The sequence below is a fragment of the Mchenga conophoros genome, linkage group LG12, assembly GCF_057382185.1.
Source record: "Mchenga conophoros isolate Kocher_MC1m ecotype Shallow Benthic linkage group LG12, M_conophoros_male_GT1.1, whole genome shotgun sequence".
Taxonomy (NCBI): domain Eukaryota; kingdom Metazoa; phylum Chordata; class Actinopteri; order Cichliformes; family Cichlidae; genus Mchenga; species Mchenga conophoros.
The window spans coordinates 8018692-8162115 of NC_140537.1; the positions used below are offsets into that span (position 1 = coordinate 8018692).

Genomic DNA, 143424 nt, shown 5'->3' on the forward strand with positions numbered 1-143424 from the left:
TGTTATGTTTTAGCACTCATAAATCCAACTAAATGGGAACAAATGATGTGTTTTTGTGGCAGGTTGCTAATAACAAAGTGCCTAAAGATCAATTTTAAAATTGGTTCTTTGCTAATTTTTTCTTTTGTAAAAAACACGAAAATGTTCGTGCCTGTAAATTCTGATTCTTCCTCTTTACATTAGTAAGACGGACAAAAATTCATGCCTTTGTGGAGACTTGATTGAATTCCCCACATATCTGTTTCAGTTACAGGGGAAAGCTGACCAACCAATCTGCAGTCAATTTCACACTAATCGCTCCATTTGCTGTTGGATAAAAAGACACATTTGATACCATAAGCTTCTCCTTCAGAGTATCAAGATCACAGATTTTTTCCTGCTGAATGATTGCACAGAGGGTTCTCATCTATATATATATATATATATTAGTGCTGTCAGTGTAAATATAGTTAAAACAATGTTAATGCCATAACCGCACTCGCCGTTAGCGAGTTAACGCAGATTGGCCCGTGCTAATGCGTTGACACCGTGCAACCCTAGCCCTAGAAACTACTGAGTACCGTTTTGGGTTGCTGCAATGAAATTTCAGGAGAATAAACTAGCCCTGTGCATTATTTTTTCTCTCTGATTTTACCCAGTCCATATCAGGATAGATATCCACAGCATGACTTTTATCCCATTAAGAGTGAAAGTGTTACTTTAATTTTTTGAGCAGTGTATATATTACTTATTTCTGAATAATATTTTACTGTATATTATTCTGAACATTTTGCATAATGAGTGTGCTGCTTCACTTACTTTAATTACATTTTCAATATACAACTTGTGTCTATTAAGCTAATTTAAAGTTTGTTTGTTTTTTGAAAAAGCCCCAAAAAATTTCCACTTTGCAAAACATCTATCCAATGTAAATGATGTAAATGTTTTTTTATGTGATAAATCTGTAATAGAGCACAGGAGAGCATCCTGAAAATCTGTATTAGTGAAAAGCCTGTATTGACTGTGCAGTCAGCCAAGAAATGAGAATGCAGACAGAACTAACAACTAACAGAGAAATAACAACAAACTCTGATCAGTGAGTGGCACTACTGGGACAACTGGATGCTCACCAGTGTCAACATTCTTCATCTTGTGGAACTATAAATGTCAGAGACAGCAACAAGACACTGTGCATCCACCACCATGACTCAGACTGAACTTTGGCTTAAATGTTATAAAAATCTGAAAACCTACTCCCAGTGTGTGCTGGGTGATCGCCCAGTTATCCCACTAGTGCCACCCTCTGATCAAAGTACTGTATATACCTGATCATATGTCTAGAGTGACCAGTGGGGCACGCTTATGTGGAGTAATTAAGTAAATTCTAATAAAGCTCAGAGGTGGTCTGCAAAAGAAATACATTTAAAACATAGAAAAAACACCAACAAAGGGCTTTCAGGAATAAGTCTGTAAAGGACAATTAGTATGTAATTTCAATGTAATTTTAGATTGTTTTGATATTTTGGGTTTTTTATAGTTTGATTGTTTTTTTTGTTTTTTTTTTAGTTAAAATCTCTATAAAGCTCATCAACAGATGAGTGGTTTTGTTTTTAAGTGTTTAAAATCTCGTCGTAGATGATGTATTGACTACGGACCTGATCATGCACAACAGACCAACACCCACAGATAACATGGCAGCCCCAGTCATCACACACCAAAGGAACTTCAACAGTGACTTCAAACCGCTCCACTCTTCCCCCAGACCTGGAAAAATGAAAAGCAAATTTCTCCTTAGCTCGAGTAAGATGCTTGTGATGTTGTCCCTGGTTCAGGAGCAGCTTGATATTAGAAATGTCACAGCTGTATGTCTTATTGTAACATCTGACACCAGCCTCCTTGTAAAGCTTTTTCCACTCATTGCACCAACTTTTCATGAGCGTATTCACAGATCTGTGGTCATCCCCACTGCTTGTTCACTTTTTCCTGCCACACTTTTCCCCTGCAGTCAACTTTCCATTATAATGGTTCAATACAGCACTCTGGAAACAGCCAGCCTTTCCAGTAATGACCTTCTGTGGCTTACCCTCCTTGTGGAGGGTGTCGATGACAGCTGTAAGGTCAGCGGTCTTCCCCATTTTTGTGGCTGCTAACACAAACAGAGATATGCTGTATTTATATTGGCTGAATGGTAATTTACTGAGATCAAAATATATATCCCAGTATTTTGAGATACCGTTACCGTCAAAACTAAAACCCAAAAAGGCTCAAAATATTCCACTTTATAGTGAATGAATATGTTTTTGAATTTAATCACAAATAATAAACTCTTAAACAGGTACATGTGTATACTGACAGTATTCTGGTCAAAACTCGCACCAACAGTCACTTCAAAGCTGTAATAAATTCCCTTCGAGGCTCACATAAGGTCACTGCTGTGATAGCTTGCTATTCTTTATTGCTTTTCCACAGTCCTATACATATTGACCTATTGGCACAGTATAGAGATTCTCTACCAGTGGCTGGTGTTAACCATATTCTGAAACGGCTTCCTGCCTGAAGCTCTCTGCTCAGTCCTCATTGCCCATTATTGACCCAGTCACGAGAGAGAGAGAGATAGAGTGAGAGCCAGTTGGAGAGACAAACAGAGACAAATACAAAGGAGCTTTCCTCTTTGCCGACTTTGTACCATTTAATAGTTTGTTGGAGCTCCACTAGCATGTTTTCATTGATGCTTCCCCACAAGCAGCCAAACTCTTTTCTTCTTTTGCTTACTCCAGCTGACAACTAACCCAGGTAGGCTTTAGTATGTTTTTTCTTACTATATTACTTACTTTTCTTACTATTCTTGTTGTTGTTGTTTTTCTTTTCTCTTTACCCACCATTGATTTATCTTGTTGCCTGAGCAGTACTGTGTCATTTTCTCAGCCTATTGAGTCACAGATGACATTTAGTCTCTGTTTTTCCCATCCTTGGCTCCAGGCCTAACATATGTAAATTAAACCAGCAGTGTCAGTAATGTGGGGAGTTTGGAGAACTGTGGTATCTGAAACTAGAATTCTGTCATCTTCAGCTCTGTGTGACAGTTTTGATCATGTCTAAGGAAGTCACACGAGTAGTGTGTGATCAGTGGCTCTTAAAACATTTTTGCTTTATTCCCACAAGACACTGGTCTGTTCTAAAGGGAAATAAAGTTTCATAAACAGTCTTTGAAAAACAAGCTAATGACATGTGGAATCATTCTTTAAGCTTGCTGAGGCACTAATGAGCCCCACTTATCCAAAGTACTCGGATCCCGTCTCAATTGATCTATAGGCACAAATTTAACACACACTCCCCGATATTAGAAATCATACTTACAATGTTAATGAGCAAAGCAAGAATTCAACGTGTGAGTGACTGGTGTGTACTGTATGTGCCTGTTTCTTAATGTTTATCTTTTGCTTGTGAATGTACTGATGTGTAACAAATTAGAGACTGCAGTTATGTCAGTGAAATCATACTACCTTTTTCCTTATTAAAAGTAATTAAACACTTGTCACTGAAGTGAAAAACTGTCACTTTCAAAATTATTTTTCCAGTTTCCTCAATTTCCTCCAGATTAAGTTCACTGGACCAGATACATTATTCCACCGCAATCAAAAGATCAACGCTTATTGAACCAAATCCAAATTTGGCCTACAGAGACTTGGCAGAGCACTCTGTCCCATGTGCACGCTTATGTACGAGTATGTTTCATGTCTCTATCAAGTGACATGGGGTGTTTGGAAGCAGGGAGAGCCTATCGATCAGCTGGTGGGGGGGAGCGAGTGTTGCGCCTGCAGCTCTCGCTCCATCTGCCCACTGGGTGTGAAGGACACTGATGTGACAGCGCTAATTACAGAGGCAGGAAGCCAGCGCTATAAACATTCACAGCAGCAACTCAAGCGGGCTCTGCCTGGCTAAACCCCACCCTCCACCAGCCACTTTACACCACTCATCCCTCAGGGCGGATTGTATTTCAAGAGTTCTATGTGAAATGAGGCATTATCTGCAAATTCCCATTCAAAGAAATATTGCTGTAGAAATCAGATGTGTGTAAAACAGAAACGTCTGTGACAAACACTAAAAAATGCATGATTACGTTCATCGTTGATGTTTTTGGTTTGTTTGCCTTTTTTGTTATTCGTTTGCTGCCAATTAACGGTCTTACATTTTGGTAATCTAAAAAAAAACAGTAAAACAGGAATCTAAATTTATGTAAATCTAATTTCAGGTATTTGTATTTGTCTTTTGAGGACAAGAAGTCTGGTTTAAGTCATGGACAAAGTCCCGGTAGATACATGTGTGCTCTGAGTACCTTTTCAGTAAGCAGTCAAGAAAGATTATTTAATTTTACTCTCTATTATGACTAGAATAATATATACATAAGTATGTTTCCTATTAAACCTTGAATAAGCAAGATAGTTGTGCCATCACTGGACAAATAATCAATAATATTCCTTCACTGGATAATGAGTTAAGCAGAGGGTATAGACCTCTGGGCTTTGAATACTGAGGGAAACCGAACATCATCAACAGCTTAGTTTTAGTGATGAAGAAGCACATGCCCATTCTCATCTGGTGATTGGGGCTTTGATGGGGGGGGATAGAAATATCTATTTATTTCCACAACTCCCTTCGTCCAACCCTCTCTTTAGAAATTTCTGATTATTTCAACTTTAAATTGTAATTATGGCTGTCTTAATACAGCATCAGCTCTAATGTTTAGGTTCCTAGGATAGTAGATTTTACTTTATTTTTTACATTTAACCAGTAATACTATTTAATAATAGTTTTCTTTTCAGCTGTAAAAAAATATTAACATATTATTAACCCAGCAAACGTATCTGTTGATGCTGAAAGAGCCTTTGCTCCATTGAGCTTAAGGAAACTGAAGAATGGGGCAATGCCTTCATATTAAGTTCATATTAAGTTACATTGTTACATTGTAACTATAAAAATTCCCTACTCGCCCCTGTGGGCGGTCAATCCTTCAAGCTCAGGTCCTCTACCAGAGGCCTGGGAGCTTGAGGGTCCTGCGCAGTATCTTAGCTGTTCCTAGGACTGCGCTCTTCTGGACAGAGATCTCCGATTGGTTTCCTCAAACAAATGTTGACCGTGAAGCTGAAAACTGTAATTATTCTGTAATTACTGAATTTCATTCACAGCCTGCAACTGGAGTACTTTAAATAATACCATCAATGTATAAAGGGAAGCCCACCCTCAACACCCACCAACAGGAACAAGCTGCCTTTAAGCTCAGCTGGTGGCATCCAATGCCACGTGTGTTACCCTCTCATTTATTTTAATTATGCTCTATTCTATCGACTTGGCCACCCTTTAATTATTTTGCCATTGATCCGCACAGTGACTCAATAAGCAGGTCAGTGAACAGGAGCCGCAGGCTTCGTTCTCAGATACGGAGCAACAGCCAACATACACACGTGCACACATGTACAGAGGGGACAGTGCCATCTTAGGTTTCGATTAAAAAAGGGAACCCGAGAGATAAATATGTGCGCACTTTTACACTGTGCATTACACAGCAAACACACACAGTCTGCCTAGAGTGTCTTGTCACTCTCTCTTCCTCTTTAGCAGGATGGAGCATGGAGACCGAGGGATGGGAGTCTCTCACCTTCGCTACGAGGATGAGGAGGGTGAGTGTGTGTGTACCTGTGTGCTATCCATGTATTGGATCTATCACACTCTGGCCCCATGAGCTTATAAAAATGGGAAAGCCATTCTACCCATTTTAGATTTTTATGTTACCATGACAGATCACACTAACTTCTAATTTTCAATTTCTTTTTAATTTTTTCTGAGAGCCTGTGTGGGTGACTGTTGTTAATGTGCTGCAAATGAGCAGTGTGTGTGTGTGTGTGTGTGTATTTTGGGGGGTCTTTGGGGAGTTGTTGTATGCATGTTTGTGTAGCTTTACACTAAGCAGCAGCTCGGCAGGTTCTTTATCCAAACATCAAATATTGGCTTGTGTCTCCCTGTAGTTTAGTAATTCCATCTGGAGTTGTGTGTGCAGTTAGTGCAATTAGTTTTACAGCACTATTCAAATTGCCAGCAGATGATCAAACTCACATCATCCAGGATTTTGCTGCAAAATGGAGGTTGTGCAAGCCAAGCTACGAGACTGTGACTGTCAATAGGCCTAATTTTCTTTATTTCTGTGTCAACAGTGACAAATCGCAACATGCTGCAGTTGTTAATAACCACACAAGAGCTGCGAAACATAATTTATTCTGTTCGTTATAGTAGTTTAACATTCATTAAAACACTCCTGAGTATGAGGGATTAATGAAAAATCTCATTAGGTAATCTGCCAGTGTTGCTGGCTGTCAGTCAACCAATTCAGAGCTGTTCATTTAGCATTCACTGCAACCGCCTGTGTTACAGAAATCTGTTCTAAATGACACCTGTTCTTAAAAATTATTGCCACCTTCTGTATATCTGGAACTCTCCAATCTATGACCAAGAACTGTATATATTTGTCCACAGATCATCAGTCCATCTACATTGGTGTGCCAGTAGCTCGAAGATATCGACGTAAACGCAGGCGAAGGCGTTCTAGTCAAGAGGGTAGTGATATGGATAGAGACAAACATTACAGCCACCACAGACACCAGGAGCATGATCGGTACACAGAGATAGATATGGAGGAGGGACTCATGGATTCAGCAGAGCAAAGTCTCCAAGACATCAACCGTACAAGTAAGTCAGCGGTGAGAGACATGACATGACTTGTGACATGTCATGTCTGTCAAACACCAGTCTGGAAAGGTGCTTTTGTCACACTGAAAGAGAAAGAGCCTGAACTCTTCTGTTGAGGGCTGGAGTCTACTAATTTCATGTCAGATGTTTAATGATTCTAGGCAGCTCTAACCAATCAATGAAAACGACATTTTTCACCCTTTGTGAGACAGCTTTATTAAATCATGGGAAACAAGACTGTTGTTGTCATTGTGACATACTTTGATGTCACCTTTGCACTGAAGAAACACATTTTTAACATGAAACATGAAGTTTATTGGAGGTTTCCTTATGCTACAGTCCCACTAGGGAAATAGTGATTACCGATTGTCGTTCATTGCAAACATGTGCAATGAACTATTCATTTTTTTAATGACTGCTTCAAAGCTGAGGCCAGGTCTGTGACCACTTACAAAGTGACCTCAGGTCTCAAGAAGGCTATAACAATGTAACAATAACATGGAGTCAGTCTGCTATCAGTTTGCAATTGTATGTCGTCAGGTTGCAATCCTTTTTTTCCTTTTGTTTTTATTGTTTTTTAATCTTTTAAGTTGACCCAGCTTAATAGGAGAAGCACTCCTGAAAAGCCAGAGTGCTCCTTGTTGCTGAAATAACAGTCTGCTCCTCCAGCTCTCTCTGAGCCTTTCATGTGCAACAATTTCATGTGCTCTTTCAGAAATTGCTTTAGTTACGTCTCATATATATAACTCATTTTCTGCACATTGGTGTCTTTTATTTGAACATTTAAAAATAGCCTTTCATATTGCTTCCTCCCAGCATTTTTAACAAAGAACAGCAGGAGTCCGAGACACAGCCTGAGAGTGGCTACCTTCTGTTTCAGGTTTGAGTAATAAGTAGTTTGGCAGAACACTGCTGTTGTGGCTTTCAAAACTTTTTCCAGGAAAGTTGCCCACTCTCTTAAATCAGTATGGTGCCATCAGTGGAAAGGCAGCAGAGGTGTTTACTTTGCCTTGATTGTATGCTTACATCAACACAACCTTTTGGAATCCACGTGCCACCTCTGTACATGGTGGTCAGCTGGAGGACAAGAACATGGACAAAGACGTACAACAAAACAATGAGAAAAAATAGTAATCCATTACTTAGAATTAAGGAAGTCGTACTCTACATCAAACAGCAAATGTTGGAGGGTAGAATGCCGAAAGATATTTAAGTCAAATGTAGTAGTTATCAATAGAAACTTCAATAATATTAATCAATGGTAGTTTAAAAGACAAAGCTTGTTGATTTTAATTACAGTCTATAGGTTTGCAGCCCTATTCACAGCTGGCAACTCATTACCCCAAAACCCCACGCATGAACACAGAGTCCTGCTCAATCTCCCTGCAGATACAATGATACAATGGATTGGAAGCACAGTAGAGTTGTGAATGACTAACTGTAATCAGGCAGCACTGAGTGATCCAGGCTTCAGTATGACAGTCATTACTGCTGGGACAGCAGATGAAAATAACAGAATGATTATGCTCAAAATATGGTGACAATTAAAATATTTAAAGTGAAAACTTTGGTTGCACTTTACAGATTGAAATGTCAATTTCAGTGTTTGATTCAACTACTAAGGAAATGCACTATTGTAGCTGCAGTGGAAGAGAAACTGACAATATGGAAAAGATTGTAATTAAGTATTAGCTGAAACCAGTAACTTGACTGTAAAACAAGTGATTACAAAAGCAAGTCTAAATGGAGGGTTCTACTTTTGTAAATGATGCCATGTTTTTATGGATGGTCATTTTGCTGTAAAGAAATCAGCCACACAAACTCGCTTTGTGTAGCAGATTTAATGAAGACAAAACAAAGGTACAAAAAAAAAATCTGTAAAACAACGGTCGCATGTTTTAGGTGAATTTTTTGCAAGATCCTCGGGTATTTTAAAGCAAATACAAATTCTAATAATGTCGAAAACATCCTTTCCTTCCATCAAGTGTCTCCAGCGGCAGAGCGGCTACGTTACATCCTAAATGAAGACGATGACATGCCGACACCAACGCTCTTCACTGAGATGGACACTCTACAGAGAGAAGGAGACGAGCTAGAGTGGAAGGAGTCTGCCAGGTGGATGACACTCAAACAGACAACAGAGGGAAAATATTAAACAAATTGTGTGCTTTTCCTGGTTGGCTGGTTTAGAATGTCTTCTTGTAAAAAAAAAAAAAAGCGACTGCGACATAAAATGAAGGACAATTTTCCAGCTGCATGGTTTATAGCTTGTTTAAAGTGTATTCAGCACTAGAATTTTGTTGGGATGGAATTTCAGAGGAACAACATTTCAAAATTAGAAAACTGGAAAAGAAAATATGTAAATCTATGATTGAATTTACCTTCTTGAACACAGCTCTCTGGGTTCGCATAAAATTGCCGTTCTTGTTCATGGAGGTGGTTTAAATTGCATATTGTGCTTTCTAAATTGTGCTTGCTAAGGTGTCAGCTAAATCATCAGTAAAGTAAAGCATGATTGGGCCTGTGCACCTTTATGCAAGACCAGGCTCTTAGGAGTTTTTACTGCAGGTTTGCATTAGACAAAGGAGTTATATATCACTTCCATTGTCCACTATCTGTTGTTAGAGAACATCTAGTGCATGAGTCTGTGTATCATGGTTAGAGCACACTATGGAAATTTCATGGACTGGAAGCATGTAGTTTCCATATATGCTTGATTAGGTCGTGACTTATCAATCATATATGGTTGCAATGAATATATGGGAACGTTTATGTTATAACAACTTATTTTTTATGTTACTCCAATATTATGGCAGCAGTGTTCAACACAAAAGTCAAAATCTTAATATCTTTGCATTGCAAATCTTGCACAAATGTCACAGACCAAATTTAAATGTGCTGTAGTGAATAAATGTCAAAGAAGAGATTCTCCAGTTCAGTGGCTACAAATAGCAAAAATGCAGTCGTGTTAGTCTGGAACACTGTGTGAAACATGGATTTAGCTACGGTGACATCAACTGTTGATATGTGATGTCCTATTTTGACGCCTCAAGATTTTGGTTTTAGAAGAACTTTGTGACAAGGAGATTCTAGTGGTGAAACCAATGAGCATACCCTAAGTATTTATCCTTTTTAAAAAAAACTTAATATGATCAAGATTTACAAAACAGCCTTAATTTTTGTATTTCATATGTCCCAGAATGAAGCTATAACATGATCATGATTGACATATGGTTTTTAAATTCATTCAGGCATATCTGGGAGGAAACCAGCAGCCAGTAACCTGTTTGTGTCTCCTGTTTAACCAGTAGTCTGCTGTGCATCGACTCACAATCACAAACAAATAAAAGATCATTTTTTAGAGTCCTTGTTAAATCTCAGCCCAAACACACCTTTACATGCTTCTCAGATCATCTATGACAGTGGTCCCCAACCTTTTTGCGCCACGGACAAGTTTGTGCCCGACAATATTTTCACGGACCGGCCTTTAATGTGTTGCAGATAAATACAACAAAATAAAACGAGTACCGGGACCGAAAAAAGAAGATTTATTCATAACACACGTGAAAAGACCCAGGAAAACCGAGTTAATGAAAAAAACGATAACAAAATAACGCTAAAAACCGATAAAAACCCTGAAAACCATAAATTTCACACCCGAGTCTCAAGTCTCGCAGCCCGGTACCAAACGACTCACGAACAGGTACCGGTCCGTGGCCCGGGGGTTGGGGACTGCTGATCTATGATGATTGAAGCTGCTTTTAGGTCTCATGTGGGACAAGATACAGAAAGAACTAATCTGGACAGGGAAGAAGTATTGCTAACAATAAGGAATGGGAATTTTATGTACTAATTAGAATATTCACAGAAGTCATCTTGCTGTATTTGCATTCTGCTTAGAATCACATTCAATTAGAATTTCAACTTCTCAAAATTACATTATAGAGTCACCAAAAAGAAACTGGTATCTGTAATTGGTAGTACTACTGCTCTACCTATTAAATGTTAAAAAGCATTTCAATATTAGGTCAGCATATCTGAAAAGAGTATGCTAATCAGAGCGACATATCTTAAATACGGTAACTCATCAGAAATGATTATGCTAATTAAGGCAGTAAAATATTGTTATCAAGGACACCATGAGCCCTTGTAATGAAGTGTACGGTGTGAGCTGCTAAAAAATCAGACTAATGGTGTTCTATAAATTTATAGCACTAATAACAGCGTTAAGCAAATAGAGGCTTGGATCTAGGATAGTGATGTTGCTCAGTACTGATTATTACTTAAGTAGTTAGTGCTGCTCCGAGAGACTCCTGCTAAATGAAAATAATTTGCAAAAACCAATGACATATACTAAGCAGTGGCCCTGTTGAGTTTTTTTTCTTTTCTTTCTTTCTTTCTTTCTTTCTTTCTTTCTTTCTTTTTAATAATTGTTTTGGGCTTTTTTAGCCTTTTGTTGTTATTTGATGGTGGAGAGAAGACAGGAACGCTGGGGAAAAACCAGAGTAATGTCATGTAGTAATTGGCCTCAAGTAGGATTTGAACACTAGTCTCTGCATTAACCATTAATCAGCACCCCAGACATGAAATTTTAGGTAAATTGTATTCTCACCTATTCTGTCTCTCTGCATGTTCTTGCTGCCTTTAGGTGGGTGAAGTTCGAGGAAAAGGTAGAGGAGGGAGGGGAAAGGTGGAGTAAACCCCATGTGTCCACACTGTCCCTGCACAGTCTTTTTGAGCTCAGGACATGTCTCCAGACAGGAACAGTGCTGCTGGATTTGGACGGCTACTCGCTGCCTCAAATAGTTGGTGAGATATTCACATTTATAACTGCACGTCTTTATGTGTGAATAAGCAGTCAGAATTCACTGTTTTCAATAAGTGCGCTGCAAGCCTAGCAGCTCTTTAGCTATTTGGTATTTTTTATGTTTTGGGGGGTTTTGCAACATATTTTATATTTGTAACCATTTAGCTAACATAATTAAGCTAACAATCATGTTAGCTAAATATATTATACTCCATTTCCACATAAGTAATAAAACAACAAATATATTAATAATACGTGAATAATAGAAGTATATCAAAATATCAGTATGTAATTTTAGTAAGTTATGAAACAGCTGTACTTTATAAAATGAAACATTGTTTGAGTTGCTTTTGCTAAACAAACTGATTGGTGATTCATTTTAACACCTATACCTGGCTTTCTCTGCTATTACATTTTTGTAAAATATATATTAGTTAACCCTCTATAGACACCCTCTTTATTGAGGTTTTGCAGTCACACAACTACTCACATGTATGTGATGGCAAGTGAGTTAGAGACTAGAGACTGGTCTGCAACCATCTGGCAACCACTGGTTAGGAAGAAAAAAATATTTATTACATGACTAGTTGGCATGTGGTTGGTAAAGGTTGATGCCAGTTCCTGTAAGATCAATTGCTTAATCCCCAAACGCACAGGTCCAGACACGGGTCAGTGATCTCCTGGCAACCACCAGTCATTAAATGTGTATTTCCTGACCGGTTGGCGAAAGCCTTCTTATGACCATCTTAGTCACTAACAGATTGGTGTTGATACTGACACCCGATAACTTCCTTTAACTATTATTTTAGCACAAACTAGTGCCACAGTAACATTACCTACAGCTGTAAATTGCTTTATCATTTTCCCTTGCTTTATGAATAACCCTGCATCATGACCTTTTTCATCTTTCCCTTTTGCATATCCAAAAGCTCAAAGTATAGCTACAAATGCATTAGTATGGAGTCAATAAAGTATAAAAAAATACAGTTAAAGACAAGAAAAAAATCAATGAGTAAATGTATTGTTTGCCAGTTCTCAGTAAAAATCAATGCTTAATAAACTGCAAGAACATTTTCTAGCACATATCAGATCTTTTTATATTTCCTTAATTTTCCACTCGCTGGTCAAGTGATTGATAAGATTGTTTTAAAAGTGGTGCTCCGATATTCAAAACCAGGTCACATTTTTCTCAGTAGTAGTTTGTTGTAGATGGTTATTGATATTTTTAACGATTTTGTATAGTATAGATGTACCTTTATCCTTCTACATAGCCTGAATTTAGATAAGCTTTCTTTTCTCTAAGTATTCTCTGGGAATAGTTCTCCAGGCTTCGTGAAGTAGACTCCAAAGCTCTTTGGATGTTGGCTGCATTTTGTTTCATTACATGTCATGATGATTCCACACTGCTTCAGTAATGTTGAGGACTCTGAGGAAGTTCTGTTGTGTCTTTTTGTGTTCAAGTATGCCTTTACTGCATTGGCAGTGTGTTGGGGATCATTGTCATGCTGGAAAATGAAGCAGCTGCTAATCACATCCTTTCTAGGTAGCATAGCATAGTGGATCATAATCTGATTAATTGTAATTCCATCAGTTTTGCTGACAGACCCTCCACAATGTTAATGCTTCACAATAATGAATGTTTAAACATTTATTATTGTTCCTTATTGAAACAGAATTTTTTAAATTGCATTTTTCTTATGTAACTTGACATACCTCAGCCTTTATTCCCTGTTTCTATTTGTTAAAAATGGCTTCTTGTCAATCACCCTTCCACTGAGACCATTTCTGATAAAGCTTCAGTGAATTGCAGATCTATCAGCTGAGTGTCTCCTGTGTCAGGTCTTTGTTGGATTTATTGCAATTTGTTCAGGACATGACTTTAGATACTGTTCAGCTCTGTTGTAGATAGTTGTTTTGGCCTGTAACTTCTTATTTTATATATTTATAGAAGAATAATCTATAAATGAATAAATACTGTAATAAAGCTAATAAATATCAAATATTTATTATATATACAATGTTTTCAGCTAATAGCTCTTTGGGATTCACCTTGTGTTTGCAAAAATTGGATTTTATGCCTGTCAAACTGTTTTAGCTTTGGAATTTTTCATAAATTCAACCAAAGAAATGGGAACAAACAAATAGTGACAGGCTGCTAGTAACAAACATAGATTCATCCCTTGAGTTAGGTCTGTTACCTAACTATTAGTGAAGTCTTTTTTATGCCTGAATTCAAAATTAAGTGTTAGATGACTTAGCTAAGAAAAAAAACATTCTTGTTAAAATGGTCAGATACATAGACTGGGCTGAAAATGAGTGAAAAAGCAGACAATGGTTGAAGGGAAAAAACAGAGAACTATTGCCCAAGACAATTTTAAAATTAAAGGAAGAAGTAACCAAGTAAAACAGTCTGGCTTCTCTGAAGCAAAATGTAAAGAAGTGCCCACTCAAGATTATTGCACAGTACAGCATAGAAATCGTAGTTTCCTGAATATTTTTTCTTTACCATTTTCTGTGTTAAAGAGAACAGTTGGTGTGTTTCTGAAATTTTAAACACATTACTGGCCAAAATCTTTCTTCTTGTATCAATTTGTGTGATCTGGACCAACAGAAGACAACAAATTCACATGACACCACTTTTTATTTTGCGTCTCATACAAATTCATTTTAAGCTGTCCTTGTGTCATTTCACAATATTTTATCTCTGTATTCCCCAAGACATAACCTTAAATTACCCACACAGATAGATAAAAATGTCTTGTCAGTGGTGGTGAAGGCAGTAGCACACTTGACCCTGAATCACAGTGGCGCTGGTCCATTGTGCTGTCCTGTCCTCTTTAAATGTGATTTGATCTTGTTCTGAAATGATTACTTCACTTCCTTCCAAGGTGCTATTAATATATCTGGGTTTTCTGTCTAGAGCTCAAATGCAGCAGGTTTGTGTGCTTTTTAGCACACTGTGATTTTTAAAATGAGCAAACGGTGAATGATTTTGACTAATTCGTTCTTGTCTTCTGCTTTGTATGAATATAATCTTTAATTAATTTGATCTCCTTGTTCATGCACAATAGCTGTCAGCCTTTCTCTCACTATGATAAAAAGCATCCTGCTGTTCATTTAATTGAACTTTTATGCAACTGCAGAGTCAGACAATTTTTATAGGGTTGATCAGGCTGAGACCATTGGTTTAATTTGGGTGGCACAGAAGCTGACGTCTTGTTAATTAAGAGCCAATTTCTTTTGGTCACTCATTCGCAAAATTCACTTGTGCGTGCATGACTACCATGTAGAAGCCCACCATAAGGAGTCACATTATAGTAAGCTTTTTGTGTAACTATAAATAGCTTTTTTATTGACAATTAAACATTTCCTTACTGTTTATAAAGTCCAAATGATAGATTTAAAACATGGCCATATGGTAATAAGAGTACATTTCTGCTGGCAATCATGCTTAAAATTTTACCAAACAACTAATAGTTGTTTGGTGGCCACTGGTCAGACTCCTAAGAGAACATGCAAATGATAATAGTGTACAGTCATACCACTTTGATAGGCACAAGCACAACCCGTTGTTCCTAAGTGGCATGAGCCAGTCTCAGGGGCAAATGAGACTGCGTCATTTTTTTACACTGAACAACAAGTTGCCATTTCAAATAACAAGTTAGACCATTTTAGATGTGGATGTAGACAGCATAACAGAACCATAGACGTATAATTTACACAGAAATTTATACTTATCATCAGTATATGCAAAGCATTCATTATATTACACGATAGCAGACTACAGTCAGTGTTATGAAACTCTTTTTCAACTCTAACTTCCAGTTAGGAACTCTTAAGATGTGAAATTTTGTGTCTCTTTTCTAGATGACATCATTGAGAGACAGATAGAGGAAGGCATGATATCTCATGATCTCAGAGAAAAGATCAGTTTTGTCCTGCTGAGGAAGCATCGACACCAGACCAAGAAACCGATCCACCGTTCCTTAGTTGACATTGGCAAGTCCAGCTCTTCTACCAGTGAGTGACCCAACTTGTGACACAGATTGACCTGCCCTGTGTAGCTCTGTGTGAATAATCCATGAGAGACCAATATTCTAAGTATAGCAGGGGTGGGTGATTAACTTTCTCAAGGGACCACATGATGAACCGAGACTGTTGGGGAGAGGCGCAGCAGTAAGCTGAACTCATTTCTGCTCAGTGTTAATTTTATCTCATTATAAACGACTACTAGTAAGAGTAGATGTTATAATTTGGCCATAATTGTGGCTCATTGGGAAAATTGATTGCTCATTCCTAGTCTACAGGATAACAGGTAGTTGACCTGCCAAAGTATTACATCAGCTTGAGTTTCCCCTGACTGATAATATTAAACACATTGTTGGAGAGCTAGCATTATGAAATGCCATCACATGAAACAACACTGTGAATCCCTAATTATAGCAATTCTTTTTCTTTGTCGTTGGCAAGGGCAAGGCAAGGCAAGTTTATTTGTATAGCACAATTCAACAACAATGTGATTCAAAGTGCTTTACAGAGACATTAGAAACAAAAACAAATAAAAAGCATGATTTAAAATTGATTAAAACAAGCAAACTAACTAACTAACTAATTAACAAACAAACAAACAAAACTATATAAAATCAAAACAGGTAAAATCAGAACAATAGATAAAATCAGTAGTTAAAATGTTAGTTTTGAAATTTAAGCTTAAAAGTGTGGATTTGGTTCTTTATTCAAATGCAGCTGAGAACAGGTGAGTCTTCAACCTAGATTTAAATAAACTGAGTGTTTCAGCTGATCTGAGGCTTTCTGGGAGTTTGTTCCAGATATAAGGAGCATAAAAGCTGAATGCAGCTTCTCCGTGTCTGGTTCTGACTCTGGGAACTGATAAAAGACCGGATCCAGATGACCTGAGGGATCTGGAAGGTTCATACTGGGTCAGGAGGCTTGGCTTCATTCTGGGCTGACATGTAATTTTGATGCTACTGAGAAATGAATTATGCATATATTTAACTCACTCACTGAATGAATGAACACTCTTGAGTCAACAAGGCTCATATCCTCCACAGGGGACGTATTAATGTTTGATGAGTTAATTACCACTGTAGCATTTTCACATATCATCAAGACAGGACACATGGTGTTCAAGAAATCATAAAGCATCACCTCCAATCACTGATTCTGTTGTGTTTCTCTTCCTGCTTCCCTTCCCATGGCAGATCGGAATGTTGGACCCCGAGGTGGAACAGGTCCGGGGCAAATGGCCAACTTCAACAGGTCCACAGAGGACCTCCGAATAAAGCAGCAGCCAGCAGCCAACTATGGCCGCCTGCGTGAGTGTCAGGTTTTGGCTTGTGAAGCCGGTTGATGTTTTTTCAAAATAAAAGTCATTATATTTTTCCTTGTTTTAAGAGCACTGTGAAGAGTCAAAGCCTATATAACCATAATTGTATCATCCTACAATCTCCAAATAACACATTATAGTTTCACTTGTAGATTGCTGTTTAACATTTCTGCATATGTGAAGACTGAATAAATAAATTCAGGACACCAAGCTCAGATTGTTAGCTCATATTTACAGACCAATCAGTATCCTCTGAGCACATTTATGTACTCAGAGGATACTGATTTGTCAAAGCCATCTCTCCTAATTCTGGATTTTCATTCTAACACATGGAAAATTTGCTCTTTAGTGATTCTTGAGCATAAATAAGGACGGGAAAAAATAGACATTAAGAGTGACTACTTCATGACTGTCATGGGCTGGGTCTGTGACCCAGCATTTTGAGTTCATGATATATTGTTTATTTATGGGGAAATGTTAAGTTCTTGTTTTGTATTATTAGTTAGAACTTGAGGCTTCATGTTTTGCCATTTATCGTTTGGGTTTAGCTCATCTAGCTCCCAAAAAAACCCTAAGTGGTTCAGCCTTAGTGCTGTTATTGGATCCCCTCATTTCCCCTTTCCCTGGGTTTTGGTCCCACCTGCCCTTTGTGTTTCATGTCTCATGTGTCAATGTTGTTTGGTCTGCCTCATCGTGTTCTCCTGTTTATTTTGAAAGTCCAGTTTTCATGTCATTGTGTTTGAGTTTACATTTCCTGTGCATGGTTATGTTCATCCTTGTCAGCTGTTTCCTCATGTGTCTCGACTTCCCCTGATCACCTCATGTGTGTATTTAAGTCCTCTGTTTTCTATGTTTCGTTGTCAGGTTGTCTGTTTGCATCCCCATAGTGTTTTGTCATAGTTTACTCAGTGTTCATAGTTTTGTCATAGTATTTTCACTGAGTTTCTTAGTTCTTTAGTTCCTGAGTGTTCACAGTTTTCTTAGTTTTCATTTCAGCGTCTTTCAGTGTCTTTCAGTGTCTGCTTCTGGGTCCTGTAAACTAAACTTATCGGCGCACTCCGCCGTGACAATGACATCATATGGTGGCATTCATAAGAGAATGAGATTGACAATATAGTGTAGATGAAACTGAGATGATGGGGAAAATGGTGGACAGGAGGGGAAAGCAGGTCAGAAAGCAATGAACTGAAATGACGCATTATTTCATTGATCAGTAAAATGCACACACATGCTGACACAAAAGTACTGTCAATAAATGACAGCTTTTTGGATTTTTAGAGGTATTTTTACTTTTTCAGTTACATGGATATCACATAGTGCACCATAGATAATTATCCTTCAGTGTAGTGAATGTATATCGTAATAGTATTGAGCCCCTGGATTCCCACCTCTAATGACAAGAATTATGGCTGCTGAAGTATTCAGTATATATATATATATATATATATATATATATATATATATATATATATATATATCATAAAATACTTTTGATTTTTTAAAGATTGATTTCCAAGACTTACATCATCCTACAAGTTACACCCAGTGTGGTTAAACTGAAAGTGAAGGAAATGGGAAAAGTAGCACCAAAAGAACAAAAAATACAAAAGACAAACTGTTTCCTGATTTAAAATGATGATCTCCAAATACATTACAATGATCTACAACTTTGCAATACACTCTATACCAGAGGTGGCCAACTCCAGGACTCGAGAGCCGGTGTCCTGCAGGTTTTAGATGTGTCCTTGATCCATCACAGCTGATTTAAATGGCTACATTATCTCCTCAACATTTTTTGAAGTTCTCCAGAGGCCTGGTAATGAACTAATTATTTGATTCAGGTGTGTTGACCCAGGGTGTTATCTAAAACCTGCAGGACACCGTCTCTCGAGGCCTAGAGCTGGCCACCCCTGCTCTATACTATATACAATATACTACAGCCTTTACAACCTCACCACTAACTGTGACAAAACTAAAAACATACTTTCTGTCCTTACTTCCAAAATGCATGAACATCATAAAATAAGACTTTATGGCATCTGTAGTGCATTAGACTGTGAAGATTTACCCAATAGCTTTATCTCATAGAATTTATGTGCCAGTTATCAATTTCAGGCCTGAAATGATTCCAAGTAGGTGGATATAAAGAGTAATAACTGTATAACTGTCCCAACCTCGCAGGTCACGCCCAGAGCAGGAGTATGAATGATATTGCGGACACTCCAAGCACAGACCAGGTGAGTTATTACTGAAACCAGCTCATTACATTCAGTATGTCAGGGATACAGCCTTCACATGCGTAAGGCTTTTTAAAAGTGTGTTTTATAGTTGTGTGGCTTTGGTTTGATCCTGACAATGACCAAATTCATGTTCCTGTCTTTTCTACTGGCAAATGTCTATCTGCCTGCACTGAGGGAATCTCTGGAGGATACATTTATTTCCACTCTGTTGCCTTTCATGATTGGACAGATTGCCTACCAGTAAGGCATTTCATTGTATTGAATTGCTGTTTCTTCATCGCTCATCAATTTTTCATTGCACCTGCTCGCTGAGGTGACATCAAGTGACAGAGAGAGTGTGCAAACACATAACTCACTCATTAGTGAAGCTGATGCAGTAATGGGAGTTAAACCTGGTGACGCATGCCAGTGCCGCTGCAAAGGCGTGCTGATGTCGCTTCAATTAGGCTACAGGGCTTTGTAACTGACAAGTCAGATTATGTGTTATTCACTGGGAGGGATCGTGTAAAAAAAAAAAAAGAAATGAATGAGAATTTAAAGGGTGCTATGTGGGCCACAAAATTTGTCTGTGACAGTCGGCAGGGGGGCCAGCACTGGTTGTCCGGTTCCGAGGGCTCTACTTATCGTTTGGCTAGCTGTTCAAATTCTATTTTGAGGTCTACATCGGTCGCATGTGACAACGGACAAGCGATTGTTCATTTTGTTACAGTGTGTATTTGCGCTTGTGTGTGCCACATTTTCTGTGTCGATATTGAGCTGGCACTGAGAAAAAGATGGATTTCACTGTCGGTCCATCAGTCCACGTGCTTTGCTCTCACGTGGAGCCACAGATTCGGGTTATGTGTTGTTGAAAAGGCTCTCCACTACTCTGTGTTATTGTGCATCAGTCCAATTTCCTGCCACACCTTTAGATGTAATCAAACAGGTCAGACTGGTTCACCATTTCGGGTCACAGGCAATTGTTTTCCCTCTCTGATTGTTTGTGTGCATTTCTTTAAGGATTTTATGCCCACTTAACTACACAGGATTGCATTTAAAAAACGTCCTCCTGGGCTAATCTGCCGGGTTTTGAGAGACTGTAATGACAGAATGAAACTTTAATGATCCCTGTAGGTAGATCCAATCACTACACCTACCAACACCGTCACAATAAAAGCACACGTCTCAGTTACAGCAGTCTTTGTCTTAACATCCTCCTAACTGAAAAATGACTTTATAAGATAAACTTAAACAGCTGGTTCAGTATTATTATATTATTTTCAATTTGGTGTCATACATGAGAGAATAGAAGACTAATACATTTTTTAAAGTTACATAAATGATTTTGTAAGAAGTTTATTTTCTGTATGTTCAGTTTAAACTATGAGAGCGCGACAGTAATACGTATAGGAAATTGAAGATTGCCACAAGATGCAAAAACAAAACAATTAAACATGTAAAATGAAATATGAATACCTCAGAGCAAAGTCTATAACATGTAGGAATTACACATATTCTACCATGCCGACACGATAATGCTGGACTGCGTTCTCCCTTTTTTCTGTAGTTGAAAAATAAATTCATGAAGAAGATCCCCAGAGACGCGGAGGCTTCCAATGTCTTAGTGGGCGAGGTAGACTTCCTCAACAAACCTTTTGTGGCGTTTGTTCGCCTGGCCCAAGCTACAACTCTAGGAGGTCTAACAGAGGTCCCTGTTCCCACCAGGTAAAAATCCCTACAATATGTCATTGCCCGCCAACCAACAACAAACATCTGCAGTCCCAGAACATACCTCACATTTGTTTCCTCACTCTACAGATTTCTGTTTATTCTGCTGGGGCCCCAAGGAAAGGCCAAGTCCTATAATGAGATCGGCAGAGCAATAGCAACTCTAATGGTGGATGATGTAAGTGCCTGTCACTGTGTGTTAAAATCCTTCCATAGCATGCGTTCTTCATTAGACTTGACAATCTGATGCTGACATTTCTCAGGAAACCTGAGCAAATAGAAATATAAAGATTCTTCACAGTTCCTTTAAAGGACATGTTCAGCGTTCACTGGCATGTCCAGCATTATGTTTGGAGTACGTCTGGAAGTGATGTTGATTGTTAAGCATCAGCTATAAGTGGGGTTTCTATTTGGATAATGAGTCGTTAATTGTTTTCTAATGGCAGCAGTATTCTCTTCCCTGAAAACAGTTTGAGCTGTTATTCTGTGTTGTGTCACTAAGTTACTGTGTGTCATTTTAATAGCAGATACAAACAGTAAGGAAGTGACAGGCTGTTATTTTAAAAGAGTCCGAGTGCAAAAGAAGCACATTTTCCATCCACAATTAAAACATGATTATAGGTTTGTGGCTGGTAATATGAAGCTGACCTATTATTGAATATTGACAATTATTATGTGGCATCTCAATAGGAGTTCAATCTCTCCTCTAGTGCCACACTGACAAGGCAGTGCTGGTCAAATTTAAGAGCAGAACATGTTTATGTGTAACGCTTTATTTAAACCTGTTCAAAAACCAAGATTAGGTCAGCAGCTGTCAGTCTCTTCCCGTAATACAGACAATATTCCATTAAGTAAAAACATTCAAATTCCTACTTTAGTAAAAACAAAAACAAAAAAAAAACTTTTTATTAAACTAATTGTTTCATCAATTATTTTTATAACTTAATTTGTTAAGTAATACATGTCTTAACAGTAACAGTCAAGATATTGGACATTCACACCTATGGGTACACAGCTCTGCCACCACACAGCTGCAGCTGTCATGAAACTCTATGTATGCGTCATTGCAATAGCATGATTGGCTCATATTAACAGATTTCTACTGAGGATTCTTTGAGTGCCGTGCTTCTCTCCTACAGGCTCTCATGTTCAGTTATTAGGCTTAACTTTGATGACTTTGACCATGTTCTGTCCTTTCAGTAGAACAGTTTGTGCAGTTGATAATTATTATTTGCTGTAAAGAACTGAATTTACTCAATAATAATAACTAGCATTAGCATTAACCTCTGATTGGTGCTAAACATTAGCATGTTTAACTAAGACGGTGAGCATTTACACCACTGCACCGGCTAGATTTAAGCATGTTAATGTAGTCATTGTGCTTATGTTAGCGTTCTCTTACACAGAGTCAATAGTGCTGGTTATACACACATTCATTGACTCTATAACATTAGCATTACAGTCAAACTGTATTGCTAATTTTTCGTAATCTTCTTAATGGCAAAATGTCCTTTTGCTTGAAGTTGTTTTACTACTGTGTGTGCCAACAACTAACTGTAAAGCATCTGTCCTATGTAGAAAATAGCCTGTGCAGTCATTAGCTTGATTTAACTCAACCAAAAAACATGGCAGCACCGCGAAAAAGGGCTCTGACGCATCTAATGACTGTTCTACAGATCAAAACCAAGTTATTTGAAGTGTAGTTAGATGGAGAAAATCAATAAAGTACCACATCTACTATTTGTAAAAGATTTCTGAATGGGGCCAGTGCCCATTAGAACATTTTCACTGCCAATTAGAACCACTGCTTGATTTTTTTTCCCCCTGTTGTTGATACAGCCTTATTTAGAAACATATAATGCTTGTGCACACTAATCTCTATGGGCATGATTAGTGGCTGACTGGCAGTTATTCTTGAATTGAATCCAGCTGAGGACAGATGTCAATATAGCCTTAACAACCAATGTTCAATATGTCTCCATCAAAGGTGACAGGCAAACACAGCTTATTAGGGCAGTACATACTTATTACTATTACCAAGAGAAAGCGTAAAACCTTTTCTTTTATTTCTCTGTCTTCCTCCCTCCCAGCTCTTCAGTGACGTAGCCTACAAGGCAAGAGATCGGGAAGATCTTATTGCAGGAATAGATGAGTTTCTGGACGAAGTGATTGTGCTTCCACCTGGGGAATGGGATCCCAAAATCCGCATTGAGCCGCCTAAGAAGGTTCCCTCGGCTGACAAAAGGTTGGGGATGTCTAACCGCCTGAGTAATACATATAAAGGTCAAAAAGCTGTAGTTGAACAATGAGCGATGTGCCAAGAGCAATTGCAAACTATACTAAAATCCTTTAGGTCGAAATATCGAGTTACAGAAAATTAAAATGTTCTCTGAAAGAAAGGGTGAAATTGTGCCTTTCAGTCAGCAAGTACCAGTTTGCAAGGTTGAAACAGCTTATAGACAGACCATTCGAGTGAATAAATATATCGTTAGCTTCATAGCATAAGTGCCTAAGTCATTGACTTAGTCAAATGACTTAGGCAATTATGCTATGAAGCTAACGATATGTGAAAAAAGTTTAAATCTCATATTTGCTCACATGTGTGGCATGTACGTGTCCTTTGCAGGAAGTCAGTCTTTTCCCTAAATGAGCTGGGACAGATGAACGGCACAGCTGGCGGAGGTGGAGGCCTGGCAGAAGACGAGGAGATGCCAGTTCAGCATGAGCTTGGAGAGGAGCTGGCATTCACTGGACGGTAGGCAGCCCGGGCCGCGTGGCAAACTGCTGAGAGGTTTAGACTAAACACAAGCAGACTCTGGGAATTTGAATATGGCCTTATCAAAATTTGGCAGAATGGGCAAGTTATTTAAGCACACCTGTCCTAAAAAAATGCCGATACTTCCTTATAAGTAGCGTGGCTGTAGGTACAAAAGTTAAACTAATGTAAAATGGACAGTATTGGATTGCCAGTTTCAGCTGTGCCTGCAAAAAGAAAGAAACAAAGAAAATGGAACATTCCTTGTCTTGTTTTGTTTCAGAGTAGAAAATGTTCTATAAAAGGATAAATATGGCTTTATCCAAATCCAATTTGCCAATGATAGCCTGAGAGAGTAGGTTTCAGTGGTAAGTAGTGCTTACACTTTGTCAAAGTCAAAGCACAGAAGTGACTTTTTAAACTTGGAGAAAATAGACTTAAAAGCGAAAGCAGTGACCTCTCCTGCCTACAAGTATAGATGTCAAATCACTGTGTAAGTGATTCATGGATATAGTCTCTGCTTTCTTGCTTCAGAGAAAATACTGTGACATGCTGAGAGGCGGAGTGTGTGAAGCATCCTAACCAACTGTGTCGGTTGTTGTTGTGCAACAGGTTCTGTGGGGGTTTGTACTTGGACATAAAGAGGAAATTGCCATGGTTCCCTAGTGATTTCTACGAAGGGTTCCACATTCAGTCCATCTCCGCTGTGCTTTTCATCTACTTAGGCTGCATCACCAATGCCATCACCTTTGGTGGGCTCCTTGGGGACGCCACTGACAATTACCAGGTGATGCCGAGTGCCGTAATAACGATTTGTACATTTGGAGAAAGCACTGTTTGAAGTGCATTGCAGCTACTACCTTGCTGGAAAGAAAATTCGAGCTACCCAGATTGATAGTAAGCATCGAAAACAAAGCATCGTTTATTTAAATCACAGCATTTGTGACAATTGCTCAAAATCACCAGGGAAACAGCTGTTTGTGGCTTGTAGCCGTCTCTTGTTTGTTATTTCCCTTCTGTCTGTGGACTGCTATGGGATGAAAATAGCATTAGACTTAATCAGTGATTTGAACAATAAATCTTTATTTTTGTAATTTATTATAGATCCTAAACAAGCCCAAACAGATGGGGCAAAATCACAAGCTCACAGTTTTTGACATAAAAGGGGCCAATTAAATCCAGTAGGTGCCATTTCTGAAATCGTCGGGGTCTTAATCCTTTTCCCGAAGTATCAAAGCCTGGTGGGAGTTTCAACCTCATTAACTTGTTCATTAAAACAAGTCATCCTCCAAGCCAGCCCATAGCTTTGTTAAGTTTGAATCAAAATATCAGAAACATACACATGTCATATTTGACATCTCTCTGCTATTAGCATGTTGCTGTGCCTGTGTAGTTCATGCTGTTCTGCCTTTTTCTCTCAGTCCTTCTTTCTATGAGTTTGATCTTGAATCTCTTAATCTTTTTACTAACTATATACAAAAAGTTCTGTATATTGTTGCCTGTGTTCAACCGAGTAAATGCAATAACATTAACTGGTGTTATTTAGGGGAACTGAATTGTGATTTTTGTTTTTGAGAAGACATTTCATTTATTTGTCATCATGATGTTTTTTCGTCAAAGCAGACGTTTAGAGATTTCCTGTAATTTCATTGCAGATAATCAGATTATTTTTGATGTACTTAGCTAACGTCACTTTAAACCCCTTAATAAAGTTCCTTAACAAGGAAGGCAGAGAGCCTTTAAGTCTAGACAGGGACTGAACTCCAACTGAGTACAATTCCACAGTAAGTAAACATTACATTGTTAAAAAATCGTAAAAATGGTGGAGCTGCTATCTGACCGGTAGAAAGCTTCTGACAAACATTTTTTTTTCTGTTTCTCGTCTCTTGTCGTTTGAATATAGAAATGCTCTTTATATATGAGGAGAAACATCCTTTTTAATTTATAGTGATGGCATTAATGATACCCTATAGGAATAAGAGGTTATCATATGTTTTTATGTTTTCAAAATTCTTGTTGCGACTGGAGAAAAGTTGATCTTGCAGGGAGACTTAAGGTAAGTGACGTCTGTGTGGGCCTGGAGACTGCACCTTGCTTTGATTGCTTTAATTGTCCATGATTTTGATGAACCTGGTTGTAAAAAGTCTTTAAAAAATAATTTTAACATTTTGATGGCTGGCAACAAGACATATTTACTAACATTAAGTTTTCAACAATAACACAGTCACATTAGTTAAAACACAGAAAACAGAACGCCTTTAGAAGAGCACAGTGAGACCAGATAAACAGAAACACTGGCTGTGATGTCACTTGTCATGTCGGCACAACAAGACGCAGATGAATGATTTTCTGTGTTTTTGTTCTGGCTCCCTGTGAATGAGGAAACAGCTGCACTTTGGCCTTCTGGTGGTCACAGAACCTGGTGGAAAATTCTGCAATGTATGTTTTATGTTATGCTATGAAAGAGAGTGATGCTGTCAGCACTGCTGTTTGACAGCATTGGCCATGAATTATTTAATATTACTGTAGATCCACCGTTATTGTTCTGATCTGTCAAGATGGCTCAGCCTTCAGATTTTTTTTATTATTGTTAAAAAAAATCCACAATATCTGATGTAATGCAGAGTTATAAGAGTGTAAAAAAAACAACTTAACTGTAATTATGTATCTTCAATCTTGCAGGAATGTACAGTACAGTGGAACAGCAAAAACCTGACACATGTGGCCCTTCAGTTGATGCAACTGTTGTTCACTGAAGCCTCATTAGAAATGGTCTCAGTAGAAAGGTGGCTTTAAGAAGCCATTGAAAACAGGAAGGTATACAGAATTACACGAGAACTGGAAATTCAGTGGCAACGCATCTTATGTCATTATAAATCCAAATTCAAATCATTCTCCTTTTAATATCCAGCCATCTGTAAAACACAGTGGAGGCTCTGTCATGGTTTGGAGCTATATTTCAGCCAGTGGTGTTGATGAAAATATGAATGCAGACAAATGCCGTCTGATTTTGATTCACCATCTTCACCATGATAGTGATCCCAAACACCGCCTGTCCAAGCATACTTAGAAGTGCACAATGGAATAATGTCAGCCATGGATTGGCCTTACTGGAACATTGTTAAGGCAGTGTGGGATCATTTTAAGAGAAAATTGAACAAAAGGAACAATATCCAAAGAAGAGCTTTCAGTGTCCTTGAACAAACCTGGAGAACCGTTCCTGAAGACATTCCAGGTTAAACTATCAGATCTTAATGTCAGCTAATCACATCAGTAGTTCAAGCACCAAAAAATAGCAGAAAGAAGAATGATCCCTGCTATTCCCCTAATCAGTAGTTAGGCCAATGTGCGGAGGACAGATTTCCAGGTTACCTGGAATGTTAACTGGTGACCTTTAGTGATAATTGAGTAGTGTTTCAATAGAGAGGAAAATTAGAGTTACAGAACAATTCGTATGTATTTCAAGATGAGTGTCTCATAGATGAGTCTACTGTCGATGCATCCACTGGCCATTGAAGCGGAGCAGCAAGCGCAGGCAACACATGTAAACACAGGCAAGTAGCAGCAGTAGATTAAAATCAATGGGTGTCTGTTCAGGAAGTTCGAGCATAATTTGCGTGTCATGTTTATGAAGTTAGGTAAGATACATATTAAGTCTTAAGCTCTACGCAGCTAGTTTGTCATGTCAGTGACACAGTTTTCCTCTGTTTAATTTAGTTTGTCTATAATTAGATAATCTACTTCAGTGCGTCATGGTGTTATGTGAGAGAAACTACAAAACACCATCATCAGTTACATTTTGCTGCACAGTCATAATACAGTGATTCTGTTATTTCATTAATGTGAACCTCTCCTCACTGGAGTATTTGGCTTTGTAAATAGAGTCCACTGCAATGAGGTCAGAATATTCAAGATTCGTTATTGTTTATAAATATCTATACACCAAAATTATATTGCACTCAAGACTGACTCAATAAACTATGGAACTCCAGAGTGTTCAATGACAAAGTGAACAAATTTTACTTTAAATTCTTGAAATGTATTAAAATTATTATTAATATATTTTAACTAAAAAGTACAGTTTTTAATTGGCTCTGATCTGGAAAGTATAACAACAATGACAAGTATTCCTCTTTGGATTTTTATGGATGTAACCCTTTTATTATATGCGTGCTTTATCTTTAGACCTGTATATAATTTGTATGAGGGGTTCAGTGGCGGAAACCGATATTACTGTCCTTTATGTGGACAAACATCCTAATCTCTACAAATTTTCAATATGAAGGTTTTGGTTTCACATAGGAATCTTAAATTCTATTCTATTTTATAATTAAATTCTAACTTGAAATGGGGTTTCTGTGACTGAACTAATCTCCTACTCACTGTAACTCCTCCACTGTCTCCTTTTGTCTTTACAATTATTATTATTTATTTATTTATTTTTTTGTCTTGTTTTGTTTTGTTTTTACTTTTTATGATTACTCTACAATGTCCTTTAAGTACTTTCTGTTTGTTAAAAAGGAAAAAATGCTAATAAAAAGAGATTTGCAAAAAAAAAAAAAGTACTGTTTTTAAATTTAATGTTGCAGAAACAACAAAATAATTTCTAGCGCTCAGTGGATCTGCGCTCGACAATGCAGCCTAGGCGGAGTAGTCGAACGCAGATCCACTGAGCTCTCAACACAGACAGCATCGTCAGAAGAAAAGTTGATAAAATAAATTAAACATTTTGTATTGTTCGATACATATGTGTACTGAACCGAAAGCACTGTATCGAACGTATATATATATATATATAAGAGAGCTTGTGCTGGGATGCCATCTGGTCCAGCTGCCATCCATGTGTTGTCTGTGAAGGTTCTCAGTCATCCAGGTCATCGTAGTCAAAGGAGCTTGCAAAGTAAAGCGTCTGGACTTCTTTAAGTTGCTTGAAGACGTTTCACCTCTCATCCGAGAAGCTTCTTCAGTTCTAAGTTAGAACGGATGAGAGGTGAAACGTCTTCAAGCAACTTAAAGAAGTCCAGACGCTTTACTTTGCAAGCTCCTTTGACCATCCATGTGTTGATTTTTCTGACATGTTCTAGTTCATTGTGAGCTGTTCTCTTTTTTCTTGTTAAGCATCAATATCTTTGCACCACACAAAAACAAACTGTCATTGACAAAAACACAGGTCCAGGCAGAAATAACTCCAGATTAGTGCTTTGACTTGCCTATATTGCTTCCCTGTGAAGCCTTTTGCATTATGTCTAATGCTCTCAAACACAGCAGTTGCTATCACCTTTCTCCCACCAACACACAAAGAAGTCTTTGTTTTTTTGTTACTCTGCTCTCCTTCTCGTCTTGAATTGCTGTCTTAATCAGCAACAGAACACTTTGCGATTTTTAGTCACCTGTTAATTTCACAAATTGGTGTGGGAATCTCATTCCACAGCAGCACTTATTTCAACCCTATTACCTCTCTTTCTCTCTGTCTCTCTCTCTCTTTGCCAACAGGGTGTGATGGAGAGTTTCCTGGGTACAGCCCTGGCTGGTTCTGTCTTCTGTTTCTTTGGTGGTCAGCCCCTCATCATCCTCAGTTCCACTGGACCCATCCTCATCTTTGAAAAGCTGCTGTTTGAGTTCAGCAAGTGAGCTGCTTTAGAGCATAGTAGATTTATATACTGGGAAGGTTCATGTTCTGAAGAGACCTCAGTAATGTCAGGAGTAAACATCTCATCTCACCACATTATTATGTTTACGGTTTGCATTAAAATCATTTTAGGTTGAAGAGTTTCAGTTGAAATGCTATGTGCAGTATGTGGGAGCATATGTATGGCTTTATTTACTTCAGGCTGAATGCAAATCCAAATTTCTGAAATGCTGCAGAAAGAAGAAGATGAAGAAAAAAAGGATTAATGCCTTGATTCTAATTTGCTGGTTACTTTAACCAGAAAACAGCCAGAGAAGCGCTTTTGCCATTCTGATCTTTGCTCTGGCTGCAGTTCTGCTGAAGTAATGAGTTCAGCTACCATTAAATACCAACCCTCAAATCCACTTTGCAATCACTTGTACTTAACTCAATTTATATTGACAGCCCTGATACCACAGAGTATAAATGTAAACACAGCCTGCTACATAGTGTTTGTACTGAAACAGTGAACTATTTTTAAGTGTGAACAAAAACAAAATGTTAACCAAAAATCAAACTTTCTTTATTGTCACTGTGAAAAATTCCAAGAGGTATATTTGTTTATACGAAATATTTGTTTGCATGAAACAAACTAGGTCAAGTAGATGACATCCCAGCCTGATACATACTGATGCGCCCAAAAATACCAGCGCTTTAGCTGGTGTTGTATTTTTCTGAGGATTCTGCAAAATGTGGTCCTATACAGAGCCAGCGTTCCAGAGACAGCTTTGAGATTTCAGTATGTTAGTTTGTATGTAGAGGGTTTGTTAACAAGACAGCATGACAGATGTGAAAAATGCAGTCACCTGTATTTAAAGGTGAGATAAAGATTGACAATGAGTGTGATCCGATGCCTTCGTGCAGATGATGCATGTAATAATGTAGTAATCGTTGATAAACGCTCATGGGTCAGAATATCAGCTTGTTGATGGCCATTAGGGCTGGCGTGATGCAGTGACACAGTGGTCCTTCTCAAAGATTAAATAACATTAGTGGGCTTCCACATGAATGCTTATCTAACTTTATCACATTTAACTGTGTAAAAACTGAATAAACTTGGAAAAACAATCAACAGTTTAAATATACAGAATTATAACCAGTTTGAATGTAATAAATTAAAAAAAACATTAATTAAAACTTTTTTAAACTTGTGTAGATTTAATTGTGGAAAGAATTATAATTATATGCATGCAAAGTATATATGCATGATAATAGATCTATTTTGTGCATGTGACTGATAAGATGATGATATAAAGAAGGAAGGATAAGAAGTCCAAACCGAGTCCTTCTTGTTTAGTTGGTGATTTTGCTCGCACATATCATGTGTTTGATGACTCAAGCCTTGATATTTGTCTGTAAACACTCCAAGCACGGTTGTTTTTCCCCATCAAGCTGCTCTATATTCACAGATAATGTACTGTTTGCACAAAACTGGACATCTTTGTGTTCTGTGCCTAAATTCATCATTGCTCCCACCTGTTTTTCTGACCTGTCGCTTCCACAGGAGCAACAGCATAGATTACATGGAGCTGCGTCTGTGGATCGGCATGCACTCGTGCCTACAGTGTTTCATCCTCGTAGCTACAGATGCCAGTTACATCATCAAATACATGACGCGTTTTACTGAGGAGGGCTTCTCCAGCCTTATATCCTTCATCTTCATCTCTGACGCCATCAAGAAGATGGTGGGCGCCTTCAAATATTATCCCATCAACACAGACTTTAAGCCCGACTATGTCACCACCTACAAGTGCGAGTGCCTGGCCCCAGACCCGAGTGAGTTCACCCCTTGACTCAGGGATAGAGAGAAAAGGGGGATTATTAGTCTCATTGGACTGACATGACAGGCACATTACAGAAGCAAACGCATGTGTGTGTTCACTTTATCAACAGCTTTATTTGAGAATGCCGTCAGCTTTAATGTCTTGACTTCATTGGTTTAATTATTACTTATGACAATATGTGAATAAATGCAGTACAGCAAACTAAATAACTTTAATTATGCATAGGGCTCATGATAGGGTCATGAAGCAGGATTTATTAACAAGATCTGTTGATTGTTGACAAGAAAAGAAATTATCACTCAGTGTTATTGTGAATTTTATTTATCTCAGCTTTGGTACTTATTTCACAGTTAAAATATTAAAACTAATTTCTCACGTATATCAGAAAAAAGATTTCAAATGAATGGCTGTCGAGGTAATAATGCGCATCAGTTTTTAGTCGATCAGGTAATAATGAAACGTTTGCCTGCTACAAAGAAATGTTAGATTTTTTTTTTTTGTCCACTGGTTTCCTTTGCAGTGTTTGCTCACTGACAGAGCGTTCACTTTAATGGCATACATCATTAATGTGTCTCCTAGCAGATGCCTATTTTAAGCTGCTACCAGTCCACATTATTTAGCACACCGAAGATTAAATTATACTGTTTTAGCTGTTTTTGACCATCTATAGCTGTACAGACATATCAAGCATATGTTGGAGGCAACTTATTACAACTATTAACATCACACAGAGAGGACTGACAAATAACTACACTATAATAGGTCTGTGGATGTCTTTGTCATCATTTCTTTATAACCATACTTGTGATGATATCTGGAGTAGAGTTATAATAGTTTTGTATTTTCTAATTACTATTTATTTTTATTTCATTTTCACCTTTTGGTTGCGATTTAGTGTAGTCATTTCAGCAGTATTGTTATTGTTTGAAAATGCAAAGTTTTAGTTTCCGTTTTAGTCTTTATAATTAGTATTACTGTCTGGGGGAGGCAGACAGGGGCGCCACCGGGAAGGGGTTGGGGTGGTGGCGGTCCTATGTTGGTAATAATGTAATAAGTTTGCAGAAAAGCTGGTGCCAATCCATGGACAGATCACTGGTGCATCTCAATGCCAACACAGAGACAGGCAACAGTTCACACTCTTACCTGATCCAACACTTATCTGTCTTTATTGAATAAGTTTCATCAATCAGTCAATTAAAGCAGATTTTTATGCATTTCAAAATCTTAATTGTTTTTTATATGTACCTATTTTCAGTGATATCAGCTATAATAGCAGGAAATTAACTAGGCATATCGTTCTTTTTTTCTGTTTTTGCCATCTTTTTCAAGTAACCTACATTTGACAGCAGCATAATGAAAATGGAAAGTTCTGTTTTCGGTGTGCCACCCCAATATGTTTGGTGCCCCCCATATGGCCACGCCTACAAAACAAATCTGGAGCCCCCCCGATGTAAGAGGCATGATTTAGGAAAATCAGTACAGGTATTGCAAGAAAATACAAGCAACTTTTTAACCCTCTCAGGCTCAAATTAAACTTTTTGTTGCTAATGCACAACCAAGTCCTGCAGTGGTACTTCTGAGTAATCAGGTTGTTAGTTTTTAACTGTTGCAAATCGGCAACGCCTGCCTTGAGAGGGTTAAAAGCGGTTGACTCGCAGTCCTGTAGATATACAGAGCCTCAAATATACCACTAAAACGAAGTATATTTCCTCTAGATTTTTATTTTATTTTACTTCATTTTTTGAAGTTCACAAAATCGCTTCAGAGAGTTTTGATTTTTTTAAAAAGTGATTTAGTTTAGTTTTCTTTTTTTGTTTGTTTTGTTTTAGTTAATTATAGTAACCTTGGTCTGCAGTGCTGAACAACAGCTTTATTCTTCTTGGGTTGGGGGGTTTGATGATGGTAATCTACCCACCTTTTTTCAAGTGCAGGTGATTTGCAGTCATTTCTGCAGACATTGATTTCTGTAACTGATTGTTATCCTTTTTTGCTTTTGCCATGCACAAACAATTTGGCTGCCGTCTCTTGCAAGTGAGTACCCCTTTGTCTGTCTGCATGAGACTCGGAGTGCTCTCTGTCCAGCTGCTGGATTCTCATTATATTTTGCGTTTCTTCTTTCCTCCCCTTTTGTTTTCTTCATCACCCCATCTACGCTATCCGACTCATTACCTGCCTCCTCCCTACTCTCTCTCTCCCCAATCCGTGAACAGTGGCTGCAATGATCTTCAATGGTTTAGCTCCAATGCCAGATAACAGCTCTAGTGTCTCTGGGGTGAGTGCTTGCTTTCATTAAATGTTTAATTTTCTACTTTTTGTTGCTATATTTCAAGATAAATGTCCACAGAGTTGGCGACATTGCAGCTGCAGACATGCTTTGTTTACAGCTAACCCAGGTGTCAGCTCTGTCTCTAAAAAGAAGTCGCTTTCCCTCCTCTGTGTCTGCGTCTCTCCATCAACCCCACTGACCTTTCACTATTACTAACTTTACATCTGCGCCGACAATTTTTCGCTCTCTACGTGTCTTTGTCGAAACACTACGCTCTTCTTCATCCTCTCTTACTGCTGCCAACACCATCCCAGTTGAATGTGACAGCTCTGGACTGGAGCCAGCTGAGCAAGAAGGAGTGTGTGAAGTATGGAGGCTCTCTGGTGGGAAAGTCCTGCAAGTACGTCCCCGATCTGGCCCTCATGTCCTTCATCCTCTTCTTTGGCACCTACTCCATGACCGTCTCCCTCAAGAAGTTCAAGTTCAGCCGCTACTTCCCAACCAAGGTGGGTAAACTATCTGTCAGGTGGAGGTAAGAAGAAACTAGACTGAATACATGTATGTAAACAGTGAAGCTGCAAGTAGAGGTAGTGAAGTTAGATGTATTTAAATACCTGGGATCAGGTATGGACAGGATTAAATATGAGCATATCAGAGGGACAGCTCAGGTTTAGCGGTTTGAAAAAAGTCAGAGAAGCAAGCCTGAGATGGTTTGGGCATGTGCAGCAGAGTGATAGTGGATATTTTGAACAAAGGATATTTGATATGGAGCTACCAGGCTGGAGGAAAAGAGGAAGATGCCAGAGAAGATTCATGGATGTAGTGAAGGAGGACAGGAAGCGGATTGGTGTGACAGAAGAGAACACTATGGTGAGATGGAGGCAGATGATCTGCTGTGGCTGAAAGAAGAAGAAGAAGATAGTATAAACAAAAAAATGGCTGCCAGGTTTTTGAAAGTGTTAGATGTTTTTGGGCAGAAAACCTAGCTATTAGATCATTGTTCTTCCTTTTTACCTGCACAGCAACTCTTCTAGCAGGAAGTGGAGAGCCAACCAGACAAAGAAGTAATTCTTCTTATTTTGCTATATTCCTTTTTCAGACACCAGGATTACATTTGACTAAAGTGAAACTTGGCAGGCTACTTTTTCTTTTCAGTATTTATAAGCAGCTTCCTGCCTATTAGACCTCGGAAGCATCTCATCTTTAAGTTCTGCAAATGTTTATCTTTGTAATACAGACTGTTCTCTTTTTCTGTGTTTGGCACCAGCTGAGGAAACTCATCAGTGACTTCTCTATCTTCATGTCCATCATGACCTTTGTTGGGCTGGACATGTTAATGGGACTCAAAACTCCCAAGCTTATTGTCCCAACAGAATTTAAGGTAATTTCCAAACTGTTTATATATAGAAGAAAACAAGTAAAAAACAATTTCCAAAATGAGCAGCTCTATGACATGTTGCTGTATTGGGGACTGGTAGGGAATTTTGAATGGAAACATGAACATTTTGGATAACAAACGTGCTAAGAGTTAGAGAAGACGATCCATGCTGCCGTTATATCTGTTAGCGTTGCAGGGATGCACTTTGACTTTCTACAGATTGCATTAACTCTCCACAACAAAAGAACTTCATCACACTGGCTTAAAATTATGTTCCAATAATGATCTTGTGGAACTGAATCCTCGCTTTTAATAAAAATAAAGCTGCCTTTCATTTAACAGCCAACTCGACCGGGTCGTGGCTGGCTTGTGATGCCTTTTGGGAAGAATCCATGGTGGGTGTATCTGGCCAGCTTTGTGCCCGCCCTGCTTGTCACCATCCTCATCTTCATGGATCAGCAGATCAGCGCTGTCATTGTTAACCGCAAGGAGAACAAACTTAAGGTAGGTGTGCAACCAGTCAAATCAACATCAAAAGCCAAAGTAACAGTCACAAAACAGCGCTATAAATTCAGACAGAAGCCTATCGACTCACAGCCTGCCCCTTATGAGGTTGCTTTTAATAGAAATGATCTTTGTTTGCCCTGCAGAAAGGCTGTGGCTATCACTTGGATCTGTTCTGGGTTGGAGTCCTGATGGCCACATGCTCCTTCTTGGGTCTGCCCTGGTACGTGGCTGCCACCGTCATCTCTATTGCTCACATCGACTCTCTGAAGATGGAGAGTGAATCGAGTGCTCCAGGAGAGCAGCCGCAGTTCCTCGGGGTCAGGTAGCGTAAAAACAAAGAGCTCAGAAATAAAAAGGAAAGTGCAGTTTGTCAAATAGGCCGCCACTACCGACATCGCAGAGCTACAGAACCACTGTCCTAAATCCTTTGTAGCTGACGTAGATGAGTGCATTGTGAAACTGACTTGACGCTCTCTTGTGTCCCGTCAATGTCAAACATACAGAGAACAAAGAGTGACAGGCATACTGGTGTTCGTTCTCACTGGAGTCTCCATCTTCCTTGCTCCTGTACTTAAGGTATGAGGTGCATAATGGATTTTTTTATTTTTGTTTTTGTAATTGTTATATGAGGCTTTTTTTCTTTGCTGTTTCCTCAAGATTTGTTTTTATTATCTGCAAAACTCAAGATGCTCACTACAATGAATCAATAAATTATGTTAAACAAATTTCAGGTACCCACATTTTGAAGCCTCCATATTAGTTTTTCAGTTGCCCTGTTTGGGTGGTTATTAGCTTGGTTAGAGCTGTGTCTACAAACTCTACACATCTACACTCATTTTTGCTAAGAGTCAGAATTTCACTCTCATTGTGATGCTGTGAACTCTCTTAATTATGGCCAACATGTACCTTCACTTGCAGTTCATCCCCATGCCTGTGCTGTACGGTGTCTTCCTTTACATGGGTGTAGCATCTCTCAGTGGAATCCAGGTACCATGCGTATGCCAGCTGGTGTTATTTATGATTTGAGTAATTTGTGGCTGGGCAGCTTACTTATTGAGTTACAGACAGCAGATGTGAAGTGGCTTATTTAAAGCTTTTAAGCAAAAAATGTAACAATAACAACCAACAGGTATGCTGATACCATTATGTCCATATAGACCGCAAAGATAAAAAAAATCGAAAAGAAAAGAAAAAGGTTTTCAATTCGACACAATGTGTGAAACAACAATAAATAAACTGCACAAGTCTGCTCTAAATAATTTAAGCACTCATGATCGTTGTAAGTTTATTTGTATTTAACATAAATTCCTGCCCCTCAACCCTCTTGTTGTCATTGCCTTCCACAGTTCTGGGACAGGATAAAGTTGTACATGATGCCTTCCAAGCACCAACCTGACTTCACCTACCTGCGTCATGTTCCTCTCAGAAGGGTACACCTGTTCACTCTGATCCAGATTACATGTCTGGCTGTGCTCTGGGTCCTCAAGTCCACCTTCTTGGCAATCATATTTCCCGTTATGGTAAGTGTGATGAAATACTCCCTTTTGCACCACAAATTATAGATCCTGTGTTGTGAGATGGATGGAGCTGAGAGACAAGTGTTTTGAAATGGAAGAAACACAGATGCTGATGCTAAAACTACAGGGTGGGCCATTTATTTGGATACACCGTAATAAAATGGGAATGGTTGGTGATATTAAAGTCCTGTTTGTGGCACATTAGTATATGTGAGGGGGCAAACTCCTCAAGATGGCTGGTGACCATGGTGGCCATTTAGAAGTCGGCCATCTTGGATACAACTTTTGTTTTTTCAATAGGAAGAGGGTCATGTGACACATCAAACTTATTGGTAATGTCACAAGAAAAACAATGGTGTTCTTGGTTTCAACGTAACTTGATTCTTTCATGAGTTATTTACAAGTTTCTGACCACTTGTAAAATGTGTTCAATGTGCTGCCCATTGTGTTGGATTGTCAATGCAACCCTCTTCTCCCACTCTTCACACACTGACAGCAACACCGCAGGAGAAATGCCAGCACAGGCATCCAGTATCCGTAGTTTCAGGTGCTGCACATCTCGTATCTTCACACCATAGACAATTGCCTTCAGATGACCCCAAAGATAAAAGTCTAATGGGGTCAGATCGGGAGACCTTGGGGGCCATTCAACTGGCCCACGACGACCAATCCACTTTCCAGGAAACTGTTCATCTAGGAATGCTCGGGCCTGGCATCCATAATGTGGTGGTGCACCATCTTGCTGGAAAAACTCAGGGAACGTGCCAGCTTCAGTGCATAAAGAGAGAAACACATCATCATGTAGCAATTTCAAACACCCAGTGGCCTTGAGGTTTCCATTGATGAAGAATGGACCCACTATCGTTGTACCCCATATACCACACCAAACCATCACTTTTGTTGTTCCAACAGTCTTGGAGGGATCCATCCAATGTGGGTTGGTGTCAGACCAATAGCGGTGGTTTTGTTTGTTAACTTCATTCACATAAAAGTTTGCCTCATCACTGAACAAAATCTTCTGCGTGAACTGAGGGTCCTGTTCCGATTTTTGTTTTGCCCATTCTGCAAATTCTGTGCGCCGATCTGGGTCATCCTCGTTGAGATGCTGCAGTAGCTGGAGTTTGTGAGTAGCTAATATCTGCCGAAGGGATGTTCGACTAATGCAACTCTCCAGTGACATGCGGCGAGTGCTATGCTGTGGGCTCTTGCTACGCTGTGGGCTCTTGCTGAATGAAGCTAGGACAGCCACTGATGTTTCTTCATTAGTGACAGTTTTCTTACGTCCACATTTTGGCTAATCCAACACTGAACCAGTTTCATGAAACTTAGCAAGCAGTTTGCTAACTGTAGCATGGGAGATGGGTGGTCTTGTAGGGTGTCTTGCATTGAAATCTGCTGCAATGACCCGGTTACGGCGTTCACCAGATATCAACACAATTTCACGTGTTAACCTCTTCGACATGTCAATGGCTGTGAACAAAGAGAAACTTGTAAATAACTCATGAAAGAATCAAGTTACATTGAAACCAAGAACACCATTGTTTTTCTTGTGACATTACCAATAAGTTTGATGTGTCACGTGGCCCTCTTCCTATTGAAAAAAACAAAAGTTGTATCCAAGATGGCCGACTTCTAAATGGCCACCATGGTCACCAGCCATCTTGAGGAGTTTGCCCCCTCACATATACTAATGTGCCACAAACAGGACTTTAATATCACCAACCATTCCCATTTTATTACGGTGTATCCAAATAAATGGCCCACCCTGTACATGAATCTTTTCCACATATAGAAGCTGTAAATGTGCAGAATATGTAAAAGCGATAGTTTTAATGGTGTTTTTAAAGTATGTAAATACTGCTCTGATTTTACTGTGTCAACCAGTGATTCCCATTAACATCACCTATACATGGCATCCAGAAAATCATATTCACAGCATAACTCATATATGAGATGAATGTTACCAGGAGCTGAAACAAGATCTCTGTGTTGGTCTGTCTCTGTGTCAAACACCAGATCCTGGGTCTGATGGTGGTCAGAAAGATGCTGGACATGGTCTTCTCCCAGCACGACTTGGCGTGGGTGGATGACCTCCTGCCTGAAAAAGAGAAGAAGAAGAAGGATGATGACAAGAAGAAGGGGAAGGGGAAAGAGAAGGAGAAAGAGAAGAAGAAGCCCAAACCTGATGACAATGAGGAGGAGGTGAGAAACTCAAGCTTTTTCTGCCCCCTACAGGACTGACAAACCATGACATAAGTGTGTGAAGCGCACCGTCTGTACTGTGTGTGTATGTCTTTGCTTGCAGGACAAGTATCACGGCTACGCGAACCACTCACCCAGCTCTGAGTCAGACTTGGATCGAAGGTACTGTGTTCTCAAACTGCACATCCCCTACAAAGACCTCGTCTATCCTGATGTCACACAGACTCAGTGGGGAGCATACTGCCAGGCTGCAGCCACACGCAGGGCTCTTTAACACACACAGATATATATATGTCAAAGTGCACAGTTAAAGGGTCAGTTCACAAAATATACATAAGGATCAGTGATACTCGGTCAGTGATGCAGCATAAGACATAAAATAGTCCAAACTAGGAAAATGCAGCATAAGTTCACACACTGTTTAAATCCTGCATATAAGAACAATTTTGAAGATATTAATATAGCTGACAAATAACCTTTGATGTGTTACTATAAATTAAGATATGCAGTTGTTCAAAAATAATTAAAAGTAGCTCCAACTTTACCAGTTGGTAAGCTCCTTTGATTTAAAGCTATATTAATCTCACCCCCCTCTTTTTTGCAGAGAATATTTCTTGGGTGGAATGTACCTGCAAAAAAATGTATTAGTTACACTGATTTCTGTATAGCTCATTACCACTAGAGGGAATTGCATGTTTGTGCAGTTTGGGTGAACTGGAACATAGACAAAATAAGAAATTTTAACTGAATGGCTCATCAAACTAAACATGAAACTGGCAAATACTTGGATAGACTCGGTCGCATGAAAATTGATCACATAGCCTTTTTATATTGATATACTGACTTATTGCACACCCTTTAAATGGCCTGTATTTTAACAAGAAATTCAATTCATTACTTCTGTATTTTCCTCTGTATGTTTTGTAAACATACACATGTGCAGTCCCATGGTTGTCATGTGTCATGTTTGAGTTCGGTCTCCTCTCCATGCACTTTAAGGCAATGCAGATGGTTGTTGTGCTGAACAGTGTAATGTTTTAAATATCTGACAGCCTGTGTCTGAGCTGCCCTCTGCACACAACTCAGCATGTTGTTACTCTTCACTGCTCACCTTAAAGCAGCATAGTTTTGCTATGTATCTCAAAGGCTTCAGTGTTCGTTGTGTAGTTTAACATAGTGTGCGAGCAGTCAAACTAGATGAAGAAGTTATTGTGTGGTCTTTTTAGTCCTATGTGTATCTAGCACATAGAGAGGATATATTTTAGGCCTCTGTATACACAACTGTATAATCCTCCATGTGCAGCATACATCATTTGGTTGTTTCTTTTTCTTCCATGTGCTGAATCTCTTTAGTACATCAGTCACACCTGCATGTGATATGTAGTCAGACCCCAGCTCTCCAACCTGCCTCCGTCCCTCACAGCAGTTTCATTGCATACATTTTGCACTGAAAGTGCCATTTACATTATTTAACCATAAATACTGTAACTTTGGGCTGTTTGCCCTTTGTGGCTGATTCAAATGTTCCCATCATGTCTGCATTGCTTTATTAGAGGCATGGTTTGGAATTGACACTGTGAACTTTTTTTGTTTACATGCAGCCATCTGTGGAAGTACATAAATTCTCTGTGACGTTATTTTATTGAAGGATTTATACAAACACAAAATGCACTGATCGCCGGACCTTTGAAGCTATTGTATGAGTTTTTATACAAGTCTTTACAACATGTGCTGACATAATGCAAAAGGCAGGCAGGCATAATAGTGCACAATCAAAAACTCAAAAACACTTGATATCAGAGTCAAAACAAATTTATCATTGCAAATTAACATTTAAAAAAGTAGGATGTTTTATTATTATGTTATTCCAATGTACTCAGTAAATTCAAGCTATGTTTGCTCACGTTTAATTTAAACCACAGGCTGCATATAAAAGATGGGTATGGCTACTACAGCATCACCCAGTGGTTAATGAAGTCCTCTTATGAAAGCCAGATGAGCATATTCACCATCCATTTCCGATAGATGTCTATTCAACTAGACTTGATTTAGAAACCAGGGCTCCCCCTGCTGGCCATTAGAAGGAATACGAGTTTAGTGCACTTCACTTTTCAGACCATAATGTAGGTACAGTCTATGTCATTCACAGTGTGGGAACCATCAGCTAGTCTGCTGACTCCCTGTGGGAGCAACAGCCAATATTTTGGGACTGATTTCACTCGTTAGCTAAGCGCTAACCCAAACTGCTGTAGTCATCAAGGCACCCAAGCGTTATATAAATCCAATCCATTATTATTATTATTATTATCATCGTGTCTCACAGCCAAGCTCCGCCGCATTCCCCTCCCCTCCTTGTAGAACCACTGTGTCTTTGGCTATGGGTGTGTATGGTAACTGGACCTTGCCCTTCTCAGCATCACCCTCCATTTGAAGATCTCCTGTCCGTCGTCTCCTTCCGTGACCATGGGCCGAGGAATGCCGTGCCCGGTGCCCCAGGTCAAGATCGAGATGGAGTCAGATTACGATTCAGACATCGACCACCACCGGCCCCGTGACATGAGCAGTGAGACCACATTATAAAGCTGAGACATGATATCTCATTGACTGAAGAACATAAAACAAAGTGTGGGCAGACTACTGAAAGCAGCCAGTGCTGACCCGCAGACAGCACAGGATGGCACAGACACCTGACAGCTGAACCCAGTGAGATGGGACTGATGCAATAACTGCACTTAAGACTGCACTTGGATAAGATTTTTTTTTAAATATTATTTTAAACAGGTCCATTTGGCATACATTGCTCTGAATGGTACATTGAAAACTATATACTTGTGTATGTGTATAATGTAAAGGACTGTAACAAGCAGAAATATTTATCTGTATAGTGTTTTTTGTGAAATTGTATCTTATTATAGCTATATTGTACTATCATTGTAATTACACTAAATCCACACTATACAAGGCCCAAACTTAATGTACTATGCTCTCATAAGCCTGCATGTACAGAATTGGATTTCAATGCAAGATACATGAAAATAAGCAATACCTTAGCAACCAGAGCCATGCCTTTGTTGCACTTGTGTTTTGGTGTGTTTGAATATGCAAGTGAACCTGACCCTCCCCACCTCCCAATTTCCCCCCCAGTTCAACACTATAATAGCACAAGCAGGAGTAAAAAGAAACAACCAAAAGGCCACGATGTTGTGATGTTTGTTGAAAAGAATCCATTTATTTTGTAAGATGTAGCGAGCAGGTTCATATTAGTGTTCTTAAAAAAATTCTGTGTGAGAAATTAATTACTTCGACTACATAGCAAAGACATTTACACACAAAGAATATTAATGAACTAACAGAATTTGTGTAATTAAACTTCTATTATTTCAAACTGTGTGTTTTTTCCTCAGAGATATACAGCAGGGATGTATCGCAGCCAAATCTGTGGCTTAGCAAATGTTGATTATTCCAACAGTGCCTTCATTCTTTCTGATCCAAGACCAATGAGGCACATTTTGCTAAACATTAAACCTCATTTTAGCAATGTGGACTTCTGCAGCCTGCAGATACATACATTTATAAACAAGAGAGATGAGAGATAGCCTTTATTTGTCAGTTGCAGGTCTTTTGCCCACAACCGAGATGACATCTCCTTAGAAATGCATCGATCTAATATATGGTAGATGACCCCCTACAAATTCTGACTTTGTTGAATAAAAGGACGCCTACTGACGACTGAAATCCAAACGACAATTGTGCAACAACAAAAAAGTTTGTAGAAGAAAAACTTCCAGGGCAAAGAGAGAATTTTAAAGCCTTATTTTAGGAGAAATTCAAAAGTTTTAAACAGTTTTATCAGATCTGATTGGTGATTCTGAAAATGCAATATCCTATGACGACTGGAAATCTTCACCCAAAACACTGAGTGGCAATATTATCTCAAGAAAATATTATAAAACGGGACACTACACTAAATGTCTGAGCCAAATATTAATATTATTACTATTCACAGCAGATGGCTGCTCCTCCCCAAGAATCCTCCTTCCTGTTCAAACTGAGTTTTTCCTCCCAACTGTCGCAATTGGGTTATTCACAGGGAAGGGGGTCATCTGATTGTTTGGCTTTTCTCTATTATACGAAGCACCTTGAGGCAACTATATTTGTGATTTGGCTGTATATAAATAAATCTGAATTGACTATTACTAATATTCATAAAATAATCATCCTAATTTCAAATGAGTCATATTACTTCATAAGAATTCGTTCACTTTAACGTCTTCCTATAATCAGCCCGTGCAGTCTTTAGTCAAAAGGAACTGGATGCATCACGTCAGCGCGCATGAGATGTTCTGTGGTGGATCAGAGTGTTTTGTGAAGCCATCAGCAAAGCCCTCCGCTTCCACCAATGTGGGTGTCCTGTTGCACATGGGGCACTGTTTATTTCGTTCCTGTGAGGCTCTCATCCAGATGATGAGGTTCCAGCGCTGACCAGAAGAGATGGGTAAAGCACCATGCATATGTTGACCCCGATGGAGGAGGCCCTCAGTCACCCTGTGTTCAACCTCTGAGCACTCCGTCTCACTTACAGGAACCTACAGAGAAGGCAAAAACTATTAATTATACTTTTGTATCAAATAACTTTTTTATTATTTTGTATCTATATGTTTTAGTTGTACACAACAAAAATGAAAAACATATCATAAACAACATCATAAATCATAGCAGGGCATCACCTGTCTCATATCACCAAAATAAAGGTTGCCCTCAGTGAACTCCTTGCCCAGTGAAACATTCAGGGTGACTTCTGCATTGTCATAGTGGTAGCTCAAGTCCAGATCTTCATTCATGTCATATTTGACCACAAAGGCCTTGTGACTATCCAGACAGCACCCCCCACAGTCTGGATAAAGCAGGGAGGTGAGTGGCAGCAAGTACTGTTCACGGAGAGGTGTGATGAAGTGCTCGTCAAAGCCCAGCTCATTAAGGAGAATCTGAAGATACAAGGAAGAGCAACAAGACAACTTATACAGCTTTATTTCTACAAAGGTAGAGACACTCTCTGAAATGTTAATAAAAGCACAAATACAGGAATTTCCAAATCATTTAAACCGTCCATTTAAATTGTTATACCTACAAAAGGCAGCATATCCAAGTAATGCTTACAAAAAGAAATTCCTGTGATTTTTTTTAGCTAATTTGGTGAAGTATTAGAAAATAAATAATTGCATTTATTTTTTTGGTTGGGCAAGTAGTTAAACATACAGCCCCAACCTCCCATCAACCCCACTCGTTTGCAGCAGAAAGCTCCTCCTCCTTGAGCCTGGGTCGTTTCTTATGGTTAACAGGGAGTTTTTCCTTCCCACTGTATGGGTTAAATCCCCATATAAAATCTATCTACAAAGAAAAAAAATAAAGCGCAACTTGAGACTGAGACAGCATTGTGGGAAGTCTTGGATGCTGAATCCTCCAAGCTAAAAAGGAGAAACAGCAAACAGCTTATCACCACATAATCCAAAAGCCAGCATCAGTGATGGTATGAAGGTACATTTGGCATGGATCACTTGGACATCAGTGAAATTAGACAAAATCTATAATAATTCAAGCTTGTGGCCCCAAATCTTGTTTTTAGAGTCATTAAAGATGTAAACATCTGGCCACAACTGCACAGTTAAGGAGATGGTATAGAGTGTTTTCAGTGGTTTCAGAAGGCTTTAATTTATTACCCCATACTGGTTCATTGTGTTGGGTCTTCCTTTAGGGGCTGCAGACTGCTCAAAGTGCTTTAACTCCTCCATAAGATCCTCACAGAAGCTCTTGTCAAATAAAGGAAAGCGATACACTCTTGGAGCTGCAACAGAGAGGAGAGAATGAGTTAAAGATGCTCTGTGTGGCATAAAGCTGTGGAGTTAACGACAATAAAATGTCTTGATTGTCTTGAGCTGTGGTAAAACTTCGGGCACTGTGATTCTAGCCCTTTCTTCTCCGCCACTTGTTATAAATCAGTAGTTCTATTAATAGACATCATTGCTTAGCATTCAAACTGAGCCATCACGTCTGTTATGGCCCTAGCAGGGCCTGCCGTGACTTTGACCCAGTATGAGTGTGTCCTGCCATCTCTTCCGCCTTAGGTGCTGCCTTTTTTGGTACAACTGAATCTACTCAGCAATTAAACCAGATAAGTCCAAAGAAAGGAGAACTCTGATGCCAGAGAGCCTTTTATTTTGGCTTGCAGGTTGTGAGGTGTGTTTGCTGTGGCTCTGTGTTACTTTCTGGTGTTAAAGCCTTTTTTTAAACTTACTATCTGGTGACCAAGTCCTGGGTCTTACCATTTTCTCCTTTCTTTCAAAGGTGACAACAACTTCCCCATCTCTCTAATTGGATTTGTAATAACAATATTAATAAAAGCCTTAATTTAACAATTTCGCCTCCATGTCTCCCTTTTCTCAATTCAGACATTTTTTGTTAGTCTCCCACATCACCTGGACTTTTTAGGGAAATGTAACAACTTCACATTTGAATCTCTGTCTCTGAGGAGTTAAAAAGAACTTCCCAGCTTACCCACTTGTTCCTCCAACAAGCCTAAGAGGCCTTCTTCGGTGGCACTGTCGCTTTGACAGTACTCAACAATCTGTTTGAACTCTGAAGTAAGGTAAGACTCCTGAGGGGAAGTGAAGTGCAAATGTGTTTTATCAAGGTGTTAATGTTTCATTATTCACAATGCTGATGATGGTTAATGCAGTGACTACCTGGAGATGGTAGACATGAGGATGCAGAGGCCGGTAAATATCTTTGATAGCAGCAGCTCTTTGAGCAGATGTCACACCTAGATGCTTTCGTCTGTCCACTTCCTGGGAAATCTAAACATAAACAGGGCGGACACTTTCAGTTTATTAGTAATGCAAAGATTTCTCATTTGTTACCTCAGCTTCTTTTCATAAAATATTAATTCTCTAGTTATTCTCTGTTTGTTATACCTTCCTAATGAGTTAGGCTTGAATGCTTCATGGCATTAACAGGTCACTTATGAATCCCAATGATATTGATACCATCCTAAAAAGAGATTCTCCTTTCTCTTTTAAGCTGATCCAGGGCCAGCAAATTGAAGTGCACATAGATGCCACTAGTGGAGCATCAGCTGTTCTCAAAGAGCTGAAAAACATCTGTACTACAGACATCAGAGGCAGCAGAGTTTAAATGTTAAGCTGGCTAATCGCTCACATCCAGAACTGCCATGATTTCAGCAGCAGCAGCTTAGTTTTCAGTGTTTTTTTTTTAATATATCTGAACACAAATACCAGTATGTACAGTGTGCCCCAGCAAAATAGCAAAAAAAAGGTATAAATTAAATCCAGATTTCCTCTGTTATTTTCACCGGTAGCTGGTAGCCAGGTGATTATCAGCAGTTACCACGCCTACCTAGCCGCATCAGAGCCATTTTCCGTCAAAGACCTCCATTTTAGGCCCACCTATAGACACGTGACTGGACAGACATCACATGCAGTAAATTTGGGCCCACGTGGGTTTTGGCCTTGGAACGTCTGATTGATTGAAGTAACGTGAACGTGGCATCGTTACTGTGATTCTATTGGCTCAAACAATTAAAAAGAGGTGTCGATCGTGCAAATTGACCAAAAGAAACCAAAGTTACAGCCTCTCAGAGTTTAAAGGGCCAGAGACCAATTAAACACTCCATGCGCACGGCAGAAAAGGACCATTACTAGGGCTGGGCCAAATTATACTGTTCACGGTAGTACTGGTACAATGTTAGGCAACGATAGGAAAATGAAATATCGCGATAGAATATGGGTAAAATGCGCATGCGCAGTGCCTTTGTTTTCATACGCACACAGCCGAAAAAGCACAGCAGCAACAGAGAATGAGAAGGGGCAAATCGGATTGTTGAGTGAAACTGCTGAACCAGAATTGGTTTGTAAAAATGGTGCAACTTCAGTGATGCGTTTGGTTTGGTGTTTGTCCGTCAGATACACAACAAAGCACATTTTTTGTGCATGCCGTCATTGGTTGTGTCCAAATTCATGGTCTGCATCCTCCTGAGACCGATTACGTCACAGTGACGCGCCGAAGGCTGTCCAAATTCGTAGACTCCTCTGAATGCAGCCGACAAATGCGTCCTCCTTTTCCCCGAATTTGAAGGATGGGTCGGGTGTGTCCTTCGTGGCCTACCATATCCCAGAATTCAAACTCCAGTTTCCAACAATGGCGGCCGCTACTAAGTTTTAAAATTACTCATACTAATCTTTCTGGGTCACAAAATAAACTTTTAATATATTTTCAGGGGAGAAAGTAGCTGAGTAAACATCAAATATCTGCTCGGTTTATCAAGATATCGCATATTTGCAAAAGTGCTTCAACGTTTTCGGAGACGTCTGCTACCCACCAGCTCGATAGCTAGCCGGGAGCTCGAGGGTCACTGAAGCCGCCGAGAATGGCCCAACTCCCGGCACATCATTTTCAGTTCACGAGTAAATTGGTTTGGCTGAGATTAAAGTTATTAGATTAGATTAGATCAAATAAAACTTTATTAATCCCCCACGTGGGTTCCTCCTTGATTTTCATACAGCTGACTAAACGTCAAACAGAAAACTGATTAAACAGAAGTGTGAGATGGTCGAGAATTTACGCCAGTGTCCTGTTATATTTTAGATGGCACAGAGAAGATGGCCGAGTTTATTACACTCCACCGAGACAGTGGTGACACTGATCAGAAGGCTAGACCGTCCAATTCCACAGCCGTTTACTTCCAGCCTACCCGACCTTCTGAGGACCCGGCCCACATAGACCACGAAGGCCGGGTCCTCAGGAGGATGCAGCCCATGAATTTGGACACGACCGTTATTACCGTATTTGTTGGACTAAGGTGCTCTAAATCTGGGAGTAATCTGGGTCCTAAACTCCGTCCGATTCAGGTCCCAAAGTCAAACGAACACTGCAGCATCACTGAGAGTTAAAAACTGTCTAAATTCTTTCATCTTTAATAAAACGATCAGCATTGCTGCTTTACCAGGTCTAACTATGAAGTTTAACATCCAGGCATCCATGAAAACAGAATTTATTACATTTAACGGAGTTAGCAGGAAGTTAGCCCGCTAGTTTCGCTAGTTACCCAAGCACGATATAGCATGTTCTGACTGAGAGATTTCTGAAAAAATTCAAACGTACAGCTCTGCTATCACTTCCAACATAAATGAAGACAGGAAACTAAACAGCAGTGATGTTTATAAGGTTACTGAAGTTGGGTTAGCTGGTATATAATGATGTGCTACGGCAGCAGTCCCCAACCTTTTTTGCGCCACGGACCGGTTTATGCCCGACAATATTTTCACGGACCGGCCTTTAAGGTGCCGCGGATAAATACAGCAAAATAAAACTAGTACCGGTACCGAAAAAAAGAAGATTTATTCATAACACACGTGAAAATACCCAGGAAAACAGAGTTAACGGGAAAAAAAACGATTACAAAATAACGCTGAAAACCAATAAAAACCCTGAAAAACATGCATTTCACACCTGAGTCTCAACTCTCGCGGCCCGGTACCGGTCCGAGGCCCGGGGGTTGGGGACCACTGCGCTACGGGATCACTAGCAACACAGCTATGTTAGAATAACATAAACAGTGAAGCTGGAGGATGAACGCTAACACTTTTCCACTCGATAAAAGTTAACATGAAGGTTCCTGATGGTTAGAGATAAATGCAATCGCATGGCAGGATGCTGTAAACAGACCAAACTTCAGTCAGGAGAACAACTGAAATAATCCATCCACAATAGAAGGTTAGTCATTAATATACTGCAACAACATGGGAATAGAGCAGCTGTGATAGAATACAGGGCGATAGTGGCTCAAGAGTTGGGAGTTCGCCTTGTAATCGGAAGGTTGCCGGTTCAAGCCCCAGCTTGGACAGTCTCAGTTGTTGTGTCCTTGGGCACTTCACCCCGTTGCCTACTGGTGGTGGTCAGAGGGCCCGGTGGTGCCAGTGTCCGGCAGCCTCGCCTCTGTCAGTGCGCCCCAGGGTGGCTGTGGCTGCAATGTAGCTTGCCATCACCACTGTGTGAATGGGTGGATGACTGGTTGTGTAAAGTGCTTTGGGGGTCCTTAGGACTAGAAAAGCGCTATTCAAATGGCCATTTACCATTTACAACATTAATGAATCAATGGTACAGAAGTGGAGGAAGCAAGAAGAATGAGTTGAATAAAGTTTGATTCATCTGACTGCTTTGTTTCGCTTAATGTGCCTTTTAATCCCATGCACCTTATGGTCTGAAAAATACATATTTGATTTTTTTATTTGGCACACTGCAGTTTAATGTTGCAAAGCACCTCTTTTTACCTTCAGTGGATATTATACATGGTTATGCTCAGGATATGTCAGCTCATTTCTACTGGAAATGCCTTTTGGTTAAACTTTCAGCAAGGAATTTGCATTTGCACTGTTAAATTTGTATATAGCTTTAATGCACATAAAAAAAACAGCTGCTTGTTTAAGTGAAAATAAATGGATGGGGGTTTTTTTGCGCTAGTACAGTTGTGGAGTTGTATTTTGTCTCGCAAAAATTATATCGTCAGTTATATCGTTATCGCAAATTTTCAAATATATATCGTGATAAATATTTTTGGCCATATCGCCCTGCCTGACCCATTACCATGTAAATGTGTGGTTAATTCTTCAAAAATGTATTTTAAAAAAAAAAGCATTTTTAGGCATGTTAATAAAATTAATCAATTTATGCTCTTAAATACCTAAAAAGTTCAACTGGCATGGTTTTTTGTACAACGTCTGGATATTCATGTATTGACAGCGCTGTAATTTTTCACTGTTTCACTTTAAAAACATAAATCTTTGCACAGATGATGTTTAAATGTTGGTTACTGAATTTCTGTAATGAAACTGAGGCATATTTTAAAAGGGTTATATGCTTTAAAAAAAAAAAAAAAAAAAAAAAAAAAAAGGGCGAGGATAAAATCTACTTACTTTTTCTGTGTTCCAGTCTCAGTAACTTTGACACAGTAATATCTGCTTCAATATTTACACCTCGGATGAAATTTCACAAGTGTTAGCTTTATTTTGATACCAAGATTGTAAGCACAGAGTTTGTAATTGCAGAGAAATAATCAATTACATTTGGGTATTGCATTTTTGAGCAGGAAGCTCAGAAACCCCTTTGGGACTTAAGAAGTTATGGTGATACTTAAGGAGGTAACACCTCAAATCTGATGAAACACCTGGAGACGCATAGTGTTTTTTTTTTTTAAAAAGCCGAGAAATGCACCGTATTTGATAGCTTGCTGCAAGACCTCCATTAGTGAGTTAGCACGGATTGCGCCGTGCGTGGAGCTGGACGGTTCTTATCATTTTGCAGAAAAAAAAAGAGACTGCTAAAAATAAAAACATAAGAGGTTTTTGGACAAAGCTTGTGTTCTCCATTCTTTAAGCACTGGTTCGAGCACCGTTTCAAAAGTACAGATTTGGCACCGGTATCGGATAAAACCTAAACTATACCCATCCCTACTAAACACAGGCATCTTTTACAAGTCATTCAGAATCTACTACTCTTGATGCCATAATGCTTTTTGGTTCTTAATTTATAACTGCTGCCTTAAATGTTTTATTATTAGTGGTCCAGTGCGGTTATTTTTCATTTGATATTTTTATGTTGTTTTATTGTTGGGTTTGGTTTTGCCAGCTTTAATGTAAATAAATAAGCGGTCTGCAGCAAAACTGGGTTTGGGTCATCACTTTGTCTTCCAAGACAACGACCAAAAACACATTACAGTCCAGTCAGCATTACTGACTGGTCTGTAGTCCGAATCCCATTGGAAATCTGTGGGGTGAATTAAAGACCAAGGTCCATCACAGAAGACCATCAAAACCAGAGGAGCTTGAGAGATCCTCCAAAGTAGGAGGGATTGCTCACTGTGTGAGACTTGTTGCAAACTACTACAAAGAGCTGCACCCTCTTATCCAGCAAAAAAAGACAAACAACTGACTGTTAGCATCCCCGGCACGCTAATTATTTTGAACTTGAAAGTTTTTTGTGAAATCATTTTGTTTCTGTGTACAAAGCACAATAATGTAAGGGTTTCAAATACAACTGGGATGCTTGAAACAGCTGTGTCAAAAATCCCTTGGCCTGTTTAACAGCACTTGTAAAATACAGTATACTTCTTACCTTGTTGAGCACTCCCTCAAACTGTTCATCCGTGACGCAGCCCAACTTCTTCAGCAGCTGCGCGGTAACAATTAGCAAACAATACACACCTGTCAGCTCACAAAGTTGCCATGTCACCATTTCTCATCATATTTGTATTTCATATCAAAATGTAGCAAACTGGTATCCACTCACTGCATGGTAGTCCAGCCTGAACTGCTGCTCGGACACAAAACGAACATGGAGCTTGTATTCCTCCAGGAAAATGTTATCAGTCGTGAAACAGTCACAGGTATAAAACCGAGGCTTTTCTTTGCCTTCGTTCGTCATTGCTGCCTGTTCAAAGATAACTGCTTAAGACACAGGGAAAAACATTACCACGGACACTACTGTCAAACGCACGCCCTGTGACGTTGCGCTCAGTGACAAATATGTCACCTCCGGTTCGACGTCCTCCAAATTAAAAGCACCATACATACATACATCCCATTCCATCTGTCAATAGCCCCTCCGTCCAAAAGGCGTCAAAAACATGAGACAGTTATATCAAATATGAACAGCCCTTATATACACTGAGCCTAAGTCCATGTTTTAATTTTTATTTTCGTGTGTGTGTGTGTGTGTGTGTGTGTGTGTGTGTGTGTGTGTGTGTGTGTGTGTGTGTGTGTGTGTGTGTGCGTATACACAGTATGTCTATGTGTTTGTGTGTTGGGTGGGTGGGTGATGTTATAATCTGTAGAAAAATATAAGTATTAAAAAAACAAAAAAAACATGCACCTGGGAGTCAGATGGAGACAGGCATGGACTCGAGATGTATCAAAAAAGGGACTTATTGATTTTGTCTGTTTTCCACTGTATGTGCAGTAATGTGTCAGTTCGCACTAGTTGAAGTTATGACGCCTGTGGTTAGACTGTAATCATGAGTTTTAACAGAACTAAAGTGGTTTCAGTATAAAACTACACTTTTTAGTATGATTTTGAAGGTTCCTGGAGGAACATTGGATGCACTTGTGTCTGGATCATTGCTTAGTGAAACTTGTGGTTGACACTGAGTTCGAATGGATCATGTTCCACATGTTCCCTGAACCAGATGGTGGACAACGGTGGGATGCTGCTGACTTCAACTGAAGGAGTGGGGGCGCCAGTCACAGAGGGCTCTTACTACTCAGCCTCCATCGGAAGTTATACATCAGTTTGGTTTTTGTCCTGTATTGAATGCTTGACCACCTCTTTATCCTCTCAAGGATATTTAAGTGTGCACCAGAGTGCACAACAAGTCTGTTTTGTGGACTTGGGTCCACCTTCTGTGGGAGATGCTTTATGAATATGGGGTTTCTGCCCACTTACTGTGAGCCATTTGGTGCATGTGCAACTGCAGTAAGAGCCAGCAGTAAGTCAAACTATTTCATGGTGGGTGTTGGACTTCGCCAGGGCTGTCCTTTGTTATGATACTCTTCATAATTTTTATGGACAGAATTTTTTGGTGCAGCCAAGTGGTGAAAGGCTTCCATTTTGCTGGCCTCATGATCTCATCTCTGCTTTTTGTCGATGATGTGGTTGTGTTGCTTTTTTGAAGTCGTGGCGGGAATGAGAATTAGCATCCTCAAGCCTAAGGGCATTTATTCTCAGCTGGAAAAGGGGGGATTGCCCACTCTGGGCCAGACACGAGTTTTTAACCAAGTGGAGGAATTTAAGTATCTTTCATCTTGCATCCACACCCACACTCACATATGTTCACAAGTTCTATCTAATGACTGAAAGAATTAGATCGCCCATTGCATGAAGGGTGGCTGGCCTCTCCCTACTTCTGCGTTAGATCTACGTCATAACTTATGCCATAACCGGATTCCCATTTTACCCTACCCAGCAACATTTTACGTAACCTGAAGTGACCAAACAAAATACCACGACCACTTGAATGGCGTGGAAAATTGTAGTGTAGGGATAAAAGATGCTTCCGGTTACTACATAACCGGTCTAAATCAAGCTTTAAGTCAAGATTTACGATAGATTTATACTTTTTAGAGCTAAGGTCAGAAGTTAAGTCATTCGAGAAAAACTGATACAAATAAACAAAAACCAACCAACAAACAAAAAAATACAAAAAAAAAAAACTTAGCAAAACTTAGCAAACTGCTACTTCCGGCTAACTTTTAGCTACGATTGTTTTGTTTTTCTTTTTTAAGAGACGTCTCTGAGTACCTACGGCTATACTTCCAGAAGGGGGTGCTAAAGAAACAATAATTGATAGCAACCACCTAAAGGACAAAGTAGAAGAAGACAGGTACAGTATTTTCATTCTGACCTGTAACTCTTGTGTTTCTGTAGTTTAGATGCTAATGATGCCGTTGGGCAAAAGGTATTTCTATGTTTAATAAGGAGCACACTGGCTGTGCTCACTTTCATCCTGTGAAATGCTGAGCGTGGAGTCACTGCCAGTGGCTGAGGAGGAGGTGGTTGAATCCAGCTCCAACAAACTCGGAGACATTTACACGTTTGTGGCTAAAGGCAGTTTTCCTCAGACGATGAATCCGATACGAAAGAAGAACCTCAAGAGATACGCTCAGAAATTCATCATCGATGGTAGGGCTTCATTCAGTCACTCGGTTCAGCAGCGGTGTGTGTTGCTTTTGTTCATCTCCAGCAGTCAGTTTAACTCCTGGCTTCTCCCTCCCCTGATTTAAAATTTCCTTGCTAGGCTGGTATAACGTTTAGGGCATGACTAGGTGGATCAGTAGGGATCTGCAGAAAATGCGGCTACTCACAATTCTAAAACTGATCCTCGGTGCTTGCAAAAATGAGCTCTTGGGCACTTTAGATGAAAACGATTACAGGAATAATATTCATTTTTAGATAACCTGTTTATTTGCCGAATTAAAGATAGACCACAGCTGTTTTCAGGCAGTTCGCAGTTTTGATCATGTAAATGTCTACTTTTGCTAGAGATCAAGACGACATTAAATGCCTACATTTATAATGCGGTATGGTATGACCCGGGATTAAGTTTCTCACTACATGATTCCCTGATTTATATCTGTGTTCAAGAGGGCAAGCTCTACTATGTGGGGCCCAAGAAAGAAGAGAAGAGGGAGGTGGTGATTGAGTCTGAGAGGAAGAGGCAGATTTTTCTTGACTGCCACTTCAGCGATATTGGCCATCACCTGGGCCAGAAGAAGACCGTCCACAGGATCCAGAGCAAGTACTACTGGCTGGGAATCATCAAGGACGTCGTGGACTGGGTACACACATTCCTCTGTGTATGGTGTTTGTTTGTTTTTTTCAAATCTGTTAGGAATACTGACAACAGTGTCTAACTTTTGTTACCACTGTTTCAGATAAAAGTCTGTGAAACGTGTCAGCACACAGAGAGAAATAAGAACCAGTCGAGAACTATTCGGCCAATAAAAGTGGATGCACCTTGGGAAATTGTCGGGATTGACACGATAGGTTTTTGCCTCAGTTCATTTTAAAATATTCTCTTTGATTATGTCTGCAAGATCATTTCTTTCCACAGATGTTAGGCTGACTGTGTGGTTTGTCTCTCCTCTTTGTCAGGGGCATTGCCAGAGACCCAGAGAGGCAACAAGAATGTCACGGTGGTGATTGATTACTTCACTAAATGGCCAGAGGCTTTCCCAGTGCAAAAGACAGATGTTGCCTCGGTTGCAAGATGCATCTCTAAATGCATATACAGGTTGAAAACAACTTATTTGCAGACCATGCACATGAGCAAAATTACCAAGAATTAAATACCTACAGTGGTGCTTTTCAGCCTGATGCTGATCTTTGCTCTGTTTTTAATCAGGTTCGGTGCTCCTAAAATGATAGTTTGTACACAGAATGCTGACTTCTGTGATAAGGTGAGACTACAGCAGCAGAATCGTATAAAATAATAAGATTGAGAACAGTAGGTCAACACTACGGAGGCATGTTTTGATCTTGATTTTTAATTTTCTAGGTGACAAAGGTGCTGTTTGAAAGGTGGAGCATCACACAGAAGGTCTCTCCTGTGGACCAGCCTCAGCTCAACCCACTCCACGACTGCACAAGCCCTCTGTTGAAAGAAGCCATACTGCAGATGGTGTCGGAGAAGCAGGCAGAATGGGATGATTTTCTCGACCCTGTGCTGTTTCTGTTCAGGACATCCACCAACCCCACAACAAAGTTCACTCCTTACTCTCTCATGTTTAACAGGACAGCCAGTTTACCAAATGAGGTGAGACTGCAGGAGATAAGTGAGCTCTAAACACCTGATTGGTTTGCCATTCCTCAAACATAATTTCCTTTCATGTAGAACGCAGCAAGTCGGCTGAATCGTGACGAGCCGGAGCAGGATGTGTACTCTACGAAGGAGAAGGCCTCTGCGTACATGAGTGTCATTCAGGAGCAGCAGAACTCTGTTAAGCAGCTGGTAATTCTCATCATTTTCTTCTGTCTTCCTTAAGTGAAAATGGATGCTGGTGATCGAGTGTGCGATCGCACGAATCCAGGCAGAGGTCAGGAAGTCTGTTATAAAACAATAGTTGCATCCTAATGAAGTTGTGTGCAAAAGTCTTGAGCCACTAAACATTTCCTTATATTTTGCCAACAAGGAGCCAGATAGTCTTGTCATTTTCCTAACGTGGTCTTGAACAGCAGTTCCCCAGGCTCTGATCATTCTTCACTCATTGTCAGTTCAGCCCTTGTACCTGAATATTTGCAGGGGATTGGTTTCTGTTATGTTAAGCCACTTAGCACTGATCTGTGAATCACTCAAGCATAAACAAAATGCAGCTAACTCAAGGGATGAGTCATTGTTGTGTCCGCACATAACAGACAACTTGGCAAAGAATCAACTTTAAATTGTACCTATAGGTACTTTGTTACTAGCTGTCTGTTGCAAAAACACACAATTTGTGCACTCTTCTTTAGTTGCCAAAGATAACGCCTTTGACAGATGTGAAATAGTATTTTTGCACCACTAAGATGACTGACAAAAACTTGGCATATGTGGACATGTTGTGCAGTGTGTCCTAAGGAAACGGGACAAGTGGACGACAAACGATGTGGCAGGAATGAAAACAACAATCTACAATAGATGAACCGTATGAGAAAAGTCATGTCTGTAAGAATTAGAAAAATATCCTGCAAAGTTCTGACAGAAAATCTAAGACGTGTGTCTGACCCATCTAACGATCACTGAAACCTGTTCAGAAATTATCTCAGTGGAACGATGACTGACAGGAAGCTATTGTTAAGGAGGGGAAATGGGGAGAAAAGGCTGAGGAATGCCAAATTCCACAAGAACTGGACTGCAGATAAGTGGCAGCAAGTCTTTTGGAGTGATAGATCCAAATTTAAAATCGTAATTAGTAGAGATGGACCGATCCAATATTACGTATCGGTATCGGTCCGATACTGACCTAAATTACTGGATTGGATATCGGAGAGAAATAAAAAATGTAATCCGATCCATTAAAAACCACGAAAGCACCTCACAAAACTTGCGACATGGCGTAACTCAGCTCATAACCTCAGCACGTCGGAGCAGTGTGCTCATGTGATAGAGCGGCTGTGCGAGACCTGTCGGAGGTCTGGTTGAGCATTTGTAGCCTCGCTAGCAACCCGGCATTTCATCTCCGAGGAAGTGATCCCAGAGAGAAGTAAAGGAAGTGTGTAAGTTCATCTTTGAATATTTGTAAAGCATTCCCGCGTTAAACTTAACAACCGATATGTGGAGCGACTGCCTCTTCTCTCCCCCTCCCTCTCCTGCTGCTACTTCAATCATGAAACTGATCAATGATCAGCTGATCGGATTTTCTGTCACGACTCTGTCTCTCTTGTTTGTTTTTGGCCCACTTCGCACCAGAAAGAGGAAACCAGCAGCTGAACAACATCAGCACGTTTAAGCTTGATAAGCTGTTGTTAGAATTTATTCATTATTACTTTCTACACCAGGATCCTTTTCTACGTAGCTGACGGCTGTAACTGTGCAGGGGCGGATCTAGCAAAGTTTTGCTAGGGGGCAGGTAGGGCGTTAACAGAGATAAGGGGGCACAAAGAAATACTTTTCTTTCTTATTCTCATTTAAAATGTCTAGCTTTTAATAAATAATTATCTGAATCTTACAACCAAAGTTTTAATCTGATGTAAAATGTATAGAAGTCCATTACTGTATATAGTAACTATTAAGTCTAATATACCTGCTATAGTACTTTTTCCTTTCGGAAGGTACCATCTGTGCAGTCTGCACTTCTGTTGTAGAAAGATGTTGAATCTATTTAATAATTGTGGAAAAATAATTGATTTCAGTGCTTTTTTTTTTTTTTACACGTGCGTTAAATTAAAGTTGATTAAGTCGATTTAGCAAATTAAACTGATCTATTAGAGAATCACATTATAACATCCTCCATAATCTCTGTTATTAGCCTTAAATTAAGTGACAGCAAACGTGCATGGAAGCTCATTTGGTTTTTGTCTCTTTTATCCTTTGGTTCCATGTTCAGGTGTTAGCCAATATGAATGCAGCCTACAAACAAGAGAAGAAGAATGCCAAGCGTAAGTCACACAACATGTCCCCAGTGACCTTTAAAGCGGCAGACCCCATGTTTTCTCCAAGAGAAGCACCTTCACTGAAAAAAGTGAAAGAGGAGCGTTTGTATTTGACTTTTCCCGTTGAGACGGTGCTGGCCACCGAGCAGAGCAGCTCAGAGGATGTAAAGACTGAGTTAGTGTATCACTTGGCTGAGTCCGATGTAAACTGAGAAGGGTGTAGGTGCAGAAGATGTTCCGGATGTTGGTGATACTCTGGTCAGTGCAAGGCACCAAAGGTACCTGAATTATCTGGAATTTCATCCGGAATCCAACCAGCGGCCCACATCTTCTTTTACGCCCACACTCTTTTCCCCAATGAACTGTTGTTTCTCCTGAAAATCATCTTAACTTATTTTCATTTTGCAGTACTATAAAGGTATTTGTACCTTTTATTTGCTAAAATACTTTACAAATAAAGGTGTTGTTTCATTTATGTATACTAGATGTGTAGTTATTATTAAAGCCTGACCAATTTGTCAGTGGAAAATTGTTATCCGATCATCACTCATTGATATCGGCATTTACAACAACAGATAAATGAAAATTTAAGAAGTAAAAAAAGAGAAGAGAGAAACACCCTTTCACCGTGTTACGAGTGTCGATATTGCATTGTTTGTCCACCAGAGGGCACTCTACACCTTGTTGCAAGAGTTCCTGGTGATTTAAAATGTATATCATCTTTGAAAAATATGCTGGCTCTACTGCACATCACACAAACTACAAAAACAAATGTCTCACTGAGCTAATAAGTTTATAAATATTCAAATTTGTTGAATTAGTCATAAGTAATAATAGAATTTTGGTTTCTAAACGTGAGCTCAAATAGTAGTTATTTCACTTTAGTTTTAATCCATCCATTCTCTTCCACTTATCCTTGTCAGGGTCGCGGGGTGGCTGGAGCCCATCCCAGCTACCACAAGGTACCAGTCTATCACAAGGCTAACACACAGACACTCACATTCACACCTATTACCAGTTAACCTAACCCCACTAACTGCATGTCTGTGGACTGTGGGAGGAACCGGAGTACCCACAGAGAACCCACGCAAACTCCACACAGAAAGGCCACGTGGTTGATTCGAACTGAAGACCTTGCTGTGAGGGAGCAGTGCTAATCACCCCGCCACCTTGTTGTCTTAGTTTTGATCTCTTCCAATAAATCACAGATATGTATGAAAGTCACAATAATTTCGAGAATTTCTGTTTAATTCACTAAATAACAAAAAGATCACAGTGACTGTAAAGTTGACTTTCACAACCTCAAAAGTCAGTGGACAAAGTAACACAAACACCAAGATTCTTTAAAACTCTGATGACATCTTTCAGTCTGATATGACCACAGCTGGGAGGGTTTGCTAGGCTTCAGTTGGCTTGAGTTTACCTTAAGAAGCTCTGTGGTGACTCGCATGATAGATGAGATGACCTAAAACCCAATGCAACAACAACCTGTTAGTAAGTCATTAACTTACTGATAGTAATTAACTGATAGTAACTTCTGACCCGCCAACCCAGTGATGTCATATTGGTGTCAGATGGCACTGCACATGCTGTAAAAACAGAAGGTTAAAAGACTGATTGTTTTAAATCTAGCTTCACAAACAGAGTGATACATGTTATGTTCCATGTCCACTTTACTGGAAAACTGGGAGGAGCCAAACTGGTCATTTTCAGCGAGATTCTATGGAAACATCCGTAAAGCTAAAAGGAAAGATGTGTCACTCTGTCTTCTTTCCTGTAACTTTAGCCATTTAAAAGCGGGTTTCTGTAGTCTGCAGAACACGAGTGGGCATTCTTTAACCATCAGACGTTATTGGCTTCGTATTCGGGTTAGGGACATGTGAACCTCTTGAGTAGAAAAACACAAGATAGCAAAAAAGATGAACTGGTGGTAGAAACGCTCACTAGTGTGCCGCAGAGAATCACTGCCTGCTCTTAATCTTCTGTAATCTAGACGAGCTTCGATGCCGGCGTCTTCTTGAACGCCGGTATCGAAGTTCATGTATTCGTTACACGAACTTGAGTCAGTTTTGGGTTGTAATGCATGTGTTTGAGGACAACATTGAATAAGGAGAGGGGTTTCAGTGAGTTACTGAATGCTGTCGGGGCTGGACAGTGACAAGATTTAACACGGAAGTGTAACGCAACGCAGCTGACCGCCCTCGAGAAGCTAATTCACAAAGCTAGCCAACAATGTAGCAGGATATGTGTTACAGTAATGTTGCGGCATGGCTGGACAATCATTAACAATGTAGTGACGTCCTAAATGCTGGTAGTTGTAATAAGACTACTTGATATTTTCTGTGCAGCTGCATAAAACGGAAAAAGACCGGAAAGAATAACTAAAATAATCCGGTTTTGCTGAGTGTTTGTGTTCTTGTCTGGTGTATGTTTTGAGAAACTTTTCTCACATTTTATTCAAACCGCTGCTGCACTGTAACCGATCATTTCTCAAGCCGCTGTTTGCTGCTTTGTGCCGGTGCTGCTCTCTGTTCTGATAATCAGCATGGGAATCAACGTGGCTGTGGGCTGCATCGTGTCATACGTCCTCCTGGATGTTGTCACCACCACTGTCCTGTACGCACATGGATCACAGCTGAGCACCTTCACAGAGGATGCCCTCAACTTTAATATCCTTCAGTCTGCACTGGACATCTGGGGGACAGTGCTGCTCCGAGCCTCCCTCCTGCTGGGAGCCTCTTTAGGGGTGACATGGAACAAGGTGGATGGCCCGCAGAGGGTTGCTAAATCCACCAGCCTTATTCTCCTCATCTGTCTGATCGTCATCACCTATACACTGGCCAAGCTGCTGATGCTGACTGAGGTGAGCATCAGTCACCAGCCCTGGCTCTTGAGCCTGATATGTTGGACTTGTGCCTCTTCTCTGGGAGTAATGCTGCTCTGGAGGTGGCTGGGGAAGGAGCCGGAGTCTGAGAGCAGCAGTAGTGGTAGAGGAGCAAGGGGCCGTGAGGACACTGAAAAGCTGGTGGAGACAGTTGGCGAGGAGGAGCAGGAGTTGGGCTCTGAGAGAAAGAAGGAGAAGGACAGCAGCTCGGGGGCCACACTGGGACGCCTGCTGAGCTACTGCAAAAAGGATGCTGAGCTGCTCTCTGTTGCTGTCCTCTTCCTCATCATCTCTGCTGTGTGTGAGTGTCCTTAATGTCACATTATTTATTGCTGTCTGTTATAAAGGATTTAGACACACTGCCCCAATGCAACTGACAAAACTGAGTCTGCAGGTTCTGATTACGCTACTCATGCCACGCTACACAACACTTTTTAATTACAGATAAGTGCTATGGTAGAAAAACAAGTGTGTTCTTTTCAATATGTTCCAACTGTTGATGCTTTCTGTCATGGAATTATTAAAAGGACCCCTAACTCGCTCATATGGGTCCCAGTTGCTAAAAGACAAATGTTTTTTGTCATAAAGCCCAAAGATATTGATCAGTATATTCATCTACATTACTAACCAGAAGCCTCAGCCACCTGCTGTTCAAACCTTCTGTTTCAAAGGACTAGCCAATCAGAAGAAAGTTGACTTAAACGGTGCCTGTGCCAAGGCCCTGTATATTAAACGCTAGGTTTCATTTCAACTGTGAAGCATACAAAGCGTCTCTATTAGAGTCCAAGAATAAAAATAAAAGAGCTGGAAATGGTATATTTGGTGAATGCCAATAAACGTCTATACCTACATTAATAGGTCAAAGTCATACTAAGTAACTCTAAGGCTCATTATTGTTTGTAACAGTGGGCTGAATGCCAGAGCCTCCAACAGCACTCACGGTTTTATCAGTTTCATCAATTCTTTAATTTATGGAATATCATTAAATACACACATTTCATTCAAATCATTTTGGAAGTTTGCTCATTTTCTTTGAAGTACAATATAAAAATTTGAGGTATTTTATGTACTCGTACATCTAAACTATGCATTTGTCCATCCATCCATTGGTTTTGTGCTGCTTAAAAAGCGATTACAGGGGCAACAGTCTGAGCAGAGACGCCTAGAACTCACTTTCCTCCACCTCAGCCTCCAGCTCTTTCACAAGGATATCCCAAACCAGCCAAGAGACATAATTTGTCCAGCATGTCCTTGGTGGGCCCAGGTGTCTCTTTCTTGTTGGGTATACAAGAAAAACTTCATATTGGAGGTGTTCAGGAGGCATCTTAACTAATCTTCCCTTGCCTGAACTGCTCCCCAGGAACTGAGCATCTGAGCTCTAAGGGTGAGCCCAAACACCTCGAGGTTCTGTTCCTAAATGTTAGAAAAACATTTGGGACAAGGGGAGTCCCAAATGTCCCAAAAAACAAAAAAACGCTCTCACTATGAATGTACAGTGACCTTATTTTTCACTCTGATTTAGAATTGAATAAAAAAAAGCATCGAGCATGGAGGTTACCACTGTTGCCGCACAGCAAGAATGTCCTGAGTTCAATTCTCCATCAGGCTGTGGTCTTTCAGTGTGGAGTTTGCATGTTCTCCCTGGGTACTCCGGCTTCCTCCCACAGTCCAAACACATGCAGCTTGTGGGGATAGGTTAACTGATCAATCTAAATTGCCTATAAGTGTTAATGTGAGCATGAATGGTTGTCTGTCTCTGTGTGTTGGCCCTGCGACAGACTGGCGACCTGTCCAGGATGTACCCCGCCTCTCGCCCTATGACAGCTGGGATAGGCTCCAGCACACCCCGCCACCTTGAAAGGGATAAGCGTAAGCGAATGGATGGATGGATAAAAAACTAATTAAATAAAATTGAATGCTCAAGTTGTCACAAAGCCTTTATGTATGGATCATCAGTTCAACTTAGACTTTAAAAAACATTAAGTAATGATGACTCTTTGCTTTCAGGTGAGGCTTTCATACCGTACTACTATGGGAAAGCCATAGACAGTATTGTGGTTCACCAAAGCATGGAGTACTTTGCCAAACCTGTGATCATACTTGCAGCACTGGCCTTAGCCAGGTGAGCATCCGCAGTTGTAGGTTTTAATTTTTGTTTTTTAATGTTTTGTTTACATTTTGTTGTAAATTACACAGAGGAATGCATTCAGCTTATATACTGAGATGATCCTTGGCAAAGCTGCTTGCTTTGTTTAGATGATGACGTGTGTTAAATGCCAAACCACAGAACTGCTTCATGGCAGTCTTTTCTCTCTCCTCAGTTCACTTGCAATCGGAGTACGAGGAGGTGTCTTCACCCTGACGTTTGCGAGATTAAACCTTCGTCTCAGGAACCATCTTTTCCGAACCTTGATGAGGCAAGAAATTGCCTTTTTTGATGACAATCACACAGGTGATGTTGAACGCGAGTTCCTGTGCACACATCTTTCCCTTCCATTGATCCGTTCTAATGTTATTCCACGCCCTTGTAACCCTGCAGGTGACATCCTTTCACGTCTGTCTGCTGACACCACCCAGGTGAGCGACCTCATCTCCCAGAATGTCAACATCTTCCTGCGGAGTGTCATTAAGGGCGTTGGCTTCTTCATCTTCATGTTTGGCATGTCCTGGAAGCTCACACTGGTGACCATCATGGGATTCCCTTTCATCGGTCTAGTCTCAAAACTTTATGGTGAATACTACAAGGTAAAGTAGTTTTGTCTGAATGTTCATTTCTTTATAGTTTGCTTCCAAGAAGTCAGATATTATTGTAATTTTTTTAAAGTGGTCTTGAGAAATAGTTATTACTGTTGTTGAGTATTGCAGCATCAACAGTGATCAAGTCAAAGGGAAATGACGACGGAGGCAAAAATGTCCTTAACATTTTGGGAACTTTGTTCCACATTAGGGAACGCGGCAAAACCTTTCCTCATGGGTGCCATTTTTGTTGGGGTACACTTTCTCTCTCAGGGGCTGATGACGCAGCATACGTGCTTCCTTGTGGTGACAAATAAAATACTGTCTCTCTGTTAAACAACAATAACCATAATACAGTTCAACACATTGTACAACATGAGTACACATAGGGTGACCAACCGTCCTCTTTTCCTCGGACATGTCCACTTTTCACGTTCTGTCCGGGGGGATTTTCGAGATGGATGAAAATGTCCGGGTTTTCCTATAGACATACAGAGGGACCCATATGTGCGACTTCGTCCCGAAGTAAGTGGTTGTTCCGCGCTCACAGACGGGACAGAGTGCGCAGCGGCGCGCTGAAAAGATGCCACAAGATGCCAAAGCGCAAGTGCATCTTTTCAGGCAAACTGCAAAACAAATTTCCCTTGTACCATCCCTCAGAATAAATGGGAGGTGGAGTCCACTGTGTGCAGAGCTGGCAAATACGTTTGTGTGTCTAACAAAGGTTTAAAAACGTATAAACAGGGGTGCACATAAGTGGTCCGCAGGTGCGCATTCGCTGTCAAAATAAAAGACGCGCACCAGATAAGAAGTTGCAACGCGCGTTCGCGTACATATAAAAGGCACTGTTTTTGTTCGCTAGAGTGGGATTTTCACTGCATATTCTGCACCAAATCTTTGTGCGTTCATCATTTGTTTGAAGCCAGCTCACCTCCTGCAACCACTTTTCCGAGAATACGCGCTTCTTTTTGCGGTTCGCACTCCTTCTGACATTTCTTTGGAGGTGGAGGAACACCAAAGTAATTGCTTAAAGGAGCTTGCTTCTTCGACATCTTTAAGAGTTCTAAACAAATATCTGTCTTCCTCCAGAAAATCTTATGTACGCAAACGTGCGTTGCAACTTCTTATCTGGTGCGCGCCTTTTATTTTGACAGCGATTGCGCACCTGCGGACCACTTATATGCACCTGTATATAAAGGCTGTGCGAGGCGAAAATTCATCTAGTAAGTTGACTGAGTTCTTTGTTACACCTGGGAAAAACGAGGATGTTGTTGTATCTGCACCAGAAGGTGCACTGGCATTTCATACTATGAAGCGTCACAATAGCTACAGATCCATGGATTGCACTTGTGTGTTGCTAAAAGAAGAGAAGCATTTCCAGACTTTAACAAAGCCAAAAAGTGCCTGCACCAAGACTGAAGCTATTGTCAATGGTGTCATAGTGCTACATTCAGTTGAAGTCACTCTTTGAGATCTTAATAAAATCCAATACTGTGGCATTTCTCAGACTTACCAGAGAATATATTCCCAATCATACTTTGACTGGAAGAATGGTGGCATGCAAAAAAAATTAATTGAGGTTAGAAACGCGAAATGAGACAGCAGAAACCATACCTCACTGGTCATTTTTCTTATACAAATGAGACATTATTTCTGTAACGTTACTTAATTCTAGAGGTTTTTAAATTAGTCTTTTGCACTTGTCCATCCATCCATCCATCCATCCATCCATCCATCCATCCATCCATCTTCATCCGCTTTATCCGAGGCCGGGTCGCGGGGGCAGCAGCCTAAGCAAAGAGACCCAGACCTCCCTCTTCCCAGCCACCTCCTCCAGCTTATCCGGGGGAACACCAAGGCGTTCCCAGGCCAGCCGAGAGATATAATCTCTCCAGCGTGTCCTGGGTCTGCCCCGGGGCCTCCTCCCCGGTGGGACATGCCTGGAACACCTCACCCAGGAGGCGCCCAGGGGGCATCCTTGTCAGATGCCCGAACCACCTCAGCTGGCTCCTTTCGATGTGGAGCAGCAGCTGCTCTACTCTGAGCCCCTCCCGGATGGCCGAACTTCTCACCCTATCTCTAAGGGAGAGGCCAGCCACTCTTCGGAGGAAGCTCATTTCTGCCGCTTGTATCCGCGATCTCGTTCTTTCAGTCACTACCCACAGCTCGTGGCCATAGGTGAGGGTAGGGACGTAGATCGACCGGTAAATTGAGAGCTTCGCTTTTACACTCAGCTCCTCTTCACCACGACGGACTGGTGCAGCGTCTGCATTACTGCAGCTGCAGCCCGAATCCGTCTGTCGATCTCCGGCTCCCTTCTCCCATCACTCGCGAACAAGACCCCGAGATACTTGAACTCCTCCACTTGGGGCAAGAACTCATCCCCGACCCGGAGTGGGCACTCCACCCTTTTCCGGCTGAGAACCATGGCCTCAGATTTGGAGGTGCTGATCCTCATTCCCGCTGCTTCACACTCTGCTGCGAACCGTTCCAGTGCGAGCTGGAGGCCCTCACCCGATGAAGCCAACAGAACTACATCATCCGCAAAAATCGGAGATGAGATTCTGAGGCCACCAAAGCGAAAGCCCTCCGCCACTTGGCTGCGCCTAGAAATCCTGTCCATAAAAATTATGAACAGAACTGGAGACAAAGGGCAGCCCTGGCGGAGCCCATCACCCACCGGGAACGAGTCTGACTTATTGCCGGCAATGCGAACCAAGCTCTTACAATGGTTGTATAGGGATCGAATGGCCCGTAGCAATGGGCCAGACACCCCATACTCCCGCAACACCTCCCACAGGACACCCCGAGGGACACGGTCGAATGCCTTCTCCAAGTCCACAAAACACATGTAGACTGGTTGGGCAAACTCCCATGCACCCTCAAGTATCCTGGAGAGGATAAAGAGCTGGTCCAGTGTTCCGCGACCAGGACGAAAACCGCATTGTTCCTCCTGTATCCGAGGTTCGACTAGCGGACGAACTCTCCTTTCCAGCACCCTGGCATAGACTTTCCCAGGGAGGCTGAGGAGTGTGATCCCCCTGTAGTTGGAACACACCCTCCGGTCCCCCTTCTTAAAGATGGGGACCACCACCCCGGTCTGCCAGTCCACAGGTACTGCCCCTGATCTCCACGCAACATTGCAGAGGTGTGTCAACCAGGACAGCCCTACAACATCCAGAGCCTTCAGGAACTTGGGGAAGACCTCATCAACACCAGGGGCTCTGCCACCAAGGAGTTGTTTAACTGCCTCAGTGACCTCGCCCCCGGAAATTGGCGGGTCATTCCCCTCATCCCCAGACTCTGCTTCCTCCTCGGAAGACGTGTCAGTTAGATTAAGGAGGTCCTCGAAGTATTCCTTCCACCGCCTGACAATTTTCTCAGTTGACGTCAGCAGCGCTCCGCCAGCACTATACATAGTGCAGGTAGAGCACCGCTTTCCCTTCCTGAGACGCCTGACGGTTTGCCAGAATCTCTTCGAGGCAGTCCGAAAGTATTTTTCCATGGCCTCTCCGAACTCCTCCCACACCCGAGTTTTTGCTTCAGCCACTGCCCGAGCCGCATTCCGCTTGGCCTGTCGATACCTGTCGGTTGCCTCCGGAGTCCCACAGGCTAATCAAGCCCGATAGGACTCCTTCTTCAGCCTGGTTTCTCCCTTCACCTCTGGTGTCCACCATTTGGTTTGGGGATTACCACCACGGCAGGCACCAACCACCTTGCGGCCGCAGCTCAATGCAGCAGCTTCGGCAATGGAGACGCTGAACATGGTCCATTCGGACTCAATGTCCCCAGTCTCCCTCGGAATGCTGTTGAAGCTCTGCCGGAGGTGTGCGTTGAAGATCTCGCGGACTGGGGCCTCTGCTAGATGTTCCCAGCACACCCTCACTACGCGTTTAGGTGCACCAGGTCTGTCCAGCGTCCTCCCCCGCCACCTGATCCAACTCACCACCAGGTGGTGATCAGTTGACAGCTCAGCCCCTCTCTTTACCCGAGTGTCCAGAACATATGGTCGCAGGTCTGGTGATACGATTACAAAATCGATCATCGACCTACGGCCTAGAGCGTCCTGGTGCCACGTGCACTTATGGACACTCTTATGTTTGAACAGGGTGTTCGTTATGGCCAAACTGTGATTAGCACAGAAGTCCAATAACAAAGCACCGCTCGGGTTCAGATCAGGGAGGCCGTTCCTCTCAATCACGCCCCTCCAGGTCTCGCTGTCGTTACCCACGTGAGCATTGAAGTCTCCTAGCAGGACAACAGAGTCTCCAGGTGGAGCACCTTCCAGCACCCCACCCCCAGGGACTCTAAGAAGGCTGGGTACTCCGAACTGCTACTCGGCGCATAAGCACAGATGACAGTCAGGACCCGTTCCCCGACCCTAAGGCGCAGGGAACAAACCCTCTCATCCACCGGGGAAAACCCCAACGTACCGGCAGCAAGCCGAGGGGATATTAGAATACCCACCCCAGCCCGCCGCCTCTCACCAGGGGCAACTCCAGACTGAGACAGAGTCCAGCCCCTCTCCAGGAGACTGGTTCCAGAGCCCAAGCCATGCGTAGAGGTGAGCCCGACTATATCTAGCCGGTACCTCTCAACCTCACGCACTAACTCAGGCTCCTTCCCCACCAGAGACATTCCATGTCCCTATTGCCAGTCTTGGCAGCCGGGGGTCAGTCCGCCAGGGCCTCCGCTCCTGGCCGCCACCCGGCACACAATGCACCCGACCCCTATGGTGCCTCCTACGGGTGGTGGGCCTGCGGGAGGATGGGCCCATGTCTCCTCTTTGGGCTGTGCCCGGCCGGGCCCCATGGACTAAGGCCCGGCCACCAGACGCTTGCCCTCGGGCACCCTCCCTGGGCCTGGCTCCAGGGCAGGGCCCCGGTAACCCTATCCCGGGCAGGGTAAACTGTTCCCTCGATATTCTTTTCATTAGGGTCTTCTGAATCGCTCTTTGTCTGGTCCCTCACCCAGGACCAATTTGCCATGGGAGACCCTACCAGGGGGCAAAAGCCCCCAGACAACATAGCCCCTGGGATCCCTGGGACACACAAACCCCTCCACCACGATAAGGTAGCGATTCACTTGTAAAAGCCTACAAGACATTTTTTATTTCACCATTCATTTACCGCACAGAGAATGCATTATTTAAATGTGTTAAAATTTTCTTTAAGCAAACAGTATTATTAAAATTCTTCATGAATGTGCCAAGTGTCCTCTTTTTTGGAAATCAAAATATGGTCACCCTAGTACACACGATGTATATCTTAACAACAATAAATGTAATGTCAGGTATAATGTTGTTTGGATGAGATGCTCTGTTATTTTTGGCTAAAAGTAGTTCTCTTTTCTCAGTGTGGGGATTCGTTTTTAAGAAGAAAGCTACAATTAGCCTTTTGTGCATTTAGTGAGAGTATAGTGTAACTGTCTTCTTGTCAAGACAGTAACTTTGTGATTGTCTACTTGTGACACATCTGGGGGACATGTGTAGACTGTAAAAGTGTGATAAAGGACCTGACACACACTGGATTTCCGTGCTCATGCAAGTGTATATTTGTGTTTCAGCAGCTGATTCCGTTGCTTCTGCACCAGGGTACCGGGAAACAGTCACTTCCTTGTAGGGAGTGACTGTAGGGCTGTGCAATATGACCAAAATTTCATATCCCGATATTAGATATTTATCGTCCCGACAACGGTATATATCACAAAAATTTTACATTTTCTGTAAATTCCATGAATGTCGGGCAACTCGATTTGCATGAGTATTTTTTTTTTTTTTAGCTGGTCGTGTACCTGGAGTCAGGTGTTTTGACCAATGCATGAAACCTTACATTTTTAGACATTTTCTTTGTGAGTATTTATTACATGGCGTGCTGCGGGGAAAAGCCGGTTCTAATGTTTGATTCTAAGGTTTATTTTTTAGCACCTGATGGCTATTTCTTGCTTCTCATCCGTACACTCTGTGTACTCTTTCACGTGATTCAGTTTATTTTGAAAAATCTCAACAGTATCTTCAGCGTTATTGTGAAAGGTTTATGTGGAAAATAAAGAAGCGGACGACGGAGCCACGCGATGGTTTTTTTTTTTTTTTTTTTTTTTTTTTTCTTAAATGACATCAGAAACAGCAGTATGCGACATTACGTGATGGCAGAGCTTCAGTTCATCCTTTGTCATTTTTTTTTTTTTTTTTTTTTAATAAATAGGACAGGGGGAATGAATGAGAGAGAGAGGGGGAGAGAAAGAAAGAAAACCAAAGGAGAGAAGAGACGGTGAGAAGGGGGGGGAAGAGAGACAAAAAAAAAAAAAAAAAAAAAAAAAAAACTCCTGGGTCACCTGTATGGAGAAAAAAAAAAAAAAAAAAACAAACAAAAACAAACAGAGGAGACAGCAAACAACAAAGAGCAACATAATAATAGAGAAAACAAAGCACCATCACAATAAACTAGCTAGTCATAGATATCAGTATTTACTAAGTAATAAACGATATTGTGCAGCACGCAAGATAGACAGCGCACAGTGTGCTTTGAGGCAGCAGCCAAGAAAGCTTTAGTCCGCGTCTGTGAATACCCATGTGTGCATACCTGTGTGGATCAGCATGCTTGCATTCCAAAGGTTTCTCCATGTAATGATCTGCTAGGGAGTGTGGGGGGGCCACAGCCCCGTCCTCCAGGGTGTGAAGCGGGTATGGAGGAGATCAAAACTCCAGACATCCAGAGGGCCCCAGAACACAAGAGACCATGGAAGACCAACAGAGGGGCAGCCGCGCCACTGTCCCAGTAAGAGCTGAGGAGAGTCCCAGATGAGGGCTCGCCCAGCAGCCGCGGAGCAGAAGTCAGGGGGAGTTGCAGTGACGCGCCCGTGAGCTCCGCCGGCCCCCAGCTGCGCCTGAGTGACCGAGCCCTAGGCCGAGAGGCCGGGGGCACCCCACCTCCAAAGGGGCCCGAGCGAGCCCCAGGCCCCAGGCCCCGACAAGCGGCCGCCAAGGAGTGAGCCGGTGTGTACCCGGACGCCCACCCCCAGACACAAAGAACCACCAACACACCGACACCTGAGGGAGTCCGCCACCGGCAGGGGAAGTGGTGGTGGGTGGAGATAGGCCTCCAAACCTTGGAGGGCCTGAGGTGTCCCCAGAGAGGTGGCGTCTGATACCCAACCTGACATATAGACACAGACATACAGGCACACACAGACACAAACATCCATTCCCACCCTCATGCTCTCATATGCACTCACTCCACACTCAACCAACGTGGAGACAGACATAAAGAGACGCTGTACACACAATCACACTCCCCAAGCGTACTCTACAAACCGGGTCTAGGTACCCTTGCCCCTGGAGGGGGGAATTGCACCCAGACCCAGGTGGTGTTACCCTTTTCCCTGCGGTGGGGAGAGGCAGACCACCCCGACTCCGCAGCAGCAGGGAGGCCCCACACCCCAGACCGCAGTCGGACGGCCAACTCCTCCTACTAGCCCTCCCGCTCCAGCAGGCCGCAGAGAATGGGGGTGGGAGAAGACTCCAAACCTCCCTCCACCCGCTCATTGTAGTGTTGATGCATATGTGTTCTAAGGTGCAATTAAAACCCAGGAGGGCATGGAGCTACCTGCCAAGGAGCAGCAGGTAAGCGCATAGTCCCTCCTGCTAACCCTCAATGACTAAGTGTATTTAAAATTGAGAGGTGGGCAACGACGTCAGGGGTGAGGTATACACCCTGATGGTGATTTGGACTCCGTGATTGTGCCCACCCCCAAGATCCTATATGTATGTGTAATGAGAGTGTGAATAATGTGAATGTCTAAGTTGTGGGATAAAATTGAGGCAGAGGCAGCCAGAAGGGGACGGGGGGGGGGGGGGGGGGGGGGGTAGCCTCCTCTGCACCCTGGTGACATACCCCCACTCCAAGGCCCTGCATGTGTGGGTGGTTGTGGAGGAGCGGGAAGAGGGAGGCAGCTGGAGATGGGGAGGGAAGGAAGGGAGGGGCAGGTAACCCCTCCCTGGGGCCAGCTCCCCCGCTGACCCCAGTAGGCACTCCCACCCTCCGCGACCCGCCAGGGAAGGGGGGCCCAGGCCCATCAGACCGGGGCCCAGTGCAGTAGCGCCCCCCGGCTCCACAGAGCCCTGGACAGTCCACCCAACCCCACCACAGAGAAAACTGCACCCACCCCACCAACCACACATCTTCCAGACTACATAAGACGGTAAACGCCCAGGCTGAGATCTTCCTCCACCTCTCCTGTATCTCCCCCTCCTGCAGAGGGGAGATACATTTTCTGTAAATTCCATGAATGTCGGGCAACTCGATTTGCATGAGTATTTTTTTTTTTTTTAGCTGGTCGTGTACCTGGAGTCAGGTGTTTTGACCAATGCATGAAACCTTACATTTTTAGACATTTTCTTTGTGAGTATTTATTACATGGCGTGCTGCGGGGAAAAGCCGGTTCTAATGTTTGATTCTAAGGTTTATTTTTTAGCACCTGATGGCTATTTCTTGCTTCTCATCCGTACACTCTGTGTACTCTTTCACGTGATTCAGTTTATTTTGAAAAATCTCAACAGTATCTTCAGCGTTATTGTGAAAGGTTTATGTGGAAAATAAAGAAGCGGACGACGGAGCCACGCGATGGTTTTACCGTCGTTGTTGCAAACGTCAACGGATAAAAACAGTCGCTTGTCCGTCTGTAGTGTGGTTATGTTAAATATATAAGAGAAAGAGAGAACTTTAAGAAATTCTACAGTGACCATCAAAACGATTTAAAAAAATGCCGTAAAAAGTTTATTTTGCCACAACACGACACAAACGATAGCGTAATATGAAACGATTGACGTTTTCATATCGTCATCCGATATATATCGTTATATCGAACAGCCCTACTCCCTTGCGATTCCATTTACTTCCTCCTCTGTCACCAGCACCGCCGTCACTGGCTGTGTCCCAATTAAGAGACCACACGCTTGAAGTACGCGCACTACGCATACTACATATAAGTAGTGAGAGGCTTGTGAAATGGGACTGTAAATGAAGGAGAAAAAATGTTTTGTTGGTCATTCATTTTTGTCATGACATCACTTTGATTAGTTGAGTATCTGAAGCTGAGACCACAGGACTGTAAAACATGATAGTTGGGCTTCATTTCTGTAATGAACAGTCATTTTAAGATTAGCTAGTAAATAACAATTAGCTTATGTTGTTCATGAGACTAAAATCATCTGACTGTGGTAATGTAAATATAAAATGGCCAATATTATATTTATTGTCAGATTATTATGATATATATATATATTACAGGATATATTACAGCAGTGAGCTTGAACTCTGGGTCAAAGATTCAAGTTGCAGTTATTTATATTTCCTATCACCTTAAATCTTCACTCAAAGACAAGTACCTTTCACAGTGTATATACAGATGTATTATACATAAGAGACAAATATTGTTCGTTTAATATGTTGGCATTACTAAATTTGGCTCAATGCTTACATATATGTGTAAAAAGAAAATTTACGAGCTGTGATAACTGTTTCTGATAAAATGAAGAGTAGACTGATATATGAAATATTCCTTTATTGGGTGAGAAAATCAGACCATGTCATAACTGCTTTAAGTCACACAGAATAGATATCAGAGCCTTAAACAGGCTGACTTTGCTAAATGGGTCTAACTGGGCAGAAAGTATACAAACACATAACATCCTTATAGAATATAATGTAACACTATAGATCAACTTACCTCAGAATATATAAAGCATATAAACAGTTACAGCAATATGATGCAACAAACACAGCAGTGCTACTAATCCAAAATACTCAAAGCTTCATAGAACTGAAACAAACATTTATTTTTAGCTCCATTCTGCTGCTGATACATACTTTAGGTTTCTGAACATTAAACTTGTTGCTGCCTTTCATAGTGTTTAACTTGAAGGCCCTGAGTACTTTCTCCCACACTGAAAACACTGGAATCATAAAATTATTTGAACATTACTTAATAAGACTGATTCAGGACAGACAATTAGTTATTTTAAACTTTTCTAGCAGTCCTTCACAAACAGGGAGCAGTCTGTCTCTCTCCATCTGTCAGCTGCTGCTGGCTCTTCCTCCTCTTCTTCCTCACACACTGCTGAGTTTGTCCTGGTGGATCATCAGGGGTGACATAATATTCATTTGGTTCATTTGGTAATTTGGTTTTAAAGCCTTTACTTTAAAATATACGCTGTTCAATAGTCGACCTTAATCTTACAGAGAATCTGATGATTTTATGGATAATTAAAGTCAGTCATATATCCACAAACACAACAAGCTGAAAGTCAGTGATGCTGCTCAGTTTGCAGTCCTGAATCACGGCACAAGCAGGATTCACTGCACTGTTAATGTTAGCTATGTTATATTGCTGCCTCTGTTCGGTGGTGTCGAGCCAAACGGACTTTAACGTGTGTTTGAACAAGCTGACGGTTCACTCGTTAAGCTGAAAGAAAGATGCTTTAATCACAGGAGTCACACATGTGTCCACTGTAACATCTGGGAACTCTTCTTGTTTAGCACTCGTAATAACACAAACACTAAATCCTCCTTCTCTTGTGCTGTTTTGTATCAGTGTATACACCTGAGACTGTCATCTGTCTGTCTGACCCAGGGTCCACCTTTAATGGTTTTTCAAAGAACCATTTTTTAAAAAGGTTCTTTAAAGAACCATTTTAAATCTTTCAAAATAAAATGTATCATAAATTGAATTTGAGTAGGGTAAAATAAATACGAGCACAGCATAGACATATATTAATGGTTTATTGCCATTTCGTAGTATACCAAAAGACAAAAAGGCATTTTAACCCTCAGCACCACATCACTACTAATACATGTCACATATTAGTCATTTAAACAGTAATAATTAAACATTTTTACTATACTATAAATAAATATATATAAATACTATATCTACAGATAATACAACAATTAATACATGTATTGTTTAATTAATAAACCATCAGAAAGTGATAAAGACACATTAGAAATAGCAATTGCTTCATAACAGACCGATAGATCAACACATTTTCATCAGCAGATGTTTGCATGTTCAGTAAAAATATTTCAACAAGTTTTTGATTAAAATTATCAATGAACTTCAGCCTTACCTTATGTAAGATAAGTTTCATGTTGGACTAATGGTCCTTTGTTAGTCCAGTTTAGGATAATGTCTCTGACGTATGTGTCATATCAAAACAACCCCACACCTGCAGTTGTTTCAGTTTTTCACTGGTGTTTCCTGTCAGCTGGTCAAACCTCCCTTTGTGCTTCAAATCCCTCCCACTCTGGGACAAGGAGCTGAGAGAGAGAAAACAAGGGTCAATTATAAAGAAGAGAGTAAAGTGAAACCCTCCTCAGAAGGTCTTACTCGCATACCTGCAGTCGACCTGTGATGGACTCCTGTTTGGCGTTCACGTCATCCCAGCGGCGGCCCCACTCCCTTGCTGTTGCCAGCAGCCGAGTCTGCAGGGTGCCCTGGAAGAGCTGAGTTAATGTTCGACTCCTCCTGGTCAGGCGGGCTAGAGACCACACCCCTGCTACAGAAGAATCCCTGACACTATTCCCAATCAGGCTCTCTACTATTTACGATTAGATAACTTTTATATTTTCTTCTGTTCTTTCCAGAATCTGACCAAAAAGGTGCAAACAACCCTCGCAGAGGCCAATAAAGTTGCAGAAGAAACCATCTCAGCCATGAGGACGGTGCGGAGCTTTGCCAACGAGAATGGAGAGGCCGATTCCTATTACGCCAAACTCTTAGTCATGTTCCAGCTCAACAAAAAACAAGCCCTGGCCTACGCTTGCTACATGTGGTCCAGTTGTGTAGGTATCTGCAGTTACCCTTTACATAATTCTGCATGGTTTATTTAGTGGTCTCTGTTTTTACCTTACAGCAAGGGATTTTTTGTGTGTTTTCCAGATCTCAGAGCTTGCTCTCGAGCTGGCTATCCTCTACTATGGAGGCCACCTTGTGATTACTAATCAGATGAGTAGCGGTGCCTTGATATCTTTTTTCATATACATGCTAGAGCTCGGCGAATGTCTTGAGGTATTTCACCTATCATTCTCCACAGGTCGTTTGTTTTCTGTTCTGAAGACATGGCAATGAATCCATGTTGTCTTCACTTTGCAGAGCATTGCATCAGTGTACACGGGCCTCATGCAAGGAGTTGGAGCTGCTGAGAAGGTTTTTGAGTATCTGGATAGGAAACCCGAACACCCCTCTGATGGCACAGAGGCTCCGGAGACATGCGCCGGTCTGGTTGAATTTAAAGACGTCACGTTTGCCTACCCGACACGCCCTGAAACTGATATTCTCAAGGTTTGTCCTCAGGGATCCTGAACACCTGAAGAAATTATTCACAAGTGGTCTGTTTGACTCATGGTGGTAGAGATGAGGGCAGTTTACTAGAAGATTGCAACAATATAACCAACTAAATGAGGGTGAAGTTAGAATACGGTTGACATTATGTCTGCTTAGTTTGAAATGGGTCTTTTTGCAGGGGGTGTCATTCCTCCTGCGTCCCGGAGAAGTGACTGCCCTTGTGGGACCTTCAGGCAGTGGGAAGAGCTCCTGTGTGAGTCTTCTGGAAAATTTCTACCTTCCTCAGCAAGGCCAGGTGCTGCTGGATGGAAAGCCTGTTCAAAGCTTTCAGCATGACTACCTCCACTCCAAGGTTAGTCAGTGTAAAAGACATTTTCATGTGTAATCTTTGTATAATATCTGGGGACTTGGGTCAGTTTTACTTTTTCACATGTAGAACACAGCAGGAACTAGACTAAGCAGGAGGCCTGGCTCTGATACAGTGTTCAGGAGGCTATAAACATGCTAACAGTAAATGCACTATTATGCACATTGGCACAATCCAACATCACAAGAACTGTTGTTGAGTAGTTGTCTGAAAATCTCCCGAAAAGAGCAAAACTGCCAATGTGTTTGTCCATCACTGTTTTCTGATTTTTCCTGCCCTGTGTCAGTTTCTGCTGGCAATGATAAAAACTAGTCTAAAAAAGAAAAGAATTAAAAAAGGTTAAACAAAAAAAAAAACTACCATACTTTGTATACAAATACACCCCTTGGCTTGTTAGTCTTCAGCATACAGTAATTTCTATTCTTTATTGTGTGTCTGCAGGTGGCTCTTGTAGGTCAAGAGCCTGTGCTGTTTGCCCGCACAGTTGAGGAGAACATTACCTATGGCCTGACTGATGTCCCCAGGGAGGCAGTGCTGCAGGCTGCCACCAAGGCTAACGCTCATGATTTTATTACCACTCTTCCTAAAGGCTATGAAACAAGTAATCATTAAATCTGTTCATTTGTAAATCAGCTTTTTATGTGCTCTATGTGTAATGGACATGCTTGTTAAGCTGGGACCTCAAGAGGAAAAGTCACATTTAACATCGGTCCCTGGCAGATTTGTTTTACTATACAGAGCTTTACTGTACATTGCAAAGCTGCTTGCAGAGGCATCAGAATCTATAGGTTGGCTGATACAGCTTAAGTAGCATACACCATTTGAGATCTGCCAATAGGATGTGTGGAAAAGTAAGAAGTGACCATGAGATAGTATGGCTGACACTGAGATCGGCTGATTTGCCAGCTGAGCCTGACTCTAGGGTCTGCTTAAAACTAACACAGTGCTCAGATTTAAATGCACAAATATCACAGCCATACAAAAAATAGAGCTATGTTCTTTAATAAAGAAATGGAGATGTGTTTCATAAGATGAAATGATGTATTTGACTGACTTTTACCTTACTGTTTTCTTGAGGTGTTGGCGAGAAGGGCACACAGTTGTCAGGGGGACAGAAACAAAGGGTTGCCATTGCAAGAGCTCTCATCCGCAACCCTCGTGTTCTAGTCCTGGATGAAGCCACTAGCGCTCTGGATGCAGAAAGTGAACACATTGTAAGTGTTATCAAAGCCAGAGGAGAGCTTCAGTACAGCAGCTGTTACCAAGCAGACATGCAGCATATTTGCATTATGGAATAATATAGAGGTGTTGATGTATTTGCTGAATTCACTACAGGTTCAACAGGCTCTGAACAATGTCCTGCAGGACCACACCGTGTTGGTGATCGCCCATCGGCTCAGCACAGTGGAGAAGGCAGACAACATTATTGTAATTGACAGGGGCCACGTGGCAGAACAGGGATCTCACAGTGAGCTGATGGCCAGCGGCGGACTCTACTCTAAGCTGGTTCAGCGGCAGGTCCTGGGCATCGAGACCGGGGAGGAGGACCTACACTCGCCACAAAACGCCAGCTGCAAGTCAGGTGGAGGACAGCAGTGGAGAGGACGAAGCAGCAGCGGCAGCCTGAGCGAGTCTGAGTGTAGTGTGCGTTACTGAGAACGACCTGCAGTGTGTAGATGTGGCACTGGACTGTAATTAAGTTAAAAATACTTAAATCTGCATTTGGGTTTGTAATCTGTTGGACAAAGACACAAGTTTTGTAGCGTTTCACCTGCACACTACCACAGTGGATTTTAAATTCATCAATATGAGACTGATGTGCAGACTTTTAGCTTTAATTCAGGGGGTTTCATTGGCAAAACTTTGCCATTAACAGATTAACGGTTGCATTATGGGCATTGTTTTAATGCAAATGTTTTAAATGTTTTTAAAAGAAAGAAAGAATTCTGTCATCATGCACTTTAATTGTTTTGCTGTCTCTCTGATAGGTTAGTTCAGGTTTTGCAGCCTAATGATGGCCTCCCTCACTTGCACTGACCTCTCTTTGGGTTCATATTTAAAATTAGAGTGAAAAGCTATAAAATACACATTCAACACTTTAAATCAATTTCAGATATTATGTTGGTGTCATTGGTAATGAAATAGCAAGGGAACGGGCCTCAGCTGGCCATGAAAGTGCTTGTACAGCCACAGGGACAAAAAAATGACAAATTGTATGTCTCCAACAAACTATTGACCTATGTGTTTCCAAACATATAAAACAGGGTGGGGACAAATAAAACTTGAATATCCTGTTTGGATATTATATTAGCTTTAAGGAAAATGTGTTTCTGTTGATGTGCTACAAGAGAGGCGTGGCTGTATTTTGTGTTTTTGTTTACCTCTGTATTGCACTCCAGCAATAATTATTATTTTGTTGAAACTTCCTCAGGATTTAGTTCTGCTGTTGTATTGTTTACGCTGTAGCAGGAATGGAGATGCTGGCTTGTTTTTACTGCGTGGAGTAGGTGGTATTATTAGTAAAAGGAAAAGACAGGTGCCTTTGTCTGTGGAATAGTGTGCAATAAGAATATTATATGATTGAAAATGAATAGCACTACAGAAACATACTGCAATTGTATTTAACACTGACAATGAAAAGTAAATGTAGCTAAATAAAATATTCCTTTATTTTTGCAGACATGTTATATATGTATGTATATATGGCAAGTGAATATATTCTGTATATGATGGTAAAATCCCCTTTTTAAATGGCAATAATGGATCATGAAATATGAATCTTACAGTCTGATCTACGCTGTGTCTGTGTAATACTGGTAAAACATCCCAAATAAAATTCTGAATTATATTTATGTTGCTTCAGTGACAGCGACTACAACTGAAATAACATTTATTTATAGACTGAAAATGACTGAAACTTTAGTAACTAACCAATATGCAAATGTTATAGCAAAAATTGACTATTCACCATAAAGTCTATACATTTGCCAATTTGCTGTTTCTTCTACGTTGTTCCATCAAAATAAGAAGGCTTCAGGAATCTATGGTGGATATTTTACACTATACTACGAATATGAAAACAATTGTCATTTAGCCCTGGCCACAAACCGTCATCCACTGGGCTCAGGCCACCTCTTTGCTTTTACACTAGCGCCATCTAGTGTTGTTGTCACGGTTAGCATTTCAAATAAAGACTACTTGAGCATCTTTTAGTCATTAGCAATAAAACTCTCTATAAAAACTGTGTTAAACGCATATTTCCTGATTAAAACCTAATTTCTTTTTTCTTTTTTAAAGATGAATGATTTGCAAATCATCAAAGCCTTTCATTTAAAATTGTACAAAAAAAATTTCTACAAGTATGTGTAAAGCTTAAAATGGCCAATGTACATTAAACTAAATAGATTAACTTACAAAGGTTCAGTAGCTTGGTCTGATATAAACGGAGCATTTCAAATCTTCCTCCCTGCTTAGTAAAAAAGAACTGTGGGCAGATAGTTTGCTATTTAAGAATACTGTTGCTCAACGCAAAGTTAAAAGAGTTTGAGGATTTCAGTAGGCTACCAACATTTTGTGTGTGTGTGTGTGTGTGTGTGTGTGTGTGTGTATGTGTAAATGGTAGAGATTGCATCCTCAGTACTAAAAAGAAGAGGAATCATATAATTCTAAATAGGTTTTTTATTTTTTGTTTTATTTATGAAATTTTTTTATTTCATTAAGATACTGCCAAAACACATTCCTTATGTATTACAGCAACATGGCTTTTAAACAAATGGGCGCAGGTTCTACTCTGGCCTGCCTGCAGTCCAGAACTGTCACCCACTGGAAATATTTGGCCTACTGTTAGCTGACAAAGCATTCATGAGCTGCAGAGCAGCTGAAATCTAAAATCAAGTTATCAAACTACAGCATTGGTCTTCTCAGTTCCCAAAAGCTTGTAGAGTGCTGTTAAAAGAAAACCATGATGCAACATATGGGAAGCATGCTCCTGTTCTCACATTAAAAAAAAAATACAATATATAGGGGTAAAGATTTACATACCTCGTCCATCTCCTATACCATTTTTGATTACACTATATATATTGTAATCTAAATGCGTATTTTTAAAATGGTTTTTAATGGTCTTTTACGTTGGTTTTTTTGTCACTTTCAACATTTCATGTTATTTTTGTACTTCAAAAATAAAACATTACAAATAAACACATTACAAATAAATATTTATGTTTAATAGTTGATGTTCTTATTGAACATGAACAAAGTTTCAAATAATGAAGTCACTGTATATATAAGTAATCCCTGTGGGTCAAAAATGGCTTCTGATACTTCAGACAGATTCTTTGCTCTAGCACTGTACGTTGTCACTGAGAATGGATATCCCCAATATGGTCATCACAGGCATACAGCTCTGGTTGTGAGCTTATAAGTCCTGCCCACCTGCTGTTTGTGAAGTGACTTTGACTTATAAATCTATTCTCAAGCATAATAGTTCACATGTAGCTGTGTTTAAAGGCCTTGGTTAAAGAGAGTGAACATGTTGAGACAGCGTGAATTACTTTTACACTAATTACATACAGTATTTCGAAATAATAGTATTAACAATAATACTGATTTTATTAATATAGTAATGAAGGTGAAGGTGGTGATAGTGACAATGATATTGGTGGATTTACCAACAAGTGCAGTTCCTGTAATGACCATATGAGGGTTTTCTCTAAAAGTCAATGAAACTCTAGTATTTTATCAGTCTTAGCTTTAACTGATAGATGTCTGTCTGCATTGCACCATGCAGTTTTCGGGTACATTTTAATAAGGAAGATTGCTAGCTTACTACCTTACATTTAATTCCGTCAATTCAGGCCACACAAATCAAATCTAAACTATTACGTACCCATCTTTTACGTGCAGTCTATAACCTCTGTATGTTGCTAAAATCATAAAGAAATGTAATTTTGGTTTGTGGCCTATGAACTCGGAATGAGTTTGACACTCCTGCCTCGTTGGATCGTACACTATTGGTTCATTTTCCCATCGAAAGCAATATTTCTGACAGCACCTGAAGGCGGCACTAGGCCTGTATTCTCTCTACTTCCTGTAAGGGAAGCTCAGTCAGCTGTCACAATTTGAGGCGAGAAGAGAGGGACCACAGCGGAGGAGAAACACACAACAGCAGCTAAAATGTCTAGTTTTTTCAACAAGTTGAGCGGGTACACGTTGGTTCAGCTCAACGAAATTCTTGAGGACGACGAGAAGCTCACAAAAATGGTACAGGAGATGGACGAGGTATGTAAATCTTTTGTAGTCCAGTGTTAGCTACTGACTCCCCTTTCTCGGCCACTGTGTCTGTGTTTTTTTCCCTCAAGCCTTTGTTGTGCTTTCCCAACACTCGCTGGGTTCAGTTACTGGAAATGGCTGTTTCTGGTCGCGGTGAGGATTTAATGTTAAACGTGTGTTGTCAAGCGAACTTACACGTCTCGTAGCCCAAAACAGGGTTAACAACGGGCCGGAGCATTGTCTTAAGTTTTAACGCTACGGAGTTCCAAGGTTTCGACATAGCTTCTCCACAAACCTTTCGTTTCCCAGATAACAAAGCCTGTCAATCTTTTGTAGTAATCACATGCAAGAGTACGACTTAATCGTTACATTTTGGCTCATATATTGACTGCCTGGCTCTGCTCCAGCAGCACAAGGACTCAGCAGTTTCTTTTCACGGTGTCATAAGTCTGTCTTTCTGATAAGCCCCACTTCTCCCCCCCATACGCACAACGATTACAGCCATGCTGCCCAGAATGGTTAAAGCGCAGACAGATATTTGGCATATTAAGACGAAAGGCTAAAAGATTAGCATTTTATACAGGATTTGCCCTTTTGATTATTTCCCTTGCGGCTGCTGCTTCTCTTTCTAAAACCGTCTCTTCCACTGAGGGTTTTAATCTTCCCTTATGTTCTCCTGCTGAATCAGCCCCGCCACCAGGGGCGTTTCCAGGATATTTCAATAGGGGAGCATTGGGGAAAAAATGACCCCAAAACAAGACTCCCCCACCACCACTCCCTCTCCAGGAAGGATGGATAATCAGATTAAAATTTTAAAAAGCGTAGAAAGCAAGTCTAGGTAACATTATTTATGGTTTCTTATGTAAAAGCCACAATCCTACTTAAGTAATGCAAACAAAATTGGCATTAAATATACTTAAAATAGTTAAAGTCAAATTGGTCACCCTTCTTATTCATATACATTTTATTACAAGATCATAATTATTTATTAATTATTGTGAATATGAGTTTAATTTTGGCACTGAATATAATTTTAATTGTACTCAATTGTACTCCTGAGTAGCCAATACAGTGTATTATATAAGTAGATTAACTGTACCCCTGCCCACCACAGCTGCTGGAACGTTTCCCTACCAAGTGCTAAATCCAGAGGAAACACTTCACACCTCTGCTTTTCACCCAACAGCTTGGACCTGACTGTTTATCACAAACATTAAATGCATATTGTCAGGACTTGGGAATTTCTTGTCTGTTGTCATGACGCTGAGGTGTTGTCTAATTTTAGCTTAGTTTTTTTTTGCGCAATAATGACTCGCTGCCTGAGAGGTGATGAAAAGCCTCTATTCACAGAGCTGAGAAACTCGAGCACAAGCTTCTGTATATCAACATAATGACAGTTTCAGCTCGACTACAAGACGCAAGACTACAGGCCTTTGGATGAATGCTGAGCTGTGAGTTGGTCTTTTGTGTTGTCGCTCCTGTTTTTCATCCACACCCTGTCTGATTGTCTCTATGGTTTCGTTTTCCCAAGTCCCATAGGTTACAGAGAGGGAGGAACAGGAATGACACTGCAGCTGTTGACTTGTGTTAGTCATAAGATTGCAAGAGATATTTAAGAGAATGGGACACTTAAAAACATGCCTGAACCACACTTGAAACTGTCTGGGAAGTTTTTTGCTCACAGTACAGTGGATAAGAACAAAGGCAGTAGGTGTCATAAGGCACTGAATGAAACATGAGAGTGCTGAGAGGCACTGTACGCTTTTCTGTAAGCAACAATCTTCTTGTTCTGTAAAAAACACACTGGCTGTGTTGGCATTTGAATAATGCAAATAGCCCTTTTGTGAATTTGTTTAGTTTCAGTGCGTCCTGTTTTTGAACGACTAAGAATTGCAGATACGCTTCACTAGGCTGCTAGGATGTTGATTACCCAGTTGTTGTTTTTTTGATAATTCTCACTGATGTTTCAGCATATTTAGACTTTCTATTATGCTGTCCATTGTGTAAACCAGGAAGTATCACTTCAAGGTCTGTGTGGTTGTGGGTGTAATCAGACATTGACTTGCTTTCTTAATGACACAAATTATACCAATACCAATCCTGTTGATGGTGTTGGCGAAGAGCCAGCTTTCCATTATGCTGTCTGTTTTGAATTAAGATTAATGTGGCTTATCTTTTAAGACCTTCACTAATCCCGGAATTGTGCTGGTGAAGGTTGTAGTCTGTTATTTGGAGGTGTAATCAAACATTTTCAAGTTTTGATGCCAGTAACATGTCATGGTGTCAGTGAAGACCTAGCAGCTAACTTATGTAGCACGAGCATCCATCAAACCTGGAATATCAGAAATTGGTGGGATACAAGGCTATTCTAAAGTAATTAACCATACAATGTAAGGTATTCTCTCCATTACAAGTCAAGGCATTTTATTTATAAGCACGTTTAAAAGAAATGCTGACCAAAGAGCCAAAGCTATCTTAAGAATGTATAAAAAGCCCATCTGACAATAATAAATGGACAATTACTCCTTAATTATTGTTTTCAGTGTGCAGACAGAGAATATTTTCTTAAGGTTTTTCTATGTTCATTTTGGAGAAAAACATCTCACACTACATCATGTGTTGTTTTACCTAAAACATGAAAAATCCATGCCATCTGTATTTACAAATATTATTCAACAATTAGAACACAGCTTATTATAAACTAGTCTTTGCATTCCAAAGCAGTGGCAGGAAACCTCGCGTGTGTGGGACGTGCAGTTTTCCCAGGCTCACTAAAATGGCAGCTCAGGTGGTTGTATAACCTTTATGTTCCTCCCAACCTCACCTTTACTCTGTTAGTTCACAGTAAAAGGATTCTAGTTTGTTTATTTTGAGATTATTTGGTTACATTGCAGGTGGACTGTGCCTATGTGTCAAGGTCCCCCCCCCCGACCCTCTGTCTGACCTCTACTTCTCCTGTTGAGCACCATATGTAGTCAAATTTAACCCAAACTGTATCTAAGGGTTAAGAATTAAGCACTTCTATAAAACATTTCCTGATGGGCTTTTTAAATGCTTATTTTACTGTCCATTTTGAAGCCAGCTAAGATAAAGATGTTTTTTTTTTTTTTTATTATTATTTTGAGACCTTCAGTAAACAGGAAAGTGTCTTGCTCAAGGTTTGTTTAGTTGGGGAGTGTACATAATCATTCTTATTTTATTTTTTTGTAATGATGACAAAGGAAAGCCGGGGCTCATCCTTTTGATCGTGTTGTTGAAGAGCAAGGAAAACAGTGCTAGGTTAGCTAGCTCAGTAACAGTAACGAGAGAATTAAGACTTTGGTACTACTACTTTGACTTGTAGCATCTGATATTGACCATGCAATGTCAGGTGCATGGTCAATATCATGCACCTGACATTGCAAATCTAGTGTTGGGACAAATCTAGTGTCCCAACACTAGATTTGCTAGTTTGCTACATATCTTTGATGAGAATCTCCTTCAGTAAAACCTTTCACTTTATCTCAAAACAACAAGAAAGGACTGAGGCGTTGGAATAGCATCTTAAATGCAGGATGCATCTTCCACACTAGTGTTTGGATCTACAGTACTTGTTATCGACCATATAATTCCCCTTTTTGTGCCAGCAACCTAAGAATCCTGATTACTAGAAATAACTGAACAGTTGAGTCTTTAGACTTTTATACCAAATCAGTTTTGCTGTGTCTAAACGTTCAGACAGTGTGATGTTGTTTCAAGAGTCCATGCAGAACTGTACTGGACTGCATTTGCACTACAGTGTCATTTCTACGTTGTACACAATTGTTCCTCTTCTCTAAGTGGAATCCTTCTGACCCATGGTTCGAAAGAGCCTGAACTCTTCACCTTTCCACTTGAGAACTCTGCAGCCAGTCTGCAGTTTCAGACTTCATAATTTTATTTCTCACTTCCATAACCGATGCAAGATGTGATTCTAGTTTGGTTTGTTTTTTTTTCATGTTTTTGTGAGTGCTGCGTTACAGTGACCTGAATTCAGTTGTGGTTATTTCAGCATCTCTCCAAAGTTCAGGTCTGTGGTCCATCCAGGCAAGCGCTTGACCTACATTCGTTGTCATTATTTCAGGAGGGTGGGCTGCGATGTAGAGCATTTCCGCAAGTAAACAATAATATGGTTTTGCTCTGACAGAACAAGCCTGCAGTTATAGATGCTATTTTAAAGCTCTGCATCACTAGTGGGGCCGTAATGAATGAGCAAATCAGATCTTCCAGTAGTAAGACCAGTCACCTGGAGATGTGACGGTGCAAATTGTAGTTATAGTAGACTTGTTTAGCTGCTTTTACTGCATAAAATGTTGCCTCCCCTCATTCAGTCCAACCACTGACTACTTTTAGAAACTATTCCATAAGCCTGGCCTGCGCTGTGGAGTATTTTTAGAGTTTTCCTGTGTTCTCGCCCAGTCCTAGTTGAGTTTGTACATAGAACATGTTGGATGTGTGAAATGAGTCATCAGAGAAGGCACAAGAGATTTTTTTTTTTCTTCTTTAATCCCCCGCTGTTCCAACTGTAACATGTTGTTTATCCCATTTGTCTCCATTGTTTCAGTTCATATTTGTGTTGATGTAATACTCCACCAATTATTCAACAACTCGTCATTTAAAAACAGTCGTGGATGGAGTTTTCCACAGTGAAAAAAAAGATGACATTGTATCATCATCTCTCTCTCTCATATATGCATGTATGCATATGATATTAACATTGAATCATAAGTTGCTGCATTGTGAGTCAAGTCACTCTGTAATAATACACATCACTCCAAACATCAGCACGGTACAAATTGCTTCTGTGCCGCCAGCATTTTTGTCTCACGTCTTTGTTTTGGTCCTCTAGCTAAGACTGCACAAGTAGTAGATGTTTGTTTTTTTTTTTTTTTTTTTTTTGGAGTATTACCAACAGTCATATGAGCTCATTCACGGATTTTTCCAGGTAGAGAAGCTTATATAGTCATTGCTTCCTGCCCACTGTGCATGTTGTGGTTAAAAGTGGGTACGGTAATAAATATATTCTGCAGTCTAATTTTCAATTATTCTGTTCTACTTTCCCACACTGAGCAGAATAGAGAGCAAAAAGCATTTTGACTTGCTTGTGTTTTATTCTAGGGTCGTTGGCAACACTGTTACACTTTCAGTTATTTAAAAGCCTGATTTTTGTCTCTTTTGTCGACTGTTTGTAACAGTTCATGAGTTAATAATTTCTTTAAGATTTCTTGTATCAAGTGTTTTCAGAATTACGACGATCTGTTGAGCAACAATGTAAAAAAACAAAATGTGCACCTATGTGTGGGAACATTTATGTAAGATACTAATAAAACAAAACCTTTGCAAATTGCCACTCATATAAAAGTCCTAGCTGTTCTTTGTTACATTTGTACAGAAGAGAAAGCCTTTGGTCTTGCAGCCAAACATATTTGAAGATGTCACTTAAGATTCTTCAGAATTGTTACAGGTATTTTTTTTTCTGCACTTTTTTTATTTTATTTCATAGACTGAAAATTTAAAGACTGAAACATTTTTGGCATGATATTTGAAAACAAAACTGTTGTTAGTTGTATTATTAATTGTATTAGCATTGATATGACAGTATATTCTGATAAAATTGTCAAGTGTGTGCACTAACATTAATGTGGAAAAAAAGGAAATCCTTCATATCTTGGATTTAGAATTACAAATGGAATCGTTTCTTTCCTATCTAAATTATCTTCTTGTCATTTTGTAAAATTTTGCACTATTATTAAAAAACAACTGGTTTGATTGTAGGTGTACACAGGACTGTGCAAAGGTCTGAGCCACCTCTTGTTTCTTTATGTTTTTCTTGCAGGGTATTTTTCTTTGGACTGCTTTTGCACTCATTTTCAGTCCAGTCCTTGAGCATTTTCAAAAAAACATTTTGTTGAGCTACTTATCACACACCAAAACATTTTAACTCGTCTGCACACAACGGATAACTTGGCAAAGAACACATTTTAAATTTAATCTTCATGCACTTCATTACAAGCAGCCTCCCACAAAAACACAACTGTATTTTTCAGACCATAAGGTGGATTATGAGCGCACTGTCAATTTTTGAGAAGATTTAAGGATTTTAAGTGCACCTTATAGTCTGAAAAATATGGTATAATTTATTCCCATTTCTTTAGCTTAATCTTTGAAAAATGCTAAATATAACACAGTTTAACAGGCATAAAATAGTAATTATTTCCCAGCAAGGTGATTCTGTGCCTGGTTCTGCTGGAGGTTTCTTCCTGTTAAAAGGGAATTCTTCTTTCCCACTGTCACCAAAGTGCTTGCTCATAGGGCGTCATATGATATATGTTGGATTTTTCTCTGTATGCATGTCTTACAACATAAAGTGCCTTGAGGCAACTGTTGTTGTGATTTGGCACTTTATAAATAAAATTGAATTTAATTCCTAAATAGCTATTAATTAAAAGAAGAAAAAAAATCAGGTGAACAGTATTGCCAGAAATGGGGAGGTAAGCCCTGAGAGATGCATCTGGCCCTTCAACTGATCCATCTACTCTGCCCTGAAGTCTCATTAGAAATGGTCTCAGTGGAAGGGTAGCTCTCAAGAAACTACTCTTAATTGTAAATCCAAATAAATTTTTTTTTTTTTTTTTTAGATATAACAGTCAATGTCTACAGCTAACTGTCATGCTCTGTCTTTGTTTGGGCTGCAATTCAGCCAGTGGTGTTGGGATCGTCTCAAAACTAATAGAATTTCGAGCACAGAAAAATCTAAGAATTCGAGTCACTGTGTAAAAGAATCTGAAAAGTGTCTGGGAACATGTACAAACACAACTATGCAATAAACGCATACCTGGATAGAAGACCACACAATAGAACACTACCAGTCTTCAGCAATAAATTGCTGCTCTGGTTTCTCCTTTTTCTACTGCAGTAAAAACATACCTGAATCGAAAAAAGCCCCAAATGGAAAAACAGCCAGCCAACGTTCAACGAATGCCTTTGGAATATCCACCAAGGAGCCCAGGGAATTATTTCTGAAGAATAGAAATGAGGAGAATTTCTATTATATTGGAATTGTACAAACTCTGTTTCTGTCTTACATACTGTATATCCATGCAAGCTGGCACGTATCAATAAATCTCTGCACCCGTTCCCCATTTTCCAAGCAAAATATAAAGAAATGAGGCTGCCTCAAGACTTTTGCACAGTTCCGTAGTCAGTGCTTAATGTAATGCAAGTGAGTCATCAGGAAACAGGTGTTTACACACCTGAATGGAATGGAGCCCAGAACATGATTTGACCTGCAGGTTTCCTGCCATGACAAATCAGTCGTGTCCTCACGTCAGGCTCATTGTTTGCTAATAAAGTGTACCAGTTAGGAAGGTCCGTGCTTCCTCTCTTTATATTGTTTTTGTCTGCTGCTCTACTCGAAACTTTAAAGAGTTTAAATTTGACCAATTCTGAAGTGCAAAGTAAAATTATTTCTAAATTATATAACAGCATCCGGCGGTGTAAAAACGACAGCGCTCTGTATATTAAAGCGAAGTGGAAAAAGGAGGGTAATTTGACAATTACTGGGAAGTGTTGGGCTCACGCATGCAAGATACAGTGGGCTACCACTGGGTCTAATGTTTGGCGTGAATTTTGCTGGAAAAGCATTATGAGATTTTTCATTACCCCTGCTCAACAAAGATATCGAGGAATTGGTGATAAATGTTGGAGATGTGGGGGAGATGGAGCTAACCATTTCCACATCTTTTGGGACTGTAAAGATATTTGCCAGTATTAGTCTCTAATTTTTTTTTTTTTTGTTTGTTTGTTTGTTTTTTTGGGGGGGGATTGTTTTTGTTTTTTCTTCTTTTCTTTTCTCTTCTTTTTCTGTCTTCTTTATTTTTCAATTATAAGTTAAAATGTGACAGCAAAGAAAATGTAAAAAGGCAAACTACTGTTATGTTCAACAGCTGTCCCAATAAAAGAGATAATAATAAATTTGACCAATTATGATATTTTTCTTTTTAGATGGAAAATATCCAAAATGACAAACGATAGCTTTGAGCAAGGCCTTTCAGGACTTTCTTTTTTGTTTATATAGATTGTTTTTCATGTATGTTGCTGCTTGGTTAAAGCCGTTTAAAAATACTGAATATTTGGTGTGGATCAAGGCAGATGAAGTTTGGGTTTTCATGGCCAGAATTTGTCTTTCTAAACATGTGCAGATGTTTGTAGGAGATTCCTCTAACCAAACATTTTAATTATTGATGATTATATCAGTGATCAGTGTTGAAAAAGGACATTTTCTCAAGACTGATATTAATAACACTTATTTCTTGTTTTGTAGATCCAAGAAGTCCAGCAGAACAAGGAGAGGACACTGGGCAACAACCGAACCCTGGCAGAGCAAAACCTTGCCCTGCAGCCCAGACTGGAGCACAAGAAGGAGCAGCTCATCAAGCGCTACAGCAGTCTGCAGGAGGGCTTTGAATCCTATCAACTCCGCAAGTCCACCTTAGGTACGGCAGCAGCAGTGTGGAGAGAGAGTTTTAGAGGCATTTTTTATTGAACGGTTTGTCTTGAATTTTTAACGTCCAAAGGAAATTTGAACACTGTTATCCGTGAAGTCACTGAGAAGTGATACTTGCAGAAATGCTCAAGGGAACAGCCTGAAACGGAAAAGGCACACACACACACAGGGTGTGTTGCTAATCGCAGCTGTGCTTTTTAAACTCCTTGTTGCATTATTGTAGTACACTGTGGGGAAAACAAGTTTACTCTCACATATTAACATCCTAACAGTAAGTACATTTAAATATCTGTGCACAAGGCCTTCACATCATTTCTGAACAGAGTGAACGTTTCTGTTTGCATTTAGAAACGGAAGCAAGTCATGCCTGAGCTACTGTCTCAGACTGCAAATGATAAACAGGGGACCTTATTTAATCTTTTTAATATATTTTGTTCTATTCATGATTAGTAGTGGAATCAGTTATTTTTATTTCCTTCACATTTTTTAACATTTGAGTTAAAAAAAAAAAAATTGAAGTGGTCATAGTGCCAGTGATCAACGTCCCCATCACCCTTCTCTAAGCTTTGATGACGGAGGCGAGGAATGGATCACTTTTCTTTTTTAAAACTCTAATTGGCGAATGAGGAGATGGGTTTGGTTACTTACTGATCTAGTGGTGGAAATGCTTAGTTAATCTTACTTTGTTTTTACCCGTGTAAGTGCCAAAGTTCTCTCTAAGTTTCTGCTTTGTTTTGTGTGTTTTTTTTTTTTTTGTTTGTTTTTTAAATCAGTCTTCCTATTTATGTGAGACTTAAGTAACCAGTCACAACACAACTGTCATTTCATAGTCACTGTTGATTATGAAAATGTCTGGGGTATTTTTAAGACCTGTTTAGGATTGTTTTAGGGTTTATTATTATTTCAGTGTCCTGACGTGATTCTATCTGTGATCCAGTCAAAAACAGCTTCTGTTATAGTTTTTACACTACCTGTTTGATGTAATCAACATATCATTATGGGTGTGCTGCAGAACACACAGTATGGTCATAATTGGTGAGGAAACCCTAAGAAACTAAAGGTGATAGCAGTTTCCTGTTGCTAGGAAGGTGATGTGGTACATAGCCTTTGTTCCTCATTGTTTCTTCTGTTTGTGTACATGAACACACACTCAAGAGACCTGTTTGACCAGTTGTCACATTTACTGTAGAAGGCCTCAGCAGCCTTGTTCCCAGAAGTGCTGTTCAACATGTAACTGCAGCTCAGGTTGAGAAACTCATGAAAGTGTTACAGGCTTGTAGCGTCCCTCACCGGCATACCTTCACAGCACTTCAGCATGTGAAGAAGACGGCGTGACGATGTTTGTGACCTTGGTGACGCAACGGTTGCTAAGCAGCTCACTCAGAATAGAATGCAAGTCATTTATTCCTCTTGTGCTCTGATAAAAGTTTGACTTTGGCTCCGTCTCTGCTGGAAAGACAGGCTCTCACAGCTTTCAAAGGTTGTCACAGTCAACGGGAGATTTCTGTGTTGTGAAAATGAAGTTCCGTTAAATAAATTTTAGTTCTCAAGAATCTTTTTCCTTGTTACCGTGTTATCGGCGTCAAATATTTTAAGCTCTCTTCTTGGTGCTTGGACTGATATTATACCAATCCAGTGTGTTTTTGTGACCTTGTGATTTTGTTTGCCAGCATGAAGTGGCTTTTGTCAGATGTAGGTTACCCAGTGTCCCCCACCCCCACCTGCCATGTAGTAGTTGTCCTAGATGTGGATTTACTGGAGAGTAGCTGGGGAGGGACAGCGATGCTCAGAGCTGAGAGAAACAGTCATTTGACCCAGATGGGAGATTAGACGTACAGTAGCTTGTTGTGCGCTCGTTTGCATATTGTCAAACACCAGCTCTCCCTCATGTCCTCTCTTTTTCTCCAGAAATTATATGGCCTCTGCTTTACCCTTTACTGTCCAGTAGGCACTCCCCCTCTTTTCTATCACCACTATCCACTGCCTTTGAGGACGCCAGCCCTCAGTGGAGCATTGTGCTGCCAGGCAAGCTGCTATAAAACAGCCACAGTGGGTGGGAGGGAGTGTGGAAGTTGGAAGGATGAGAGAGAGAGAGAGAGAGAGAGGCAGGCAGGCAGGCCAACAACTCCCCCTTTTCACATATTCACAGCAGAAGTTGATGTGGATTCATTTACTAAATGGCCGTCCCATGATCTCTAGGCCCAGACTGGTGTTGTGTTCACCCAATTCTCCACTGAGTCAGAGAATTGGAGCTTTGTGCGCTGATCTGCCTGAGAATCTGCCTTGTTATGGGAGCGAGGTGGAAACAATAAGAGATGGGAGTTCACCCCGGAAAAAGGCTTTGTGTCAAGCATGAAGCCCCAGCCAGGGAGTTTTTTGTTTTTTTGGAATCTAAGGGCAGCATTTTGGATTTCCAGGAAAATCTGACCTCTAAACACGGGGCTTCCATAGGCTGAAATTAAATTCAAGAAAAATAAAGTTTTACGTTGTCTTATATTTCCTGAAAGTTTGCCGTAGGTAATAAAGGTAGAGATGGTCTGTTCTTCACAAAGTCAGTGGAAATGATGAATTTTGTAAGTCTGTTTCCATGATTGTCCATTATCATTGTAGTGGCCTAAAAGAATAAGAAGGGATCTTCTATCAGCAACTTAATGGTGGGATCAAAAGTCTCCAGCATTTGGCACATATGATGCAGATGATGATGATCATAAAAAAGTGCAAAGAAAGTGAGCGCTCAGTTTCTTTCTCACATCCCGCATAAAGAGAAAGCAATATAGGCTATAGTGGTTAACCTTGACCTGTTTAGCGACAAGTGATTTAACTTATAGTAATTGTTGAACATGGGTGGAAAGAAATATCTGAAACAAGATACATACACTAAGAATGTTTTTGTCTTAGTCTTAACAGAATAAACTTAAACTCAGCGTAGAAGGCTGTTTTATGACCTTGTCACACTTTAGCATCACGTGTGGTAAAGACGAGCATCAAATACTGTCCATTATTTAAGGTTTTTGTACTCAAAGGGTTAAAGTTGTTCACAGATTGTGTTATTTCTTGATGAGATGACAAGCAGCCAGGCTGCAGCTTTTATCTAAAGTTGATCATTAACTAAAACCGTCATGGTGTGTGTGTGTGTGTGTGTGTGTGTGTGTGTGTGTGTGTGTGTGTGTGTGTGTGTGTGTGTGTGTGTGTGTGTGTGTGTGTGTGCGTGCTCTTGTGTACTCTGTCAAGCTAAATCTCATTGTGCTAGTATTCAAGTCCTCAGCTAGTGTGTTAAATGTGATCTGATCACAACAAGGACAACATGTTGGTACATTTCGGCGTTAGTGTTTAAAAGGGTTAGACAGTAGTTCAGGTAACTACAATCACCCACTGTGTAATTATCAAGACTATTAACAAGGTGTGTCTGAAAAAGCCTTCACTATCTGTCATGTTTTCCACACAACCTTTGGATTCGTTTAATGAAGCTTCTTTATCCCAGCGTTCGCCCATACTGATTAAAAAGGTTACCACTAACTTCCTTCGTTTTCCGTTTCCCTTAATAAAAGACCCAACATTCGGAACTAATACACCAGAAAAGCTGCATGAGACTTTGACTGTGGCCTTGGAACACAACTTGGCGTGCTTAGTCTCATGTGGGAGGAAGCACACGCTCAGACAGCTGGGAAATCTTAGAGTGGTGCTGCCAGGGAAAGTGGGACCAGACTGAGATGAGGGGGTAGGATTAGGTGCTTTAGCAATTCCTTTTGGGGAACCCAAGCTTGTTGTTATAATAATGATAATATATGTAATAATATATGTAATGTAATATATTAATGAAGGGACACTCGGATTGTCTTTAAAATGTCTTGGACTTTTCAAGCGATGGCAGCGTTTTTGAAGCTCTACAGCTAGTCTGTCTCTGCCTTAGATACAGTCAGAATGTAACCAATCAGAACAAAGAACGCCTGCTGTTCAGTACCACCAATGAGCCAACCTGTACTGGATTTTTCTCTTGAAATCAAGCTTCCTTAGACCAGTAGATGGAGTCTGTTCCAGCTGTCAAGGGGCAGCATGTTAATGTTTGCACTTTTGAGCTACAGGTAGCTTTCTAGCATGGATGTTTACCAGTGTTGCTCTATATCAGCTCGAAATCTTGATTTATTTGTCCAGAAGAGCTCATCAGGTTAGACTGGACTGTGTGTAGATGGAGAGTAGTTTGGTGTTCTTGGTCTCACCGTCAGGATGCAGTCCCAGCTCCAGCTGGTGTAGACTTTCATCCCTGCATAGAAACACAAACAAAACTGTGCTCCTCCTTGGAGACACCAGGGCAGTTTCAGTTGACTCAGTTGAGCTTTGCAAGTTCACCGCAAACAGACGTGCTCTGACGGTTTGGAAGTGGCAGTCCCCGGACACTGACTGGCAGCATTCACACGTCCCGCCTCAGCTTTGTGTAACAGGCTCATTGAAACCTTTTAATGCCAGAACATTCATGTTTAAAGCGATGTCTTTTTATGAGCTCCTTGGTTTGAGAATACATTTGTGTTCCTTTGAGCAGTGTGTAAACACTACGTAATCATCCCGTGACTCAAATGCCTGAAGGATTGTGAACAGCTCTACTACTTCACTTACATCAGAGAGCTCACAAGAGATGAGAGAATTATGGGTTTGACTTGCTACCTGTATTTGCTTTCTTACATTGTGGAAAACAATTCCGGTTATACAACAAGCACGGTTAACTCTGACTGACTGCTGCCAACAGCGACCGCGCCTCCTCCCAGTTCAGGCCCAGCACAGTAATCTTTGTCGTTCCTCTGTCTTCCTCTTCAACAGACCACAAGTCAGGAAACACCTCTCTGGATATTCTACTGGCCCTGCTTCAGGCAGAAGGAGCCAAAATAGAGGAGGAAACAGAGGTAAGCATTCTTCAGCTGTCACCACGGATGACTTCATGTATCCTCGGTCAGTAATTCTTATACCTGCTGCTCTAGTTGATGGTGTGTTCTCCTACAGAGGCTTCATTGTTCATATCTAAGATCCCTGTTGGAGAGTATGTGGGCAGCAGAATAGCTGACATAGAGGTGACTGCTACCTGTCCCGTCAGTGTTTTAAGGTGTTCTTCATCAGATTATACACAGTCATGTAAGAACTGTGCTTATCATTAAAAATATTCCAACATGTGGTTTTCTCATTTATTTTTGAACTTTACAGAAACTCCTAACATGAACCAGTACCACACAACCCTAAATAGGCCTTAACATGTCACAAAAATACAAAACAAAACAGGAGTGCTACAGCTAATAAGAAATCTAAACTCACAAAGGAACAGTAAAATATAGACTGAACAATACAGTGTGGTGTAAATCGCATTCTGCAGTAGCTCGCTACGAGTTGTTCTCAGTTGACATTTTAATAACAGTGGTGAAGTTCCCAAACATGAGCTTGTTTCTAATGAGTTACTCTGAGCTATTCTTTGTCAGTACAAACTTCCTCCTACATTCCAGGCACTTCCCACACTGGATTTATTTGCCATATTCTCCAAATCAATCAAATTGCTTAAGTATAAATTTGTCAGGGACATGCAATCGGTTTCACAGCTTGAATAACTGTAAATCTGGGCAGCCTAAAACAAAACAAAACTTCCTCTACAACTTCCTCTACAAAAACATTTGTGGTAATCATGGTCGTGATAGTGATTTTTGGTATGAACAGTCATGGCCTAATTACGCAGGAGTTAAATCTCAGATTTGTGCAGCTGAACTTCTTTTTAAGAGCGTGTGATCACAGATCATATTTGAATGTGACATTTCTTCTGCTAGTCTCTGCACTGACTGGCTGCTTAAAATCAGCTGCTGTGCAAGTCTTTTACCCTTTATGCTCCCAAGAGCACGCACCTGAAGTTCTTTGGTTGCAAGTATTGTTAAAAATAATGATACTTGGATGGCAGCATCACATTTCACAAATGTTGATAGAGTAAAGTATATCACTGTATGGCGTCAGGTCCTGACAGCATTTTTAAAGTGTCCCAGTTTATTTGGAAACAAGGATGTGCGTCGGCTGTTTTTCCTGGTATGATAAAAACATTAGAATACAAACTACTCGTAAACTGGTATGGTTGCCAGTGTTTATACTCAGTACTCTAAGTGTAGCAGACGTTGTTTTACTTGGTGTTTCTAAAAGGTTTGCGTCTTCTAGCATCAAACACAGAGCTACATATCAAACCCACTGATCGATGATTTAGCTCCATCTTCGATTCTTCAGTCAATAACTGTACGCTGACTGTTGTCAGTATAAAATATATACTGTAAATGTGGTAGATGTGGAAAAGATGAGACTCGTGCTTCTGTACGTGTCTGATAAATATCAGACTTCTTATATAAGCATGCAGTCCCTCACCTACATAGAGAGCAGGCAGCTGCCATTGATGAGTAGTGTTAATATAGTTTAGTAGTGTAGTGTTGAAGTGATATTTGAATTAGTTCGCTCAGTTTATGTGGGAAAATTGTCACTTTTTGTGACATTTTACCAAATGGAAGTGAGTGAGCAGAGAACCCACCATTAGATGAATCATTTTAAATGTTACATTCGTCAACAGTGAGTGATTCTCCCGCGTTGCTATTCCTATCAGTGTGACTCATGTCGACACTCTCTCTGTCTTATCAATTCAGCTTTAGTCATGTAGCAGCAGTTCACAAAACGCCATTATCTCAAGACACTTTTTTTTTAGCCAGGTAGAGACCCCACAGTATCAGGAATAGAGGATCCCTTATCAGCATGCACTTTGTGACAGTCGGGAAGAAGGAAGTCCCGTTCTGCTTTTAGAAACTTCGACCCACCAGAGCCCTAAAATTTGTGCAAATATTTTGTGCGTTTTTAAAAAAAATAAATAAATAAATTTTCAGACCCCTTTTCTTATTGCAGCCATTCACACTGACAGCGTAATTTCAGTGGAAACTTTTTCAGCATTTTTATTTATTTATTTTTGGATTAACCTTGTTTATTCTCTCTCTAACTCTGCTCCAAATCCCTTCTGTCCACAGAACATGGCTGATTCTTTACTGGATGGGGAGATGACTCTGGATTTGTTTATCGATGCCTACCAGAACAAGAGGAAGCTGGCCCACCTGAGACGGGTTAAAATCGAGAAGCTGCAGGAGATGGTGATGAAGGGCCAGCGGCTGCCCCAGCTGTCAGTCCCTCCCTCCCGCTCTCAGGAAATCTCCGGAGCTGCTTCTCTCCTCAGCGAGGCTGGCAGCAGCTCCTCTTCCCCCCTCGCTCAGCCCAGAAGGAAGCCACCGCCACCTCCATCCCAGCCAGCACCAATTCTAAGTCCACCTCCAACCGCTGAGCCACAGCCTCCCTTCTCGTACCCAGCATCTCAATACCCACCCATTCCTCCCCGAACAGGGCAACCCTTCCCCAACATCCCCTCTGGCTACCCCAACAGCTACCTCTCTCAGTACCCCCCTGCTTTGCCTCAGAGGGCCCCACCCCGGATGGCCCCACAGCCTGGATTCATCATGCAGTAAATTTAAAAAAGTTGTCACTACTGGAACTGGAACTGTGTTGTCTGCCTTCTTGGATTACGACCAAACACAACACAAGAAAGCAGACCTGCACCGGCTGGTCTGGTCGGCCGAAGCAGATCTCCAATAAACCTCTATGGATTCCCGCTCACATCTCATTCTCACCAACAATCCTCCAACAACAAAACGACGAGTTCGTCTTCGACTCTTGTCCAGCCTGAGCACCTTTAGGGGAAGCGCAGCAGGCTGTGGTGACAGCGTGAGTCTGCAGGCTGCTGAGCTGGGACTCCTCATTTATCAGCACTTTCTGTCTCCCAGCCATCTTCTCACCTTTCCTCAAACATGTTCCTCAACTTTTTATGATTTTTCCAAAAAAAAAAAGGGTTCAATTAGTCATTTCCATCTGCAGAGCACTAATTTACTGATACCTTCAATGCAAGCAAGGAGAGACCCTAATTACTGTGCAGTGTAGATGAAAATAGTTCCCAGAATATTCAGGCAAAAACTGCATCTATGCTGTGACTTTTTTTTCTTTTCTAAATAGGAAACATTCATAAGGTACATAGAAATCTTTGAATTTCAGCATCTTCTTATGATAGCGTACTGAGTTATGTTAATAATAGCCAGGATAGACTGATTGACACGTGTAAAAGAATGGCTGACTGGTCCATCTCAGGGCACAAGTTTTTAAAGGGGTTGTTGAGGAAGGCGATGGGAGGCTGAGCTTGTAAGAAATAGAGAGCGAGTAGGCCGGCGTGGCCTCGCATAATGAAGGATTCGTGTATAGCCATACAGTACACTCAAGATGTGTGTTGTTGTTTGTTTTGTTTGTTTGTTTGTGGGTTCCTGTGCTACACTCCTCTTTTATGTCGTTAACACCCTCAGTTGGGGTTGGAAGTGATGCCAACAGTTCTTTGGATCTCATCAGTTTTCTGTCACACTGAGCACCAAAGACTTCCCACATCATTCTGTGTTAGTTTTTTATTTTATTTTTATTTTTTATGTAAACAGTAGGGTTATGTACCATCGTTCCTAACGTATCTGTTTGTGATATTGAGCTGAAACACTCTTCTTATGTACATGCAAGCCAGGTGTGCTGATGGGAGGCAGAGGTTAACCTGGTTTGGGAGAAACATTCTGGTGCAATTGTTTTGGAAAAAAAAATCAATTTTTTTTCCCCCCTCTCCTCCTGACTGCGGTCGCTGTGCACTGTTGAAGAGCCACGAGTGCCTACACTTGAAGTGACGTTGATGACGTCTTGCTGACTACTCCAAGTTTCTTTATGTTCACATAGAGAATCCCCACCTTACGCCCCAGCCTCAGATTAACATGAAAAATGAAAACAAAACAGGTTGAGCATTATCTCCTCCCTCTCCCGCTGACTCTCTGTTCCACGAGACAGTTTAGAAAGAAAAAAAAAAAAAAAAGCCTGACTGTTTTTGCTTTCTCACCGGTAGCAGAAAGCCCATACTTATGTGCCAGAGAGACGGGACACTCCCCCAGGCTCTGTGCCAAGTGGTGCTTTTATTTCTGCTTCCAACGCCTGGAGGGATCTTACTGGTTTTTGTATTTAGTGTTTCCTTTTCTCTTTAATTGGTAAAATAACAGGGCTCGTCAATCACTTGTGTCATGTCTCATGTGGTTGAACTTCACATGTAAGCAAATGTCAGCAGGAAAAAGCAGAAGCTAAAGCATCAACGTCTCGATGAACCAGCATTTCTAACGACTAACAACTGATAATTCTTTCATGCATGGCCTTTGTTCTGTGTTCATTTTGAGGATTCCTATTTAATACTACCTTTTTTTTTTTTTTTCCTTTTTCTTTTTTTTTAGCTCTTGAGCTGCTTTTTGTGTTCGAACTGATCCTCTGCATCCATGGTTTTATATGTGATTGGTGATAATTTCAGTGTAATGTTGTAGGTATTTACTTATAATGAATGTTTAAGTGGAATTTAATGCTATTTTCAAGTTCAATAAATCTGTTCTTTTTGTATCCGTTTTTTGCAGGGCTTTCTTTGTAATCCACAGCTTCCTCAGAGTTTCACAGACCTGTTACTTTTTGACAATGAAATAAGACTGCCATCTAGTGTTCCATAGTTGTTATGCAATGAAAACGTCCTCTAATGTGGGCAACAGTGCCACAGTTCGCACAGTAATGTGCAAAAGTCTCGAACCACCCCTCGTTTCTTATATATTTTTTTCCAGGAAATTGCAAAGTAGGTGCAGCAATTTATCGAAAGGTGCAAACATAAATGGCACAAACAGTTTGTACAAATCTTCTTTGAACAGATGTACGTGATTGTTGAACCTGCCCTTTCTTCTTTTGTCCTCCATGCCTCTAGTTTTAGGCTAATAGCTCTTTGGGAATCACCTTGTTGCAGCAAAAATGCTATTTTATGTCTGTTGTCTATTGTGCATAGAAACAGCTTTGATCTATCCTTTGGTTGGTGCCTTTTTATGCTGGAATTCATGGGTCAATGTTAAGTAGCTTAGCAAACAAAACAAAACAAAAAAAACATTCCTGTAAAATTAGTCAGATACAAAGACTCAACTGAAAAGCGGCTAGTGTCCAAAGAAAAACTTTGAAATTGTGATAGATTTCTATACAATCTGCTGTATTTATTTTTAGTACAGTGAGTAAATTACTCACAGTGCAGGCTGGGAAAAGCAGTTCTGAATATAATTCTGTTTTGTTTTGTATGGCAGTGTGAATTAGATTAAGATACAGAAATCCAGAGTTTAGTTGTTTTTCCCCCAGCTCATGTATTTGTAGAGTATAACTGTTGAGCCACCCCTCATTTCTTTATGCCTTCCTTAAAAGAATTACAAAGAAGTCTAACTCCTTTAAAGTGCTCTTGAGCAATAAGCCTCCAGGCTTTGTCAGTCTTTAAAATTCAACTCTACATTTATTTGATATAAACATATGTCCATGCAGAGTGGTTGTCCACTACAATATGATTAGGTTAAATAGGCTACTACATCATAAATGTTGTGTATTAATAAGAGGTGTTTTTGAATCCATGCAATGGAAAAACCTACTTTGTCTCTTGTTGGACCTGCAAGTGCACTGAAACACAACAGTGTGCACCTTTACTGAATTCAAAGCTATTCCTTGAGAAAAAAAAAAAACATGAGACCCTTTAGTTACACTTCTGTGGGTACTAAATAAATAAAGGGAAGGGATAGCTCAGTAGGTAGAGTGGTGGCCCCATGATCGGAAGGTCGGGGGTTTCGAATCTACTGAACGGCTACCCTGAGGTACCCCTGAGCAAGGTACCGTCCCTACACACTGCTCCCCTTGCTTCACTTAGTGAATGGGTTAAATGCAGAGAGGAATTTCCCCATGAGGATCAATAAAGTATACATTATTATTAATCTCTAAAGTGGATCTACTTAGCTAGCTTTACATGATTCATAAAATAACCCTTATCTATCTTAAATGGGTGAGGCTCTTTATTCATTGACAAAAACAAGCATTTTTAAGCCACCCTCTCTTAAGCCAGCTTTCTTCTAATTGGCTGCTTCTAACAAACAGAAGGTCTAAACAGCAGGATAGTAGAGCAGAGTTGCTGTACTGAACAGCAAGAGCTGGGATTCTGAAATGACCGTAATAAGCATATCCCCTCAATTTGACATAATTTGGATTCAGGTTTTTAAAAAAAATGTATGAGCTGAGCAATTAAAGCAGTCTAAAGCCTGAGCAGTTGGCTCACAGGATTACTTTTACCTCGTAATCGGAAATTTTAATAACAACCATTCACATGTTTAAGTCTTCCTATAGATTCTAAACCCTTTCTTATATATAAATTTTCTATATAAGATCACACATTCTAAAGTATCAGCTAAGACCAGTTTCCCAGTTATACGATCGAACTTTGCATTAGTTAACTTGGAAATCAATAAAACAGGAAGCGTTCATTGACAGTTAGTAAAATGACAATCCAAAGGAGAACGCCAGAGGGAGACATTGTCACGGTTGACATAGTAACTCGTTATTAGCTGGCGTGGTATTTGGTGGCAGTCTCTCCATTCGCTTATATGTAGCAACCAAGCAAACTGCGGGTTACTTTAAAAAAACAGAACAATACGAAGAAGTGGGTTTGTCGTTTTGAACGCACCCTTAAATCACGTGTTGCGTTTCCATAGTCACGTCATATGGGCTCCACCATGTTGTAGGAAACCCGCCGCTGCTCCTCACTCACTGTCAGATTAGAGTTTAATCCGAGGAGGAGGAGGAGGTGGAGGAGGATACTCTGTCAAGACGCTGTCTGCATCTCGGGAGGACTTGCGCTCTTTATGCATTCAGAATAATCGCGATTCGCGTGCTGCTGTCACTGTTTCCTTCAACGAGCGCCCCGCACACTGAAGATGAAACGCCAGTCTTCCGCTGCTGTCTTTGCCTGTCCGCCGACTTGCCAATACGTTAAGATGTTAGCTGGCTAACTAGCTGAAAAAGAGTAACTAAATCGGATTAGCTGCTAACGGCAGCCTCCCTCTGGGTAACAACCGGGTATTATTTGCTGCACTTGACAAATATAGACCATCAAGCGCTTGTCAGTGTTTGCGTTAATTGTATTTCTACGACAGTGTCAAAATTCCTACTTTGTGCTATAGTTATTCGCTAGTGTTAATGTTTCTGCGAGCTAGCTACGTTATTAGCTAGTCAAACCACAACAAAAGCTGGACCTCTGTCGTTCTCTAGTCTGCACAGTTCGTTAGGGAGGGCGAACATAAAAGTAGTAGTGCCTCTGAACCCCCACCCCCCCAGCCGAAAGTCAAGACGGAGGTGACGGCCAGACTTGGGTGCTAGCTGGTCCTGAGACTAGCGGGCTGAGAAGTGTTCGAGATTTAAGCCCCGACACATTAGCGTTCAGTGGAAACATGTCAGGAAAGGATAAAGACAAGCCGGAGAAACAGTCCACAACGGAACGGCTCGTAAAAGGTGAGAGTCTCTCACAGTACCAGCGCATCATGCATGATTTGACTGGAAGCTAACGTTTGGTACAGAAAACCACCTGTAGCGTTTGAAGAAACTTTGTTTAAACACACTCGGGCTGTTGCATGACAGAGTTGCACTTAATGGTTATACCTGGTCACACAAGTCACGCTTTATAAAGCGACATATACACTTAAAGTCTCACCTTATCATCAGTACGTGTGTGAATACTAATGTGTACTATTGCAGTCTCATAAGCCTTTCAGTTTTATCAGGGGGATGCTCAGATATCTGTGGATGAACCTGAATCAGGTCAAGATCATGATTTCATAAAAGTATTATTTTCACACTTGGCCACTGGTACCTATGCCAGTGATCGCAGCTTGGCACAAATCAAAGCCGAGAAGCCGTCCTCTCCGGTCACCTTGATATTTCAAATGAATGAACTCTAAAATCATGAGGCCTTCTCTTGGGAATACCCGAGGTCTGCTCAGGTTACCAGTGGAGCTCGACAACAAGACGGATTCCTTCACGCTTACATCGTCCAGGCTCATTGGACAGACTGGGCGAACATCTGTTGTGTCTCCTGTATGATGGCTGAGGCATAGCAAAGTCTGAGGTAGCCCCCCAAAGAAAGAGAGTCTAACCCCACCCCTGTAACCACCACCGCTTGCTTCTTAATGCCAAAGCAGCCTCCATCGCTGTCTGCAAGGGCACTAGTAGAGTGTCCTGCCAGGGGACTGGAATGCTGAAGTGTGAGCCAGAAGGGAGAGAGTGAGTTAATTGTGGAAAGAATCTCCCCAGTGATGTTCCCAACATGGCCAGCCACATGGTGGAGAGAGAGAGAGCATCACAGTGACAGGGAGGAGAGAAGGACTGTAGATTGAAGTGAGGCTCGGTTTCTTATTAGTGCAGATTTTAAGTAACAAAAACAATGGGTTTGAGTCTACCGTCTAACCTGTGACTGTAAGAGGGCTTAACTGATAGACCTGTTGAGACTAATGCTCCTCTGGTTGTGTAAGTCAGCAGTTAAGCTCAATTAACTTCCTTTGACCTGGTATTTCGTCCCTCAGAGTCGGGTCTGACAGCTGAGCGATGCCGCAAGACCCTCAGTGAAGTTGAGATTTGGCCCTTCGTAAAGATTCGTGTCACTTTTGATGCGTATCGAACTCGATTATTGCTCCGTGATAAATCTGACCCTGCACCTAAAATAAAATCAGACAGGCCACAGGGGCAGCGGATGCAACTACCACCCCACTTGATCGAGTGACTGAGACGGGAAATTAAAAACCCAGGCTGTGCCTGTTTAGCTCGTGAAGGGTAATGCATTCACTGATAATTAGAGCAATCTGAAGTGGACTTGACAATTCATGCAGCCACAGTGCACTCCATTCATCTCTGCCCAGCCGCATCTTTGTAATTCAATCCTCTCCCATTGTGTGGATTTTGAAACAATAGCGAACATATTCGAGACGCCGGCTCATATCACTGTCCAAAACATTATCCTCAGTGGGCAGGATGGCAGATAGTCGCGTCTTTGTTTCTTGAGTCGTTTGTTGTCCTGCCAGGCTGTGGGTGTTGATGCGGTGCAGTAGCGGCCCTGCGTCTGTGTGTGTGTAGTTTTGAAGAGTTCATCAAACATTAATGCTAATTAGGCCAGGCAGCCTCTAATAAGAAGCCACTCTCAGGGCGGTGGCAGCTTAATGTTATATTATTAGCTTATTATTTTTAACAAAACATTTTTCTTCACTGGGTAAATGAGCGGGCTGCTTCGCTTCCCCCCCCCCCTCACCACGAAGTGGAGAGTGTAAGTGTGTGTGTTAGCGTGTGTGTGTTTACTGGCAGCCAGAGGTTCATTTGTATCTGTGTTTGAACAGACAGCTCCAGTCTTGATCGTGCAGGCAAATCAACCCCAGAATTTATTATTACTGCTATTATTATCATTACTGGAGGACAGCAGGCTCTTTCCTGTTGAGCTGCATGGCTTGTTCACTCCACTGGCACTGAGAAAAGTTATTGTCCAGCATGTGAGGGGAATGGGGGGGATTACCAGCTAGCCTCCAGGCAATTGCTTGTAAATGTGGTCAGCGCTGCTATTGCCTGAAATGTTTAACAGTCAGGTTATGTCATGCCCATTCTGTATCTTTATGATTTTTTTTTTTTTTCTTAAACAGGGCCGGCTTTGTCCGTACAGGAACCTTCTTCCAGTGTGACAAAGCTTTTAAGTAAACAGCCCCTGAATCTCGAAGCCCTTGCTAATAGAGGCTTTACCTAATCTGTTCTTAAGGCTCGTACCTCAGCTTACAGCTCTCTTTGCGGCCGTGCCTCGTATGCTTGGGAGCACTTACTGTTTATTTATACCACACTAGCCAGTGCATGACAGCTTGTCCTCAACACAGGCTAGTCAAGTCGGAGCTTTTCCACTACAGGCCAGGCAGTAGTTTGTCGCCCAAATAACATCTTGTGACTTATTCCCTTGCTTTATTGCACCAGCAATAAAAACACGGCACTTATTTCCTTGTGGGGGAAAAAAAAAACAATCTGCAGATCTGCCTCTAAACTCTTAGTCTAGACTCATGGCATGAGCCTGAGTGACAAATACATTTGGCAACCCCAGGCACCACATCACTGATTAGTAAAAACACTCACACTTAAGTCTGAATCCCTTTTATTTTTTCTCTCTTCAGCTTGCAGTTTGATTTACTGTGTGTAGGTGTGACAGTATTCTCAGAATTCCTCTCTCTCTCCTTTCTGTGATCATTGCCGCCTGCACCACTTAGCTGATACCGGTGTTTGTCTCCTTCCACGATTCCTGTGAGGGATGGGTTTAAAAGAAGGGTCCTATCATCAGCACGATCCCAGATCGGCTCACCTCTTTTTGCATGCCATACAGACGGTGGCTTTACACCATAATTAATTGGTGGCATAATGCATTTGTGTTCGCTTGGTCTGTTGTTGGGCGTACCAGGCATAATCCGTTTTACCTCTCAGACCCAGGCAGTGAGAGCTTGGATCTCCCTCTACTATTGTTTTGAGCTAGCGCAGATTAGTCGGCAGCTATCTGCTCCTGCAGCTTTATGAACCCATGATGCCAGTGTTGGAGCACTAATCTACACCGTGGACACTGTTTTAAAACAGTTATGCAATTTTGATATAATTCCCTGCATTATAGTCTCTTGTCAGAGAGCTAGATTAAATATTGCTTCCGTGATTACTAAAACGTGTTGTTTTCCATACACGGTAAGCTAATGCCCCAACTGCATTGCTGTCACACTGCCTCTGTGATACATTTTCCAGGTTTACTTGTTACTCACTTAATTGTGTTTTGATCGTGATGCTTTCAGGTCTCAGCCTCAAAAGCACTGACCTTTAGTGATGATGGTAAAAGGATTGTGTAGGTGGTGTGGAGCAGCTTATGGGGGGAGGGAGGGTGCGGCTGGGGGGGTTAAGTGAGGTGCAGGGCTTCTTGTTGTTTGTCTCTTACATGGAGTCATCATGTAGGTGTATGCGTCGCTGCTTCTGTGCAAGTAACTTCGTCTTGGCTCAGTCAAGGAAAATGTCACACCTCATGACTTCAGCTGAAGTGAATGCAGGCTGAGATCCATAATGTTTTTGGGTTTTTTTTTTCTTTACTGCTTTTTTCTTTTGTGTTACTTCTGGGGTAATCTGTCCTTATGTATCAATACTACTTCTAAATTAACATTTTGATCCAAGGGTGGACTGCTGGGACCACACAGTCTTATTCTTCTGATGCATTCTTCCTTTTCAAAGGGAGGTTTTCCTCCCCGCTGTCACCAAGTACTAATCAGGGTAGCGTTATTGTATTTGTTTCTATATTATTGAAATGGTGAAAACTCTAATAAAACTGCTATGAAACTACATCAACAGAACTAACGCACACCAGCTGTTTGATACGCTGCCCATCTGATCAGTCCCACGCCTCCAGACTCACAAACAGCTTCTTCCCCTGGGCCATTCGGACTGTTAAAAAAACACTGCCCCCCACACCCCACCCCACCCTGCCCACTCACCAGTAACTCTCATCACTCAGGTCACTCACACACGGACTCTATTGAGATCAAGTCTGCTCTTTTCACTTTGCAACTTGTTCTCTAATGTGTGCCTTTCTATTGTTTTTGTATATATTGCTCTTGTTTATCCATATTTTCCTGTTTGTTATTTAGTCATACTTAGTCATAGTTATATTCTATTCTGGCATAGTTAGTTTGGTGCACCCGCAATTTTGTTGTACATGTACAATTACAATAAAGGGCTATTCTATTCTATTGTAATTAATAATTAATTGAATGCAATAATGAACATTGAGAGTATTTTTGGTGTTTTGCAAATATAGTAAATAAGTCCTATGATTTCTTTTTTCTCCAAGCCGTCTCCTTTTTTTCTCTCCATATAAAAATAAGATTGAATCATAATCTGCGGCTGCTCACAAATGGTGAAAATCAGTTTATCCTTAATTGGTGATGGTGGTTTCTTCTGGAGAATCAGGCCTTCAGACTTTGCATCATGCTGGAGTTTTTCTTTGGAAAAGAAAAACTTAGAGATTAAAAACCAAAAAAGGGAAAAATGATTTTTGACTGGAATCTTGATCATTAACAAGAAATCCAAACAAACTTCTTATCATGATCTATTTCCACTTCACTTGATTTTCTGGACAATCTTTGAATATTGCAACATTACTACCAGACTAGTATGTCTGAAGTGGACATTAGCAGCTCTGTGCTGGTGCTGTAGTGGAACCAGATTACACCATTACAGATTGCTTTGCTTCACACTGGTTACGCCCTTAATGCTAATTAATGCGCACTATCAGTGTAAAAATTCCACAAATGCACTTCATCTTAAGGATGCAGTGATTTTTTTTTTTTTGATGTTTAGACGAACACATTTTCAGATTTTTAGATGAACTGGGCCAATAATCTTAATGCAGCAATTTTGGCAGCATTCGTTATATAAACACGAATGAATATGTTGCCAGCAACTTAGTTACTGTCGATGCCCTTATAAGCTTGACTTTGACAGATTTTTAGCTTTTTATCATAATTCAGGAGGAAACCCCACATCCCGTGACAATATCGAGATTTGGTCCCACCCCTACCATGGAAGGTTTTTCTCGAATGATCGAGGATTTGTTGATGTTTATTGGTGAACCATAATGATGTCATCTTGGATGGCTAAGAACAAGCAAATATGATAATTGATAAATAATGAGCATCATCATGCTTGAATTTTTCTAAATTGTCTGAGTCATGAATCCAGGCAGAAGTTTGAATTTTGGCACAGATTGTCTCACTCCCCTGTGACGGCATTGCTCCCCTTCAGTTGTCATGCAGCTGCCAACCTAAGCTCAAATATGACTATCATAATGATTTTTTTGTTTTTGTTAATCAACAGCTGTGCCATACCCTCCACAACATAAGCTGACTATAAAAGAGCTGTATGAAGATGGCAAGCCCAATGCTGAGCTGCTACGCAACCACCTCGTCAAGGAGGGCCGCGTGGAAGAGGACGTGGCTCTCAAGATCATCAATGACGGCGCCAACATCCTCCGTCAAGAGAAGTGCATGCTGGAGGTGGAGGCACCTATTACAGGTGAGATGCTCGATATTAGGAGCTTAAGGAGGACTGTGTCATGTGTTTAGTGAATTTGGAAATCATTATTTAAGTATTACTTGCATATTTTTTCAGATCTGTTTCCAGGATAATCTAACAAAAATGCAGATTACCCTTGAGCTGGAGGTCTACTGTTCGGACTCTCGATAATATTGCCCACCCACATGTGCTGTACCCTACACTAGATCCATTTAAGAAATTGTGCTGCTCCTCTGTAACTGACTTTGAACTTTGACATACAGTAAAGAGCACAGTTCAACAGACTATCACTGTCAAGTAGTGTAAAGCAGGTGGATGTAGAATAAACAAGCTATTTGAAGACATCTGAGCAGATGTTTAAAGTCTGCTTCGGTGATGCTTCAGCATTATTCCACTGCAGGCTTGTTTATGTTCTATGGCTGACGCCTCACTCTTTCACCAGATCAGAGGGCCTCGCAGGCTGTCAGTCAGGCTTTGACAAGTGTCAGCTCCTTAGCTGACCCTATCATACTCTGTTTTGTTTTTCAACCTCAGGAAGCAAAACCCTGTTAAAACTACTAAAGCTAAACTCTGGGGGAGGGGATGACAAGCATGATAAATATGGCTTTGCACGTTTATGTGATTGATTAGAATAGCTCATTCAGCTCATATAGTTTGTATAGCTGAGTAGTCCTAGGTAAAGAGATATGAGAAGTATTGCTTGGTCAGTTGTTCTTTAAATACGCAGGAAGTATTTGTACAAAGTCCTGGCTGTGCTACTGTTTCGTTCTCATTGAACCCACAGATAAGTGGCTTTCATTTACTGCATAATTCAGAAGTAGTGACTTCAGTGACAGTGAATAATAAAAAAAATTTCAACTTAAAAAGAATTCCCCCCTCCACCTCTACAATGGTTGAAAAGGTTAGAAAGGTACCGCCACAGTCTGTATTGTTATGATAAAGGAAGTGACTTTTATCTGCTCCCTTGTCACAAGTGGTCACTACAGCAGGTAGCTCCACATGCTTGTTTTGAGTTTTACCTCAGATGCCTTTTCTGACGCAACCCCAAAGGGCCTTGTGTGTCCAGCTGGAGTTGAACCAGCGACCTTTTGCGTGCCAAGCAAACATCAGCATTTACAACTTAGCTTAAAATTTAGCGTGCAGTATACTCAATCTTTAATAATCTGTTGCAGTGTCTATAACCCTTCTATGTATATATTTCCATTCATTGAGGGGATTCTACGGCTTTGTCAAGTCACAGTATAGCTTACGCACTGGTCACTGCTCTGAAACTGTGAGAGCAGCACAGCTGAGTAACCATCTATCTGTATGCTTAAGTATGCACTCACCTCATCTAAAAGGTGCGTGTCTGTACTCAGGGAAAAGCACAGCTTTAGTAACTGGAAATGAAGCGAACGTAGGTTTTTATTTTTCCAGCTTCTCGCCCCTGTGCCGTCTGGATTATTTATAGTCCTACAATAATATGAAATAGATGGAAAGACCGACCTGCTTGCGGGCATGCATATCTGAAACAACATTAAACCATCCTACACGTCAGAAGTCGTGATGTCACATTAGCATGGTTTGAGCCCACTGGTAACCTTAGTTTCACCGTCCGCTATTGACCTAAGTTGACCTGGTTCCAGGTTCCAGGTGGATATCTACATGCTTTCACACCTGTGACCACACAGACTACCAAGCATGCATCCTATAGTCACACTAGATAAGGAATAACAAGAAAACCCATTGGCTGGTGTCATAAAAGGAGAGTGCAGTGACCCTTCTCAGCTTCAGAGTGAAGCAATACCTACTTTATCTGAGTGATCACCTTCTCCCTGTGATTCTATTTCTATGGAATCCATGTTTTCCAGGATTACAGGTCACAGATATACTATCACTGATCATAGCAGAGTTTTCATCAGAAGAGTTGTTAAGCCTGGTGGGTGCAGCAGTGGCAGCCTGCCAGAAGTATACTGGTGAAAAGCCACAAGGAGTCAGTAAATGGTTTAAAGTAGATGTGGGCCACATCGTCTGGTCCCAAACACGTAAAGGTCATTTTTGACTTTTCTGTCCACCATCATCATCAAAACAACAAGTAGGATAAAATCTTTTAGGAGAACTATTTGAACTATTTGCATTTATGGCCATTACTTTCATAAGAGCAGCATCTATATCCAGAATAAGTAATATGGCTATAATATGTAACTGAGAAATTAAGAGCAACGTGTTTGTCTGTCTTTGGCAGTATGTGGAGATGTACACGGACAGTTCTTTGACCTTATGAAGTTGTTTGAAGTCGGAGGTTCACCGAGTAACACGCGCTATCTTTTCCTTGGTGACTACGTAGATCGAGGGTACTTCAGTATTGAGGTGAGTAGTTGTGTTAGTATATTTGAGTCATTTTTATTTTTACTTTAATAATAATGAAACATTTATTTCCTCTTTTGAATATTTTTCTCTCTGGTATCAGTAAACACTGTATGAACATGCTGTATAGGTTTGGTTCACAGATAACGCTTGAAAATTATCTGCAGTTATCTTGGCATGTGTCAGTGTTAAAAGGTTATTTCTTTATCTTCCAAATTTTTATATTTTCATGTTTTTTTGCATTTAAATGTTTCAATTTTAAGGATTAAGAAGTCCTTTACAATAACAAAAAAATAGCAATTTGAAAGCATTTAGCTTAAGTAGTGAGATTTAATTTATGAATTTAAAGAAATAATCAGACTTATAACAATGTTTTGGTTTTTCTTTGTAGTTTTTTTTTTTATTTTTTTTAGAAGGGTTATTCCTCATTTTTCTGACTGATTTCAGATCTGGCGACTTTGAGTAAAGCGTTTCAGATATTTAAGCTGGGCTGTTAATAAATGCTAGGCAGGCTCATTCTTTTGTGGGAAATAAATGGATTGGGAAAAAATGCTAATGTAATCAGTTACTATTGTTTATCTAACAGTGTGATATGTTTTGATGTATTCTAACTGTATGTCTTGTTTGTTTAAGAAAAAAAGCTGTCTTTATATCCAATTTGGATACAAGTGTTACTGTCAGAAAGTCAAATCTAGTTTAGTTATGTTTTGGTGGCTTCTTATACTGCTGCTTGTATTCTAAGTGTATATGATGTTGTAGTAAGACCACTGGCTGCAAGTCACATTGAAAGGGCTAGAGCTGATGTAATGAAAAGCATTTGGACTTGAGCGTGTTTCAGTGCCACTTTGATTCAGATGGTTGCTCATGGTGAGAAAGGCTGCTAAAATGTGAGTACTACTGCAGTGCTCCTTGACCAAATGGGTTTTTGTGCCCTAACTTTTATTTCAGTGACACCTCCAAAGGGCACACTTTTCTACATGCTGATTAGAACAGTTAAAAATAAGACAGAGGAGTGGAGCAGAAAGCTGCAGTGCGACTCTCAAGATCTCTGGCTGGAGGGCTGTGCCTGTAGTGCGTTTGAATTTATTGCAGTTATAATGGTGAGCTGGTTTAAAGTAAAACATAAATCACACATTTGGAATGGTTTGTGTACATTACAAAAAAACAAGCATTTATTTATGTGTTGGTCCCAAGGAGCCAGACTTTCTTGTAGCCTTTAAATTTGTCATGAGCAATCATTCTCCAGGCTCTCTGAAGGTCTTTAAAAGTGTTTTTTTTTTTTTTTTAAGACATTGGCTGCTTTTTCGCTTATTTTCAGTCCAGTTGTTGAATCTGACCATTTTCAGGGGAATGTGTGAGGGTTTTTGTTTTTTTTTATTTTGAAGCCACTAAACAGTGGCATATGAATCAAGCATAAGAAAAGCATCTAACTGAGGGGATGACTCAGTGTTATGTCTACACATAAGAGACAATTTATCACTGAAGGTGGTTCCAAAAGAGCCTGAAACCTGGCAGGTGTCATCGTGGTGTGCATTTGAGGGAACTAGACACATGGAGTAGGGCTGGGCCATATCATACTGTTCACGGTAATACCGGTATAATGTTAGGCAACTATAAGAAAATAAAATATCGCAATAGAATATGGGTAAAACGTGCATGCGCAGTGCCTTTGTTTTCATACGCACATGGCAGAAAAAGCATGGGGGCGACGGAGAATGAGAAGGGTGAAGGCGGATCGTTGAATGAAACTGATTAATCAGAATTGGTTTGTAAAAATGGTGCAACGTCAGTGGTGTGGAACTGGTTTGGCACAACTTTTGGTAGAGCATGCAAGCGGGCCGTTGTTATTACAGTGTTTTTCGGAAAATAAGTCGCTCTTAAAATCCTTTTATTTTCTGAAAAATTGACAGTGCCCCTTATAATCCGGTGCGCCTTATGTATGAATTCTGGTTGTGCTTACTGACCTCGAACCATAAAAAAACAGCTGCTTGTTTAAGTGAAAATACATTGATGGGTTTTTTTGCACTAATAAAGTTGCGGAGTTTTAAAGTATTTTGTCTCACATCAATTATCAATTATCGTCAGTTATATCGTTATCGTAAATTTTTTAATATATATTTTGATAAATATTTTTGGCCATATTGCCCTGCCCTAACATGGAGAATGAAATAAGAAGGGGCAGACCTAAAACTATCTATAGCAGATGAACAGCTGATCTGAGAGATGCATGTGGCCCTTCAGTTGGTCCATCTACTGTTTACTGAAGCCTCATTAGAAATGGTCTCAGTGGAAGAATGTATGTGAGGAAGAAATTCTTAAGGAAAATGTGGAGAAAAGGCTGAGGTATGCCACAAGAACTGAATTAATCTTGTCAGAATTGACGGAAACGGCTTCTTTCTTTGAGCATGTCAGTGATCCCAGTGATCCTTTTACAGCACTGTCCTTGCTGTAAAAGCATAAAACACACTGTCAGTCATGGATTGGCCTCCCCAGACCTTGACATTATTAAAACAGCGTGAAAATTTGACAGAAAACAAAACAAAAGGCAGACAGCGTCCAAAGAAGAGCTTTGAATGTCCTTTTTGTACATATTCCATTTGTCTTATATGCTTTATTTCCATGTATGTTTGCACATATTTCTGTGAATTGTATTGCTGTTTGCCATTTTCCTAGCACATTATTAAGAAACGAGGGGTGACTCAAGACTTTTGCACAATATTGTATGTCAGCACTCATGCTGGTAACAAAAACTAGGGAGAAATTATGCCAGATGGCAGTGAAATAGCCTTGAGAGCCAGATTTGTAAAAAAAACCCAAAAAAACCCCCAAATAAATAAAATATGGATACCTTGTGGGAGTAGTGTGAATTTCAAGCTTCACTGTTACTTACTCAGACTCAGTATGAGTTAGTGTATTAACAGTGGGTTCCTTGTAGCACACATTTCAGATTGTTCCTGTAAGTACTTTTCTTGGTCTGAATTAAGCACCCTGTGGAGCACGAGTCCTCGTAGAGCATCTAAAGTATTGATGTTTTAAATATAAATAACATTTTGACATTTCAGTTGTTGACGACTTCTATCCTTAGCCCCAGACCTGCTAGGACCGGCTTTTGGAGTCTAAGTTTCCTCCTTCTTCCCGGCGTCTTGTATATTTGACAACTTAAGAACATAGTAATTGTAAAAGTTATGTTATATAACAGAAAAGAGCCTAGAAATAGTGACTGTTTGGGGCCCAAAGCTGGTCCATAAGTGCTTGAAGGGAGCCTTTCAGACATCGCTGCACCTTTTGATAGTAGATACGTGATGGATATGAGTGGGGTTTTTTGTTTTTCCTAAAGGGCGTGTGCAGTCCTGATTCATGTCTTCAAGTATTTTGAATATTTGTGGAGAAAAAGCAGAAAATGAAAGCTATGTAAGAGTCAACTAGGACGTATGCTAACATTTTGAGCCTCCTCTGGGGTCTTTTGATGGCCCTGGGTTATTGCCTGAGGTGGGTGAAATGTCACAGATGAAAAAAGGGCAGAGAAGTAGCAAAGGGAATGAAAGGCTCTTGATGATGAAGATAGATTTGTTTTTACTAAAGACGCTTATATTTTTTCACCACATTTTTCTAGAAACAGTGGCATCTCTTAAGAATCAGCTTGATTTGTTTGGGTATGCTTCTTGTGGTTCTAAAACTCCACAACCTACTGTGGCTGGCTGGGGTCACAAAGTAGTCCACAACTAACATGCAGCAACTAATTAAAAGTAATGGGATACACACATAATATGCAGCCAGGCAATTATTAGGATATAATTAAAAATGCTGCTGAGGGGAAACCAATCCAATAAGCTGCCAGGATAGTTTTTTAACAGTACCAGACACTGGATTAGCTTTGGAGCACACATACAGGAATAGCACAATTTGGTTTTTGTTATTGTTTGCTGTATTTTTATATACTGTTTCGATGATGATGCTCATGAGCACATGAGCAAAAGATTAAATGTAGTCAGTGTATGTACAAGTAATCTGTGTGAGCTGAAAACTCAGGCTTCAGACTGCTCTGAATGCTCAGTTTCAGGCAGTGTTTGTAATCTTGGCTCTATGTCCATGAGGGACACTATCACTATTATGGTCATCCCAGGCACACAACTCAGAAGCGCCACCCATCTGCTGTTCAAGCTTTCTGTTTATAAGTGACAGCCAATCAAAAGAAAGCTGGGTTAAAGTTAGAAGAAGAGGGACAGCGGAATAACTAGGGGGCTTCACCAAGGATGAGATAAACAAGCGTTATTTTAGACTGGGAATCATACAAAGCTAGTAGTAGAAGCTTTGCATCGAGTTGAATTCAAAGATAAAAGATGGACACAGTTGCTGTGAACTCACCAGTTTGGACTCTGATCCATATGGTCCAAATAAGACAGTTGCCAAAACCATTTTTCTTATATACAAGACTGAAAATATGCTTTTAAATTGTCTGTTTATGTATATTAAGTCTATGAAAATTCACTTGATTTTTACAGACAGCCTCAAAGGGTCAGTAGAGAAATTGCAGTTTCTGTTAGTTGATGGGTTCATTTTTTTTTAATCCCAGAAGTTGTCCCTTTTGTTAGAAAAAATTGAGTTGAGCAACTTCGTAATTGCATTTTTCTTAATTCGTCTAGAGCTAAAACAGTGGATCAGTCAGTCATTCTAAGGTAAAACAGTTTTTTTTTCTTTTTTAATAAATTAATAATTTAAGTGAATTAAAAAAAAAAAAGAACTTCCAATTTCACCTTCTAAATTCTGATGATTTTTCTCAAAAATTTGAGATTAGATGGTCTGGTTTTTTTTCTCTTAAAGACTTTTGATTGAGGTAGATTATTACAAATATAAAATAATCATTAATTGGCAGCTATTGATTTGTTAAAATAGCGATTAAGATCTCTGAAATGTGTCATTGTTTCTACACATGAGAGGAAGCAGCCTAAAGTCACCATGAAACGGCACTGAAGTGTAAAACCTATAGATTTGCAGCCATTTGATCTCACTAGCAGGGCTAGTGTTTTTTTTAGGCCACTTCAGTAATGCATAAGGCAGATATAGGAAAATGGATATCAGGATGTGGTTACCTAGGTAACATAAAGAGTCACCGCAGCCTCTTGAAGCAGTGCGTTACCACTGCAGGCCAGCAATTTGCCAAAGTCTAAATTCATTGTGTGTGCACAACCTGTTTTATTCTGTGTATTTCTTTATTCACTTAGTGAATTCTCTTGGATCCAAGCAAGTGTTTCTTTGGACAAACCGTCCAAGCCCCAGCTCCACCCCTACATAAACCATGCACAGGCTGAAGAGAGTGTGTGTGTGTGTGTTTGTGGGAGATGAGGTGAAGGTAGCCAGTGTTCATGTCTGCCACACAAAGCTCCATGCCCCTTTCTTTGTCTTCTTTTCCCCGCTCGTGAGTAGCTGGCTGAAAGAGTGCAGAGAGCTCTCATTAAAACCCATGTCAGCTTCAAGCCACTCAGAGCCATGTCCTTTCCTACGCCTCCGCACATAAGAGAGAGCAAGTCACACCGACAGCCCCCTCAACACATTTACCTGCACTTCACAGTCTGATATTCCTCTCAGTGATCAATGTGTATAAGATGAGATGGGTGCACCCACCACCACCACCACCTTATTTCGACATTGCGTGAACACACACCTGCAGGCTCTGGTTACCTTGGCATCTCGTTGCATCGATAGCGGGCCATGGTTTGCACATGTTAAAAAAGCATGTTGAGAGTGTCAAGCAGCAGCTATTGAACAGTGCATGAACTGAAGAGAAAGCATGTTTGGATTTGGATTGTAAATGCTGTTCTGTTCTTTTAAAATTAGAACCAGTAATGTAGTCACACGAAACCCATCCCACTGCTTCTAATATTTGGTTAGCAAAGGGAAAAACAAACTGTTGTTTGGCGTATGATGGTTAATGTGTGTTTGGAGCTTCATGTGGCAGAAAGCAAATAGCAGTTGTAGCAGTTTCTACAGGACAGGAATTTAACTGCAAAATGACATAAGCACTCATACCTTACTTTTATATAGGAATATAACCAGATGGCAACCAGTCTGTTTGAGCCTTGCGTTGCAGTGAGACACATTGTGTTTATAAATTAAGCAGCAGTTATTTGGAAACCTTCACCAATCTGTCTGAGAGTGTTTGTAGTTAGTCTGTGATTGTTTGCAGACAGGTTGTCTCCCACCATGCGGCCTGTGCAACTACCTTGTGATCAAAAGTGGTCAAAGGTTGAGAGTGCACATTCATTTTAAGAGCAGGGATGGATGGAGTGATAGATAATTGCCTGAGTAATTATTCCAACATTTGCTGTTTCTAGCGTTTCTAATATGAGTATGCTTCACTAAACATTATTGTTCAGTATGGAGGGGTATACGGGTTGTCTATCATTAAAGGAGATGCACACATTCTAAGGGAACTAAAAATATGATGTATCTTGCTGCAAGAACATAATAAGGGCATCTCTCACCCTGAGTCCACCTGGAGGCCTTCCATCGTCTTGGACTGCAGCTGGCAAAGTAGTCCTTGTTCTGTTCTGTAACCAATCTGTAAGTGAGGTTGGCTTAAGACATGAACCAGCTCTCTTCAGCTACCCGCTGTTTCTGCTTAGAGTCAGCCTGCATCTTGCAGCAGATCTCCAGAGCAGAAGGAGTACCATTGCGAGCTGCAGTCCAAGGCAGTGGCGTTGAAGTCCTTCCATGGGACATGAGTCCATTGGCTAGTTGGGGCTTGTATGCATGTTCTCCCTTTGGCTGTGTGAATTCCCTCTGGGTACTCTGGTTTCCTCCCACCGTGCAAAGGCACACAGGTCAGGTTAATTGGTAATTCTAAATTAGTCATAGGTGTAACTGTGAGTCTGAATGGTTGTCTATTACTTAGTGTTAATACTATGATAGATCTTTCCAGGATGCACCCCGCCTCTCACCTTATGTCACCTGGGATACTCCCTTCCCATGATCCTGAACTGGATAATTGATTAAGGCCGGGTGGCCAGCCAAAATAAAGTCTGTGTGCAATAAGTACCGGTAATGTCTCCTTTGTATCTCCGGTGGCTCTAAAATATGAAAATGTTAATAGTAGCAACATTTTGGAACACTGTTTTACAATAGTAACAATGTTTCAATACTCACACAATGTGAATTGTGTTGGAAAGCGGGGCCTTTTGCTGCCTTTGAGAGGGTCATCTGGGATGCTAATACGCTTGTTGTAAAAATGTCAACATATTCAAGAGATGATTAAATCTAGTTCATATGTAGAGAGATAACACATTTAATTAACATAAATATTGTTTTTGCTTTTTATATAGTGTGAAATTAAACCAAAAATCAGTTCCTGGGACTTTACATAGTAAGGTCCATACCTTAAAACCTTTGAAAGAGCAGCTCAACAGTTCCCCCTCGAACAGCTCTTGATGACAGTGGTGAGGGAAGCCTGTGTGTGGAGAACACTGAATATGTTTGAATAGAATTATGAGCACACGTCTCTGACCTTTCTCACATTTCTCTCTTGCCGTCTCTCCTCTCAGTGCGTTCTCTACCTCTGGTCTCTCAAGATCAACCACCCCACCACACTCTTCCTGCTGCGTGGGAACCACGAGTGCCGGCACCTCACCGAGTATTTCACCTTCAAACAGGAATGTAAGTGTGCTGCTTTTCTCAGCCGTATGAAGACCAGCCCAGGGGGCTCATATGCTCTCTGTACCACTTTAAATTGACCTGTATCAGTCAGCTCTCAGATTTCACACATAGCCCAGATATAATGGTGCAGTCTGGTGCTAATAGTGTGAGTGCAGGATTGCTGTCGCAGGTATTTCCTTAGTCCCATTGATAGTTCTTTTCACTTTCAAGTACCGCAGACACAAATAAGGAATTGAAAACACAGTGCTGGGAAACATAGCTATGTTAAGTCAGACTTCATGCCAGAGAAGTGGAGTGTTTTCTCTATTCCCCTTTAGTAAAATGACTAGCGCCCCGTAAGTAGGACACATTTGTCACAAACACGTTGAATTGGGAAGTCCCGTCACAACATGCAACAGTTCATCTGCGAATCTCCAGCGAGGAGATGAAGCCTTTGTCCCGTTTGTCTTGCCGACAGCAAACTGCTGAAGCATGGAGAGCAGCGAGGCATGCTGTTGATGCTATTTAGACAGTTACACTCATACTTTGATTTCAGTCAGTGACAGCTGCATGTGTGTGTGTGCAGAGCAAGTGTGGAGGTATTAGCATGCAAACTCAGAAAGCAGTCGGCAAAGAATGTCTTGCCAGTTGCAAATAGATTTCACTCACTACATCCCTGCTCACACCCACCCACATGCCACCTCATCTGTACACACAAACACACACACACAGTTTGCCACCTGTTCGGTTGGGGCAAGCTTATTGATCGGAAAAGCTTGTTGATCGATAATCAGTTCAACACTAACAAATTTAATCAGAGAGATTAGGGATTGTTGTAGTAATTGATTGCAGCTGCGATCACACTTCTCTCGTAGCCTTGTCTTGTAGTACACACAGGAAACGTTTGTAGAAGTAGTAAAATGTGGCAATCCAAGTCAGTGTGGCCTCACACGATGTTTTAACCCATGTTGCCTTATTGTTTTAAGTGGTGCATTAATGATATTAGAACGTTTTGTTTTTTCAGATTAAACAGTCAAGAGTGGGGATTATTTTACAACTTATTTTATGATTGATCCTCACAGTGTACAACTCGGAGTTATGACGTGGGCAGAATATTGGCTACTGCATTAAGGCTCTGTTGACCATGTTGTTATCCTTGCATCTATTCCTGCGATTCCTCCACATCCCACAGCTATTCTCATGAATGATAGGCGTCGCCACTATACCTCCACATCAGCACTCACAAAAAAGGGGTCGAAACCTCCCTCTGTGTAATCTTTTACACAATAAGACAAGTAACAGACATAGAGACTTGCACAAGCGGCAGAAACAGCGGCTTGCTACAATGGATTTGACGGCAACTTTGTTGTGCGGTAGATATAATGCAGCTCATAGCCTCATGAGCAAGCGCGATACAATGACGACCTGTTTTATTTAATGAATACATTATCTTTGTTCTCATCAATAAACAGTTTTAGCATAGTTTATTATCACCAAGCACACTCATCTTATCTGTTATGGTCTACAGCCCCATGACGTCGTTTCTGGGAAGACATGGGTTAGTGTGCGGAGTCCAGAGTTAACCTAGATTCATAAGACGGCATTAACTCTTTACTTTAGCTAACTGCAGAAATAGCATTTTCCTGTTTCTCATCCCATGAGTAGTGTTTCATTGTTATTCCAACTAAGCATTAAAGATGTTCATTTACTAAAACATTTTCACAGAGTAAAGAACTTTAATTTCCAAGCTCAAAGCTCCACACTCCCCTTTATGACCTTAAAGTAGCACTGTCTTCAAACTGGCACTCGCATTGTACTGTCCTGGCTGCTTCTCCTCTATAAGGCATGGACTTCCTCCTGACCTAATCTGACCCTTTCATTCTTCTGCAAGTGGCGCTGTAGAAGCTGTCTGGAAACAATCACCACTGGCACAGTTGGCAGGGCAGCTCTGCTAGCCGCTCATAACACATCTACCAAACCTTTGCTGTAGTGAGCAAATTCAACAGACTTTTTGCCATCTTTGGCAGTAATTATGACCTCAGACTGAATCCCAATCTTTATTTTTACTGCAGGTAAAATTAAATACTCTGAACGGGTGTATGACGCCTGTATGGAGGCCTTTGACTGCCTGCCCCTCGCTGCCCTACTCAACCAGCAGTTCCTGTGTGTACATGGCGGACTCTCACCAGAAATCAACTGCCTAGATGACATAAGAAAAGTAAGTGATCGACCGCTGGCTTGTGACATTATCAAGATCTGCCTTTCAAGTTAATCTCTTATATGTTCCAAGAATATGTGTTAAAGTGTCAGCTCTAATCGCAGATCATTCACTCCGTCATGCCTCATTACACGTGATTCTAGCTTTGATGTACAGCCTGTTCCACTGTTGGCAGGTTGAAATCCAGAATGGGCATTTCCTGTCTGTGCCATGGATGCCCTGGTCAAACTGAGGCAGGACAACCAATATGGCTGTTATTGAAAACAAAAGTTTTACAATAAAGTGCACATTTAACAGCACCAGAGGGTGACATGAAAACACAGTAACATCTAAATTAAGTCATCAACTTAGTTTACTATATTTAGAACGAAGGCAGGTGGCACGGTGGTTAGCACTGTTGCGCACAGCAAGAAGGTCCTGAGTTCAATTCCACCATCAGGCCGGGGGTCAGAATGGTTGTCTGTCCCTGTGTGTTGGCCCTGCGACAGACTGGCGACCTGTCCAGGATGTACCCCGCCTCTCGCCCTATGACAGCTGGGATAGGCTCCAGCGCCCCCTGCGACCATGAAAAGGATAAGCGGAAGCGAATGGATGGATGGCTGGATGGATGGATAGAACGAAGGCAGGCTTAAACTGGCTTCACTTTTTAGCTTTGGAGCTACGTTGATCTCTTATTTACAGTCTGTTAGAGATGGACAGTTAAAAGCTATAAATACTCGTTGGGCAAATACTTTTGGACTCTGGATAAACACTCTTCAGTCGTGTTTTGAGTGTTGACGTTACATAGTTTGTCTGGCAGAGGGCACCCTGCAACTTCCCTGTTGGCAACATACATTTTTGGAGTGCCACAAACACAACCAGGTGAACAGAACGAAGTCCAACGTAAATAAATAACACCATATCGCAAATGTTAGAGACGTGTTTTCTGTTTTGTGTGTCTGATAGAAAAAAGTATTAGGAGATGTGTTGGCATATTGCTGTCTTGGTCTTGGGGCTTTAGTCAAAATAAAAAGGCCAGAAATTGTTTATCGGTTTTTATTGTTTAACATGGGTTGTAGCCTTTCACAAGCTTCTCAGCTTGTTACACTAGTTCTGTCAGCAGGGACAGAACTAGTGTAACAAAGCGAGTTCGGTTAAAAATGCATTTTTTCAGTTCCTTCCATGTCATTTCCATCGAGGCAGTTGAATGGAGTGCTTTCATGTGAGAGAGTCCATTTCCTTGACTTTGTGGCTTTAGCCACTTTGTCACAACCAAACAGTTCCTCTGCTAAGTATGTTTGTATTTTGTGCTCTGCAGTTAGACAGATTTAAAGAGCCTCCAGCATTCGGGCCAATGTGCGACCTGATTTGGGCAGACCCTGGTGAGGACTACGGCAGTGAAAAAACATCAGAACACTTCAACCACAACTCCGTCAGAGGCTGCTCTTACTTTTTCAGGTAAAACTGCCGCTTTTAGCGTCACTGTTACGCTCTGCACAAGCACTGCCCTTGTAGAGCACTTTAATAATAATAATGAGGAATCGAATTGAAAACGAGCTGCATCGCGCAGGTCACAGGTTGTGGATTCATTGTTTTATAGGTCAATCAGCTTATTGAGGCACTTTCAAAAATGGCCTTCTCAAAACAGGTTAGCAGATAAAAACAGCATGTTCAAAATGGGTCAACACATTCAGTGTGCCTCTACAAAATAGGTCAACAGATTCAAAGAGCTCCTTCACAATATTCTGTGGAAATGGGTCCAGCAATGGTCAAGAGCATACAAACATGTTAGAGATTTACACATTTCAATGGCTTGTTTAGAATTCTGTGGGTTTAAAGATACAAAATGCTTATTCAGAATAGGAAACAACAGCCAGGTGATTACGTGTAATAAGATTAGAGAGGAAAAATTGAACAATGCCTATCACAGTCCTTTATGACAGAAAATGTTAGGCTGAGATAAGCTAAATCAGTTAGCTTGGAGCTAGTTACATCAGCTGTGTGCAACTTGAGATGTAACCAGCTTCCTCAGTAAGTCTGTATTAAGTGAAGGTAAATGCATCAGTGAATTAAGAGATTGCACCAGACCTTACCAAGAGATGGCAGCTTAGGGGAGTTGGTCAGCCACTTTGGATGGACTTATCATAGCTTTCATTTTGTGGTCTCCACGTGACAAAGTAAGTACTTTTAAGAAACTATTTAGCTCATATTTGGGAAAGACTTTTGTCACAGCGGTTTGCAGTGTTTCACACATTACATATGCATAACTCACAATGTCAGAATGTCTAAATAAAGGTTTCTTCCTGTTTAGAATGTGGTCAGTTTTCAACAGTCTTTGAGACTGACACAAAAGTTAGCCAAATACAATAGACGACCTGCATTCAGCGATGTCAGCGACTCTACACCTAACCTAAATGTAAAACACTGTAGTTGTTATGCCGACTGTCAACCTGCCTTGTTTGATAAATCCAGGGAACAGTATGATGACCTTCTACTCCAACAACATTGAAAGGATTGCTTTTTTCCACTGGTGTATACTAGAGATGGACCGATCCGATATTATGTATCGGGTCCGATACTGACCTAAATTACTGGATCGGATATCGGAGAAAAATAAAAAATGTAATCCGATCCATTAAATATCACGAAAGCACCTCACAAAACTTGCAACACGCCGTAACTCACCTCAGAATGTTAGCACGTCGGAGCAGTATGCATCACGTGATAGAGCGGCTGTGGCATGCGGGACCTGTCGGTGGTCTGGATAGCATGTGGAGCTTCGCTAGCAACCCGGCATTTCATCTCCAACAAAGTTATCCCCGAGAGAAGTAAAGCAAGTGTGTAAGTCCATCTCTGAATGTTTGTAAAGCATTCCTGCGTTAAGCTTAACAAGCGATATATGGAGCGACTGCCTCTTCTTGCTGCTACTTCAATTATGAAACTGCTTAATGATCAGCTGATCGGCTTTTCTGTCGCGAGTCCGTGTCTCTTGTTTGTTTTTGGCCCACTTTGCACCAGAAAGAGGAAACCAGCGGCTGAACAACAGCAGCACGTTTAAGCTTGATCAGCTGTTGTTAGAATTTATTTAATATTACTTTCTACTCGAGGATCTTTTTCTACGTAGCTGACGCTGGTAACTGTGCAGGGGCGGATCTAGCAAAGTTTAGCCAGGGGGGCCGATAGGGCATTAACAGGGAAAAGGGGGCACAAAGACATACTTTTCTTTCTTATTCTCATTTAAAATGTCTAGCTTTTAATAAATAATTATCTGACACCCAAAGTTTTAATTTGATGTAAAATGAATAGAAGTCAATTACTGTATATAGTGACTATTAAGTCTAACATACCCTAGTAAGCTATAGTACTTTTTCCTTTGGGAAGGCACCATCTGTGAATTCTGCAATTTTGTTGAAGAAAGATGTTGAATCTATTTAATATTTCTTGAAAAATAATTCATTTCTGTGCATTTTTTTCCACACTGCATCAAATTAAGGTTGATTACGTCGATTAAGCATCATGAGGTGGAGGGTGAGGGGTGGTTCCCTATTTTTTATTTATTTATTTTTGTTGTTGCTGGGAGTTGGAACCCTATTAGTTAGGTTGCTTAATATTTACGCTAAGTACTCTTTAAAATACCAGAATAGGGAGGATGGTGTAGGTTTAAGTTTATTAGATTGATCAGTATTGCTGAACTATGAAATTTTTTTTTTTGCATACAGGTATAACAGAATAGCTTTAGTGTAGTTGTTGTTTTAAACTTGAGTATGAACTTATACAAAATGCAGCAAGATATTTAAAAAACAGTTTTGTTGATTAAAAAACACTATATCGGATTCATATCGGTATCGGCAGATATCCAAATTTATGATATCGGTATCGGACATAAAAAAGTGGTATCGTGCCATCTCTAGTGTATACTGCTGTCTGTTTGTATAAACAAGGTGACGACACACAGGCAAAGAGCAGTGATGCCTGCTTGTGATGCAGTCAGTGTAAATCTGAGCTAACTAAGGCCTCAGTCACAAAGAACTAGAGACCAGTCAGCGACCATCTGGCAACCACTTTGGTCACGACCAGCTGTATGGAAAACCCTCCTTCCGACTGCTTTGGTTGTCAACAGGTTGCTGTGTTTGCCAAACGTTTGCATGGAAGGCGCCAACTTGTCTGCAAACACTTACACACTGCTCACTAAGCAGTAGTGAAACATGAAAAGTGTGAGGCAAACCAGAAATGAGGAATGTTCACCTTCAGACTAAAGGTTGTTACTCTGGTTTGCAATGCAAACTACAGGTGACTGCAGAGATCTGCTAGCAACCAAAGCAATCACAATGATGTTTTTGGTGCAGCAGCATTCTGTTTGCAGACAATTTCACCTTTGTTTTGGTTTCTCAAAGTTGCCAGTGTGTTGCGGCCTGTAGGCCCGTGTGACTGATGCCTCATAAAGCTAACATTAGATTGATAAAGCAGCATCTCAATTATTGTAAAAGTATAACAGGTGCTAGCATAATTTTACATTTTTGTTAAAATGCTGTCTAAACCACTAATTAGATTTTTTTTTATGTTTGTATTTCACAAAAATAAAAACTAAATATCTTAACTGATTGGCTAAAAGATTGTTAGCACAAACTTTGGGATTGCTGCTAACTCTGAAATGCAGAGCTGTGCAAGAAAATAAATAAAACATAGATACCTTGATAAAGTTTCGGGAAATAAGAACACATTTATACTGAATATAGACGTGATTTGCTGGAGGTTTTGTGAAAGTGTGTAGTCCTTGAGTTGATAACTTTTGATTGGCAGTGCTATAGACATTTCCTCCTTTCATGCATATCTTAAGGTGAAGTGATTTTGTTTAGCTGATCCCTAGTTTAGATGAAATAGTCTAAGAACTGACCAGTTTATCAAGTGTTAAACCAAAGTAATAGTGATAAAACACTCTGTTTTGTCTTGTGTTGCAAGTCCCTTAGAGCCCAGATTTACTTACTGATGAGTTGAGCTAGAGCCAAGACCGTGGAAGGAGAGGTTTTAGTCATCAAGATTTCCATCAAAAGAACTTGAAAGTAAAACAAGGTTTCCTTTGATGAACCTGCTGAATGATTATTTAACAGCTGTTTGCAGCATGCTCTCATTTATCTCTGCATCACTGAGGATCTCTCACCTGGTCTTCTTTTAGCAGCACTCACTAGTGTTCCTCCAACATCCCCTCCTTTGGTGGTTCTGGAGTTGCTGAGTAAATGGAACAAATAATTGTGACTATGATTTTGCCTTAGTCGAATATTAATACTGGTCAAAACATTAAAGTCTGCGTGTCTAAAGTCTGTTCATATTGCCAATATCAGAAACCATTGGGGCTGGTTTGATGTTGCTTTGTTTATTCCCAATAATTTCCAGAGCTAATGGATTAGTTGTACTCTAAAATAAAGTAGCTGTCCTCATCTAGCCTCTGCTTGGTCTAAACTTTTTGGAGAGGTCAGCCAGTGCTGCTGAATCCCATAAATACACCAGAGCAACCGCTGGATACTGTGCATCTTTAAACTCTGAGCTCAAGAGGCCAGAGGGCACAACATGCTGAAAATAAACGTGAAGGCATCTCCTCAGGCCAACAGTCAATTAGTAACTGATCTTAAGAGGCCTCACGCTGCTCCGTCTAATGGTTGAAATTTGAACTACGCTTTGACCCCTCTGTTAGTGGTTTTAACTGGTCCGCCTTCTCTGTCTCTTTCTCTCTTTGCAGTTACTCAGCAGTCTGTGACTTTTTGGTAAATAATAACTTGCTGTCGGTAATAAGAGCCCATGAAGCACAGGATGCAGGGTAAGTGGTATTTTGAAAACACATTTCCAGCATTTGATGATATGGAACATGTTTAATGGGTCACTCTTATTTGCGGCTGCATAGGTATCGGATGTACAGAAAAAGCCAGACCACAGGTTTCCCTTCATTAATCACAATCTTTTCAGCTCCAAATTACCTAGATGTCTACAACAACAAAGGTCTCTGTCTTTTCTTTTTTCTCATACCTCTCTCATTATTGTATTTTTCTTGCATTTACCTGTCGTCAGTCCTTCAATGTCGCCTCCCATCTCCTCCTCTCTTTCTATCCTAGCTGCTGTATTAAAATACGAGAACAACGTGATGAACATCCGACAGTTCAACTGCTCCCCGCACCCTTACTGGTTGCCCAACTTTATGGATGTCTTTACGTGGTCTCTGCCTTTTGTTGGAGAGAAGGGTACGTCTGGTGCCGAGTTTGGAAAAAGTGGATTGGAGGCCGACAACGATTCTTGTATTGAGCTTTCTATGATTCATTTACAGTGACGGAGATGCTGGTGAATGTACTCAACATTTGCTCCGACGATGAGCTCATGTCAGAGGGAGACGACCTTTATGAAGGTAGGTAAAAAAAAATGCATGTCTATTATTACTGAAGAAGCATCCACTCGAAAACGTTCATCTCGAAATGTTTCTGATGAATACTTTACTCATAAATATAACCAATGGACTGGGACCAGTACAAAAATAAAACAAGAAAAAAACCCACTAAGTTGGGGAAGGTTATTAGTGAGAACTGCCAGTGTGTTTTTCCACAGTGGTAATCTCACTAAATTGAGAAGAAGCTGAAATGAAAGCATTGTCATGCAGGCAAACTGTTTATTTAGCAATCTTTGGCAGTCCACCTCTCTTCCTAACACGATACCTCCTGGTCACCAGTCAGTAATACGATCAAAGCTACGACAAGCCGATGTGATGTCTTTTCAGACTTTTTTATACGAGGGCAATCCCAAAGGTCAGGTCTGCTATTGTTTTAGAAATACAAACAACAGTTAATTTTCCATAATATTTACATCATTTTAAAGCTTGAAGACTTATTTTTCTACATAATCGCCATTTTGGTCGATGCATTTTTGTAGATGCTGTGGCAGTTTTACAATGCCCATGTCATACCTGCTCGCCACCGCCACAGATTCGTCTTCAGGACAAATGTTCGTTCAACTTTGGGAGCAGGTGGTAGTCACTGGGTGCGTAGCCCAGACTGTAGGGCGGGTGAGGGATGAAGTTCCAACCAAAGTTTGGCAGGAGAGCGATAGTTTGACGGTGACGTGTGGATGCACGGTATCGTGGAGAATGCTTATGCACAGTGCGCAACTGTGTTTTGGGACCAAAAGGGGGTATTATTGGTTGACTTTCTGCCTGTTGGGACCACAGTAAATGCTGACAGGTACTGTGAATCACAGGAAAAACTCAGAAGGCCATTTCAGAACCGGAGAAGAGGAATGCTGAGGAAAGACGTAAGCATTCGCCACAACACTGCATGTCCACACGTCACCCGTGATGTAAATATTGTGAAAAAATAAACGGTTGTTTGTATTTCTAAAACAATAGGAGACCTTACTTTTGGGATTGTCCTCATATTTACCGGTGACCACATACTCATAGTGCTCCTAGAATCAAACACTTTTACTTGGTGATGAACCAGGATAATGTGTCCTGGACACAAACTACTCAGTGGGTTTGAATTTTTCTTAGTTTGGACAAATACATCCAAACAATGACAAGACAACTTCTCACTTTCTTTCTGTTCTTCACACATTACAGTAACCTGTGAATTGTGATGGATCGTGAGCTGGATGAGCTACTAGTCACATTGTAGACTCTGTTTTTAGTACATTGTTCTCTAGAATTGTGGCAATCAGGAAACAAAGGAAATAATCTTTCTCACTGACACACATCAAAAATTATTTTTCACAAATAATGGGGTAAGGGCATAGTTAGGATTATTATCTATGGTGAGTCAGACCTGAGAAGGTTAACACATTTATAACATGTATCAAAGCTAAACCTAGTTTAAGGCGTGTTTTTTGTCTAAAAATCCATAAATATAGGTGGCCTGCTCACCTGTGCACATGTGCTTAGGTTGTAGACTTTATACAGATTCATTTCTGCTTCTTCAGTGAATGAATATTTTAATTTGGCTTTTAAATTGGATGAAGTGATAATGAGTCCCGGCACTCACTTAACTGACATGGAATGCTGGGAGGTGATTTATGTGTAGCGCTTAATCATAATTCAGCCTCTGTCACACATGGCTGATGCTGAATAGGGAGTTCTGGTCCCTGAAGTACACGCACTCTGCTCTGAAACGAACGCGTGACCAAAGAGGGCGAAGAATATCACTCCCTCGGGATGGAAAGTGCGGTGTGCTTTGTCTTAACTCATACTACGCACTGTCTCCAGGCGGCACCTCAGCGATGCGCAAGGAGGTTATTCGGAACAAGATTCGTGCTGTGGGAAAAATGGCCCGAGTCTTCGCAGTTCTCAGGTCTGCCTTGACTTTGACATTCTCTTTTTTTTCCCTTCTTCTTCTATTTTTTTTTTTTTTTTTTTTAAATATAATCCCAGTTGGAAATGCTTGTGTTCATGTATATATGCTAAAGGGATTTCAATGAGCTCAGTGCACTGGGTCATCACAATACCAGAAATAATTTGCAGGGCACCACAGGGCCAGTATGCAGCAGGATTGGTGAAGCTGAGTTTGAAAACACAGCGTTGGCCTGCTGGGATTAATGAGCGGGCACAAGATGAGTCACGATGCACCTAGACTCTGTAATGACATTACACATTATTCCAGATTAATGGCGCTGCTGCTAGCTCGTCACACTGCTGCAAGTGGACAAGCAGCCTATTTGTCAAACGCCTCCGTATGTCGAATACTGAAAGGGAGAGGGGGGGGTAAAAGAAGGCTAATGACACTTTTTAAAGGCACAGATGTCTCTGTAGGATAAGAAAAGGTGAAGTTTGCCTTTGAAGTGTCTCAAAGTTTCTATAGAATAAAAAGCAGAGGACCCATTAAAGGCAACATGTTAACATAAAAGTGTGCTAACACAAATCTGTACACTAAGAACCGAGTCTTAAAAATATTGGTTCAGCTGCTAAAATTGACACAAGTTGTCAGTGACCCAATTACAGAAGCAGGGCACATGCTAGCAGGTTGGCTGGAGACGATTAGTGCAGATAGTCCATCGAACCAAACAAAGACTGGATGAGACGGAGCAGGTGAAACATCCAGTGACCTCATGACCTCGTGGTTTGAAAACCGCCTCTAAACCACAAGGTGTGGGTCGCTGCGCTTGTTGAGACCTAAACTGTGTGTGCTCTTCATGCTCCTGTGTGTTGTTTTTGGACTAGGGAGGAAAGTGAGAGTGTGTTAACACTCAAAGGCCTGACCCCAACTGGAACTCTTCCAGTGGGAGTGTTGTCTGGGGGAAAGCAGACCTTACAGAGCGGTAAGTGTTTCTTATACTGTGTAACCTTTCCACTGTGTCCATTTACCACTTAGCTCTAATTAGACAGGCTCATTTCTTCACTCTGTGTCACAGAGTCTGTTTATTTAAGCACACCTGTTTTTCCCCCTGTTTTTGCTTTTATTACACACTTAGCTTTTCTTGCTAAGATTTAAGTTTAAAGATTGCCCTTATTTTCTTGTGGCAGTTATCCAGTTATCCTAGCCTGCTTATCCATGCTAATATATACATTATACACTTGCTGACATGTGAAGCAAGTCAGAAGAATGGTGGTTGAAGTATTACTGTCAGGACTCCTGACTCCGCCCTCTGATACCCTGATGTCTGTGGGTATGTGTAATAATTTTTGCAACTAAATTAATTTATTGCCATTTTTTCCCCTGCAGTTGATTATGTTTATTCTGTAGCAATGTTGCTTTCATTTCACCTGATTAGTTGGATGACTTTCAGGTCTTTGCTCCTCTGTTATATTGGCTTCAAACTCTGATGCAACATTTTGAGTGTGAAGTCATAAAAACTGACATATTTCAATATGTTTGCTCTAATTATTGTTTTTTTTTTTAAATTGAGTCATCTCTAATGGGCTTAGCTGTAGAGTTAACATTCACAAAAAATAAATTCCTTTGGTTTTGTTGCAACTAAACTAAAGAAGCCACAGCTTCTGTGTTGGGGGTTTCCTGTTACTGAAGAATAAACCTGGTAATTTCCTTCTGTTTGGGTTGCAAAAGAGTGTGGAAAATACGGACATATCTGTGCATCTCAGTGACGCTGAAGAGACAAGTGTTCAGATACATTATGATACAGCCCTATACATGCAAACATATGTCACAACATGTCCTAATATAAATGCCCAAAGAAGTACCCAGTGACATTTTAAAACTGCCAGGCCATTCCATCTCAAATCAAAAAATTTTAAGAACATTTTCTCCAATATCCATAAAAATGTCACACTCCAACGTTTGGATATATTTGGATATATTTGGATATATTTTGAAAATGGTCCATCGACCTGTCACTCGCGTTTTTTTTAACACTTTAAAATCTGAGGCCATTTTTGAACATTAATATTTCAAAAACTATTAAAGATAAAAGTGCGAACAGTTTTCTGAGCTTTCCCTGCCATAAAAATGAGTGAGAGTCTTTAATTTAGGGACGATAAATCACAACATATCTGAGTTAAAATAGGACTTAAAAGAAAATTGAAGTCTTTGAAAGTCCCATATTTGAGCAGACACTAACCCCCCAAAAACTTACACATTGCAAATGAAAATGTTTGACAATTTCTGAATACCATAGAATTGTATTTCACAATAATGCAAAAATGACCATGTTTAATGTACAATAATGTTTAATGTGAAGTTTTCAGTCACAGAAACTTTCATGCAGGAGTGAGCAAGTACGACAAGTTGTATCATTACAAATATCAGTAGATAGCTTCTAGATGGTCTTCTAATTATAACTGAGAAAATAAATTTGTTAAATTACAGATTTTTGATTTTTGAGACCTTCTGTCCTGGATGTGTTTTATAATTCAGTAAAATTTAATCGGCCAACGATGATTTGAGATGGGATGAACCTGCTGCCATGTGGGAGACTTTTTCTAGAACAACTTCAGTATGTTAAAAAGAAGCATCCGAGGATTGTTTTCAGCTTTGTCTGTGAATATCTGATACAGCAGCTTCACCATTCGGTTATAGTCTCTTTGAAGGGTTCGAGATCAATGGTGGTATTCCCGCCACAGGAAGCAGTGTCAGGACTTTGACTGCCCCCTGCCTCCATGCGGCAGAAAGCTTTGGGGCTGAGCCGTGGGCCGGCTGGTCGAGGAGGTCAGCCTGTCACCTGGAAGTGGCTGCTGACCCTTTGATCTAAAGGTCAGCACCAGGCCTCACCTGCCACAGGACGTGCTGGGAGCCATGCTCTGCCATGCTGGAGGCTCACAGAAGTTGCAGAGCAATCAAAAGGGAAAACCACATGTTGTGACCTTTCTGAGAATGTCATTGTCCATGTCTGTTCCCCCAATCACAGCTTTCAGATCAGCTAGGCTAGTTCAAACAAGGGGAGCAGGGGGCTGTGTGTATTTTTATCCAGTCCTCCTTGATTCTCCGATTCTTGTTTGTTTCAATCTTGATGATAATATACCTGTGCATTTTATGAACACATAACATCATTGCTGCACTAATTAAATCCAGTTTGCATCAAATTTAAAGGAGAAATATTCGTCGTGTTTCCAAAAGCTGTAAAAATTATTTTAGTTCACTTTGGCATGAAGCTGATTGTACATGTGTAAATGAGTGTGTTTCTAAAGGGAACATCTGACTGCATGTGTGTTGAGCTGGACTGCCTGGTCATGGTTGTGCATCTCGCCCCCATCTTAGACTCTTAGTGTTTAACCAAATCCCCCCTGGCTCTCCACACCTAAGTCCTCGTGACCCTTTAACACCAACACTGGCTTAAAACTCCAGCAGACTTCTTCACTCTAACCTTTCCACCCAATCGCCTAAGTGTTTTGGTGACGCTTCACAGTTGCTATGAATTTTTGCCTCCCTTTGAATGAGCCGTGGGTGTTGGCCTATATTCTGCCATCTGTTTCTTCAGATTATCCCACAGGGGTGTTCAGATTTATTTTTTAGTTTATTTTTTTAAACACTGTTGTATTTGCTGTCTCTGGCTACTTTGATGACTTCCTTTTCCCCCCTCCTTCCTCAACTCCCATTAACATAGCTACCGTTGAGGCAGCTCAAGCAAAAGGTATGCATTGGCTGTTTGGCTCAAATCCCCCTGTCTGTGTTTTGTGTGTGTTGTTCACCCTTTAACACAGACCCACTCCTCAAATATGTATTTTTCCCCCTTTCTGTTTATTTCTATTGATTATTCTGTTATAGTGAATCCCGTTATTGCTGGTTGCTCTTGCATCATCAGAATCTGTTGATAACACTGGTTCTGTCATTGTGAAAATCAGCACTAGTGTTTTCTTTGACAGACAGAATGAGGTGGAAACAGCAACAGAACATGAATTGAAACAAAATGCTTGAATGAGAAAGAAGTGAACATAAGTAATCGCCTTTTTGTAATTGCTGTGTTCTCTTTGTAAATACAGAAATCTTTTTTCTAAAACATTTTAATACAGGCAAAAAGCAAATTTGCACAGGCACTAATTAAGACTTAGACTATGTTGCTAAAATGAGATTCAAAAAGTGTCAACTACCACTGTATAGTTTAAAGCTTTGGAGGATTCAGGTCAGCATTAGCTAAATCAGGCTCGTCTCTGTATGTCTGAAAAATAAAGACTGTTATAAAGAGGTTATGTATTTTGTTTTGTCGATCAGGTTTAGGACATGATTTGTCCTTTGTTGATAAGAAGTCCCTGGCTGTGGTCACATAAGCTTTTCTTGCCAAGTGTGGCTCCCCACACAGAGAAAAGCCTGCTAAGACCTGGTTAAGATAAGACCGGGGACATCCCTGTCTGGGATATTTTCAGAATCTAATCCTGTTGCTCCGTTTGGCTGTTGCTACACCGCTCGTCTCTTCTGGTCGACAGTGATGGTTGGCGGATCAACAGGTCTCAGTTATCTCATCAAATCCATAAAATATTCTATTGCAGAAGACATTAACAGTTAACTTTGTAGATGAGGTAAAGCAGGAGCGTTACTTACAAATAGTCATCAACCTTTTATGTCTTGTTTATCAAACAGATGAGCTCAGATAGCTCAGTTATGTTTCAAATGTATTCATTTCAATTGATTTTTTTTTTAAGTAAACCTTTTAGGCCATGAAAGCGTACGTTAGACTGTTACCACTCAGAGTTACATTTACCATCAGTCTACAAATTTTAGTATCTGTTCATTCACACCTTTTAGATAAATATTTCAGGAATGCATCCTGTACTTTTAGGGAAATATTATAATTAATTATTTTGTGTAACTGTTATTTACTTCTGTAAATATGTCAGCTACTTGTCCTTTGCTTTTAGCTTATTATTTGATATTTATTCACAGCCATAATAGAAACAATATCATTTTACAATTTTTATCAGTCTAAGATTACTTATCTATTAATTTCAACCACATTTCCTGTATTTTAAGCTGCTTTTTGACTAAATTAAAATATAAATTAATCTATATTTAATTAATTAATATGTTAAATATTTTACATATTGACTGTTTTAATTTTAGACAATTAATTTAACTACATGGTGTTTGCGTTCGCCTAATCATTTCACTTATGTAACTATTACCAACTTTACTAACACATAACCATTCATTTCAGATAATTATCGCCCTATGTAACCTGTATTTTTTGCTAATTTTTTAAATTATGCATCAATTACTTTTAGCTAATTAGGTGATGTATGTTCTTCTGAGCTGTTTTATCAACAGTTAGCTAACTACATCGGTGCACAAATGTATTTTATCACATCATGTTGAGTGTTAACTTTTATCACTGGGATAAGATTATTTTGGACATTGTCACAAGGACTAATATGTCTTTGTACCATATTCATTATATCAAATCAAAAATGTTTTCAAATTGGAATCTTTTTATACAACCGTGTGACCGATGCAGGTCCAAGTACCGCTGGTTGGAAATGGCAAAACTCAAAGTTGATAAATTCAATTATTATATTCAAGGAACTTTTTTTTTTTTTTTTTAAATCACAGACATCTGGTTGTGCAAGAGTGGCCTTGAGGGTGTTTTTTGTTTGGTTTGTTTTTTTTAATATATAATTCCCATATAAAGTGTTAACCACTGAGTTTTCACTGTCTGTTTACTTTGATAAAATGAGTGAAATATATGAACTGTCTCTTACAAGTTTGCTTTTCTATTTGCACTTGTTTTCTTTCTGGTTTCCTTGGCTGTTTCGGGACATTAACGTAAGTCTATAACGTGTGAGGTGTTTAATTGGTGTAGTTTGTCCCACTGGTGCTTGAACGTTAGGAGTCATTATTTAGTTGTGCATGTGTTGTATTTACAGATCATCCGTTCTGTGATTAGCAAATACTGTGTTTATTGCTCACCAAATGAAATCCCACAAGGAATGCATTTTGATTGAGGGTGGCAAAGAAAATAAAAAAAGAGAAAGCTAAAAATGGCGGTTTACAGTGAATACTTGCTGTGACGCACTGCTATTACTAAGCTGTTTCTACCTTCTTTTAATTTTCTCTTTGGTCTCTTTTCTGATTTTTAGCAATTCAAGGCTTCTCTCCCTCGAGGAAAATTCGCAACTTTGAGGAGGCGCGTGGCCTAGACAGGATAAACGAGAGGATGCCTCCGCGCAAAGATGGCCAGCAGCCAGATGGAACCACAATCAACACCAACACCCCCAACAAGAACGGCACTGATGGATAGGCAACTGAAACACTACCCTGCCATCTTTACACAACCCACACCACCTGAGTCATAGCCCCCAACTGCTCTCTCTCGCTGTCTCTCTCTCGCTGTCTTCATCTGTCTCCTCTGCTGAAGCTGCATGTCCATCATCTGCTCGCCCACAGCCGTGCAGTGAATGGAAGCAGACACATCAGTGGATAAAAACAAAAGGAGCCGCAGTGCTGGGAAAGCACTACACAGCTGCTCAAGAAAAGACAAACATTTGACTCTTTTATTTATTAAAGATAAAACCTATTAGATATATTGTGTTATAGCAAGAAATTACTGAATGAAGACATTTTACAGTCGAAATGTATTCTGTCCACTGAGGCTATACATGTCGAAACGATTAAAAAAACCAAAACAACACAAAAAACAGGATTTTATAAATTGAAGTTGGTACCAGTAGATGAAGATGAGTTTTTAGTCATGTTAAGTTTGTTTTTTGAACTGTTGTTCTTCATGTGTTTGATAAGGGAAAGTACAAATACTGTAGCCTCGTCTGGGTCTTGCGAGATTCTTCCCGAGACATTTTGGACACTTGAGGTTCTACATACAGTATGCCTATATGTACATCAGTCAAAAGATAAATTGCATATGTATTTAAAAAAATATGATGGGAAAAAATATTAAATTCTATCTTATCTAATAACAATTTTTTTAAAAAGTAAAAATTTCTATGTGAAGACTTATGTCTTTAAGACTTTGTCTTATTTATACAATTTGAAGCCCTAAAGGTGGTTGTTTTTTGTAAAGTATTTTGTTCACTTCCAGAGGAAACGTTTTCCTGTATTATGGTTTGTAAATGACACGGTTAAAGTGAAGGATTAACTCTTTATGTGCAATGATAGTTTGTATTTCTGGCTGTCTTGTGCTGGTTACGACGTGTTCACTTGATGGCAGCTAGGAAGTTCTTGCTGCCCTTAACCCCCGACCCCCCTCAAAAAAAGAAAAGTACAAAGCATGTCTTATTCTACACAGCAACCAGACCCATTATTACTCCTCTCTGGGTTTGAGCTCCGCACATCAAGATTACACTAAAAGGACCAGATTTCTCTCCGGTTATTGGCCAGAAGAGGACCTGCATGTCGTACTCTCCTCAAAGCAGACTGATGTTCATTATTGCATAGGAAACTTCAGTGTATTTAACTGAAATATGGCAGTTTGATGTGATCTTTTATTGTAAAACACTAAAAAAAAAGGGGGGGGGGGGCGGGGCATGCTTTTGGGGGTTTACCTTTGTTTCTCAGTCTGTATTAGTGTCTCCATCTACTGTTGATTAGGCAGTATTCTTTTAAATTGTGATAACCGTGCATATCGAATAAGGGAAACATTTGACTTGCAGTGAAGCAACAGCAACAACGTTGCCGTACTTAAATACGATGGACTGAGTCATTCCCCCCGGCAGGGACAGCTGTCTGTCAAGGCCTAACAGTACTGTAATCATCTCAAGCTTGGCTGACTCACATACCCAGTATCTTATTTTTACAACCTATGGTCACACAAAGGTGGTGAACCATTAACACCTGCTGAGATTGCTGCTGTTGCTTTCTCTCTCTCTCTCTCTCTCTCCCCCTCCCTCTCTGAAGTGTTCAGCAATCCAGCTCCGCTCTGGTCTGAACATCTCCACTTCTTGCCGGCACTCCCAACCCTTTAAGACCTGCTTTCTCTAGGACACACTGATCTGACTCTACTGGTGCTTCGACACACCTGACTGTAATTCAGTTGTCTTTCTGTCACTCATGGAACGGAGACATAAGCTTTAAGATTTGCTATTCTGTCGTGAGTTTAACCCCCCCACACACCGCTTTTTGCTTTTATTTTTTGGAAAGAAAAAAAAAAGCACGAGCCATTTGCGTTCATGTGCCATGCCACCTTGGCCACACATGTCAAACTCTGATCTGTGTGAGTGTGCTTGTGTGGATGGTGAACAGAGTCCAGCCAGGAGGCTTTTGAGTCTCACGTGATTAAAGATGACGTTTCTTTATATCCTTAAATTTTCCAAAATATTGTTGTTTGCCATTATGTTCTGTAGTTTCTGGGAAGGCTTCCGAAAGTGTTTGTTTTTTGTTTTGTTTTATTGGTTTACATTCAGAACTGTGATGTTGACATTTATTTTAAAGGTAAGGCTTTATTGGGTGAGGCATACAGTATACTGACCTCCTGTTAGGTCCTATACATATCTTGCAGAATGTTAAAAAAAATGTTGTTCATCATATCAGATCTTATAATAGCTGTAAAAAAAAAAAAAAAAAAAAAAAAAAAAAAAGGGGGGGGGAGATTAAAAAAGCTGTACCGTATTTGTCATGCGAGGCCATGAAGTCTTTTATGTAGATGTATCACTTGGAAAAAATAAAATGAAAATAAAATACAGTGATTTATGTGACTTCTCTGTTGTATTGAAAAACCAATTTTTTTTAAAAAGCTCAAACATTCATTCTGAATCACCAACATGTTCTCACTCCCAAAGCACATACTGATCAGCAACAAGAAATACTGCTCGGGCCTGATATTGTGTTGAATGAAAGTAACTGTTGTCTAGAGCATTTCCACAGATGAGGTGAACAGCACCGGTTAGCACTGTCACATTATAGCTATAAGGTTGGTGGTCTGAATCTACTGGGGTCCTTTTATACCTCTGCAGGTTCGATTCACTTCAGTTTTATTTATACAGCGCCAAACACAACAATAGTCACCTCAAGTCGCTTTATATTGTAAGGTAGACCCTACAATAACACATACAGAGGAAAAACCCAATAATCATATGACCCTCTATGAGCAAGCACTTTGGTGACAGTGGGAAGGAAAAACTCCCTTTTAACAGGAAGAAAACCTCCAGCAGAACCAGGCTCAGGGAGGGGCGGGGAAGAGAAGGAAGACAGGATAAACACATGCTGTGGAAGAGAGACAGAGATTAATAACAAATATGATTCAGTGCAGAGGTCTATTAAGACATAGTGAGTGAGAAAGGTAACTGAAGAACAAATACTCAATGCATCATGGGAATTCCCAGCAGTCTACAGCTATTGCAGCAAAACTAAGGGAGGATTCAGGGTCACCTGATCCAGCCCTAACTGTGCTTTAGCAAAAAGGAAAGTTTTAAGCCTAATCTTAGTGTCTGTCTCCTGACATTTTTAAGTGAATTTCATTACAAAGACACACACTCACACTCTTTCTGTTTCTCTCTCACACACATACACACCACAATAAGATATGATTTTTGTATCTGTGTATTTTTGAATTTGTGTGTTCTAGGTGTTGTATACATCCATACATTACAAATTTTTATTTGTACTCTGTCCTTTAATTATACCCCCCCCCCCCCCCCCCCCCCACACACACACACCACATGTAATGTAAAAGCTTTAAATAGCATGACTAGAATAAACAAATATTTGGCTTTCCAGAAGACATTCTTAAGGTCATCATCAGTCATGGATTGGCCTTCCCTGGAGCCTCAACCTTACTGAGGCAGTGTGGGATCATCTTGACAGAGAGTAGAATAAAAGTCAGCCACCATCCAAAGACGATCTTTAAGTTCTCCAGGGGAACTATTCCTGAAGACTACTTAAAGAAATTACAAATAAGAAGATGGTTGGGCAGATGGGATCACCACAATTTGTTTTAGCGGTTTGCAGCTCATCGCCTCTGTATTCTGCGAGCATTCTGTATAACCTGCTGCTGTGCTCTGAATCGCTCATGTAGCCCTCACCCCTCACAGATCGGCTCATTGTTTCTGTTTTTAACACATCACCTTTAAGAACTGACCATTCATTTGCTGTCTGATGTGTATATCTCACCCCTTAACAACTGAAAACTTGCTTGTGATACCTGTTTAACATTGTGTACAAACCTGGTGGTCCTGCTCCTAATAAAGCATCAATAAGACGCTCACTTGGCAAAAAAGAAAAGTACAGAATTGTGCTGCTGGCCATTCTTTACTCAGTCTGATTTTGTAAATAACATAGATAAAAATGTCAATTGTGTAAATGTTTATTACCATGATACACATATCTTAATATATAAATATATATTCTGTTAACACTGCACTCGAATGCACCACACAGCATCAAACTCAGACAGTCACATCAATAAAAACAGTTTGAAATGTTTATATGATTCTGAGAAAGAACTGCCTCCAGATTGTGAAAACAGACTTCATTTGGTCATGCACAGTCATACTCTCTGCCTTTACCTGGACAAAATAAAAATCATGAGTCACATTCAAGGGCGGAAATGGTTGTGCTTATTTCTAACAAAGCAGACCAAACAGTGCCTTAGAATGCAAAAACAGAGTCGCTGTGATGAAGCCCTCAGTGGACGGCAGGCCAGTAACAATCAGAGCCCATTTTGTCCCTCCTGCAACCAGTTAGATGCTTCAACACTGCATAAAAACAAACCACAGAGGAAACTGGTGACAGCAGCCTCATACTGACAACTATAAGAGCTGTTAGGATTGGGCTCTGTGTCAGGTATCAGACCCCTGGTGGAGGTACAGACAGAAGAAAGAGCACAGAATGACCATACACTTAATAACTCAGTTTTGATTTTTAAAAACTCTTTTGAATCATCGGGTAGCTGTTTAGCGAAGTTAAAAGCAAGCTAACAAGCAAAGAAGAGATTATAAATACTGACATTGCTCATTGCATGTCAGTAATCAATTAGCTTTGATCAGTGGCTGTTGATCAGTGGTCATGAGAATTTGCATATTAATGATTATAAAACTGACCTCACAGCCCATTGTTCCTTCAGTGGGCTGGTTTCAGTCATTGTGCAAATGTACTGCTTGTAAGGTTGGGGAAGCCTGCAGTCAGCTGAGACTGAAGAAGCCCCTTAGATGAGTGATGAAACGTTTCTCCCTCTGAAAACGCTACGTCCAGAAGAACAGAATCAACAGCAGTGTTGTGTTTAAAGCTTGCTGGGCTGAAAGGTAGCTAAGTGGTGATAAAAACTACTGTTGCGTTGAAGACGATGGGCAGCAGTTCAGTTCAGTTTATATGATGACGGTTCACAACAACTGTTGCCTCACAGTTGTATTGCATTGTTTTGTAATGGTGAAAAGAGCTTCTGCAAACCCCAATTCACTACAACCACCTTCCTTTTAACAGTTGTTAAATATTTATTCTTTGTAAAGAACTGTAAAATATACAATCTTAGATAATATCTTAAATAAGATATATCTTGTCTAATCTTATTTAAGGTTGTTCCTGTTGTGATATTTTGATACCACGGTAGCATTTACAGGATATTGTTTTATACAGGAAAACTGTTACTCAATAAGGCCCATATACTAGTTGTTTTTCTCTTTTTCTCTGACCCAAGAATTAATGTGTAAGACTCACAAGCTGGTACCAGAAGGTCGAAAACACCACAGAGATGAGACCACTTCTTTACTCCCATCCTCCCTTTTTTCTTTATCTCCTGGAAAAGGCTCGTTAAAGGCTAGGTGGTTCGTTTCAGAATTCACTAATGAAAGAACTCTGTATTTTATGTCTAGGAGTGTATTTTGCTGGGATGATCATAAATTGTAGCTGAACTGATAAACTACACACAGGATACTTCTTGGCTCACAAGGCAGGAAGACGTTTCCTTATTTGGTCTGTACCGGTTTGAACTGGGAAAGCTGACACACGAACCTTTTTTTTCCTCTATATAAACTGTTATGTACTAAATAAACCTTTGAGTCGATTGGGAAGGCAACCTAAAGCAGTCTCTGTTTTCTTGTTCTCCCAAGCTGCTCCCGAGCTCGTACTAACACGCTGAATGGCATACCTGAGTGTTACTTTAAATAATTAGGAATCTTAGAAGGAAAGGACAGAACTCTGCTTATCGCTCGTGCCTTGGAGGGAAAACCGGGATGGACATTTTTTCCTTCAATTTGGTGTCAGAAGTGGGATCCGCTGACAGAAGGTAAATACACGTCTTTAATATTTATATGAGACCGTGTTATGCCTCTCTCAGTGATCGATCCATAAAGAAACGGGATATGCTGACGAAGTTTCACTTAGTGATCCAGAGAGATACACTGACGACTTCCTCAGTCCCCGAATAAAGTAAATTAACCCTTGTGTGGTGTTGGTGGACACAGGAAGTTGCCTGTTGTCTTGAATATTTCTCGTTAAGTGTGAAGTTGCTCACCAAAAAGTGACACAGGAAGTTGCCTGTTGTCTTGAAACGCACGTTAAAAAGTGAGAAGTTGCTCACTCAGAGAAAGCTAGTAAATAATTAAATTTAATTTTGTTTAAAAAAAAAAAAAAAAAAAAAAACGAAAGAAAACTGAAAACGGGTCTCACAGACCCGATTACCATACAAGGGTTAAAAGCAGTAAATTAAAAGCAGAAAGACACAGGAAGTTGCCTGTTGTTTTACGAGAAGTTGCTCGTTAAGCGAGAAGTTGCTCGCTAAGTGAGAGTTGCTCACGAAAACAAAAAATTGCTAGCAATAAATTTAAAGTGACCTCAGCTGTGCCGCAGCGAAAATACTAACATAAATCCTCCTAGCGTGTAAACCCCTCTGGAAATCACTGAACATGGGTCAGAATTATTCAAAGACCACAGACAGGTCCGATAAAAAATCTAAAGTACCTGTAAAACCAAAAAATTAATAAAATACAAAATAAAGTCTCAAATAACGGCTCAGTACAACTCCCATTTCCGGTTACGTGTAACCTACGTCCGCGAATCGGTGAAGACGTCCATGATCACGTATCCAGAACATGCGGGAGTGCTTATGTGACTGACTTTGTTTACAACTTAAGAAGTTCAATGCATTCTAATTTATTTCCGGAGCCTTATCCCGAACGATTATCGCCAGAAAACAGGTCAGTAGAAATGTTGAATATCATTTGTGATAAGAAAAGTAGTCTGCTTAAAAAGTCCTGTAGAAAATATATGACAGAATGCCGCGACGTGATACATCAAATGTTACCACTATGGAAAAAGGGACCGGAACCAGGTGTAGATGCTTTTACATCAAATAAAACTAGTGCAGGCTCTAGCAAAGAAAATAAATCTACTGCGGGAAAAGCTAGTCTTGCATGCTCAGCCATTCAGCCTACAGCCCCGCCGCCTTACGAAGATGAGACCGAATTAATAGTCGCTGTAGCAGCTGCATGCAAACAACGTCAGCGCTTTGATCCAACCAGCTTAAAAGACAGTGACAAAAAACCTGAATCACATGCAACGGGTCTCAGCCACCTAATTGAACAAGATCAGGAAAAACAATATATACGCCGCGAGGAAGAATTAGCAGAACATAGAAAGAGAGAAAAACTTTTGAAAGAAGAATGTGAGGAACTTATGAAAAACAATTCAGACGACTATGAAGAAAAACTTTTGCATCAGGCAGTGTCCACAATAGACACCCACATGAAACGCCACGATATCGTAGCTAGAGGTTTAGAGGTAGCTAAAGAAATACCTGTTACCCGAACTTTAATAAAGACTTATCTAAAAGGAAAAAAGGAAAAACAAAGCCGGAATGACAAAGGTCCTCACGCCAACACTCGCGGTAGTAAACAAACAGACCCAAAGCATGATAAAGCATCCACAACTGCAGAGTTTTTGTGGGTAAATAATGACAAAATCACCAATTTCTTTAAGAATCTAAAGAAATTCCTGCTAACAATGTCCAGAGACAAAATTGACTTAAATGCAGTAACTATGTGTAAACAGAAGCCTGATGAATCTATCCTAGTATTCATAAAACGCTTTATGCACTGTTGGACAAGCTAGAGGTGCAAATTTAGCTCAGTTTTCCAGCAGCCGCAGACACCCAAAGCAAAAATGAATTTGTGTATTTAATTTAACACAAAGGGTGAAATGTTTGCTGACACTGATAACAGCTTATGTTTTCTCTGCCCTATGTACCGACATGATGGAGAAGGAACATCCTCTGTGTCAGCTGGACCCTCAGCAGAGAATGAACTCAACATCCTTTTTGTCCGGTACTCTATGTCACACACTGTGCCAAAAAAAAACGTGTACAGACGCCACTACCAGGTAATCCCATGACTGGGAGCCACACTTTTGTTTCTCTAAGGTCAAACAGTGATTTTGTCACATAACTCAGACATAGGTTACGAAATATGTCGACACATAGATCTAACCTACCCTATCCACTGTACTATTTCTGCAGTTACGTTGCCAGCTGAATACCAGAATATGACATTATGGTCAAAAAGTGAGAATGATATAGGATTTATTGACTGTACACTTTATCACGTACACCTATTAAAACACAACAAGCCAGTATATGTCAAGCAACATCCCATTTCTGCCGAAAAAGCCGCAGCCCTAGATGTCATGATAGGAGATTTATTGACTACAGGAGCAATAAAGCCCACACTCCTGTCAATCCTGTGCCAAAGCCTAACAAACCTGGCGTATGGCGTTTCATACAAGACTTAAGGCAAATTAATGCAGTCAACATTCCTCTGCCACCTCTCGTTTCAGATGTTCACAGCATATTGACATGCATTGCATCACACATAGAAATAAGCAGTACACTTGGACTCGTTTGCCCCAAGGCATGATGGACAGCTCTGCTGCTTTCTCAGTGGTGCTTCACTCCTCCAGGGCTGCACCCTGATCCACATGTGGATGACCTCCTCCTCTGTGCTGAAAGTGAAAAACTATGTCAAACTGCTACACACATGCTTCTCCAGCACCTCCAAAAAACTGGCCACAAAGCATCAGCAAAGAAAATGCAGTACTGTCAGACTTCTGTTCAATATTTGGGATTCACACTGTCTCACGGAAAACGTTCCATGACTGCAGACAGGGTCAAAGCTGTGACCTCCGTCCCTCGTCCCACTACAC

The 143424-nt window shown here is 40.6% G+C and overlaps 6 protein-coding genes across 9 annotated transcripts; 5 read left to right on the top strand and 1 right to left on the bottom strand.

Annotated features, from left to right (window-relative positions):
• Window positions 1-2636: 2636 nt before the first annotated feature.
• Window positions 2637-42283, top strand: slc4a5a (solute carrier family 4 member 5a). 3 transcript variants are annotated; one of them, XM_085293561.1, is made up of 26 exons: window positions 2637-2772; window positions 5596-5657; window positions 6508-6720; window positions 8706-8835; window positions 11369-11529; window positions 15395-15547; window positions 16750-16863; window positions 19056-19111; window positions 20661-20818; window positions 20912-20999; window positions 22912-23066; window positions 23448-23576; window positions 24189-24363; window positions 29070-29203; window positions 30749-31020; window positions 33266-33300; window positions 33609-33800; window positions 34562-34675; window positions 35015-35176; window positions 35323-35501; window positions 35683-35755; window positions 36098-36166; window positions 36526-36699; window positions 38713-38898; window positions 39002-39060; window positions 41313-42283. In XM_085293561.1, exons 2-26 carry the CDS (start codon window positions 5600-5602, stop codon window positions 41476-41478), a joined length of 3405 nt encoding a protein of 1134 aa, XP_085149687.1. In that variant the 5' UTR covers window positions 2637-2772; window positions 5596-5599; the 3' UTR covers window positions 41479-42283. The 3 variants fall into 3 exon arrangements, with proteins under 3 accessions (XP_085149687.1, XP_085149688.1, XP_085149686.1); XM_085293560.1 differs by having other exon boundaries at window positions 2664-2772; window positions 5599-5657; window positions 33239-33300; XM_085293562.1 differs by lacking the exon at window positions 33266-33300 and having other exon boundaries at window positions 33622-33800.
• A 426-nt stretch (window positions 42284-42709) lies between these two features.
• On the bottom strand, window positions 42710-51473 carry ogfod2 (2-oxoglutarate and iron-dependent oxygenase domain containing 2). Its single transcript, XM_085293563.1, has 7 exons — window positions 51256-51473; window positions 51082-51138; window positions 45639-45749; window positions 45451-45550; window positions 44616-44740; window positions 43626-43883; window positions 42710-43484 (listed from the first exon to the last, which is right to left on the bottom strand). The coding sequence occupies exons 1-7, from the start codon at window positions 51388-51390 to the stop codon at window positions 43218-43220; spliced, it is 1053 nt and encodes a 350-aa protein (XP_085149689.1). The 5' UTR covers window positions 51391-51473; the 3' UTR covers window positions 42710-43217.
• A 1638-nt stretch (window positions 51474-53111) lies between these two features.
• On the top strand, window positions 53112-58072 carry LOC146562096 (gypsy retrotransposon integrase-like protein 1). Its single transcript, XM_085293565.1, has 9 exons — window positions 53112-53344; window positions 53420-53643; window positions 54106-54299; window positions 54396-54507; window positions 54616-54754; window positions 54866-54920; window positions 55019-55276; window positions 55355-55471; window positions 57546-58072. The coding sequence occupies exons 2-9, from the start codon at window positions 53475-53477 to the stop codon at window positions 57801-57803; spliced, it is 1302 nt and encodes a 433-aa protein (XP_085149691.1). The 5' UTR covers window positions 53112-53344; window positions 53420-53474; the 3' UTR covers window positions 57804-58072.
• Window positions 58073-59514: 1442 nt separating this feature from the next.
• Window positions 59515-78757, top strand: abcb9 (ATP-binding cassette, sub-family B (MDR/TAP), member 9). Its single transcript, XM_085293566.1, has 11 exons — window positions 59515-60776; window positions 62483-62597; window positions 62797-62927; window positions 63015-63220; window positions 74854-75051; window positions 75149-75277; window positions 75362-75550; window positions 75732-75905; window positions 76362-76521; window positions 76998-77134; window positions 77256-78757. The coding sequence occupies exons 1-11, from the start codon at window positions 60137-60139 to the stop codon at window positions 77574-77576; spliced, it is 2400 nt and encodes a 799-aa protein (XP_085149692.1). The 5' UTR covers window positions 59515-60136; the 3' UTR covers window positions 77577-78757.
• A 2228-nt stretch (window positions 78758-80985) lies between these two features.
• On the top strand, window positions 80986-99213 carry vps37ba (VPS37B subunit of ESCRT-I a). Its single transcript, XM_085293567.1, has 4 exons — window positions 80986-81200; window positions 89533-89704; window positions 94528-94610; window positions 96735-99213. The coding sequence occupies exons 1-4, from the start codon at window positions 81096-81098 to the stop codon at window positions 97221-97223; spliced, it is 849 nt and encodes a 282-aa protein (XP_085149693.1). The 5' UTR covers window positions 80986-81095; the 3' UTR covers window positions 97224-99213.
• Window positions 99214-101274: 2061 nt separating this feature from the next.
• Window positions 101275-134871, top strand: ppp3cca (protein phosphatase 3, catalytic subunit, gamma isozyme, a). Of its 2 annotated transcripts, XM_085293568.1 has the most exons (14): window positions 101275-102162; window positions 107569-107766; window positions 109991-110115; window positions 117651-117762; window positions 119814-119959; window positions 121257-121396; window positions 125673-125750; window positions 125835-125929; window positions 126043-126168; window positions 126252-126329; window positions 128172-128256; window positions 129123-129220; window positions 131960-131986; window positions 134433-134871. In XM_085293568.1, the coding sequence occupies exons 1-14, from the start codon at window positions 102102-102104 to the stop codon at window positions 134582-134584; spliced, it is 1521 nt and encodes a 506-aa protein (XP_085149694.1). In that variant the 5' UTR covers window positions 101275-102101; the 3' UTR covers window positions 134585-134871. The 2 variants fall into 2 exon arrangements, with proteins under 2 accessions (XP_085149694.1, XP_085149695.1); XM_085293569.1 differs by lacking the exon at window positions 131960-131986 and having other exon boundaries at window positions 134424-134871.
• Window positions 134872-143424: the final 8553 nt, after the last annotated feature.

Excerpts from the sequence above, each read along its gene's own strand:
- LOC146562096 (XM_085293565.1), top strand. The coding sequence starts at position 53,475 with ATGCTGAGCGTGGAGTCACTGCCAGTGGCTGAGGAGGAGGTGGTTGAA. Across the intron at positions 53,644-54,105 it reads TCAGAAATTCATCATCGATG|AGGGCAAGCTCTACTATGTG; the intron begins GTAGGGCTTCAT and ends TCTGTGTTCAAG. Across the intron at positions 54,508-54,615 it reads TGTCGGGATTGACACGATAG|GGGCATTGCCAGAGACCCAG; the intron begins GTTTTTGCCTCA and ends CCTCTTTGTCAG.
- ogfod2 (XM_085293563.1), bottom strand. The coding sequence starts at position 51,390 with ATGACGAACGAAGGCAAAGAAAAGCCTCGGTTTTATACCTGTGACTGT. Across the intron at positions 45,750-51,081 it reads TTGAGGGAGTGCTCAACAAG|ATTTCCCAGGAAGTGGACAG; the intron begins GTAAGAAGTATA and ends GTTTATGTTTAG. Across the intron at positions 44,741-45,450 it reads CTTGTTGGAGGAACAAGTGG|CTCCAAGAGTGTATCGCTTT; the intron begins GTAAGCTGGGAA and ends TCTCTGTTGCAG.
- slc4a5a (XM_085293560.1), top strand. The coding sequence starts at position 5,600 with ATGGAGCATGGAGACCGAGGGATGGGAGTCTCTCACCTTCGCTACGAG. Across the intron at positions 6,721-8,705 it reads CCAAGACATCAACCGTACAA|TGTCTCCAGCGGCAGAGCGG; the intron begins GTAAGTCAGCGG and ends CCTTCCATCAAG. Across the intron at positions 20,819-20,911 it reads GAGGTCCCTGTTCCCACCAG|ATTTCTGTTTATTCTGCTGG; the intron begins GTAAAAATCCCT and ends CTCACTCTACAG.
- abcb9 (XM_085293566.1), top strand. The coding sequence starts at position 60,137 with ATGGGAATCAACGTGGCTGTGGGCTGCATCGTGTCATACGTCCTCCTG. Across the intron at positions 63,221-74,853 it reads TTTATGGTGAATACTACAAG|AATCTGACCAAAAAGGTGCA; the intron begins GTAAAGTAGTTT and ends TGTTCTTTCCAG. Across the intron at positions 75,278-75,361 it reads AGCTCGGCGAATGTCTTGAG|AGCATTGCATCAGTGTACAC; the intron begins GTATTTCACCTA and ends TTCACTTTGCAG.
- ppp3cca (XM_085293568.1), top strand. The coding sequence starts at position 102,102 with ATGTCAGGAAAGGATAAAGACAAGCCGGAGAAACAGTCCACAACGGAA. Across the intron at positions 117,763-119,813 it reads TTTCACCTTCAAACAGGAAT|GTAAAATTAAATACTCTGAA; the intron begins GTAAGTGTGCTG and ends TTTTTACTGCAG. Across the intron at positions 119,960-121,256 it reads GCCTAGATGACATAAGAAAA|TTAGACAGATTTAAAGAGCC; the intron begins GTAAGTGATCGA and ends TGTGCTCTGCAG.
- vps37ba (XM_085293567.1), top strand. The coding sequence starts at position 81,096 with ATGTCTAGTTTTTTCAACAAGTTGAGCGGGTACACGTTGGTTCAGCTC. Across the intron at positions 81,201-89,532 it reads TGGTACAGGAGATGGACGAG|ATCCAAGAAGTCCAGCAGAA; the intron begins GTATGTAAATCT and ends CTTGTTTTGTAG. Across the intron at positions 89,705-94,527 it reads ACTCCGCAAGTCCACCTTAG|ACCACAAGTCAGGAAACACC; the intron begins GTACGGCAGCAG and ends CCTCTTCAACAG.